This window comes from Salmo salar, chromosome 18 (genome assembly GCF_965601325.2).
Source record: "Salmo salar chromosome 18, fSalSal1, whole genome shotgun sequence".
Taxonomy (NCBI): Eukaryota; Metazoa; Chordata; class Actinopteri; order Salmoniformes; family Salmonidae; genus Salmo; species Salmo salar.
In genome coordinates this window covers 49,156,933-49,300,702 of record NC_138308.1, presented here as the reverse complement: position 1 = coordinate 49,300,702, position 143,770 = coordinate 49,156,933, and the positions used below count along the sequence as shown (strand labels likewise).

At 46.9% G+C, this 143,770-nt stretch overlaps 5 protein-coding genes across 5 annotated transcripts in view; 3 read left to right on the top strand and 2 right to left on the bottom strand.

Annotated features, from left to right (window-relative positions):
- The window catches only part of LOC106577370 (rho GTPase-activating protein SYDE1), a 196,267-nt gene extending 182,235 nt beyond the window's left edge, over positions 1–14,032 (bottom strand). Inside the window, exon 1 of the mRNA XM_082964999.1 lies at positions 13,729–14,032. Within this exon, the coding sequence (XP_082821125.1) occupies positions 13,729–13,813 (85 nt within the window). The 5' untranslated portion in view covers positions 13,814–14,032. The remainder of the gene's footprint in view (positions 1–13,728) is intronic.
- A 30,249-nt stretch (positions 14,033–44,281) lies between these two features.
- On the top strand, positions 44,282–81,338 carry LOC106577433 (disintegrin and metalloproteinase domain-containing protein 9). The gene is made up of 22 exons (XM_045701183.1): positions 44,282–44,298; positions 48,017–48,126; positions 48,232–48,308; positions 48,411–48,489; positions 49,833–49,909; positions 53,241–53,433; positions 53,583–53,645; positions 53,995–54,066; positions 54,891–55,060; positions 56,259–56,349; positions 59,075–59,205; positions 60,677–60,848; positions 62,565–62,654; positions 62,893–63,088; positions 63,279–63,387; positions 73,528–73,708; positions 73,939–74,028; positions 74,307–74,412; positions 76,558–76,699; positions 79,836–79,926; positions 80,730–80,770; positions 80,895–81,338. The coding sequence occupies exons 4-22, from the start codon at positions 48,466–48,468 to the stop codon at positions 80,995–80,997; spliced, it is 2,142 nt and encodes a 713-aa protein (XP_045557139.1). The 5' UTR covers positions 44,282–44,298; positions 48,017–48,126; positions 48,232–48,308; positions 48,411–48,465; the 3' UTR covers positions 80,998–81,338.
- Positions 81,339–85,235: 3,897 nt separating this feature from the next.
- Positions 85,236–91,157, top strand: pstk (phosphoseryl-tRNA kinase). Its single transcript, XM_014155402.3, is given in 7 exon segments — positions 85,236–85,526; positions 85,528–85,731; positions 86,024–86,306; positions 87,961–88,162; positions 88,281–88,356; positions 89,457–89,550; positions 90,267–91,157. Coding segments are annotated over 7 exon segments (1,131 nt in total). The 5' UTR covers positions 85,236–85,499; the 3' UTR covers positions 90,512–91,157.
- Positions 91,158–93,932: 2,775 nt separating this feature from the next.
- On the bottom strand, positions 93,933–103,410 carry LOC106594951 (zinc finger protein Pegasus). Its single transcript, XM_014186338.3, has 4 exons — positions 103,100–103,410; positions 100,058–100,234; positions 99,271–99,459; positions 93,933–99,078 (listed from the first exon to the last, which is right to left on the bottom strand). The coding sequence occupies exons 2-4, from the start codon at positions 100,185–100,187 to the stop codon at positions 98,063–98,065; spliced, it is 1,335 nt and encodes a 444-aa protein (XP_014041813.1). The 5' UTR covers positions 100,188–100,234; positions 103,100–103,410; the 3' UTR covers positions 93,933–98,062.
- Positions 103,411–103,510: 100 nt separating this feature from the next.
- LOC106577431 (short/branched chain specific acyl-CoA dehydrogenase, mitochondrial) lies at positions 103,511–133,228 on the top strand. Its single transcript, XM_014155401.3, has 10 exons — positions 103,511–103,594; positions 105,392–105,551; positions 107,284–107,384; positions 109,679–109,885; positions 112,507–112,677; positions 113,149–113,274; positions 115,727–115,909; positions 117,283–117,420; positions 117,686–117,785; positions 131,775–133,228. The coding sequence occupies exons 1-10, from the start codon at positions 103,562–103,564 to the stop codon at positions 131,849–131,851; spliced, it is 1,296 nt and encodes a 431-aa protein (XP_014010876.1). The 5' UTR covers positions 103,511–103,561; the 3' UTR covers positions 131,852–133,228.
- The last annotated feature ends 10,542 nt before the right edge of the window (positions 133,229–143,770 follow it).

The following is a 143,770-nucleotide window of genomic DNA, read 5'->3' as shown; positions in this document are numbered from 1 at the left end:
ACATCATCAGCATACAAGCTTATTTTATGGTGAACATCGCCAATGAGCAGCCCCTGTATAGCAGGCGTTGCCCTGATGGCCTCGGCCAGTGGTTCCATAACAAGTGCGAATAGGAGGGGGGACAAAGGACAGCCCTGTCTGGTACCTCTGTGTATAGGGAAGCTATTTGACCGTAGTCCATTAGTAAGGACAGCAGCCTGAGGGTCATCATATAAAACTTTCACCCATTTTATAAAGTTGTCCCCCAGTCCGAATTTATTTAGAGCAAAGAATAGGTAAGACCACTCCACACGATCAAATGCTTTCTCAGCATCTAGGGAGAGCACAAGACCATCCATAGCACTTCGTTGGTAGACTTCAATTACATTAAGAAGCCGTCTGACATTGTTACATGACCTGCGTCCCTTAATGAAGCCAGTTTGGTCTCCTTTCACAATTAGCGGCAGTGAGTCCTCTAATCTTGTGGCTAGAATTTTAGAAAGCAATTTTCTATCCACATTCAGAAGGGAAATTGGTCTGTACGAGGAACAAGACTCCGGGCATTTTCCCTTTTTGAGAATAAGTGATATGTTGGCTTCTCGCAGCGTTTGGGGGAGCTGGTCATTTGAAAATGAGTGGTTAAACATATCACGCAATGGCTCAAGGATCAGGCCATGGAATTCTTTATAGAACTCACTACAAAACCCGTCCGGTCCTGGGGCCTTACCATTTTGCAGATTCTTAATTGCGGACAATATCTCTTCCTCGGTAATAGGGGCATTAAGGAGAGACCTCTGTTCTTCGGAGATAGTAGGGAGCTCAATCTTAGAAAAGAAGTTCTCCATTAACTTGGCTGCGTCATTTGGCAGTTCTGAGGCATAAAGATTTGCATAGAATTTCTTAAATGAGTCATTTATCAATTTATTTTCATATAAATGATTGCCATCAGAATCAGTAATAGCTGCAATTGACTGTGAGTCAGCTCTCTTTTTAGCTAGGTACGCCAAGTACTTTCCTGGCTTATCGCCATGTTCATATAGCTTTTGCTTGACAAATCTAATTTTCTTTTCAGCGTCCTGTGTTAGGAGGGAGTCCAACGTTGATCTAATGACTGATATTTCCTTTAATAGGGCAGGAGTGGGAGTTTCAATGTAGTCCTTCTCTTTAGTTCCTAATTCACCCTCTAGTGTTTTTTGCTTTTCACGCTTTTTCCGCCTCTTAGTGGCTGCGTATGACATAATCAGACCCCTGGCGTACGCCTTACAGGTTTCCCAAAGGAGTGAGGGGTTATCTGTTGATTGAGAGTTAATAGAGAAAAATGCCTTAAACTCTGTAATAAAATATGATGTGAATGTATGGTCTTTAAGAATGGTTGTATTCAACCTCCAGTGTCTTGACTGATTGAATGCCCCGTTGAGTTTTATGTCCAGGATCACCTCCGCATGATCAGATATGACTATGCTTCCTATCCTAGCGGATAAAACCGACTGCAGTGACGTCCTGGGCATAAAAAAGTAATCTATTCTAGTCTGACATCCATGAGGTGCAGAGAAAAAAGTGAACTCTCTGTTGGAGGGATGAAAAGCTCTCCAAACATCAGCATACCCCAGATCGTCACAAATAGCCGTAAGTGACTTAGCTTGAGGAGAGAGTGAGGCTATACCACTGGGAAGCTTATCAATAAGGGGGTTCAACAAACAGTTAAAATCTCCTCCAACCACTGCAGTGTCTGAGTTTAATTCTGAAAAGTCTAGAAATACCTTAGTGAGGAAGTCAGGGGGGAAGTAAATATTCATTATGGAAATGCTCTGCCCTTGTAAAGTACCATTAATTATAACAAAGCGACCCAATTTATCTTTCACACACTTCAAGACCTTAAGTGGTAGGTTCTTTTTCACAAGAATTGCTACACCTCTACTTCTGGATGTAAATGATGAGAAAAACACTTGACCATACCCCCCTTGTTGTAATTTCAGATGCTCCTTATCATTCAAATGAGTTTCTTGTAATAGGGCAATATCAATATTTTCTTTTTTCAAAAAGGACAGTATCTTCTTCCTTTTAATGGGGTTATGGCTCCCTCTAATGTTCCATGTACATATACGTAATCTGTTACCTGCCATTGCGCTTTGACCATTCAATATCCAGACTGAATTCTACTGTAAAAATGGGGTGGTACCTTTTTCCATGTGTTGAACTCTCCTCTATCTCACTGAGCGTAAACAAACGATATGAACCCTGAACTCGAACTATACTAAACCCAAAAATTAAACATGAAAAGATCCAAAAGGGGGTTTTCCCACTAGCTAACATGCAGGGGATTTCAACTCTCCAATGTAGACTCTTAAGTCCGCATTGCCACTCAATAGCCTCATCCTTTATATATGTGGAAATTAAAATCAATAGAAGATTGAGGCTATTCCACCTAAAACCAAGCCTGGGCACCAATATAGGTTCACACATATCTCAGTCTGAGCTAAGGCGGCAGTTACTTTAGCAAGAAAAATAATAACAATACGAATGTCACTGAACAGGAGCACATGAGAACTTACACCCCTGTTTCATGATCAGATAAAAAATAAAATAAGACGTTATCCAATGCTGCGGAGGTGCAGCTTAAGGTTATTTACCCGAGAGAGTCAATAAACGCAGCAGCCTCTTCAGATGTGTAGAGTTTTTTAGGCGATCCGTTGACCATAATCTTCAATGTGGCCGGGTACAGCAGTGCGTAGTCGATCTTCATTCTCTTGAGTCGGGCCTTCACCTCATCAAACGCTTTGCGCCTTCGTTCAACTGCTGTGGAATAATCATTGAAGAATGAGACCTTTGGACCTTTACGTTGACTACCATCAGAACCGATGTTTCTAGCCGCATCCATGACGCGCTGCTTGTCGGTAAAGTTGTGGAACTTTATAACCACTGGTCGTGGGCGCTGATTGGGACCAGGTATCGGTGCTTGAGAGCGATGTGCTCTGTCTAGCTTCACCCGACCAGCCTTAGTGTCCATTTGTAGGTAGCCAGGGATCCATTCCTCAAAAAATTTTACTGAACGTGTCCCTTCAGAATTTTCCGGGAGTCCCACAACACGTATATTGCATCTGCGTCCTCGATTATCCAAGTCGTCAATGTGCTCCGCCATTTCGCGCACCTGTTTCTCAAGTGCTTTTATCTTAGTGTCCATGGATGTAGTTGAAGTTTCCACAGTAGCAATTCTTCCTTCCGCCTCATCAACACGTTTGACAACCCTCTGTAGTTCAGCTGAATGGCCTGCTATTGCTTCCAGGACCGTTCTTATCTTAACATCGATCACTTTAGTAATGTTATCCGTCATCCTTTGAATCACCAGGTCCATTGTGCCTGGATCTGTAATGCTGTTAGATTCGCTAACGTTAGCTAGCTCCTCCTGCACATCTACATGGATGGCGGTTTTGGTCGACTTCTTAGTAGCTCTGTTGGGCATGTTGTCGGGGATTTTTGAGAAATAGTCGCCAAGACTCATTGTAGGGTAACTTATTTAGCCAATTCTACCACTTTTTCAAGCTAGGAGATTAATGAAAGAATATAAATTTACGAATACCGCGTGAGCTCGCTGAAACACCGTGTTCTCTCTACGGCGCCATTTTGTTCCCTAAATATGCAGGTTTAAAAATATATACTTCTGTGTATTGATTTTAAGGAAGGCATTGATGTTTATGGTTAGGTACATTTTCACGAATGCCCTTTTATTAAATCATCACCCGTTTGGCGAAGTTGAAGTAGCCTGTGATTCGATGATAAATTAACAGGCACCGCATTGATTATATGCAACGCAGGACAAGCTAGTTAACCTAGTTATATCATCAACCGTGTGTAGTTAATTAGTGGTTATGTGAAGATTGATTGTTTTTTATAAGATAAGTATAACGCTAGCTAGCAACTTACCTTGGTGTCACGTCCTGACCAGTATAGAGGATATTTGGTTATTGTAGTTTGGTCAGGACGTGGCAGAGGGGAGTTGATGTATGTGTATGGGGTTTGTCACTGGTCTATGTCTGTGGTTCTATGTATAGTTCATTGGGGTTGGACTCCCAATTGAAGGCAGGTGTGTTGAGTTGCCTTTGATTGGGAGTCCTATATAGTAGGGTGTGTTTGTCTTTGTGTTTTGTGGGTAGTTGTTTTTGCACTGTGTTTAGTATAGCCTGCAAGACTGTTGTACTGTCGTGTTTCTTGTTTAGTGTGTTTGCACCTGACAGGACTGTTGGCTGTCGGTTTTCTTTGTTTTGTATAGTGTTCTCTGTTGCTTTATTAAATATAACGAACACTAACTCCGCTGCACCTTGGTCTTCTTCTCTCCATGACGACAGTTGTGACACTTGGCTCCTTGCAGCCACAAGGTCATTTTGACGCTGCACTCGCATAACAGGTGGTCAGCCTGCCACGCAGTTTCCTCGTGGATTGTAATGTAATCGGCCATAATCGGTGTCCAAAAAAGCTGATTACCGATTGTTATGAAAACTTGTAAATCGCTGGCAGGGACTACAGACAATCACGGACTGCAAAGGGAAAACCAGCCACGTCGCGGACACCGGCATCTTGCTTCCGGACAAGCTAAACACGTTCTTCACTCGCTTTAAGGATAACACAGTGCCACCGACGCTGCCCGCTCCCAAGGACTGTGGGCTCTCGTCTGTGGCCGACGTGAGTAAGACATTTAAGAATGTTAACCCTCGCAAGTCTGCCGGCCCAGACAGCATCCCTAGCTGCGTCCTCAGAGCATGCGTAGACCAGCTGGCTGGAGTGTTTACAGACATATTCAATCTCTCCCTATCCCAGGCTCCTGTTCCCACATGCTTCAAGATGTCCACCATTGTTCCTGTACCCAAGAAGGCAAAGGTAACTGAACTTAATGACAATCGCCCCTGTAGCACTCACTTCTGTCATCATGAAGTGCTTTGAGAGACGAGTCAAGGATCATATCACCTCCAACCTACCTGACACCATAGACCCACTTCAATTTGCATTCCGACCCAGCAGATCCACAGACGATGCAATCGCCATCACACTGTACACTGCCCTATCCCATATGGACAAGAGGAATACCTATGTAAGAATGCTGTTCATTGACTACAACTCAGCATTCAACACTATAGTACCCTCCAAGCTCTTCATTAAGTTCGGGGCCCTGGGTCTGAACCCCGCCCTGTGTAAACCGGGTCCTGGACTTCCTGACGGGCTGCCCCCAGGTGGTGAAGGTAGGAAACAACACCTCCACGCCTTCAACTCGATCATCAAATTTGCAGACGGCACAACAGTAGTGGGCTTGATTACCAACAACGACGAGACGGCCTACAGGGAGGAGGTGAGGGCCCTCAGAGTGTGGTGTCAGGAAAACAACCTCTCATTCAACGTCAACAAAACAAAGGAGCTGATCGTGGACTTCAGGAAACAGCAGAGGGAGCACGCCCCCACATTGAAGGGACAGCAGAGGAGAAGGTGTAAAGCTTCAAGTTCCTCAGCGTACACATCACTGACAAACTGAAATGGTCCACCCACACAGACAGTGTGGTAAAGAAGGTGCAACAGAACCTCTTCAAACCTCAGCAGGCTGAAGACAAATCTGGCTAGGCCAATTAGACCCTTACAAACTTATACAGATGCACCGTTGAGAGCATCCTGTCGGGCTGTATCAATGCCTGGTACGGCAACTGTACCACCCGCAAACGCAGGTCATCAAGGACATCAACCACCTGAGCCACGGCCTGTTCAGTCATCAGACTGTTAAATAGCCATCACTATCCGGCTACCACACGGTTACTCAAAGCCTGCACATTATAGGCTGTTGCCCTACAGTTGAAGTCGGAAGTTTACATACACCTTAGCCAAATACATTTAAACTTTGTTTTTTCCCAATTCCTGACATTTAATCCTAGTAAAAATTCCCTGTCTTAAGTCAGTCAGGATCACCACTTTTATTTTAAGAATGTGAAATGTCAGAATAATAGTAGAGAGAATGATTTATTTCAGGTTTTATTTCTTTCATCACATTCCCAGTGGGTCAGAAGTTTACATACAGTCAATTAGTATTTGGTAGCATTGCCTTTAAATTGTTTAACTTTGGTAAAACGTTTCGGGTAGCCTTCCACAAGCTTCCCACAATAAGTTGGGTGAATTTTGGCTCATTCCTCCTGACAGAGCTGGTGTAACTGAGACAGGTTTGTAGACCTTGCTCGCACACGCTTTTTCAGTTCTGCCCACAATTTTTCTATGGGATTGAGGTCAGGGCTTTATGATGGCAACTTCAATACCTTGACTTTGTCCTTAAGCCATTTTGCCACAACTTTGGAAGTATGCTTGGGGTCATTGTCCATTTGGAAGACTCATTTGTGACCAAGCTTTAACTTCCTGACTGATGTCTTGAGATGTTGCTTCAATATATCCACATCATTTCTCTTCCTCATGATGCCATCTATTTTGTGAAGTGCACCAGTCACTCCTGCAGCAAAGCACCCCCACAACATGATGCTGCCACCCCCATGTTTCACGGTTGGGATGGTGTTCTTCGGCTTGCAAGCCTCCCCCTTTTTCCTCCAAACATAACGATGGTCATTATGGCCAAACAGTTCTATTTTTGTTTCATCAGACCAGAGGTATTTTCTCCCAAAATTATGATCTTTGTCCCCATGTGCAGTTGCAAACCGTAGTCTGGCTTTTTTATGTCGGTTTTGGAGCAGTGGCTTCTTCCTTGCGGAACGCCTTTCAGGTTATGTCGATTATAGGACTCGTTTTACTGTGGATATAGATACTTTTGTACCTGTTTCCTCCAGCATCTTCACAAGGTCTTTTGCTGTTGTTCTGGGATGGATTTGCACTTTTCGCACCAAAGTATGTTCATCTCTAGGAGACAGAACATGTCTCCTTCCTGAGCGGTATGACGGCTGCGTGGTTCCATGGTGTTTATACTTGCGTACTATTGTTTGTACAGATGAACGTGGTACCTTCAGGCGTTTGGAAATTGCTCCCAAGGATGAACCAGAGTTGTGGAGGTCTCCAATTTTTTTTCTGAGGTCTTGGCTGATTTCTTTTGATTTTCCCATGATGTCAAGCAAAGAGGCACTGACTTTGAAGGTAGGCCTTAAAATGCATCCACAGGTACACCTCCAATTGACTCAAATTATGTCAATTAGCCTATCAGAAGCTTATAAAGCCATGACATCATTTTCTGGAATTTTCCAAGCTGTTTAAAGGCACAGTCAACTTAGCGTATGTAAACTTCTGACCCACTGGAATTGTGATACAGTGAATTATAAGTGAAATAATCTGTCTGTAAACAATTGTTGGTAAATGACTTGTGTCATGCACAAAGTAGATGTCCTAACCGACTTGCCAAAACTATAGTTTGTTAACAAGAAATTTGTGGAGTGGTTGAAAAACGAGTTTTAATGACTCCAACCTAAGTGTATGTAAACTTTCGACTTCAACTGTACATGGAACCACTGGCCACTTTAATAATGTTTACATACTGCTTTACTCATCTCATATGTTTCTATAGTTTCTTAGTCAATACCACTCCGACATTGCTTGTCTTAATATTTATATATTTCTTAATTACATACATTTTACCTTTTAGATGTGTGTCTTGTTGTGAATTGTTAGATGTTACTGCACTGTTGGAGCTAGAAACACAAGCATTTCGCTACACCCACAATAACATCTGCTAAATATGTGTATGTGACCAATAAACATTTGATTTGATTTGATAGGGCCTATAGGGCTCTGCTCAAAAGTAGTGCACTATTTAGGGAATAGGGCAGTAGTATAAAGTAGTGCACTATATAGGGGATAGGGCTGTAGTATAAAGTAGTGCACTATATAGGGAATAGGGCTGTAGTATAAAGTAGTGTACTATATAGGGAATAGGGTGCCATTTGGGATACAGCGTGTCCTGCTGGCTGGAACAGGCCAGGCTGTTGAAACCATCAGATCCTTGAAGTATTCTGGAAACGTAGTTGGAGGTTATTACAGTGGACTGCAGCAGAACGAGCAAACCTTGACTCAGACTTTGTTTGTTGTGTCCCAAATGGCACTCTCTGGCCTATTTAGTGCACTACATTGACCAGGGCCCCATAAGGTTCTGCTCAAAATTATAGTGCTCTGTAAAGGGGGAAAGAGTGCCATTTGGGATGCACTTTCTGTTTTCACAGACAGACATGTTCTCAGGGTGGGAATGTGGTCCCACGGTAGGCTAGCCTGGTTAAACCACACTGACTGCTGGGTTCAACATTCAGCCTTCTGAAACCAGGAAGCTAGGTAGTCCCAACAGGACTAATGGGATCAACATTCAGCCTTCTGAAACCAGGAACCTAGGTAGTCCCAACAGGACTAATGGGATCAACATTCAGCCTTCTGAAACCAGGAACCTACGTAGTCCCAACAGGACTAATGGGATCACCATTCAGCCTTCTGAAACCAGGAACCTAGGTAGTCCCAACAGGACTAATGGGATCACCATTCAGCCTTCTGAAACCAGGAAGCTAGGTAGTCCCAACAGGACTAATGGGATCACCATTCAGCCTTCTGAAACCAGGAACCTAGGTAGTCCCAACAGGACTAATGGGATCACCATTCAGCCTTCTGAAACCAGGAACCTAGGTAGTCCCAACAGGACTAATGGGATCACCATTCAGCCTTCTGAAACCAGGAACCTCGGTAGTCCCAACAGGACTAATGGGATCACCATTCAGCCTTCTGAAACCAGGAAGCTAGGTAGTCCCAACAGGACTAATGGGATCAACATTCAGCCTTCTGAAACCAGGAACCTAGGTAGTCCCAACAGGACTAATGGGATCACCATTCAGCCTTCTGAAACCAGGAACCTAGGTAGTCCCAACAGGACTAATGGGATCACCATTCAGCCTTCTGAAACCAGGAACCTAGGTAGTCCCAACAGGACTAATGGGATCACCATTCAGCCTTCTGAAACCAGGAAGCTAGGTAGTCCCAACAGGACTAATGGGATCACCATTCAGCCTCCTGAAACCAGGAACCTAGGTAGTCCCAACAGGACTAATGGGATCAACATTCAGCCTTCTGAAACCAGGAAGCTAGGTAGTCCCAACAGGACTAATGGGATCACCATTCAGCCTTCTGAAACCAGGAAGCTAGGTAGTCCCAACAGGACTAATGGGATCACCATTCAGCCTTCTGAAACCAGGAACCTAGGTAGTCCCAACATGACTAATGGGATCACCATTCAGCCTTCTGAAACCAGGAACCTAGGTAGTCCCAACAGGACTAATGGGATCACCATTCAGCCTTCTGAAACCAGGAACCTAGGTAGTCCCAACAGGACTAATGGGATCACCATTCAGCCTTCTGAAACCAGGAACCTAGGTAGTCCCAACAGGACTAATGGGATCACCATTCAGCCTTCTGAAACCAGGAACCTAGGTAGTCCCAACAGGACTAATGGGATCACCTCGTCCAGACATGACAGGCCACTCACATTTTGTCATCTGTAACAACTATAGGCGATAGGCCAATTTAATGTTAGTGATGGAGCATTTCTCAATGTGTCCATTCATCAGTAATGCCTCATCATCATCCTCATCATCATCCTCAACAACAGGGTCTGTACAAAACAGGCTCTGTTATACACTGGAGTATATGACACGCCCCCTCTGACCTAACAGCGATGTCATCCATAATGCTACTGCTGCGGGAGAGAGGGAAGAGGAGGAGAGAAGAGGAGGGAAGAGGAGGAGGGAAGAGGAGGAGGGAAGAGGAGGAGGAAAAGCAGAGGAGAGAAGAGGAGAGAAGAGGTGAGAAGAGGAGGAGAGAAGAGGAGAGAAGGGGAGGAGAGTAAACAGAGGAGAGAAGAGGAGGAGAGAAGAGGAGGAGAGTAAACAGAGGAGAGAAGAGGAGGAGAGAAGGGGAGGAGAGAAGAGGAGAGTAAACAGAGGAGAGAAGAGGAGAGAAGAGGAGGAGAGTAAACAGAGGAGAGAAGAGGAGGAGAGAAGAGGAGGAGAGTAAACAGAGGAGAGAAGCGGAGGAGAGAAGAGGAGGAGAGTAAACAGAGGAGAGAAAAGGAGAGAAGAGGAGGAGAGTAAACAGAGGAGAGGAGGAGAGACGAGGAGGAGAGAAGGGGAGGAGAGTAAACAGAGGAGAGAAGAGGAGAGAAGAGGAGGAGAGTAAACAGAGGAGAGAAGAAGAGGAGAGTAAGAGGAGGAGAGAAGAGGAGGAGAGTAAACAGAGGAGAGAAGAGGAGGAGAGTAAACAGAGGAGAGAACAGGAGGAGAGAAGAGGAGGAGAGTAAACAGAGGAGAGAAGAGGAGGTGAGAAAACAGAGGAGAGAAGAGGAGGAGAGTAAACAGGGGAGAGAAGAGGAGGAGAGAAGAGGAGAGAAGAGGAGAGAAGAGGAGGAGAGAAAACTAAATGTTGGCACATTCACACAGACTTCAACATTAATGTTTGTCATTGCCCTTCAACCTTGGGACTGTGGGACAAATACAGCTTTCTCAAACAGAGTCCCAGCCCATATGCTGTCCAGCCCTGGTGAAATCCAATCCAAGAGTTTTATAAAGGCCTTATTCACATGACTACAGAGTTGAGGGCAGAGAGTAGACTGGCACAATGATGCTCTTTCATTTATATTTCTGTTCATTTACTACTAATGATGAAGAGGAGGGAGGTATAGGTTGGCCGGATTCTGTGAGTTGACTTTACTAATGATGAAGAGGAGGGAGGTGTAGATTGGCTCTTGTTTCTGTGAGTTGACTTCACTAATGATGAAGAGGAGGGAGGTGTAGGTTGGCTCTTGTTTCTGTGAGTTGACTTTACTAATAATGAAGAGGAGGGAGGTGTAGATTGGCTCTTGTTTCTGTGAGTTGACTTTACTAATGATGAAGAGGAGGGAGGTGTAAGTTGGCCCGTTTCTGTGAGTTGACTTTACTAATGATGAAGAGGAGGGAGGTGTAGATTGGCTCTTGTTTCTGTGAGTTGACTTCACTAATGATGAAGAGGAGGGAGGTGTAGATTGGCTCTTGTTTCTGTAAGTTGACTTCACTAATGATGAAGAGGAGGGAGGTGTAGGTTGGCCCCTGTTTCTGTGAGTTGACTTTACTAATGATGAAGAGGAGGGAGGTGTAGATTGGCTCTTGTTTCTGTGAGTTGACTTTACTAATGATGAAGAGGAGGGAGGTGTAGGTTGGCCCATTTCTGTGAGTTGACTTTACTAATGATGAAGAGGAGGGAGGTGTAGATTGGCTCTTGTTTCTGTGAGTTGACTTCACTAATGATGAAGAGGAGGGAGGTGTAGATTGGCTCTTGTTTCTGTGAGTTGACTTCACTAATGATGAAGAGGAGGGAGATGTAGGTTGGCCCCTGTTTCTGTGAGTTGACTTTACTAATGATGAAGAGGAGGGAGGTGTAGATTGGCTCTTGTTTCTGTGAGTTGACTTCACTAATGATGAAGAGGAGGGAGGTGTAGATTGGCTCTTGTTTCTGTGAGTTGACTTCACTAATGATGAAGAGGAGGGAGGTGTAGGTTGGCCCCTGTTTCTGTGAGTTGACTTTCCTAATGATGAAGAGGAGGGAGGTGTAGGTTGGCCCGTTTCTGTGAGTTGACTTTACTAATGATGAAGAGGAGGGAGGTGTAGATTGGCTCTTGTTTCTGTGTAGGATACAAATCCCCAGCACCATCTTCTCTCTCTGGGTGATCTCTCTGTGTCAATGTGTGGGAATCTACTGTCTGTAACATCTAGACTATAAATGGTTTCGATTACAAGGTATACAGCTTATGTCAGAATTTACTTTTCATAGCAGGTCAAGAGAACTTAAGCAGAAGGTTAGGATAATTAGGTTGTTAGAAAAGGGGTTAGGGTTAGGTAAAATGCTAAAAAAAAACTATTTGACATAAACTGTCTGTATCCCATTTAGACAGAACCGCTATAGGAAGGTCTGGGGCAGGGTTGGAGAGGCGCGACCCCGCCCTGTCTGACTCGCGTGTATTGATCCTGAATGGCTGAATTATGTAACACTGGCACATCTGCAGACAAATGCATTTTTTTTAGGCCCATTCTGGAGATAATGGTAGCCCATCCCGGGGTTAACGGTAGCCGTTTCGAAAATAAAGGTAGCCCATTCCGGGGTTAACGGTAGCCGTTTCGAAAATAAAGGTAGCCCATTTCGGGGATAACGGTAGCCGTTTCGAAAATAAAGGTAGCCCATTACGGAGATAACGGTAGAGCATTTCGGAGATAACGGTAGAGCATTTCGGAGATAACGGTAGCCGTTTTGAAAATAAAGGTAGCCCATTTCGGAGATAACGGTAGCCCATTTCGGAGATAATGGTAGCCCATTTCGGAGATAACGGTAGAGCATTTCGGAGATAACGGTAGAGCATTTCGGAGATAACCGTAGCCCATTTCGGAGATAACGGTAGAGCATTTCGGAGATAACGGTAGCCCATTTCGGAGATAACGGTAGCCCATTTCGGAGATAACGGTAGCCCATTTCGGCGATAACGGTAGCCCGTTTCGAAGATAAAGGTAGCCCATTTCGGAGATAACGGTAGAGCATTTCGGAGATAAAGGTAGCCTGTTTCGGAGATAACGGTAGCCCGTTCTGGAGATAACGGTAGCCCGTTTCGGAAATAACGGTAGCCCATTTCGGAGATAATGGTAGCCCGTTGGAGATAACGGTAGCTCGTTCCGGAGATAACGGTAGCCCGTTGGAGATAACGGTAGCCCGTTGGAGATAACGGTAGCCCGTTCTGGAGATAACGGTAGTCCTTTCTTTGACTTAACGCTACTCTCTCTAGATCTGTTGTGTTACCGTCGGTATTCTCTCTCTAGATCTGTTGTGTTATAGTCGGTATTCTCCGCTAGATCTGTTGTGTTACCGTCGGTATTCTCCGCTAGATCTGTTGTGTTACCGTCGGTATTCTCCGCTAGATCTGTTGTGTTACCGTCGGTATTCTCTCTCTAGATCTGTTGTGTTACCGTCGGTATTCTCCGCTAGATCTGTTGTGTTACCGTCGGTACTCTCCGCTAGATCTGTTGTGTTACCGTCGGTATTCTCCGCTAGATCTGTTGTGTTACCGTCGGTATTCTCTCTCTAGATCTGTTGTGTTACCGTCGGTATTCTCCGCTAGATCTGTTGTGTTACCGTCAGTATTCTCTCTCTAGATCTGTTGTGTTACCGTCGGTATTCTCTCTCTAGATCTGTTGTGTTACCGTCAGTATTCTCTCTCTAGATCTGTTGTGTTACCGTCGGTATTCTCTCTCTAGATCTGTTGTGTTACCGTCGGTATTCTCCGCTAGATCTGTTGTGTTACCGTCGGTATTCTCTCTCTAGATCTGTTGTGCTATTTATTCTTGGCTCCGTGTTTCTCTGTCGACAGACCAAAAGAATGTAAACAATGCCCAGAGTGACTTCTGCATTGTGAAACATGTTAAAGTTTAACCAATACAAAGTGTATTCAGCTGCTTCACTCCTATCCTTGACGTAGCGTAACGCCAATATTTCATAAATAGCATCACCGTATCGTGCGTGTTTGATGAAAAGATATGGCTTTTCTTCTGCCGACGGAATGAGTTGCCCGCAAAAAGTAACTTACAATACATGTTTCCGTCATCGGCAGCTGTCTGATATTTGTGTAAGGCTGGATTACATATTGATTATCTAGTTTGGGTTAAAAAAAACACACATGTGAAAAAGACAAAACGTGTCTTTATAAAGGAATTAAAACTCTTAACATCGTTTTACAGTTACCATTAAGTTTGGGATCCGTTTTCCGCCGGGATCGATCCTTTCCCCGCAGCCGAGAGAACGTCCGTTTCAGCAGGGGTTCAGCCATGGCTGAAACCCCGTGTGTGTTTTTTCCCTACTCGGAACAAGCGGACTGGGAAAGCGGGTTAATTCCTCATCCTTGTCCTCGGTCCATCTGTAAAAGGACTGTTGTGTGAGCCCATCTCTGTCTGTGGAACTTGGTCAATGCTCTCTGAGCTTGGCCCTACATCCAGGTCTCTCGTCTTGCCAAATTTCACAGGAAACGAATTCCTGGGATTCTTTCCCAAACTTCTATTTTTTTTTTTTTAAACCACCTCTAGTGCGAGAGAGTTGAGCGGCAGGGAATACGCAAGTGCTCATGGGAGATGTAGTTTCAGCGAAGGCATGGTTAAAACTACAGTAGGTTTCATGCATTGTAACAACGCAACACTTACTCTACATCTCATAGACAATGACCTATGGCCTTTTCCACTGTAATTAAACATGGAGCAAATGAATAACTATGTAATAAGCTTGTAATTACATGGAATAATCTTTGCTATGTCTGTGATATGTGGTTGTTTTATCTACTTTAGTTGAATGCCCTGCACTGTAAGAAGCCCTGGATAAAAGTGCCTGCTGAATGACCTAAAGGTTAATAAAGCCAGTAGGTCCTTCTAACCCTGATGTGAGACTATGGTAATGTGAGGACTCTATCATGGAGAACTGCTTCCCTCTGCTGGCCCTTCTGGAAATCATTCTATATGTTTTACCATGACCAAAGAATTAGGCAACAGACCTGGACTATATGCAACCCATATATATATATACATATACAACTCATACCACTGAACTGAGGAAGTTAAGCTAGGATATTACCTAGTCTTTACTTCTGTTGTTATTATTACGTTTAGGATTCTCAATACATCGTGCAGACAGGAATTAGTATCTCTCCGGGAAGCAGAAGGACAGAGGGTTGGGATTAACGAGTCATGGTGTAATTCTAGGAACATACAAGTCATTTTGTTCAACCCGACCTAGAATACCTCACAATTAAATGCCGACCATATTATCTCCCAAGAGAATTCTCCTCCGTCATCGCCACGAACGTTTACATCCCCCCCCTCAAGCCGAAACCTCGACGGCCCTCAAAGAACTTCACTGGACTTTATGCAAACTGGAAACCACATATCCTGAGGCTGCATTTATTGTAACTGGAGATTTTAACAAAGCAAATCTGAGGACTAGGCTGCTGAAGTTTTATCAACATATTGACCGTCTCTCGACCACTGCTATTCAAACTTCCGGAATGCTTACAAGGCCCTCCCCCGCCCTCCTTTCGGCAAATCTGACCACGACTCCATCTTGCTCCTCCCGTCCTATAGGCAGAAACTCAAACAGGAAGTACCCCGTGCTTCGTAAAATTCAACCGCTGGTCTGACCATTCAGAATCCACGCTTCAGGATTGTTTTGATCACGTGGACTGGGATATGTCCCGGGTAGCTTGAGAAAATAATTTAGATGCATACACGGATACGGTGACTGAGTTCATCGGGAAGTGTATTAGGAGATGTTGTACCCACTGTGACTATTAAAACCTACCCTAACCAGAAACCGTAGATTGATGGGAGCATTCACGCTAAACTGAAATCGTAAACCATCACATTTAACCACGGCAAGGCGACTAGTAATATGGCAGAATATAAACAGTGTAGTAATTCACTCCGCGAGGGAATCAAACAAGCTACATGTCAGTAGAGATAAAATGGAGTCGCAACTCAACGGCTCAAACACGATGACGTATGTGGCAGGGACTACAGACAATCAAGGACTACAAAAAGAAAACCAGCCACGTTGCTGAGACCGACGTCTTCGCTTCCGGACAGGCTAAACAACATTCTTCGCACGCTTTGAAGATAACACCACCGAAGCAACCCGCTACCAAGGACTGTGGGCTCTCCTTCTCCGTGGCCCGACGTGAGTAAAATATTTAAACGTGTTAACCCTCGCATGGCTACTGGCCCAGACAGCATCCCTAGCCGCGTCCTCAGAGCATGCTCAGACCAGCTGGCTGGTGTGTTTACGGGCATATTCAATCTCTCCCTATCCCAGTCTGCTGTCCCCACATGCTTCAAGATGGCCACCATTGTTCCTGTATCCAAGAAGGCAAAGGTAACTGAACTAAATGACTATCGCCCCGTAGCACTCACTTCTGTCATCATGAAGTGCTTTGAGAGACTAGTCAAGGATCATATCACCTCTACCTTACCTGACACCCTAGACCCACTTCAATTTGCTTACCACCCCAATTGATCCACAGACGTTGCAATTGCCATCACTCTGCACACTGCCCTATCCCATCTGGACAAGAGGAATACTATGTAAGAAGTCTGTTTATTGACTATAGCTCAGCATTCAACACCATAGTACCCTCCAAGCTCATCATTAAGCTTGAGGCCCTGGGTCTGAACCCCACCCTGTGCAACTGGGTCCTGGACTTCCTGTCAGGCCGCCCCCAGATGGTGAAGGTAGGAAACATCACCTCCACTCTGCTGATCCTCAACACTGGGGCCCCACGAGGGTGTGTGCTCAACCCCCTCCTGTACTCACTGTTCACCTTTGACTGCGTGGCCAAGCACACCTCCAACTCAATCATCAAGTTTTCAGACAACACAACAGTAGTAGGCTTGATTACCAACGATGACGAGACAGCCTACAGGGAGGAGGTGAGGGCTCTGGGAGTGTTGCGCCTGGAAAACAACCTTTCACTCAACGTCAACAAAACAAAGTGTAACGTCTGCTTCCAGCTCACACTCTCAAACACATAGATCCCCTAAACGCAGCTCACTCTCCAGATCCCAATCACCTGAATTCTAATCACCTGTTCACACATCTGTATGTCATTATCACACACTATTTAGTTCAGTTCTTTGCACCCCCATCATTGTGAGGTATTGTTAGTTTTGTGACACACGTTTTTCTGAGCTCTGTATTTCCGGTAATTTACTCCTCCAGTGTATGATAGTTTTTGCCTGCCTCACTAACGATGCCTTTGCCTATTCCCTGCCTGTAATTTAGCCTATCAAATTTCCTGTTATCTACCTATTGCCTGATCTGCCGGACTACGTTACTAGCCTTTTCCCTGCCTGTACTGTTGCCCTTTTGGACCCCCTGTGTATGATCTTCTGCCTGCCCCTGGACACAGCTACCTTTCTCCTCCTGTGGTCCTTTGCAATAAACACCTGCTCTCTGTCTCCCCTCGTGTTCATTACACAAATGAGATGATCGTGGACTTCAGGATACAGCAGAGGGTGCACCCCTGTATCCACGTTGACGGGACCGCAGTGGAGAAGGTGGAAAGCTTCAAGTTCCTTGGCGTACACATTGCTGACAAACTGAAATGGACCAACCACACAGACAGTGTGGTGAAGAAGGCGCAACAGAGCCTCTTCAACCTCAGGAGGCTAAAGAAATGTGGCTTGTCACCTAAAACCCTCACACATTTTTACAGATGCACAATTAAAAGCATCCTGTCGGGCTGTATCACCGCCTGGTACGGCAACTGTACCACCCGCAACCGCAAGGCTCTCCAGAGGGTGGTGCAGTCTGCCCAACACATTACCGGTGGCAAACTACCTACCCTCCAGGACACCTACAGCACCCGATGTCACAGAAAGGCGAAAAAGATTATCAAGGACATCAACCACCCGAGCCACTGCCTGTTCACCCCGTTATCATCCAGAAGTCGAGGTCAGTACAGGTGCATCAAAGCTGGGGCAGAGAGATTGAAAAACATCTCAAGGCCATCAGACTGTTAAACAGCCATCACTAGCACATTAGAGGCTGCTCCCTATAGGCATACAGACTAGAAATCACTGGACACTTTAAGGAATGGAACACTTGTCACTTTAATAATGTTTACATATCTGGCATTACTCATCTCATAGGTATATACTGTTTTCAATACTATTCTACTGTATCTTAGTCCGTTCCGCTCTGACATCGCTCGTCCATATGTATATAGTCTTAATTCATTCCTACTTAGATGAGTGTGTGTATTGGGTATATGTTATGTAATTTGTTAGATATTACTGCACTGTCGGAGCTAGAAGCACAAGCATTTCGCTACACCCGCAATAACATCTGCTAATCACATGTATGTGTAACGGCTATCGTAGAGAGGGGACCAAAGCGCAGCGTGTTGAGTGCTCATGATGATAATTTATTATAACTCAAAATACTGAAGCAAAATAACAAAGAGAAAAAACCGACAGCGCACAGTTCTGTCAGGTACATAGACTAAACAGCATACAACTGCCCACAAACACAACTGGAAAAAAAAAACTACTTAAATATGATCTCCAATTAGAGACAACGAGGACCAGCTGCCTCTAATTGGAGATCATCCCAAAAAACAACAACATATAAATAGAAAAACTAGAACTAAACATAGAAATAGAAAACATAGAAAAACACTACTCTACCATAGAAAATAACATCTTACTATAGTCAGGACGTGACAGTATGTGACCAATACAATTTGATTTCATTTGTTGATCTATAGGGCTGTATAATAATCTATAGACTGTATAGTTCTCCAGGTATGTGTTGATCTATAGACTGTATAGTTCTCCAGGTATGTATTGATCTATAGACTGTATAGTTCTCCAGGTATGTATTGATATATAGACTGTATAGTTCTCCAGGTATGTATTGATCTATAGACTGTATAGTTATCTAGGTACAGTTGAAGTCGAAGTTTACATACACTTAGGTTGGAGTCATTAACACTTGTTTTTCAACCACGCCACAAATTTCTGGTTAAACTATAGTTTTGGAAAGTCGGTTAGGACATCTACTTTGTGCATGACAGAAGTACATTTTCCAACAATTCCAGTGGGCCAAAGTTTACATACACTAAATTGACTGTGCCTTTAAACAGCTTGGAAAATTCCAGAAAATGATGTCATGGCTAAAGAAGCTTCTGATAGGTTAATTGACATCATTTGAGTCAATTGGAGGTGTACCTGTGGATGTATTTCAAGGCCTACCTTCAAACTCAGTCCCTCGTTGCTTGACATCATGGGAAAATCAAAAGAAAATCAGCCAAGACTACAGAAAGAAAAGTGTAGACCTCCACAAGTCTGGTTCATCCTTGGGAGCAATTTCCAAACGCCTGAAGGTACCACGTTCATCTGTACAAACAATAGTACGCAAGTATAAACACCATGGGATCACGCAGTCATCCTACCGCTCAGGAAGGAGATGCGTTGTGTCTCCTAGAGATGAACGTACTTTGGTGCGAAAAGTGCAAATTAATCCCAGAACAACAGCAAAAGACCTTGTGAAGATGCTGGAGGAAACAGGTACAAAAGTATCTATATCCACAGTAAAACTAGTACTATATCCACATAACCTGAAAGGCTGTTCAGCAAGGAAGAAGCCACTGCTCCAAAACCGACATAAAAAAAGCCAGACCACGGTTTGCAACTGCACATGGGGACAAAGATCATAATTTTGGGAGAAAATACCTCTGGTCTGATGAAACAAAAATAGAACTGTTTGGCCATAATGACCATCGTTATGTTTGGAGGAAAAAGGGGGAGGCTTGCAAGCCGAAGAACACCATCCCAACCGTGAAACATGGGGGTGGCAGCATCATGTTGTGGGGGTGCTTACTTCCAAAGTTGTGGCAAAATGGCTTAAGGACAACAAAGTCAAGGTATTGGAGTGACCATCACAAAGCCCTGACCTCAATCCTATAGAACATTTGTGGGCAGAACTGAAAAAGCGTGTGCGAGCAAGGAGGCCTACAAAGCTGACTCAGTTACACCAGCTCTGTCAGGAGGAATGGGTCAAAATTCACCCAACTTATTGTGGGAAGCTTGTGGAAGGCTACCCGAAACGTTTGACCCAAGTTAAACAATTTAAAGGCAATGCTACCAAATACTAATTGAGTGTATGTAAACTTCTGAACCACTGGTAATGTGATGAAAGAAATTAAAGCTGAAATAAATAATTCTCTCTACTATTATTCTGACATTTCACATTCTTAAAATAAAGTGGTGATCCTAACTAACCTAAGACAGGGAATTTTTACTTGGATCAAATGTCAGGAATTGTGAAAAACTGAGTTTAAATGTATTTGGCTAAGGTGTAAGTAAACTTCCGACTTCAACTGTATATGTACAGTATATCTGCAGTGCTTTACTGTAAGATCAAGGATGAATAGTCGCCAAATAGTTCAATCCTAAAACTATTCTGTTAAGAATTAGAGAGAACAGAAGGTAGCTACCCCTCTCATCTATTGTAGACTAACATGGTGTTTACCTGTCAGATGATACTCAGTGAGCTAATCATATTCACAGTACCATTAAAAACACAAGGCCTACCCTGCCTGTCCTTCAGGACAACTACAGCACCTACCCTGCCTGTCCTTCAGGACATCTACAGCACCTACCCTGTCTGTCCTCCAGGACATCTACACCACCTACCCTGCCTGTCCTCCAGGACATCTACAGCACCTACCCTGCCTGTCCTCCAGGACAACTACAGCACCTACCCTGCCTGTCCTCCAGGACATCTATAGCACCTTCCCTGCCTGTCCTCCAGGACACCTACAGCACCCGGTGTCACAGGAAGGCCAAGATGATGATCAAGGACCTCAGCCACCTGAGCCACGGCCTGTTCACCCCACCACCATCTAGAAGATCATCAAGGACCTCAGCCACCCGAGCCACTGCCTGTTCACCCTGCTAGCATCCAGAAGGCGAGGTCAGTACAGGTGCATCAAAGCTGGGACCGAGAGACTGAGAAACAGCTTCTATCTCCAGGCCATCAGACTGTTAAACAGTCTCCACTAGCCGACCTGAACCTTAGTCCCCTGCCCTGAACCTTAGTCCCGTGCCCCGAACCTTAGTCCCCTGCCCTGAACCTTAGTCCCGTGCCCCGAACCTTAGTCCCCTGCCCTGAACCTTAGTCCCCTGCCCTGAACCTTAGTGCCCTGCTACTAGCCAGCTACCACCCGGTACTGAACCTCAGAGACTGCTGTACACACCTTCTCTATTAATTTACTGTCTATACACACCATCCTATATAACTACAGTCTATACACACCATCCTATATAACTACTGTCTATACACACCATCCTTTATAACTACTGTCTATACACACCATCCTATATAACTACTGTCTATACACACCATCCTATATAACTACTGTCTATACTGTCTATACACACCATCCTATATAACTACTGTCTATACACACCATCCTATATAACTACTGTCTATACACACCATCCTATATAACTACTGTCTATACACACCATCCTATAGAACTACTGTCTATACGCACCACTCCGGTAATTTGGATGCAGTAACTGCTGTCGACTGGTATTTTGGATGCAGTAACTGCGGTCGACTGGTATTTTGGATGCAGTAACTGCGGTCGACTGGTATTTTGGATGCAGTAACTGCGGTCGACTAGTATTTTGGATGCAGTAATTCTGAATAACTGCAGTACTGCTCTCTAACTTGAGTTACACTGTGTAATGGTCGTCGTATAAAGGGGAGCAAGGCGCAGTGTGTTGAGTGCTCATCTTTACTTTTAATGAAAACACTTAAACAAAGAAAACAAAACGACAGCCAACAGTTCTGTCAGGTTATACTAACAAAACAGAAAACAACTACCCACGAAAACCAAGGGGAAAAAAAGGCTGCCTAAGTATGGCTTCCAATCAGAGACAACGATAGACAGCTGCCTCTGATTGGAAACCATACCCGGCCAAAACATAGAAAACAAAACATAGAATGCCCACCCACCTATCACACCCTGACCTAGCTAAACAGAGAAAACACAGCTCTCCTAGGTTAGAGCGTGACACACTGCAAAATTATTGCAGTATTTGTTGTTTTGGAAGCAGTATTTGCAGTATACTGTGGTTATACTGCACTCTAACTGCAATCTGTTTTCATAATGGACGTTATAATATTTATATGCTTCTTCATTATTTTATTTATATTTTTATGGGATCTATGTGTATTGTTAGGTATTACTGCACTAGGGAAACAATAATTTCACTACACCCGCGATAACATCGACTAAATCTGTGTTTGGTCAACAAATAACATCTGTTAAATCTGTGTTTGGTCAACCAATAACATCTGCTAAATCTGTGTTTGGTCAACCAATAACATCTGTTAAATCTGTGTTTGGTCAACCAATAAGATCTGTTAAATCTGTGTTTGGTCAACCAATAACATCTGTTAGATCTGTGTTTGGTCAACCAATAACATCTGTTAAATCTGTGTTTGGTCAACCAATAACATCTGTTAAATCTGTGTTTGGTCAACCAATAACATCGGTTAAATCTGTGTTTGGTCAACCAATAACATCGGTTAAATCTGTGTTTGGTCAACCAATAACATCGGTTAAATCTGTGTTTGGTCAACCAATAACATCGGTTAAATCTGTGTTTGGTCAACCAATAACATCTGCTAAATCTGTGTTTGGTCAACCAATAACATCTGTTAAATCTGTGTTTGGTCAACCAATAACATCTGTTAAATCTGTGTTTGGTCAACCAATAACATCTGTTAAATCTGTGTTTGGTCAACCAATAACATCTGTTAAATCTGTGTTTGGTCAACCAATAACATCTGCTAAATCTGTGTTTGGTCAACCAATAACATCTGCTAAATCTGTGTTTGGTCAACCAATAACTTTTGATATGATGTTTTGATCCCCCCCAAAAAAAGAAAAAACAGTCCAACCGACTGAACAGATCAGCCTAAAATAGCTCGAATTACACGGCCTGCGGCTCCGTTCATCATCATCCTCAACATCATCATCCTCTCCCTATTGTGGTTCTCGTCTCCATATCGATGTTTTTTCTACTCTCAAATGCAGCGCTCCAGGTCAGCTTCCACTCACATAAATGACACTCTGCTGCCACCCGGTGGTAGAAATGCGGAGTTGCACCAACAATTAACTTTAAAAAGGCGTCGTTTGAGCTACTAGGGTAAAAACTCAAATAAATAGCTAAATATGTATATAATATTGGCAGATATAAATAATAAACAATCCAATGTATTTCCCCACTCCTTTATGCTACCAGGAGTTTGTCTATGACTACCTGAGAATGCAGCTGGTGTAGGAAAGTCGACCCAGTTCATATGCACACACTAGGCCTCCGGTGTGCATCAGCAACCAATACATACATCTTGAAGATGGCTCGCAGGTCCCGCGAAAAAGAAATCCGGGCTCGATACCAGTGTAACAGATGTGACCTTACTTCCTAAAAGCTGATTTATGGTCAATCCGAAATCTCCAGTGGCAGTCAGTCAGTGCTGTAGTACTCCAGACCAGTCTCAGTCTCAAGACCACATTTTGAGTGTCTCGGTCTTGTCTCGGTGTCGGATTACATTTGTACTCGGACAGTGACGACTCGTAATTCCTTGCGAGACCAGCTGAGTAAAACATTCATAGTTATCAGTTTCCATTCAGTCAGCGCATAAAAACCGCTTCGCCAGGCCAAATATATAGACTCCTTTCATTAACATTAATATCTGCAGTCTTTATATTTATTATAGACATGTTTACGCAGTGGCAAACCTATTGGTCATAGACCTTCAGTGGATAACCTATAGGTCCTAGACCTTCAGTGGCAAATCTATTGGTCCTAGACCTTCAGTGGCAAATCTATTGGTCCTAGACCTTCAGTGGCAAACTTATTGGTCCTAGACCTTCAGTGGATAACCTATTGGTCCTAGACCTTCAGTGGCAAACCTATTGGTCCTAGACCTTCAGTGGCAAACCTATTGGTCCTAGGCCTTCAGTGGATAACCTATTGGTCCTAGTCCTTCAGTGGATAACCTATTGGTCCTAGGCCTTCAGTGGATAACCTATTGGTCCTTCAGTGGATAACCTATTGGTCCTAGTCCTTCAGTGGATAACCTATTGGTCCTAGTCCTTCAGTGGATAACCTATTGGTCCTAGACCTTCAGTGGATAACCTATTGGTACTAGGCCTTCAGTGGATAACCTATTGGTCCTAGTCCTTCAGTGGATAACCTATTGGTCCTAGGTCTTCAGTGGATAACCTATTGGTCCTTCAGTGGATAACCTATTGGTCCTAGTCCTTCAGTGGATAACCTATTGGTCCTAGTCCTTCAGTGGATAGCCTATTGGTCCTAGTCCTTCAGTGGATAACCTATTGGTCCTAGTCCTTCAGTGGATAACCTATTGGTCCTTCAGTGGATAACCTATTGGTCCTAGACCTTCAGTGGCAAATCTATTGGTCCTAGACCTTCAGTGGCAAATCTATTGGTCCTAGACCTTCAGTGGCAAACTTATTGGTCCTAGACCTTCAGTGGATAACCTATTGGTCCTAGACCTTCAGTGGCAAACCTATTGGTCCTAGACCTTCAGTGGCAAACCTATTGGTCCTAGGCCTTCAGTGGATAACCTATTGGTCCTAGTCCTTCAGTGGATAACCTATTGGTCCTAGGCCTTCAGTGGATAACCTATTGGTCCTTCAGTGGATAACCTATTGGTCCTAGTCCTTCAGTGGATAACCTATTGGTCCTAGTCCTTCAGTGGATAACCTATTGGTCCTAGACCTTCAGTGGATAACCTATTGGTACTAGGCCTTCAGTGGATAACCTATTGGTCCTAGTCCTTCAGTGGATAACCTATTGGTCCTAGGTCTTCAGTGGATAACCTATTGGTCCTTCAGTGGATAACCTATTGGTCCTAGTCCTTCAGTGGATAACCTATTGGTCCTAGTCCTTCAGTGGATAGCCTATTGGTCCTAGTCCTTCAGTGGATAACCTATTGGTCCTAGTCCTTCAGTGGATAACCTATTGGTCCTTCAGTGGATAACCTATTGGTCCTAGTCCTTCAGTGGATAGCCTATTGGTCCTAGTCCTTCAGTGGATAACCTATTGGTCCTAGACCTTCAGTGGATAACCTATTGGTCCTAGACCTTCAGTGGATAACCTATTGGTCCTTCAGTGGATAACCTATTGGTCCTAGGTCTTCAGTGTGTGACAGGTTCGTGATGCTGAAAGGACAGCAACGGTAATACCAGCGCACTCATGTAGGAGAGTGCACATTTTGTAAAACACAAAGGGCCAGTGGTGTAACCCTAAGACACAGGTATAAACGTATACTCACTTTATTATGGGCATTGCTTATACTCACTTCTTAACCCTCCTGTTATGTTTGTTTCATGTTAACTAATTCTGTGTTCCCGGTCCAAAATGACCACCCCATTACAGCTGATTATAAATCCATAATAATACGTATATTATCACCTAATGTTGTGTTAGATATTTTTATCAACTTAAGTTCTTGAACTTCTATTTGCTATTCATGGCCTGTAGGCCTCATTGACCTGAGCTCAAACAACTAGTTTTTGAGTAAAAAATGGATAATGTACGGATTATTTTGACTATAACAAATACTCAGATTAAACATATTGTGCTATTTATCACAGACTACTTTATAGCGTCCCACCCGCGGGACAGACTATTCAACAGCCTGTGAAATAGCCGGGCGGCAAATTCAAAAGAACAAAAATTTCATAATTCAAATTTCTCAAACATACAACTATTATACCCCATTTTAAAGATACACTTCTCGTTAATCCAACCACATTGTCCGATTTCAAAAAGGCTTTATGGCGAAAGCATAACATTAGATTATGTCAGGACAGCACCGAGACAAGAAAAACCACACAGCCATTTTCCAAGCAAGGAGAGGCGTCACAAAAACCAGAAATACAGCTAAAATGAATCACTAACCTTTGATGATCTTCATCAGATGGCACTCATAGGACTTCATGTTACACAATACATGTATGTTTTGCTCGATAAAGTTCATATTTATATCCAAAAACCCCATTTTACATTGGCGTGTAATGTTCAGAAATGTTTTGCCTCCCAAAACTTCCGGTGAATGAGCACATCAATTTACAGAAATACTCATCATAAACATTGATAAAATATTCAACAGTTTTTCAAAGAATTATAGATACACTTCTCCTTAATGCAACCTCTGTCAGATTTCAAAAAAGCTTTACGGCGAAAGCTAATTTTGCCATAATCTGAGTACAGTGCTCATATATCAAAACAAGCCATACAGATACCCGTCATTTTGGAGTCAACAGAAATGACAAAAATTACATTATAAATATTCACTTACCTTTGATGATCTTCATCAGAATGCACTCCCAGGAATCCCAGTTCCACAATAAATGTTTGTTTTGTTCGATAAAGTCCATCATTTATGTCCAAATACCTCCTTTTTGTTCGCGCGTTTAGTCCACTACTCCAAATGCAGGAAGCGCACGCAAAATGTCACGACGAAAAGTCAAAAAAAGTTATATTTACGTTTGTAGAAACATGTCAAACGATGTATAGCATCAATCTTTAGGATGTTTTTATCATAAATCTTCAGTAATATTCCAACCGGACAATTCCAATGTCTTCAAAAAAGAAAAGGAACACAGCTAACTCTCACGTGAGTGCGCACCACTGAGCTCATGTCATTTTCTCACTCATCTACTTCCAGGAGCTCTTATTCTCTCCCCATTCACAGTAGAAGCATGACACAACGTTCTAAAGACTGTTGACATCTAGTGGAAGCCTTAGGAAGTGCAAAATGAACCCTAAGCCACTGTATACTGGATAGGCAATCACTTGAAAAACTACAAACCTCAGATTTCCACACTTCCTGGTTGGATTTTTCTCAGGTTTTTGCCTGCCATATGAGTTCTGTTATACTCACAGACATCATTCAAACAGTTTTAGAAACTTCTGAGTGTTTTCTATCCACATTTACTAATAATATGCATATCCTATCTTCTGAGCCTGAGTAGCAGTTAACAAGGACATTTGTTTTGAAACCATTTCAAATGTTTAAATAGTGGGACAAAATAACATCTGTTGTGTTCCCGGTCAAAACTGACCGGTATGATTTTATTAGTAAAGAAAGGACATAGGCCCAAAACTACACATGAAAACTTTACCATATTACATTTTTACAAATGTCTTTGTAAAATACATCTCCCCTCCAAGTTGGTCATGTTTATCACTATAGTCTCCATTGACTCTGTCAGGAACAGTTTGAAACAGGATGTTATGTCATCAACCCAGGATATGGTTTATCTCGTTGGCCCTGGGGTCATCCTGATAACATTTTCAGCCGACAGCCGACCTCTCCTCTCAGGTGGGGATGAAGACCAGGACATATTCCCATTCTTTCACCCGGAATGTACCAACAACCTCAGCAAGGCCTTCTTCCTCATCACTGGATTGTTCCACATCGGTTGTCTCTTGGTCTGGATCATATTCTGTGTCGTCTTCAACTTCTGACACTTCCTCCTCTAATGTATCTTCACTGTCAGTTTCCTGGCCTCTCTCTCCTCCTCAACAGTGTCATAATCAAAGATATTATCAAGAGCCTCACATACAGTATATCGTTTGGTCATTGTTCCACCACAGAATGAATTGTGAGCAAGGCCTCAAAAAAAGCTTTATATACCAGAGTTGCGAGAAAAGTTCTATATATTATCGAAACAATGTTGCAATTGTTTGTGAGAATGCCAACAGTTGTGGTTCACGTGGGGGAAAGATTCTATTGGGGAAAGGTTCCCGTGGGGGTTGCCATGGAAGCCAAGAAGGGGAGTGAGGTGTGTGTGTGTGCGCTGAAACACACACGCATGTGTTAAGTGGAGCGACACAGGGGAACCCAAGAGCAGACTCAGACGAGGAAACAGGGATGAATGAACCAAGATATTTATTGTAACACAGGGAGATATAGGATTGCAGATCCCGGGAAGCTCAGATGAGTTGTAGAAAAACCAGATGTGGAGACTGAGGTTAGAGTTAGCTGAGTAGAACAGGGTAAACAGGTCCTGAGGGGAATCCAAGGTAATTGGGTGGTGAGATGTGGAGACTGAGGTTGGAGTTAGCTGAGTAGGACAGGGTAAACAGGTCCTGAGGGAAATCCAGGGTGGTGGTGGTGAGTAAAATCCAGAGCAAGGTAGTTGGGTGGTGAGATGTGGTACAAGAGACAGGAGCCAGAGAGGTAACTGCAATGAGAGGATAAACGGTGTCAGGCAGGGAAACAGGCACAGCAGAGTAACAGGATCTTGAATAATCATAAATGGTTAGAATCATGAACTGACTGAGCAGAGATTACGATCTGGCAGAGTGGAAGTGGCAGGACTGAGTATTTGTAGAGGTCTTGATTATGGAACGAGTTGCAGCTGGTAGGCACCTGCTCTGACTCCAGCACACCTGTCTCCAACCACACAATCACACAGAGAGGGAGAGTTGGAGGGAGAGAGAGAGTACAGGGGGAGTAATTGCAGGTCAAGAAGACACCGGATGAACACCAGAGGGCGTAGCAGGAGCAGATATGACAGCATGTGGGGGTCTGGGAGAGGAAGTGTGTCCATCTGATGAATGGGCATGTGCCTGAACTCAATTATATACACTAATTGTAGTCTCACACATTCATTTTTAATGACTGGTCATTTTTGACCGGGAACACCACAGGTGTATAAAAGTTAAATAAAACACCCAAAATATTATGAAAAACATCCAAAATGTATTTTGTATATTCAGATGCCCGGTGTGGACAAAGTCATGGAACCTTATGACAATCAGATTAAATGAACTACATGTTTCAGAGAGAAAACTTGTAAATCGGTCCAATTCAACCGGGAACACAACAGGAGGGTTGATCCTCACTGATGCATATTAAACTAGTCGCGTGGAGGTATACCACTTATCAGTTACGTAGTACAATAGAGAAATCATACACAAACTAGCCTACACAATCACAAACACCGCCTAGTCTCAGCGGAATATCATCTGCAGGCAGAGGCAGCAAGGACACACAGCTCTCAACTGGTTTTGGCGTGGAGCAGCTCACAGAAGAAATTACATCGGTAGCCGGTAGGGTTGGTAGGAAAGACGTTTCAACGTATGATATCTACCAGCAAATGGAAAACTAAGGCAACAATGGGTATGCAAATCAGGTATTGAAAAAGGTTGGTCCGAAGTCTTCATGCCACATTTGCAATTCAGTCATCATTGTTCATTTGCATCAGTGGCGTAGGCCACTGGGGAGCCAAGCCCACCCAATCAGATTGAGCCAAAAAAATTATAATAATACATTGTTATTACAAAAATACTCCCCCCCCCCAAAAAAAAAAATATATATATTTTTCGATTTTTCCCAGACCTCCAAAATGGCCTCCTGATGTGGATAAAGCTTTGTTGTGGTATTAGAACATCACATGAGGATTGTTGTTCTATTACGGTCTGATGTTGAGAGTGCAAATCTGAAAAGGATACAGGAAAACTAAAACAAAACCATAGGAAAACAGGATGCCTTTCCTGTGCTATGCAGGCTGTTTGGGACATTTTGGGGCATAATTTGAGTTACCTATGTTAGCTATAGGACTGGGTGTGTTAGCTATAGGACTGGGTGTGTTACCTATAGGACTGGGTGTGTTAGCTATAGGACTGGGTGTGTTACCTATAGGACTGGGTGTGTTAGCTATAGGACTGGGTGTGTTACCTATAGGACTGGGTGTGTTAGCTATAGGACTGGGTGTGTTACCTATAGGACTGGGTGTGTTAGCTATAGGACTGGGTGTGTTAGCTATAGGACTGGGTGTGTTAGCTATAGGACTGGGTGTGTTACCTATAGGACTGGGTGTGTTAGCTATAGGACTGGGTGTGTTAGCTATAGGACTGGGTGTGTTAGTTATAGGACTGGGTGTGTTACCTATAGGACTGGGTGTGTTAGCTATAGGACTGGGTGTGTTAGCTATAGGACTGGGTGTGTTAGTTATAGGACTGGGTGTGTTAGTTATAGGACTGGGTGTGTTAGCTATAGGACTGGGTGTGTTAGCTATAGGACTGGGTGTGTTAGTTATAGGACTGGGTGTGTTACCTATAGGACTGGGTGTGTTAGCTATAGGACTGGGTGTGTTAGATATAGGACTGGGTGTGTTAGTTATAGGACTGGGTGTGTTAGCTATAGGACTGGGTGTGTTAGTTATAGGACTGGGTGTGTTACATATAGGACTGGGTGTGTTAGTTATAGGACTGGGTGTGTTAGCTATAGGACTGGGTGTGTTACCTATAGGACTGGGTGTGTTAGCTATAGGACTGGGTGTGTTAGCTATAGGACTGGGTGTGTTAGTTATAGGACTGGGTGTGTTAGCTATAGGACTGGGTGTGTTAGTTATAGGACTGGGTGTGTTAGCTATAGGACTGGGTGTGTTAGCTATAGGACTGGGTGTGTTAGTTATAGGACTGGGTGTGTTAGTTATAGGACTGGGTGTGTTACCTATAGGACTGGGTGTGTTAGCTATAGGACTGGGTGTGTTAGTTATAGGACTGGGTGTGTTACCTATAGGACTGGGTGTGTTAGCTATAGGACTGGGTGTGTTAGCTATAGGACTGGGTGTGTTAGTTATAGGACTGGGTGTGTTAGCTATAGGACTGGGTGTGTTAGTTATAGGACTGGGTGTGTTAGCTATAGGACTGGGTGTGTTAGTTATAGGACTGGGTGTGTTACCTATAGGACTGGGTGTGTTAGCTATAGGACTGGGTGTGTTAGCTATAGGACTGGGTGTGTTAGTTATAGGACTGGGTGTGTTAGCTATAGGACTGGGTGTGTTAGCTATAGGACTGGGTGTGTTAGCTATAGGACTGGGTGTGTTAGTTATAGGACTGGGTGTGTTACCTATAGGACTGGGTGTGTTAGTTATAGGACTGGGTGTGTTAGCTATAGGACTGGGTGTGTTAGTTATAGGACTGGGTGTGTTAGCTATAGGACTGGGTGTGTTAGCTATAGGACTGGGTGTGTTAGTTATAGGACTGGGTGTGTTAGCTATAGGACTGGGTGTGTTAGCTATAGGACTGGGTGTGTTAGTTATAGGACTGGGTGTGTTAGTTATAGGACTGGGTGTGTTAGTTATAGGACTGGGTGTGTTAGCTATAGGACTGGGTGTGTTAGCTATAGGACTGGGTGTGTTAGTTATAGGACTGGGTGTGTTAGTTATAGGACTGGGTGTGTTAGTTATAGGACTGGGTGTGTTAGTTATAGGACTGGGTGTGTTAGCTATAGGACTGGGTGTGTTAGCTATAGGACTGGGTGTGTTAGTTATTACTTGTTATCCAGGGTTTATGACATGTTATCCAGGGTTTATGACATGTTATCCAGGGTTTATTAAATGAAGTGGTAAAACAATAGGTTAGGTTAACGCTGAGAGCTGATAGAGATGACCAAAGACAAGTAGATTGAACACTAATGCAGCAAGAAACCCTGCTCTATTTTAGCCCAGCAGATGGTTGGGTGTGTTTACATGTGTTTTACTTGTGTAGATTGTAGTTAACTTTCTTCTGATGCAGCAGAACTCTGTCCAATGTCAGGGCTGTGATACTTTAAGTGGTGTGTCTTCATATTGAATGACTGACTGAAACACTTCCCACACTGAGAGCAGCGGTAAGGCTTCTCCCCTGTGTGAGTTATCTAGTGTCTATTCCGGTTTCCAACCAGAATGTCAATCTTTCCACACTGAGGGCAGTGGTAAGTAAGGGTTATTTCCTGTGTGAGTTAGCTGGTGAATCTTTGGGAAATATAAACTGGTGAAACTATCCCCGCATTGAGAGCAGTGGTTAGGCTTCTCTCCTGCATGAGTTAGCTGGTTCTTCTTCAGATTTGATAAAAGACTGAAACCCTTCCCGCACTAAGAGCAGTTGTAAGGCTTCTCTCCTGTGTGAGTTAGCTGGTGTCTATTCAGCTTTCCTACCAGACTAAAACTCTTCCTGCACTGCAGCTGTACATAGTCCATCTGTAAATAGCCCACCCAATCTACCTACTTCATCCCCATATTGTTTTTATTTACTCTGCTGCTCTTTTGCCCACCAGTATCACTACTTACACACCATCATCTGCTCATCATCATCTGCTCATCTATCACTCCAGTGTTAATCTGCTAAATTGTAATTACTTTGCTACTATGGCCTATTTATTGCCATACCCTCCTCATGACATTTGCACACACTGTATATAGACTTTCTTTTTTTCTATTGTGTTATTGAGTGTATGTTTGTTTATTCCATGTGTAACTCTGTGTTGTTGTTTCTGTTGCACTGCTTTGCTTTATCTTGGCCAGGTCGCAGTTGTAAGTGAGAACTTGTTCTCAACTGGCCTACCTGGTTAAATAAAGGACTTGTTCTCAACTGGCCTACCTGGTTAAATAAAGGACTTGTTCTCAACTAGCCTACCTGGTTAAATAAAGGACTTGTTCTCAACTAGCCTACCTGGTTAAATAAAGGTGAAATAAATAAACAGAGCAGTGGTAAGGTTTATCCTCTGTGTGAGTTATTTGGTGCCTCTTCAAGCTGCTTCGGGTTGAACAACTCTTGCCACATTGACCAAACGGGTAAGTTTGATATCCTTCTGGTGTGGTTTAAGGTGAGTTGGACAAATAATACTGCCTCTGTAGACAAAGCACAGGCCTAAAAAAAACTTGGGGCTTAAAAAAAACTTGATGATGCAAGCACAAGTACAATAATAGAGTTTTGAATCCCCTGTGGCCACCAAAGCACTAACCTCTCTCCCTTCCACACAACTGAGGAGAAACCTTACCACTGTGGTGACTGCGGTGTCAAGTAGTGCACTACATACAGAATACGGTGTCATTTGGAGAAACCTTACCACTGTGCTGACAGCGCGGCCAAGTAGAGCACTAGTACAGAATACGGTGTCATTTTGAGAAACCTTACCACTGTGCTGACAGCGTGGCCAGGTAGTGCACTACATACAGAATACAGTGCCATTTGGGATGCACACACTAGGCAGGTTTCCGTTGACCCAGGTTTATTTAAAAAAAACAAATGTCAACAATGTGTAATGGAAACTGCAGATATATGAGACATTTTCTAAAGATCTATAAAAAAAATTGTATCCGTTCGACAGGGGTTGATTTTTCCTTCTGTTTAATTTTCTTTATTGAGAAAAATTATGATGGAAAACCATTGCTGAATTATTTTGAAGGTACACGGCACGTGACGTCACTCCGTAACTATAAAGCTCCACTCCAAAATGAATTTGGCTATAATACATACGAATATATTGCTAAAAGTCACGTTGTCCTAGAGAGATGTACACTGTTATCAAAACGTCACGCCAGGGTAAGCCTACACAAAACACAGCCCTTATCTTAAGTGTTTCTAATATCCACTATCGTGGAAAAATTATTGGAGCCATTTCCCTGTTTGACCGCTAGGTTTTATGGGTATTATGACTCATACTTTGGTACTCTATCAGGTGTGTTAGTGCTGCAAACACGAACAATGTGCCCCACTTTGGGTCCCCAAGAGGACCAGGATTGGGAAACAATGCTCTGGGCAGTAACGCCAGAGATGGAAGAGAAAGCGAGACATTTCATAGGCTCCTTTTTTTCTGGTTCATATTGAGTCAATGGGCGAAATCAATTATGCTGAGCTGCTGGGCACCGGTCTATGTATGGCCCGTGACGTGAACGGCCAAAAGCCGGCACCTCTCCCTCAACGTAATCAAGACAAAGGAGATGATCGTGGACTACAGGAAAAGGAGGGCCGAGCACGCCCCCATTAACATCGACGTGGCTGTAGTGGAGCAGGTTGAGAGCCTCAAGTTCCATGGTGTTCACGTCACCAACAAACTAACATGGTCCAAACACACCAAGACAGTCGTGAAGAGGGCACGACAACACCTATTCCCCCTCAGGAGACTGAAAATATTTGGCATGGGTCCTCAGATCGTCAAAAAGTTATACAGCTGCACCATCGAGAGCATCCTGACTGGTTGCATCACCACCTGGTATGGCAACTGCTCAGCCTTAGACCACAAGGCTCTACAGAGGGTAGTGTGTACGGCCCAGTACATCCCTGGGGCCAAGCTTCCTGCCATCCAGGACCTCTGTGCCAGGCAGTGTCAGAGAAAGGTCCTAAAAATTGCCAAAGACTCCAGCCACCCTAGTCATAGACTGTCCTCTCTGCTACCGCTCGGCAAGAGGTCATGAAGCGCCAAGTCTAGGTCCAAAAGGCTTCTTAACAGCTTCTACACCCCAAGCCATAAGACTGCTGAACACCTAATCAAATGGCTACCCAGACTATTTGCATTGACCCCCCCAGATTTTTTTTAAAAAAATCTGCTACTACTCTCTGTTTATTATCTATGCATAGTCACTTTACCTTTACCTACATGTACATATTATCTGAATTACTTCGACTAACCTGTATCCCCTGTATATAGCCTCGTCATTGCTATTTTGTTGTGGCTCTTTGATTTTTTACTTTAGATAATTTAGTAAATATTTCTCTTAACTCTTATTTTTCTTAAAACTGCATTGTTGGTTAAGAGCTTGTAAGTAAGCATTTCACGGTAACGTCTACAGCTGTTGTATTCGGCGCATGTGACAAATACAGTTTGATTTGATCAGTCTGACTCACGCATATTTCGGTTTGTTGTCAGTTTGTCCACAAGATGGCGACACAATAACAGAGAACAAATAGCGAGGACGTAGACTCCCTGGACAGACGGGTTGCCTCCCGCATTCAAAATTCCAATGTTTGCTGAAAACGAACGCGTCTTAAAACGGACCCATACTTGTCCTCTTCAACTTCCCTGAAAACACCGGTGGAAGTGAAGTCGTACTGGCGTTGAGTCAGCGGATATTTTCTTGGCGCTTCACACGACGTTTCCACATGAGTTCTTAGAAAGGTTGTGACATTCGTTGACTGCTAAAAAAAAAAAACATTAAATCATTTAGTGCGTTGAAAAATAATATAAATAATTTGGATTATTATGGATGTGTAAAAGTATGTATTATATATATTGTATATTCTACTGAAATACACTGACATTTTATGAATTAATACCCTAAAAAATAAGGAAGCCTAGGCTCTAAGGTAAGGTAGCCTAGGCCCTAAGGTAAAGTAGCCTAGGCCCTAAGGTGAGGTAGCCTAGGCCCTAAGGTGAGGTAGCCTGGGCCCTAAGGTGAGGTAGCCTGGGCCCTAAGGTAAAGTAGCCTAGGCCCTAAGGTGAGGTAGCCTAGGCCCTAAGGTGAGGTAGCCAAAGCCCTAAGGTAAAGTAGCCTAGGCTCTAAGGTGAGGTAGCCTAGGCCCTAAGGTGAGGTAGCCTAGGCCCTAAGGTGAGGTAGCCTAGGCTCTAAGGTGAGGTAGCCTAGGCCCTAAGGTGAGGTAGCCTAGGCCCTAAGGTGAGGTAGCCTAGGCCCTAAGGTAAGGTAGCCTAGGCCCTAAGGTAAGGTAGCATTTCGTTAGGGAATGGACTACAAGGTGTCAAGTTCCACAGGGATGCTGGCCCATGTTGACTCTAATGCTTCCCACAGTTGTGTTAAGGTTGGCTGGATGTCCTTTGGGTGGTGAACCATTGTTGATACACACAGCAAACGATTGATTGTGAAAAACGCATCAGCGTTGCAGTTCTTCACACAAACCGGTGTGCCTGGTACTTACTACCACACCCCGTTCAAAAGCACTTAAATCTTTTGTCTTGCCCATTCACCCTCTGAATGACACACACACACAATCCATGTCTCAATTCCCTCAGGGCTTAAAAAGATCATTCTTTAATTGAAGTGGATTTAACAGGTGACAATCAATAAAGGGATCATAGCTTTCACCTGGATTCACCTGGTCAGTTTGTCCTGGAAATAGTTCCTTATGTTTTGTACACTCAGTGGGTGGAGGAAGCCAAGCAGAACAGATGTAGTTATATGCTCTGACTTATATGCCATGTTGAGGAGTCTGCAAACATTTAACTCACGTAGCAGACAAGATCTGTTATGCGAGATACTACTAACCCATGGTGAGGTTAGACAGGTGGGTATACAGGCTCGATTTACTGGGGTCACAGCTCATGTGGGGGTGGAGGGATAAGACCTGTTATATGAGATACTACTAACCCATGGTCGGGTACGACAGGGGAGGTGGACATTGAGGTTTCAGCCCTTGGAGGTGAACTTTGAGGGTTCAGCCCTTGGAGGTGTGGAGGTGGACATTGAGGGTTCAGCCCTTGGAGGTGGATATTGAGGTTTTCAGCCCTTGGAGATGGACATTGAGGTTTCAGCCCTTGGAGGTGGACATTGAGGTTTCAGCCCTTGGAGGTGGACATTGAGGGTTCAGCCCTTGGAGGTGGATATTGAGGATTCAGCCCTTGGAGGTGAACATTGAGGTTTCAGCCCTTGGAGGTGGACATTGAGGTTTCAGCCCTTGGAGGTGAACATTGAGGTTTCAGCCCTTGGAGGTGAACATTGAGGTTTCAGCCCTTGGAGGTGAACATTGAGGTTTCAGCCCTTGGAGGTGTGGAGGTGGACATTGAGGTTTCAGTCCTTGGAGGTGAACATTGAGGTTTCAGCCCTTGGAGGTGAACATTGAGGTTTCAGCCCTTGGAGGTGTGGAGGTGGACATTGAGGGTTCAGTCCTTGGAGGTGGACATTGAGGGTTCAGCCCTTGGAGATGGACATTGAGGTTTCAGCCCTTGGAGGTGTGGAGGTGGACATTGAGGTTTCAGTCCTTGGAGGTGAACATTGAGGTTTCAGCCCTTGGAGGTGAACATTGAGGTTTCAGCCCTTGGAGGTGTGGAGGTGGACATTGAGGGTTCAGTCCTTGGAGGTGAACATTGAGGTTTCAGCCCTTGGAGGTGAACATTGAGGTTTCAGCCCTTGGAGGTGTGGAGGTGGACATTGAGGGTTCAGTCCTTGGAGGTGGACATTGAGGTTTTCAGCCCTTGGAGGTGGACATTGAGGATTCAGCCCTTGGAGGGGAACATTGAGGTTTTCAGTCCTTGGAGGTGTGGAGGTGGACATTGAGGTTTCAGAGAGAGAGAGAGAGAGAGAGAGAGAGATAATTGCTATCCCAGCTAACAATTCTAGGGAGAAAGAATGTTTTTGTAATGTTACCCATAATGTCCCCCTACTGTTTGAGTGTTTTCCGTTAGTCAGGGGAACATTCTATCTATGTTTGGGTGTTAAAGTTAGGAGAACATGATGGCAGAAAGAGACAGGAAAGAGGAGGCCATTTTCACTGGACTCAGAGTAGGACACATCCGGCTGAACAACTTATTGCATCTAAAAGGAAGGCATTCATCAGGAAGGTGTGGTTACTGCCAGGAATTTGAAACTGTTGAACATGTGTTGAGAGAGAGAGAGAGAGAGAGAGAGAGAGAGAGAGAGAGAGAGAGAGAGAGAGAGAGACAGATAGACAGATAGAGAGACAGATAGACAGATAGAGAGACAGATAGACAGATAGACAGATAGAGAAAGATAGAGAGACAGATAGAGAGAGAGAGAGAGACAGATAGATAGAGAGAGAGAGAGAGAGAGAGAGAGAGAGAGAGAGAGAGAGAGAGATGCTATCCCAGCTAACAATTCTAGGGAGGAAGAATGTTTTTGTAAGAAAACTATACTACCTAATGTAGTAAACTGTAGAGTACTATACTACACCTTAGAATATTATACTACACCTTAGAATAGTATACTACACACTGTAGAATACTATACTACACACTGTAGTAAACTGTAGAATAGTATACTATACACTGTAGAATACTATACTACACACTGTAGAATACTATACTACACACTGTAGAATACTATACTACACACTGTAGAATACTATACTACACACTGTAGAATATTATACTACACACTGTAGAATACTATACTACACACTGTAGTATCCCTCGATCATGTGTAGTACGTGCTATAGAATGTTGTAGTATACTGTAGAGTACTATAGGAAATACTACAGTCATGTCCGCAAAAACACTACAGTATGCAAAAACACAACATTTTTTAAATTATAGTAAAAACTACAGTATTTAATTTGCATATACCCTGCCCATTCTCCTCCCCCTTATCCCAATTTGTGCCACCCATAAGTGGAAAACCTACATGCCAAGTATAGATCATACATTGTGTTAGAAAAGAGCAGAAGCTCTGAACTATCCGGTCAGACCCCCAGTCCTATTTACAGGTTATGGAAAAGGTGTAATTTTAGTATTTCTCCAGTAGGTTTCCTCAGGGAGAAAGACTACAGTATTTATAGTATAGCTAACTGTAAATACTACAGTATACTGGGGTTATTGTACTACAGTATTTATAGTATAGCTAACAGTAAAGACTACAGTATACTGGGGTTATTGTACTACAGTATTTATAGTATAGCTAACTGTAAAGACTACAGTATACTACAGTAAATACACTACAGTATACTAGGGTTATTTTACTAAAGTATTTATAGTATAGCTAACTGTAAAGACTACAGTATACTAGGGTTATATTACTAAGGTATTTATAGTATAGCTAACTGTAAAGACTACAGTATACTACAGTAAATACACTACAGTGACGACTACAGTATTTATAGTATAGCTAACTGTAAATACTACAGTATACTACAGTAAATACACTACAGTGACTACTACAGTATTTTTAGTATAGCTAACTGTAAATACTACAGTATAATACAGTAAATACACTACAGTGACTACTACAGTATTTATAGTATAGCTAACTGTAAAGACTACAGTATACTACAGTAAATACACTACAGTATACTAGGGTTATTTTACTACAGTATTTATAGTATAACTAACTGTAAAGACTACAGTATACTGGGGTTATCTTACTACAGTATTTATAGTATAGCTAACTGTAAAGACTAGAGTATACTGGGGTTATTGTACTACAGTATTTATAGTATAGCTAACTGTAAATACTACAGTATACTACAGTAAAGACACTACAGTGACTACTACAGTATTTATGGTATAGCTAACTGTAAATACTACAGTATACTACAGTAAATACACTACAGTGACTACTACAGTATTTATAGTATAGCTAACTGTAAATACTACAGTGTGCTGGGGTTATTTTACTACAGTATTTATAGTATAGCTAACTGTAAAGACTACAGTATACTACAGTAAATACACTACAGTGACTACTACAGTATTTATAGTATAGCTAACTGTAAAGACTACAGTATACTACAGTAAATACACTACAGTGACTACTACAGTAAAGTCTTCATATCAGCTGACAGGCATGGTGGTGGAGCAGGGAGATTGGAGTACTGTGAACCAAGGGGTTGTGAGTTCAAATCGCAGTTAAGGACATGTTGAATAATTATTATTATTTTTATGAACACACAGCTAGCTGGACTCCATAACTTTGGTCTCAGTGAAGGAGCAGTAAATTGGTTTAGGAACTATCTTTCTGACAGAACACAATGTGTATATACTGACAATCACAAGTCTAGCTGTCTAGAGATTATTAGAGGTGTGCCCCAGGGTTCCATTTTAGCTCCTGTGTTGTTCTCAATTTGTATTAATGATTTCACCATAGCAGCACCCACCCGTAGCACACGCTCCAGCAGGTATATTTCACTGGTCACCCCCAAAGCCAACACCTCCTTTGGCCGCCTTTCCTTTCATTTCTCTGCTGTCAATGACTGGAACGAACTGCAAAAATCACTGAAGCTGGACACTCATATCTCCCTCACTAACTTTAAGCATCAGCTGTCAGAGCACCTGTACATAGCCCATCTGTAAATTGCCCATCCAAATACCTCATCCCCATATTGTTATTTATTTTTTTACTCCTTTGCACCCCAGTATCTCTACTTGCACATTCATCTTCTGCACATCTACCATTCCAGTGTTTAATTGCTATATTGTAATTATTTTGCCACTATGACCTATTTATTGCCTTACCTCTCTTATCCTACCTCATTTGCACACACTGTATATATATTTTTTTCTATTGTGTTATTGACTGTACGTTTGTTTATTCCATGTGTTGTTGTTTGTGTCGCACTGCTTTGCTTTATCTTGGCCAGGTCGCAGTTGTAAATGAGAACTACCTGGTTAAATAAAGGTGAAATTAAAAAATTTAAATAACAATTTGGGAAATGGGATGCAACCAGCCAAGTGGAACAGTAATCCAATAACACTGTATTGAAACTGATACAGTACCACAAATATATACATATAAATAAATCAACAAATTAGAAATATGCAGATGATCCAGTCATGTATTAATGTGCTCCATCTCTGGTTCAGGCTGTTGAAGAGCTCCACACTGCTTTTCAGTCACTGCAGGCCTCCCTTTATGGTCTCAAACTGGTCTTGAAAAACTGGTCTACAAAAAAAACTAAATTCATGACCTTTTACCAGAGCTAGAACTCTGCCAGAGAACGTTAGCATTGTCACACCTGGTGGCTTATCCAATGAAAAAGTGTCATCCTATAAATACCTAGGTATTTGGTTGGATGACAAGTTGTCCTTTAAAGTTCATATGGATAATCTTGTGAGGAAGCTTAAATTGAAATTGGGTTTTTATTTTCGGGAATAAGGCTTGCTTCCCACTTATGGCTAGAAATAAGCTTGTTCGGGCCACTTTTCTCTCTGTAATTGATTATGGTGACTTGTTGTATATGCATACAGCCTCCTCTGTCTTATAGAGACTGGACTCTGTTTATCATGCAGCCTCCTCTGTCTACCAGAGACTGGACTCTGTTTATCATACAGCCTCCTCTGTCTACCAGAGACTGGACTCTGTTTATCATACAGCCTCCTCTGTCTACCAGAGACTGGACTCTGTTTATCATACAGCCTCCTCTGTCTTACAGAGACTGGACTATGTTTATCATGCAGCCTCCTCTGTCTACCAGAGACTGGACTCTGTTTATCATACAGCCTCCTCTGTCTACCAGAGACTGGACTCTGTTTATCATACAGCCTCCTCTGTCTACCAGAGACTGGACTCTGTTTATCATACAGCCTCCTCTGTCTACCAGAGACTGGACTCTGTTTATCATACAACCTCCTCTGTCTTACAGAGACTGGACTCTGTTTATCATACAGCCTCCTCTGTCTTATAGAGACTGGGCTCTGTTTATCATACAGCCTCCTCTGTCTACCAGAGACTGGACTCTGTTTATCATACAGCCTCCTCTGTCTACCAGAGACTGGACTCTGTTTATCATGCAGCCTCCTCTGTCTACCAGAGACTGGACTCTGTTTATCATACAACCTCCTCTGTCTACCAGAGACTGGACTCTGCTTATCATACAGCCTCCTCTGTCTTATAGAGACTAGACTCTGTTTATCATGCAGCCTCCTCTGTCTACCAGAGACTGGACTCTGTTTATCATGCAGCCTCCTCTGTCTTATAGAGACTAGACTCTGTTTATCATGCAGCCTCCTCTGTCTACCAGAGACCGGACTCTGTTTATCATGCAGCCTCCTCTGTCTTATAGAGACTGGACTCTGTTTATCATGCAGCCTCCTCTGTCTACCAGAGACTGGACTCTGTTTATCATACAGCCTCCTCTGTCTACCAGAGACTGGACTCTGTTTATCATACAGCCTCCTCTGTCTACCAGAGACTGGACTCTGTTTATCATACAGCCTCCTCTGTCTTATAGAGACTAGACTCTGTTTATCATGCAGCCTCCTCTGTCTACCAGAGACTGGACTCTGTTTATCATACAGCCTCCTCTGTCTACCAGAGACTGGACTCTGTTTATCATACAGCCTCCTCTGTCTACCAGAGACTGGACTCTGTTTATCATACAGCCTCCTCTGTCTTACAGAGACTGGACTATGTTTATCATACAGCCTCCTCTGTCTTATAGAGACTGGACTCTGTTTATCATACAGCCTCCTCTGTCTTATAGAGACTGGGCTCTGTTTATCATACAGCCTCCTCTGTCTACCAGAGACTGGACTCTGTTTATCATACAGCCTCCTCTGTCTACCAGAGACTGGACTCTGTTTATCATACAACCTCCTCTGTCTTACAGAGACTGGACTCTGTTTATCATACAGCCTCCTCTGTCTTATAGAGACTGGGCTCTGTTTATCATACAGCCTCCTCTGTCTACCAGAGACTGGACTCTGTTTATCATGCAGCCTCCTCTGTCTACCAGAGACTGGACTCTGTTTATCATACAACCTCCTCTGTCTACCAGAGACTGGACTCTGTTTATCATACAGCCTCTTCTGTCTACCAGAGACTGGACTCTGTTTATCATACAGCCTCCTCTGTCTACCAGAGGCTGGACTCTGTTTATCATGCAGCCTCCTCTGTCTTACAGAGACTGGACTCTGTTTATCATACAGCCTCCTCTGTCTTATAGAGACTGGGCTCTGTTTATCATACAACCTCCTCTGTCTTACAGAGACTGGACTCTGTTTATCATGCATCCTTGTGCTTTATTACAAATGCCAAGTCACTCACCCACCATTGCACATTGTACCAAATGGTAGGTTGGACCTCACTTTATATGCACAGAAAGCTATATTTGTATGTGTTCATCTACAAAGCCCTTTTGGGTAAACTCCCTCTTTACCTCTGTAGTCTGATCTCCTTCACCACCAGCAGTTACCATACCCGGTCTGCTAGGTGGTTGCTACTTTAAGTCCCCAGGACATTCACAGTATTAGACAAGACTGTCTTCTCTTCTTGTGCACCAGAGGCATGGAACAGTCTACAATCCATGCTTCATCTAGATATGTTAGTGCCACTGAATGGATTTAAAATATTGACGGGAGACTCTGTTATGGAGGAGTGTAAATGCTTTTCTTTAGGCTGGATCATGTTGTGCTGTATTGTTGTATGTTTTAGTTCTGTAATGTATTGATTGTTGCTGCCTTCTTGGCCAGGTCTCCCTTGAAAAAGAGACTCTGGGTCTCAATGGTTAAATAAAGGTTAAATAAATAGAAAATGTAATCATGTAAGTTGAAAACACTGCATGTTAAAACCACTGTGTGTGAATATCCCTAACCCTGCCAACTGTCAAAGAACTAGGAATGGATGGGTCACCAATCAGGGCCTTGATTGGCTCTGCAACAGTAATAAGACCTGCTGTGAAAAACATTTTTCTAAATTTTTCTATTGCCTTACCTCCTCACAACATTTGCACACACTGTATATAGACTTTCTTTTTTTTCTATTGTTTTATTGACTGTACACTTGTTTACTCCATGTGTAACTCTGTGCTGTTGTTTGTGTCGCACTGCTTTGCTTTATCTTGGCCAGGTCGCAGTTGTAAATGAGAACTTGTTCTCAACTGGCCTACCTGGTTAAATAAAGGTGAAATAAAAAAAATGCAAATGTTTGTTGGGACATGGAATATTCTCCTAATTCACAGAAAACTGGACACATGAATGAGCTTGTAATGTTTCCATGAAAACATGTTAAGAACATGTTAAGTTCAGAGAACATGGTAAACACGTTCTGTGTTAGATCTATTAGAAATGAAGGGAATGGCCTTACAGGAAACGTTCCTATGAAAATGAGAATGACCTAAGGAGTTCCTCTGAAGGAAACGTTCTCTAAAGATGTGGGAATACTCCCATACTCCAGTACAGTAGGTGGCGATAATGCACCATAACGCCGATAAACCCCACAGAAGAAGAGTAACTTTAGGTACACCTCCTCGGCTCACAGGTGTCTTCTCACCTGCCCTGTCCGCCTCCACAGCCCGATAACACAGCTGTCGTCAATGGACAAATGCTGTAGCAAGGACCATGCTGGGGAAAAGTCTAGTGGCTTTAGTCTTTCTAATTTGTTGCATCGTTGGAACCGAGAACAATAAAGGTGGGTGAGAGATTGAAATGTTTTTATTTTATTTATTTTTTATTCTCTTTAGGTGATAGCCTTCTTCGTTACCTGTTGTGATTACAATGCCTCGGGAATTGGATTGTGAAATGTAGCCTACCTGATAACAAGGTTACTTTGTCTATCATACCGTTTCACTTTACTTATTAACCACCAATAGAGGCTATTTCACAGCAACTCTCTGCGACACGTTGTGCTTCCGCACAAAATAATTACTTTAGTTAGCGCTTGTTATAAATTCTGATCCGGGGTCGGTCTTATTGTTTCTTATGTGCCTGAAGGTTTGGGCTGTGATGGTAAGAGATGATCCTAAATCAGTTTTTAATGCGTGGAACCGAATATGAAACGTCGGCTAAACAAATACAAAATGGAATATGACACACCACAAAAAATATATACATTTTTCAAAAATGTCATTTCACTTGTTTAGAGATTAACATTTTATATTTTCTTTAGTTTTGCTATTTTTATTTAAGGTTAACAAATAGAAAGTGGGAAGTTGACTTTAGTTTTTGTGTTCTGGAAGCCAAGAGAACTAGCTACAGATTGTTACATCAGATAATGTGATTTAAACAAATATTTTTGTTATCTGTTACTGGGAGTTACAGGTCACGTACTGTTTGGTGTCGCACAGAGAAATGTTTTCTTCTTCCTCAATTCATGGAAACAGGAAACTTTTAAAATGTCCGTGTTGAGTTGCAGGAGGTCTGTTTTGAAGATTAATATAGACAATTTTGAGGAAATGTTTCTGGCTATGTTGTTGCTACGGTGGCTCAAGAGAGACAAACATCGGTAATATTGCTGTGTTTTTTTTCTAGTTTTTCAAGCCACGGTCTTTAGTGAGTATGAGAGCACAGATGGTCGCTTCACCTAGCCGATATCTGCCAGGAGCAAACTGAACCCGAGGTGCTTCCCACTGGGCAGCTGTAGAACGGTGTTGCTGATGGTAGTTAATGTGGCAATTATTTCCCCCTCACAGAAGTTTATTTCAATTAAGACAGCAGTCTATACAAGAAATAACTTATACTGAACAAAAATATAAACGCAACAATTTCAATGATTTTACTTTGTTACAGTTCATATAAGGAAATCAGTCAATTGAAATAAATGTATCAAGCCATAATCCTATGGATTTCACATGACTGGGCAGGGACGCAGCCATGGGTGGGCCTAAGAGGGCATAGGCCCACCCTCAGGGGAGCCAAGCCCAGCCAATCAGAGTTTTTTTTATTTTTTTTATTTTTATTTTTTTATTTTTTTCCCCACAAAAGGGCTTTATTACTGACAGAAATAGTTTCATCAGCTGTCCGGGTGGCTGCAGGTGAAGAAGCGAATGTGGAGGTCCTGGGTTGGCGTGGTAACACGTGGTCTGCGGTTGGGAGGCCGGTTGGACGTAGTGCAAAACTCTTTAAAACGATGTTGGATGCATTTTTTTCGTCGAGAAATTAACATAAAATTCTCAGGCAACATCTCTGGTGGACATTCCTGCAGTCAGCATGCACACTCTCATGCAAAACTTGAGACATCTGTGGCATTGTTGTCCCACGGCAGCGTGGGAAGTAGCCCAACTACCTAGTGTAGTCAAGATCAGGGTGATAGTCTCAGTACGCACACTCGTACAAACAACGGTACACTCGTACAAACAACGGTACACTCGTACAAACAACGGTACACTCGTACAAACAACGGTGCACTCGTACAAACAACGGTGCACTCGTACAAACAACGGTGCACTCGTCAGGCACTCGTACAAACAGTGCACTCGTACAAACAACAGTACACTCGTCAGGCACTCGTACAAACAACAGTGCACTCGTATAAACAGCAATACACTCGTTAGTACTTTTAATAACAAATAAACAATCGTCAGTTTTACTAACTGCAGATTTAAAATGATTTGTGTAAAACTAACGGTGAAATACGGCTCAGACTCATCATCTGGCTTCAAAACAGAAGTACAGACTCTGGCGGTATGGTGGTTACGTGGTAAGAACCCGTTTAACCAATAATGGATCGCTGACGTGCCGCCGTCGATCTGCCCGCTGACGTGCCGCCGTCGATCTGCCCGCTGACGTCACGCCGTCGATCTGTCAACAATATACTCAAAATACTCTGAAAGTGGAAACGTTAAAAAAAAATATATTCATAAAAATTAGATGAGTAAAATATTGTCGTTGCATAGATATTCAGCCCCTTTGTTTAGGCAAGCCTAAATTGGTTCAGGAGTCAAATTTGGATGAACAAATCACATAAGTTACATGGATTCACTCTGTGTGGAATAATACAGGTTGCTGTGGGGTTTTTTTAACGACTTCCTCTGTCCCCCATACATACATCTGTAAGGTCCCTCAGTCTGGTAGTGAATGACTAACCCCTTTCTCTGTCCCCCATACATACATCTGTAAGGTCCCTCAGTCTAGTAGTGAATGACTAACCCCTTTCTCTGTCCCCCATACATACAACATCTGTAAGGTCCCTCAGTCTAGTAGTGAATGACTAACCCCTTTCTCTGTCCCCCATACATACAACATCTGTAAGGTCCCTCAGTCAACTATCGAAACTACAAAGACCAGGAAGCTTTTTTGAAAGCCTCATAAAGAAGGTCATTGATTGGTAGATGGGTAACAATAACAAATCAGACATTGAATATCTCTTTTTAAGCATGGTCAAGTTAATAATTATGCTGTGGATTATGTATTAAACCACACACACATCAAAGTGGCAGTCGTCCTTTTGAACTGAGCTGCAGGACCGGAATGAACCTGCTCAGGGATGTTACCATGAGGTCATCGGTGATTTTAAAACACGGCTGTGATGGGAGAACTAAGGATGGATCAACATTCTAGTGATTCAACAATAACGACTTAAATGACAGTGAAAAAAATAAATATATATACATCATAAAAATATACCAAAACATGCATTTTGTATGCAACAGGGCAACAAGTAATACTGTAAAAAAAAAAAAAAGAACACTCTTTTTGTCCAAATGCACCAAAAAGAAATTGGGCAAAAACAACGCATCACTAAGTAAAGGCGTCCGCATGCTTCCCAGCCGAAACAGTTCAGAACAGTTCGTGCATATATTATGAAAACATTTTGTGACATTTATGTTTGTTTTGGACTTTGGCGAGTGTTTTTATTTGGGCTGTTTGGACACAAGATTTTTTTCCCCGAGGCAAGCCAAAGTCTACGCTGCCTCGTCGACGATTGGTCAACAGTAGGGATTTTTCAATTAAGTGCCTGTTGTCATTCAACGAGACGACTCGTGCTCATGAGAAAAACATTTCACTTGAGAAAATACTGCACCAATCATTCTAGTCAGATGCAAAATCGTGCGACTACGATCTCCTTTGCAAAAAATTAAAATTAATGAATCATAGATTAATTCAGACTTTTGAGGAAGTGTATACTGACTACGGCGTCTCAAAACAAACAGTACAATTGCCTATTTATTTATTAGAGATAGAGATATCTATCTCATTTTTTTCAAGTGAATATCTTTTAAGGGAGTATGCGAGCAGACTCGTTCGGGTAGAATAGCTCCGCTCGGCACCATCGAAACTTAACTAAGCATGCTGACACCTGAACTGCCTCCTTGTTAACAAGCATGGTGGTGGCTGCATCATGTTATGGATATGCTTGACATCGTTAAGGACTGGGGAGTTTTTCAGAATAAAAATAAAATGGGATTGAGCTAAACACAGGCAAAATCCTAGAGGAAAACTGAAGCAGGTTTTCTTTATACCAGAGACTGGTAGAGGAATTCACCTTTCAGCAGGACAATCTAAAACACAAGGCCAAATCCACACTGGAGTTGCTTACCAAGAAACCAACATTCACTGACTTAAGTTTTGACTTAAATCTACTTGAATATCTATGGCAAGACTTTAAAATTGCTGTTTAGCCATGATTCCCAACATCTTGACAGAGCTTAAAGAATAATGGCTAATGTTGCACAATACAGGTGTGGTGAAGCTCTTAGAGACTTGCCCAGAAACACTCACAGCTGGAATCGCTGCCAAAGCTGTTTCTAACATGTATTGATTCAGGGAAGTCTATGTTTGTTATTTATTTTCTATTAATCTTTAAAAAATGTTTACAAAATAAATCAACTTTGACATCAAGAGTATTTTGTGTAGATTGTTGATAAAAGAAAATGACAATTGAATCCATTTGAATCCCACTTTGTAACACAATAAAATGTGATGCAATCCAAGGATACTTTCGCAAGGCCCTGTGTTTATGACGCAAGGTGATTTGTACATCAGTCCGTCTCGATTCGCCTTTCAAGTCGGCTTCAATGTCGAAGGCGCCTAATGAGTCACCTATACTCAGCAATACATCGTGTTTTCCACTCATTTATTTAACTTGGGACCATGCCAGTATGTCATCATTGACACATTTTCAGTAGATTGATGTTTCTTAATGAATTAGCTGTTTTGTTTGATTGGCCGATCAGACTGTAGCTGTGTGTGATGGCCGTTCGGGACATTGGCCATTGGAACATGAGTAGGCCAGTAGTTCCTAGCTGTTCTTTCTACCTTTTTTTCCCAGATATTTTCAATGGACAAACATCTAAACTTTCCAGCTACACGATTGTAAAGCCTCAGCTTATTCACAGGAGATGGGCAAGAGATGCCGACAGACTTCCTGAATCGGGAAAGGTAAGATACATCTACAGGTCTCCCAACTCGTGGTTTGAACACACGATGGTAAATGACGACTGGTGTATTTTCATGTGACTGTGTTGTTGTTGCAACTCATTTCAGACTGAAGAACCCGATGAACGTTCTTATTCACTGATCATTGACAACAAGGAACATTTCCTCCATCTTAAAAAGAACACGTAAGTCAGTTTATCTTCTATTACATACTAGTAATGACCTTAAGGTCACACAATTATATTCTTGTGGAGTGATCGGTGTATTTTAATTTTTTCTTTTATCAGAGAGTTTTTATCCAAAAGCTTTGTTCAGTTTTCCCATGATGCCAGTGGGAATCTGATGTCTACATATCCTAAACCTGATGTAAGTAGCAGAGACTACATTACAGAATGACATTGGGTGGATTGTAAGGGGAGACTCGGGTGGGAGGGGGACTGACAAGCTGGCTGGGGTTGGAGGGGGACTGACAAGCTGGCTGGGGTGGGAGGGGGACTGACGAGCTGGGTGGGGAGGGCTAGGCACGATGCGAGGGGTGGGGGGGTGGATAGATATAGATATCTATATATCTCACTACCAGTCAAAAGTTTGGACACACCTACTCATTCCAGGGTTTTTCTTTATTTTTACTATTTAATACATTGTAGAATAATATTGAATATATCAAAACTATGAAATAACACATATGGAATCATGTAGTAACCAAAAAAGTGTTAAACAAATCAAAATATATTTTAGATTCTCCAAAGTAGCCACCCTTTGCCTTGATGACAGCTTTGTACACTCTTCGCATTCTCTCAACCAGCTTCATGAGGAATGCTTTTCCAACAGTCTTGAAGGAGTTCCCACATATGCTGAGCACTTGCTGGCTGCTTTTCATTCACTCTGTGGCCCAACTCATCCCTAACCATCTCAATTGGGTTGAGGTCGGGTGATTGTGGAGGCCAGGTCATCTGATGCCGCACTCCATCACTCTCCTTCTTGGTCGAATAGCCCTTACACAGCCTGGAGGTGTGTTGGGTCAATTGTCCTGTTGAAAAACAAATGATAGTCCCACTAAGCCCAAAACAGATGGCGTATCGCTGCAGAATGCTGTGGTAGCCATGCTGGTTAAGTGTGCCTTGAATTCTAAATAAATCATGGTCAGTGTCACCAGCCAAGCACCGTGACACAACCTCCTCCATGCTTCACGGTGTGAACCACACATGCTGAGATCATCCGTTCACCTACTCTGCGTCTCAGACACAGCGGTTGGAACCAAAAATCTCAAACATGGATTCATCAGACCAAAGGATAGATTTCCACCAGTCTAATGTCCATTGCTTCTGTTTCTTGGCCCAAGCACACCTGTTAATTGAAATGCATTCCAGGTGACTACCTCATAAAGCTGGTTGAGAGAATGACAAGAGTATGCAAAGCTGTCATCAAGGCAAAGGGTGGCTACTTTGAAGAATCTAAAATCTATTTTGATTTGTTTAACACTTTCTTTGTTACTACATGATTCCATATGTGTTATTTCATAGTTTTGATGTCTTCACTATTATTCTACAATGTAGAAAATAGTAAAAATAAAGAAAAACCCTTGAATGAGTCCAAGCCTTTGACTGGTGCTGTACATACATACGTTTTGACTGTATATTTCCACATGGTGGTATTAAATTACATGCCTGTTTATAGCTGCCTGTCACTTGGTTGTGTGTGTGTGTCAGGTCCATTGTTATTACCATGGGGATGTGGAGGATCATGAAGAATCTTTGGTCGCCCTCAGCACCTGCTCAGGCCTCAGGTCTGTCCCTCATTCACTTATATATAATAATACTAACTCTCAGTACCTACTGACCTCAGGTCTGTCTTATATTATAATAATATATGCCATTTAGCTTTTATCCAAATCGCCTAACAGTTATGTTGCGTTCATACACTAACAGTTGTGCGTGCATACATTTTTGATCTATGGGTGGTCGTGGCAATCACACCTAATATCCTGGCGTTGTAAGAACCATGTTCTACTAACTGACCTACAGAGGACCTGGAGCCATGTTCTACTAACTGAACTATAGAGGACCTGGAGCCATGTTCTACTAACTGAACTACAGAGGACCTGGAGCCATGTTCTACAAACTGACCTACAGAGGCCCTGGAGCCATGTTCTACTAACTGAACTACAGAGGACCTGGAGCCATGTTCTACAAACTGACCTACAGAGGCCCTGGAGCCATGTTCTACTAACTGACCTACAGAGGACCTGGAGCCATGTTCTACTAACTGACCTACAGAGGACCTGGAGCCATGTTCTACTAACTGACCTACAGAGGACCTGGAGCCATGTTCTACTAACTGACCTACAGAGGACCTGGAGCCATGTTCTACTAACTGAACTACAGAGGCCCTGGAGCCATGCTCTACTAACTGAACTACAGAGGACCTGGAGCCATGCTCTACTAACTGAACTACAGAGGACCATGCTCTACTAACTGAACTACAGAGGACCATGCTCTACTAACTGAACTACAGAGGACCATGCTCTACTAACTGAACTACAGAGGACCATGCTCTACTAACTGAACTACAGAGGACCATGCTCTACTAACTGAACTACAGAGGACCATGCTCTACTAACTGAACTACAGAGGACCATGCTCTACTAACTGAACTACAGAGGACCATGCTCTACTAACTGAACTACAGAGGACCATGTTCTACTAACTGAACTACAGAGGACCATGTTCTACTAACTGAACTACAGAGGACCATGTTCTACTAACTGAACTACAGAGGACCATGTTCTACTAACTGAACTACAGAGGACCATGTTCTACTAACTGAACTACAGAGGACCATGTTCTACTAACTGAACTACAGAGGACCATGTTCTACTAACTGAACTACAGAGGACCATGTTCTACTAACTGAACTACAGAGGACCATGTTCTACTAACTGAACTACAGAGGACCATGTTCTACTAACTGAACTACAGAGGACCATGTTCTACTAACTGAACTACAGAGGACCATGTTCTACTAACTGAACTACAGAGGACCATGTTCTACTAACTGAACTACAGAGGACCATGTTCTACTAACTGAACTACAGAGGACCATGTTCTACTAACTGAACTACAGAGGACCATGTTCTACTAACTGAACTACAGAGGACCATGTTCTACTAACTGAACTACAGAGGACCATGTTCTACTAACTGAACTACAGAGGACCATGTTCTACTAACTGAACTACAGAGGACCATGTTCTACTAACTGAACTACAGAGGACCATGTTCTACTAACTGAACTACAGAGGACCATGTTCTACTAACTGAACTACAGAGGACCATGTTCTACTAACTGAACTACAGAGGACCATGTTCTACTAACTGAACTACAGAGGACCATGTTCTACTAACTGAACTACAGAGGACCATGTTCTACTAACTGAACTACAGAGGACCATGTTCTACTAACTGAACTACAGAGGACCATGTTCTACTAACTGAACTACAGAGGACCATGTTCTACTAACTGAACTACAGAGGACCATGTTCTACTAACTGAACTACAGAGGACCATGTTCTACTAACTGAACTACAGAGGACCATGTTCTACTAACTGAACTACAGAGGACCATGTTCTACTAACTGAACTACAGAGGACCATGTTCTACTAACTGAACTACAGAGGACCATGTTCTACTAACTGAACTACAGAGGACCATGTTCTACTAACTGAACTACAGAGGACCATGTTCTACTAACTGAACTACAGAGGACCATGTTCTACTAACTGAACTACAGAGGACCATGTTCTACTAACTGAACTACAGAGGACCATGTTCTACTAACTGAACTACAGAGGACCATGTTCTACTAACTGAACTACAGAGGACCATGTTCTACTAACTGAACTACAGAGGACCATGTTCTACTAACTGAACTACAGAGGACCATGTTCTACTAACTGAACTACAGAGGACCATGTTCTACTAACTGAACTACAGAGGACCATGTTCTACTAACTGAACTACAGAGGACCATGTTCTACTAACTGAACTACAGAGGACCATGTTCTACTAACTGAACTACAGAGGACCATGTTCTACTAACTGAACTACAGAGGACCATGTTCTACTAACTGAACTACAGAGGACCATGTTCTACTAACTGAACTACAGAGGACCATGTTCTACTAACTGAACTACAGAGGACCATGTTCTACTAACTGAACTACAGAGGACCATGTTCTACTAACTGAACTACAGAGGACCATGTTCTACTAACTGAGCTACAGAGGACCATGTTCTACTAACTGAGCTACAGAGGACCATGTTCTACTAACTGAACTACAGAGGACCATGTTCTACTAACTGAACTACAGAGGACCATGTTCTACTAACTGAACTACAGAGGACCATGTTCTACTAACTGAACTACAGAGGACCATGTTCTACTAACTGAACTACAGAGGACCTGGAGCCATGCTCTATTAACTGAACTACAGAGTACCATGTTCTACTAACTGAGCTACAGAGGACCGTGCTCTACTAACTGAGCTACGGAGGACCGTGCTCTACTAACTGAGCTACGGAGGACCGTGCTCTACTAACTGAGCTACGGAGGACCGTGCTCTACTAACTGAGCTACGGAGGACCGTGCTCTACTAACTGAGCTACGGAGGACCGACCATGCTTTTTGTATTTGTAGACCTGTACACGGTTCTGTTTTATACCACATTCAGTGTTCCAATGAGAAGGCTTTCAGTGTCTCTCAACAAGGAAGTTGTCCAGTCCTTTCATAATAGTTTCCTTGTTTGTCTAACCAGTTATCCTGACTTTCCCTGTCCTCTACTTACATTTACATTTTTTACATTTTAGTCATTTTAGCAGACGCTCTTATCCAGAGCGACTTACATACATTTCATTTCATAAATGTTTTGTTCCCGTACTGGTTCCCCGTGGGAATCGAACCCACAACCCTGGCGTTGCAAACATGCTCTACCAACTGAGCCACACGGGACCATCGCTGACTTCAGCTTGATTCGAGGAAATGTTGTTAAACCATTGTGGTGATCTGTGAATGAAAAGTAATTTGTCACCAATCTGTCTGTTGCACTTCTTCTTCGTAGGGGTGTCATTCTCCTCGGCAACCAGAGTTATGGGCTGGAACCAATCAAGCAGTCGACAAACAACGAGCACCTCCTCTACCGCCTGGAGCACAGCCAATCGGAACCCTTTGTCTGTGGAGTGACCAATGAGACGTCGCACACTGAGAGTCACTCGCCTTTCCACCCTTCCCTCTCGATGACGGCACTTTTACGGGTTGGAATGTTTCCGTTACGCAGCGTAGCAGAATATAACAGATATTAAAGTGTTTTCAGGGTGAATGTACTGGATGTCTGTCAGACTAAACATGGATGCGAGTGGAAGTACCAGTCTCAATAAGGACTTTCTTTTCTTCTTCTTAACAGAGGAAACGTAATTTACCTCAGACCAGATACGTGGAGTTGGTGTTGGTTGCTGACTTTCTCAGGGTAAAGTACTTAGTATTTTGTTCAAATTTTGATAGATGATGTATAGGCCAACTCAGAGGTTTTCCGACCTCTCCTCTTGGATGCCCAGCCGTTCCATGTAGTTGAACTGTTCCCCAGCTAACACACCTGATTCAACTTGTCAACTAGTCATCAAGCCCTTGATTTAGATAAATCAGGTGAGTTAGTTCAGGGTTACAACAAAATTGTGATAATGTTTGAGGGTCCTCGAGGAGAGGTTTCAGAACCACAGAATCAGAACCAGAATGCTACTCCAATGGGTTATATTATAATGTATTCCTACATGATGATCAGCTGACTGAGTTCTGCCTCTTTCTGACCATGTCCACAGTATACCTACAAGAAAAAGAACGAGACAGCGGTGCGAGAGGAGATGGTGGAACTAGCCAATCTGCTGGATGGGGTGACAAAACATCTTTCCCTCTCTCTCCCTCTCTCGCTACTCAGTCTCAAGCAAACAACAATGTTACACTGAAACTGTACTTCCTCAGTCCTCTTCATCCTCATTGAGACATAAGGCTACAATGAGCTCTTCACCCAGGAGAAGCTAGAGAAAGTAGTAGACCAGGGATGTTCAAATATTACCCTGGGAGGTCCGGACTACTGCTGCTTTTCTGTTCTGCCTGATCATTAATATCACCCCACCTGGTGTCCCAGGTCTAAATCAGGCCCTGATCATTAATATCACCCCACCTGGTGTCCCATGTCTAACTCAGTCCCTGATTAGAGGGGAACAATTAAATAAGTGGCTTCCAGGTCGAGATTTGAAGGTAGTAGACAATCAAATGTATTTATAAATAAAGCCCTTTTTACATCAGCAGATGTAAACTCCCTAGAAGGGCAGGAACCTAGGAAGAAACCTGGAGAGGAACCAGGCTCTGAGAGGGTTTGAACTCCCTAGAAAGGAAGGAACCTGGAGAGGAACCAGGTTCTGAGGGGGTTTGAACTCCCTAGAAAGGAAGGAACCTAGAGAGGAACCAGGCTCTGAGGGGTGACCAGTCCTCTGGCTCTGGCTGTGCCGGCTGGAGATTATAAGAGTACATGGCCATTAAGTGAAGATGACCAGCAGGGTCAACTAATAATTACAGTAGTTTATATAGGGTGCAACAGGTCAGCTACCAGGTCCAGATTTGAATTTGAGGGTACTAGACTATTTGGCTGTGTGTCTGTAAAATAATTATCATAACGTGATATATTTTCTATGTAATGTTCTGTATTCATCTCCAGTATTATAAGAAGTTGAATATCCGCGTGGTGCTGGTAGGCCTGGAGATCTTTAAGGAAGCCAACCCCTTCAGTGTAGAAGGCTCTGCAGGGGAAGTGTTGGGACGGTTCGTCGACTGGAGGAAGACGGCGCTGCTACCTCGGATCAGGAATGATGACGCACAGCTAATTGTGTGAGTGGAGAGATGTCGCGTTGCGTCAATTCAAATCTGGTATTAGAACAAATTATTTGGCAAAGAGTAACTCAAGTTTTCTTTGTTCTTTAATTATTGCAAACACTTGAATGGTAAATATGTTGTTCGTATATATACGGTCTCACTGACACCACGCAGGGCAGACAGAGAAGAGAGCGTCACATCCTTTTGTTCTCCCTTATATACTCTGACAGAGATAGTTCCCGCTCAATGCTGCCCTGTCAGGGCGAGGATGAGCGTGGTTTAAACTTCCTCATCCTAACGTCGGCGTGCAGGCAGGTCCCAGCCTAGTGACGCACTTCCTGTCGCCGGGTGTAGTTCTTGTCTTCAGCAGTTGATTTATCCGTAGTTTATATACTTAATATTGTAGCATAGCTTCCCCAGTATATTATATAGGTTATGCAAATAGCCAGTTCAACCCTAACAGAGATGTATGGTTCTGTTTGGCTCAGTTGGTAAGAGAATGATGCTAAATAGGGTTGTGGGTTCAATTCCCATAGTGATCACACAAAACAGTCTGCTAACTGGTATATTCTGTTGTATTTTATATTTGCATATGTCAGTACATTTTATTTACGTTTGTCTCCTTTTTATTTAGTTCCATTTTAAGATTTGAATACCTCTGGTGTATAGTCTTTAGCCAGGTCTGTGATTTAATATCTGACGACAGACTATATCGTGTGTTCATCTATAATACTGAGCAGTTTGTCTCCAGTCACTCCATAACAAGGACTAGTTGATAGATGTTTTAAATTGTGTCCCCGATACCCAATCATCTTAAACCCTACGAGGTTCTGGACCACTGCTGGGTTTTCTCCTCTACCTGACAGTCAATATCACCCACCTGGTGTCCCAGGTCCAACTCAGTGGAGGAACAATGAACTAAAGCAGTGGAACTGGCTTCCGGGCCCACAGTTGAATTTGAGGGTTAAACTCTCTAATGTAAGTTGACTGTAGTGTCGACTGATGGGAGTTGGAATGTATTTTCTGTCATGTAAACCGATCTTCAGCTACAATACTTGTTCTGTAATGTTTGACATGTTTTATATGTTTCCCCAGTGGTCTGTTAGTTGATAATCTTTGTTTTTTCCTGTAATGTTTTATATGTTTCCCCAGTGGTCTATTAGTTGATCATCTTTGTATTGTCCTATGTGTTTTTCTCTCTCTGTTTCCCCAGTGGTCTTGCAGGAGCGTATGGGGGAGGGATCCTTGGCATGGCGTTCGTGGGAACAGTGTGTTCGATGGCCACCGCTGGAGGAATCAATGTGGTTAGTAGTGATAGGTTTGGCTTCTAAGCTTCATGTCTTATTCATCATTTAGGTGTCTTATTCATCATTTAGGTGTCTTATTCATCATTTAGGTGTCTTATTCATCATTTAGGTGTCTTATTCATCATTTAGGTGTCTTATTCATCATTGGGTGTATAGTAATTGCCATGGTGGGGGGGGGGGGTGTATTTTTTGCCATTGGTGGGGGGGGGGGGGGGTGTAGTATTTGCCATTAGGGGGGGGGGTGTAGTATTTGCCATTAGGGGGGGGGGGGTGTAGTATTTGCCATTGGGGGGGGGGGGGGTGTAGTATTTGCCATTAGGGGGGGGGGGGGGGGGGGGTGTAGTATTTGCCATTAGGGGGGGGGGGGGGGTGTAGTATTTGCCATTAGGGGGGGGGGGGGGGTGTAGTATTTGCCATTAGGGGGGGGGGTGTAGTATTTGCCATTAGGGGGGGGGGTGTAGTATTTGCCATTAGGGGGGGGGGTGTAGTATTTGCCATTAGGGGGGGGGGGGTGTAGTATTTGCCATTAGGGGGGGGGGGGGGTGTAGTATTTGCCGTTGGGGGGGGGTAGTATTCGCCATTGGGGGGGGGTGTAGTATTCATCATTGGGTGTAATAGAGACATGAGGGGAGCCATAAGGAAGCTTGGGAGGGGCTGAGATCACATGTAGCAGTACTGATAAGGAGAGGAACTGTTTAAGGCCCATATCACTCAGCTCCCTGACAGGCAATAATGATGCACTGTTTAGTGATGAGGAGGAGACTTCACCCAAAGTGGGGTGTACATATACTACCACGGGTGGAACCATGTCTTTGTCTAATGCAGCTGTATTGACCCTCTGGGAAGAATTAACTTGGTTTAAAGTTTTCATTAGTTTCTGTAGGTTTAAATTCTCAAGGGTACAAACTCTAACAGTAGACAGTACAACTTACCCTTGTAGCAGACGAGCGCATAAAGCACGTTCCAAACTGGAAGCCCGCGGGCCAGATACGGCCGTTCAATGCAGCCGGCAACCCCCTGAAGGTTGATGTCAGTCTCATTTTAAAATCTTGTTAGTTGAAGCTAGAGAGATCTGTTTGTGCATTGGATGTGTCTCAATCCATCTGCGGTGTAAGGTGACAGCGCTAGGAGCCGTGTTTGTCCGACCACCATTTTCACATCCTGAAAATCTGTCTTCTCTCACAGGCATGTTTCAAACTCCAGGCCCGCAGGCCGGATACTGCACATTCAATGCAGCCCCGCAGGCAGTTTGAGTTTAAAGCCCCCATGCAGTCTTTAAAAAAATATATATACAAAAATAATTTCATGAAAAGAACTCCAAATATATATTTTTTTCAGGATTTATTTCCCTGTTCTTCCTTTTGCCATTGAAGTACTCAGTCTGATTGTGTGGGCGTGTTGATACACATTTTCTTTCATAGCCCTGATTTGGTGGACATACACCACCCCCCCCCCCCCCCCCCCCCCCCCCCCCTCAGAATAATCAGATTGTGATGTCATGCTGTGGGCCGAACCTCCATCCCACCTGACCAGGCTGATATTCCAGGAGTAAAATAATAACGATCTCACACTAAAAGAGCATTATCATAATTATCACTATTTCAGTGTTATTTCGACCTCAGTGTGGAAATATAATCATAAAAAAATCTGGAAAATGCACAGCAACTATTATTATTATTAGTTTTTTTGCTTTTTTGGGGGGGGTGAGATACAATTTAAATTTACATTTGAAATTACTGTAGTCCAATGAAACGGCTTCCTTTCTGGCATAGTGTTTTTGTCCTTACATCTAGCACACTAATCCTTGTAGCAGCTAGCCAGGACCCTAACACCTAGGAGGCTAATCATTGTAGCAGCTAGCCAGGACCCTAACACCTAGCAGGCTAATCATTGTAACCTAGCCAGAGACAGGACCCTAACACCTAGCAGGCTAATCATTGTAACCTAGACAGAACCCTAACACCTAGCAGGCTAATCATTGTAACCTAGCCAGGACAGGACCCTAACACCTAGCAGGCTAATCATTGTAACCTAGCCAGGATGCTAACACCTAGCAGGCTAATCATTGTAACCTAGCTGAAGTTGTGGTTGTTAGCGTTGTGAGGTCGTGTCAGCCACCTGATAGGTCTAGATTATTCATGAGTCAGTCAGATGTAGAAGACAATAGTGCAGTTTCTCAGACACACCATCTCTGCCTCCCAAATGACACCCTATTGCATGTGTCCCAAATGACACCCTATTGGATGCGTCCCAAATGACACCCTATTGGATGCGTCCCAAATGGCACCCTATTGGATGCGTCCCAAATGGCACACTATTGGATGCGTCCCAAATGGCACCCTATTCCCTTTAAAACACTACTTTTTACCCCGGAGCCTTGATCAACAGTAGTGCACTATAAAATAATAGGGTTGCCATTTGGGACTTAACTCATTAATAACACGGGAGTTAATCTGCTAAGGAAATGTAACAGGTAAAACCAGTCCACGATGACGAAGCACAGCGTCTGTGTTCATTCCACAGATTCTTCTTTGTGTTGTAATGTACCGTGTGTAAATACCGTGCTCCAACAGCTCCTGCTAACATTATAGTATTCAGAGTATCTTCAACTCTTTTTGTGCTTTTTGGTTTAAATCAAATGTCATTTCTTCTTAAACCTTTTTGGTTAAAAAAAAATCTAAATCTGAACAGCATGTGGTCTTCTACCAAATGTTCTTCACAGTATAGTGGAGACAACCTGGGCTACGTCTCGACTGTAGTGGCCCACGAGATGGGCCATAACCTGGGCATGAATCATGACAACGGCCGCTGTACCTGTAATGGAGGGAGCTGTATCATGGCTGCCTCGGCAACGTAAGTTAAAGTACTGCCCAACTGTCATCACCACAAACTAAAGCAACATTTTCTTTAGCGTTGTCTTTTCAGAGGCCGTCTGCTGTTCAAACTGTTTGTTGAACTATATTAGCTGTAAGGTTGCCACTGTATTGGTCAACACTATTTACACTCACCTGCTGAGTTACACTATATATACAAAAGTATGTGGACACCCCTTCAAATTGGTTAATTCAGCCACACCCGTTGCTGACGTGTATAAAATCTAGCACACAGCCATGCAATCACCATAGACAAACATTGGCAGTAGAATGGCCTTACTGAAGAGCTCGGTGACTTTCAACGTGGCACCGTTATAGGATGTCACCTTTCTAACAAATCAGTTTGTCAGAATTATGCCCTGCTAGAGCTGCCCTGGTCAACTGCTGTTATTGTGAAGTAGAAATGTCTAGGAGCAACAACGGCTCAGCCACGAAGTGGTAGGCCATACAAGCTGCCAGAACAGGACCGCAGAGTGCTGGAGCTAGTAGCGCGTAAAATGGTCTGTCCTCGGTTGCAACACTCACTACAGAGTTCCCAACTGCCTCTGGAAGTAACGTCAGCACAATAACTGTTGGCCGGGAGCGTCATGAAATGGGTTTCCACGGCCGAGCAGCCGCACAAAAGCCTAAGATCACCATGCGCAATGCCAAGCGTCAGCTGGAGTGGTGTAAAGCTCTCCGCCATTGGACTCTGGAGTAGTGGAGACGCGTTCTCTGGAGTGATGAATCACGCTTCACCATATGGCAGTCCGACAGACAAATCTGGGTTTGGCGGATGCCAGGAGAACGCTACCTGCTACATTGCATCGTGCCAACTGTAAAGTTTGGTGGAGGAGGAATAATGGTCTGGGACTGTTTTTCATGGTTCGGGCCCCTTAGTTCCAGTGAAGGGAAATCTTAACTCTCCAGTGTACAAAGACATTCTAGACGATTCTATGCTTCCAACTTTGTGGCAACAGTTTGGGGAAGGCACTTTCCTGTTTCAGCATGTCAATGCCCCCATGCACAAAGCGAGGTCAATACAGAAATGGTTTGTTGAGATCTGTGTGGAAGAACTTGACTGGCCTGCACAGAGCCCTGACCTCAACCCCATCGAACACCTTTGGGTTGAATTGGAACGCAGACTGAGAGCCAGGCCTAATCGCCCAACATCAGTGCCTGACCTCACTAATGCTCTTGTGGCTGAATGGAAGCAAGTCCCCGCAGCAATGTTCCAACATCTAGTGGAAAGCCTTCCCAGAAGAGTGGAGGCTGTTATAGCAGCAAAGGGGGGGAACAACTCCATATCGATGCCATGATTTTGGAATGATATGTTTCACAAGCAGGTGTCCACATACTTCTGGCCATATTGATAAGTGTATGTCTCATAGAAATGGAGTCATTGATTGTGACTGACAATGATTCCATCGGTATAGTATTCATGTACAGCGTTGTCTGTCTTCCCCTCTCAGTGGATCCACCCTCTTCAGTGACTGTAGTGCCTCTGACTTTGAGCGTCTGGTCCTGCGTGGAGGAGGTCTGTGTCTGTTGAACCAGCCCTCCCAGTCCAACATCGTCTCTGTGGCTAAATGTGGCAACGGCTTGTTAGAGGAAGGAGAGGACTGTGACTGTGGAACGCCCCAGGTACTCTCTTCCTGTCTGACTTCCTGTCTGACTTCCTGTCTGACTTCCTGTCTGACTTCCTGTCTGACTGCCTGTCTGACTGCCTGTCTGACTGCCTGTCTGACTGCCTGTCTGTCTGACTACCCGTCTTCCTGTCTGTCTACATGGTGCCTCACCCATGATACTAGTGGAAAAAGTGACCTATTGAACGGCTTTCTATAATGCTTCATTCGTTGATTCATTCACACATTGATTGATGTATAATTGATTCAGAATGATTTTCGTAATATATATATAATATTTCTAATGTTACTTTGTGTTAATGGGAGCTTTGGCTGAGTGTTGGGTTTTGGATTCATTAAGGATCCCCATTTAGTTCCTGCCAAGGCAGCAGCTACTCTTCCTGGGGTTTATTATGGATCCCCATTAGTTCCTGCCAAGGCAGCAGCTACTCTTCCTGGGGTTTATTATGGATCCCCATTAGTTCCTGCCAAGGCTACATTGAGCTGGGAGAGATTGACATGCATATTATTAATGTTAGCTTTCCGAGTACATCCAAGGGCCAGCCGTGCAGCCCTGTTCTGAGCCAATTGTAATTTCCCAAGTCCCTCTTTGTGGCACCTGACCACACGACTGGACAGTAATCCAGGTGCCGCAAAACTCGGGCCTGCCAGTGCTATAAAGGCAGAGCAGTGCTTTATTATGGACAGACTTCTACCCATCTTAGCTACTGTTGCATCAATATGTTTTGACCATGACTGTTTACAATCCAGGGTTACTCCAAGCAGTTAAGTCACCTCAACTTGCTCAATGTCCGCATTCATTACAAGATTTTGGTGAGGTTTAGGGTTAAGTGAATTATTTGTCCCAAATACTATCAGCTTATTTCTTTCTATTCTTAAACTGACTGCAGCTCTTTAAGTGTTGCAGTGATTTCACTTGCTGTGGTAGCTGACGTGTATAATAATGAGTCCTCAGCATACATAGACGAACACGGCATTTTCTCAGAGCCAGTGGCAGCTCATTAGTAAAGATTGAAAAAAAGTAAGGGGCCTAGACAGTTGCCCTGGGGAATGCCTGACTCTACCAGGATTATGTTGACGAGGCTCCCTCTGTGTTCTGTTAGACAGGTAACTCTTTATCCACAATATAGCAGGGGATGTAAAGCCAAAACACATGAGTTTTTCCAACAGCACATTATGACCAATAATGTCAGAAGCTGCACTGAAGTCTAACAAAACATCCCCCACAATCTGTTAATTTTCACATTTCTCTCAGCCAATCAGTCATTTGTGTAAGTGCTGTGCTTGTTGAATGCCCTTTCTTATAAGAGTGCTGAAAATGTTAACTTGTTTACTGTGAACTAGCATTGTATCTGCTTAAAAAAAACAAAATCCCTAAAAGTTTACTAAGGGTTGGTAACAGGCTGATTGGTTGGCTGTTTGAGCCAGTAAAGGGGGCTTTGCTATTCTTGGGTAGCGGAATGTCTTTCGCTTCCCTCCAGTCCTGAGGACACATGCTTTCCTGTAGAAGTGGCAATATCGTTCAATATTATCCTCAGTAATTTTCCATCATATGTCAGACCCAGGTAGCTTGTCATGATTTGATATACAACACTTTAAGGAATTCAAAATTACAATGCATGTATTTTATAATTTGGTCAGTTATGCATGGATGTGTAGGGTTCAGAATACTTTTTTGGCATGCCTAAATTTGCTATTCTTGCCGATGTTGCAGGAATGTACCAATAAGTGCTGTGACGCGGCCACCTGTAAGTTGACCTGGGGATCGGCCTGCGCTCAGGGAAGCTGCTGCAAGGACTGCAAGGTTAGTCCAGCTGCTGTCGGTCTTCAAAACGGTATGGATTAGGGCGCTCCCCAAACCGGACAGCAAATAAATTATTTTTAAATTTATTAAAGCAGTTTGTTGGTGGAAGGCCTAGGATTGTGTTGCGCTATTTCGTCAGAGGTTTCAACTTGAGAGATTTCAACTTTTTGATGCAATGATGAAAAACCGATTTTTGAAAAATGAATGTTTCTCCGGCCTAATTTCTCTCCATTTTCAGATCAGTGTATCAGGGACACCGTGCAGGGGATCTGTCAATACATGTGACCTCCCAGAATACTGCAACGGCTCCACATCCTACTGTCCATCTGACTTCTATATCATGGATGGGCTTCTCTGTGAGAACAACGCAGCGTATTGTTACGAAGGCCGCTGCCAGACCTACGACTACCAATGCAAACAACTTTTTGAAAAAGGTAGGCTATTGTACAAATTGAACACCGCAAAATCTGACACATTTGACTGCAGAATCTGACACATTTGACTGCACTGGCCTTTTGTAAAACAAACAAGAAAGTACTGTAACATTGTGTCTGACAGTTTAATATTTTCCTTCTTTATTTCTTAGTTTGAAATGTTAAATCTTTGATTTGTTTTTCTTTCCAGGTGCAAGCAAGGCAGCAGACATCTGCTTTCAGACTGCTAATCTAAAGGGGGATGCGTTTGGGAACTGTGGAATGACATCGTCTGGGACCTATGTGAAATGTAGTTTGGCGTAAGTGATCTGAATTTGTCATCAACATTCATAATTGATGCAAAAGTAAGATAAGAAATATTTCATTACTTACACTACCAGTCAAAAGTTTTAGAACACCTACTCATTCTAAGGTTTTTCTTAATTTTGACTATTTTCTGCATTGTAGAAAAATAGTGAAGACATCAAAACTATGAAATAACACATATGGAATCATGTAGTAACCAAAAAAATGTTAGGTGGTTGAGAGAATGCCAAGAATGTCAAGGCAAAGGGTGGCTCTGTAAAATATATCAAATATATTTTGATTTGTTTTAACAATTTTTGGTTATTACATGATTCCATATGTGTTATTTCATAGTTTTGATGTCTTCACTATTATTCTACAATGTAGAAAATAGTAAAAATAAAGAAAATCCCTTGAATGAGTAGGTGTTCAAACTTTTGACTGGTAATGTATGTCTTAGTGAATTTATATTTGTTATTTTGCCATTCACATTCTTGCCCCCGGGCGGAGTGTAAAGCCCAGACGGAGCCCAGCCCCCCGGGGCGGAGCGGAGAGCCACTACTGAGGCCTTCCCTGTCTCCACTGTGTCCCCGCAGTAATGTAGAGTTACTACTGACGCCTTCCCTGTCTCCACTGTGTCCCCGCAGTAATGTAATGTAGAGTTACTACTGACGCCTTCCCTGTCTCCACTGTGTCCCCGCAGTAATGTAATGTAGAGTTACTACTGATGCCTTCTGTCTCCACTGTGTCCCCGCAGTAATGTAGAGTTACTACTGATGCCTTCCCTGTCTCCACTGTGTCCCCGCAGTAATGTAGAGTTACTACTGACGCCTTCCCTGTCTCCACTGTGTCCCTGCAGTAATGTAGAGTTACTACTGACGCCTTCCCTGTCTCCACTGTGTCCCCGCAGTAATGTAATGTAGAGTTACTACTGATGCCTTCCCTGTCTCCACTGTGTCCCCGCAGTAATGTAATGTAGAGTTACTACTGACGCCTTCCCTGTCTCCACTGTGTCCCCGCAGTAATGTAATGTAGAGTTACTACTGATGCCTTCTGTCTCCACTGTGTCCCCGCAGTAATGTAGAGTTACTACTGATGCCTTCCCTGTCTCCACTGTGTCCCTGCAGTAATGTAGAGTTACTACTGACGCCTTCCCTGTCTCCACTGTGTCCCCGCAGTAATGTAGAGTAACTACTGATGCCTTCTGTCTCCACTGTGTCCCCGCAGTAATGTAATGTAGAGTTACTACTGACGCCTTCCCTGTCTCCACTGTGTCCCCTGCAGTAATGTAGAGTTACTACTGATGCCTTCCCTGTCTCCACTGTGTCCCCGCAGTAATGTAAAGTTACTACTGATGCCTTCCCTGTCTCCACTGTGTCCCCGCAGTAGAGTTACTACTGATGCCTTCCCTGTCTCCACTGTGTCCCTGCAGTAATGTAGAGTTACTACTGACGCCTTCCCTGTCTCCACTGTGTCCCCGCAGTAATGTAATGTAGAGTTACTACTGATGCCTTCTGTCTCCACTGTGTCCCCGCAGTAATGTAGAGTTACTACTGACGCCTTCTGTCTCCACTGTGTCCCCGCAGTAATGTAGAGTTACTACTGACGCCTTCCCTGTCTCCACTGTGTCCCTGCAGTAATGTAATGTAGAGTTACTACTGATGCCTTCTGTCTCCACTGTGTCCCTGCAGTAATGTAATGTAGAGTTACTACTGACGCCTTCCCTGTCTCCACTGTGTCCCTGCAGTAATGTAGAGTTACTACTGATGCCTTCCCTGTCTCCACTGTGTCCCTGCAGTAATGTAATGTAGAGTTACTACTGATGCCTTCTGTCTCCACTGTGTCCCTGCAGTAATGTAATGTAGAGTTACTACTGACGCCTTCCCTGTCTCCACTGTGTCCCTGCAGTAATGTAGAGTTACTACTGATGCCTTCCCTGTCTCCACTGTGTCCCTGCAGTAATGTAGAGTTACTACTGATGCCTTCCCTGTCTCCACTGTGTCCCTGCAGTAATGTAGAGTTACTACTGATGCCTTCCCTGTCTCCACTGTGTCCCTGCAGTAATGTAGAGTTACTACTGATGCCTTCCCTGTCTCCACTGTGTCCCTGCAGTAATGTAGAGTTACTACTGATGCCTTCCCTGTCTCCACTGTGTCCCTGCAGTAATGTAATGTAGAGTTACTACTGATGCCTTCTGTCTCCACTGTGTCCCTGCAGTAATGTAATGTAGAGTTACTACTGACGCCTTCCCTGTCTCCACTGTGTCCCTGCAGTAATGTAGAGTTACTACTGATGCCTTCCCTGTCTCCACTGTGTCCCTGCAGTAATGTAGAGTTACTACTGACGCCTTCCCTGTCTCCACTGTGTCCCTGCAGTAATGTAGAGTTACTACTGATGCCTTCTGTCTCCACTGTGTCCCTGCAGTAATGTAATGTAGAGTTACTACTGACGCCTTCCCTGTCTCCACTGTGTCCCGCGCAGTAATGTAATGTAGAGTTACTACTGATGCCTTCCCTGTCTCCACTGTGTCCCCTGCAGTAATGTAGAGTTACTACTGACGCCTTCCCTGTCTCCACTGTGTCCCCGCAGTAATGTAGAGTTACTACTGATGCCTTCTGTCTCCACTGTGTCCCCGCAGTAATGTAGAGTTACTACTGACGCCTTCCCTGTCTCCACTGTGTCCCTGCAGTAATGTAGAGTTACTACTGACGCCTTCCCTGTCTCCACTGTGTCCCTGCAGTAATGTAATGTAAAGTTACTACTGACGCCTTCCCTGTCTCCACTGTGTCCCCGCAGTAATGTAATGTAGAGTTACTACTGACGCCTTCTGTCTCCACTGTGTCCCCGCAGTAATGTAATGTAGAGTTACTACTGATGCCTTCTGTCTCCACTGTGTCCCCGCAGTAATGTAGAGTTACTACTGACGCCTTCCCTGTCTCCACTGTGTCCCTGCAGTAATGTAGAGTTACTACTGACGCCTTCCCTGTCTCCACTGTGTCCCTGCAGTAATGTAGAGTTACTACTGACGCCTTCCCTGTCTCCACTGTGTCCCTGCAGTAATGTAATGTAGAGTTACTACTGACGCCTTCCCTGTCTCCACTGTGTCCCTGCAGTAATGTAATGTAGAGTTACTTCTGACGCCTTCTGTCTCCACTGTGTCCCTGCAGTAATGTAATGTAGAGTTACTACTGACGCCTTCCCTGTCTCCACTGTGTCCCTGCAGTAATGTAGAGTTACTACTGATGCCTTCCCTGTCTCCACTGTGTCCCTGCAGTAATGTAATGTAGAGTTACTACTGATGCCTTCTGTCTCCACTGTGTCCCTGCAGTAATGTAATGTAGAGTTACTACTGACGCCTTCCCTGTCTCCACTGTGTCCCTGCAGTAATGTAGAGTTACTACTGATGCCTTCCCTGTCTCCACTGTGTCCCCGCAGTAATGTAGAGTTACTACTGATGCCTTCCCTGTCTCCACTGTGTCCCTGCAGTAATGTAGAGTTACTACTGACGCCTTCCCTGTCTCCACTGTGTCCCTGCAGTAATGTAGAGTTACTACTGATGCCTTCTGTCTCCACTGTGTCCCTGCAGTAATGTAATGTAGAGTTACTACTGACGCCTTCCCTGTCTCCACTGTGTCCCCGCAGTAATGTAGAGTTACTACTGACGCCTTCCCTGTCTCCACTGTGTCCCCGCAGTAATGTAGAGTTACTACTGATGCCTTCTGTCTCCACTGTGTCCCCGCAGTAATGTAGAGTTACTACTGACGCCTTCCCTGTCTCCACTGTGTCCCCGCAGTAATGTAGAGTTACTACTGACGCCTTCCCTGTCTCCACTGTGTCCCCGCAGTAATGTAGAGTTACTACTGATGCCTTCTGTCTCCACTGTGTCCCCGCAGTAATGTAGAGTTACTACTGACGCCTTCCCTGTCTCCACTGTGTCCCTGCAGTAATGTAGAGTTACTACTGACGCCTTCCCTGTCTCCACTGTGTCCCTGCAGTAATGTAATGTAGAGTTACTACTGACGCCTTCCCTGTCTCCACTGTGTCCCCGCAGTAATGTAATGTAGAGTTACTACTGACGCCTTCTGTCTCCACTGTGTCCCCGCAGTAATGTAATGTAGAGTTACTACTGATGCCTTCTGTCTCCACTGTGTCCCCGCAGTAATGTAGAGTTACTACTGACGCCTTCCCTGTCTCCACTGTGTCCCTGCAGTAATGTAGAGTTACTACTGACGCCTTCCCTGTCTCCACTGTGTCCCTGCAGTAATGTAGAGTTACTACTGACGCCTTCCCTGTCTCCACTGTTTCCCTGCAGTAATGTAATGTAGAGTTACTACTGATGCCTTCCCTGTCTCCACTGTGTCCCTGCAGTAATGTAGAGTTACTACTGATGCCTTCCCTGTCTCCACTGTGTCCCTGCAGTAATGTAGAGTTACTACTGATGCCTTCCCTGTCTCCACTGTGTCCCTGCAGTAATGTAATGTAGAGTTACTACTGATGCCTTCTGTCTCCACTGTGTCCCCGCAGTAATGTAATGTAGAGTTACTACTGACGCCTTCCCTGTCTCCACTGTGTCCCTGCAGTAATGTAGAGTTACTACTGACGCCTTCCCTGTCTCCACTGTTTCCCTGCAGTAATGTAATGTAGAGTTACTACTGATGCCTTCCCTGTCTCCACTGTGTCCCTGCAGTAATGTAGAGTTACTACTGATGCCTTCCCTGTCTCCACTGTGTCCCTGCAGTAATGTAGAGTTACTACTGACGCCTTCCCTGTCTCCACTGTGTCCCCGCAGTAATGTAGAGTAACTACTGATGCCTTCTGTCTCCACTGTGTCCCCGCAGTAATGTAATGTAGAGTTACTACTGACGCCTTCCCTGTCTCCACTGTGTCCCTGCAGTAATGTAGAGTTACTACTGACGCCTTCCCTGTCTCCACTGTGACCCCGCAGTAATGTAGAGTTACTACTGACGCCTTCCCTGTCTCCACTGTGTCCCTGCAGTAATGTAGAGTTACTACTGACGCCTTCCCTGTCTCCACTGTGTCCCTGCAGTAATGTAGAGTTACTACTGATGCCTTCCCTGTCTCCACTGTGTCCCCGCAGTAATGTAGAGTTACTACTGATGCCTTCCCTGTCTCCACTGTGTCCCTGCAGTAATGTAATGTAGAGTTACTACTGACGCCTTCCCTGTCTCCACTGTGTCCCTGCAGTAATGTAGAGTTACTACTGACGCCTTCCCTGTCTCCACTGTGTCCCCGCAGTAATGTAATGTAGAGTTACTACTGACGCCTTCCCTGTCTCCACTGTGTCCCCGCAGTAATGTAATGTAGAGTTACTACTGATGCCTTCTGTCTCCACTGTGTCCCCGCAGTAATGTAGAGTTACTACTGACGCCTTCTGTCTCCACTGTGTCCCCGCAGTAATGTAGAGTTACTACTGACGCCTTCCCTGTCTCCACTGTGTCCCTGCAGTAATGTAATGTAGAGTTACTACTGATGCCTTCTGTCTCCACTGTGTCCCTGCAGTAATGTAATGTAGAGTTACTACTGACGCCTTCCCTGTCTCCACTGTGTCCCTGCAGTAATGTAGAGTTACTACTGATGCCTTCCCTGTCTCCACTGTGTCCCTGCAGTAATGTAATGTAGAGTTACTACTGATGCCTTCTGTCTCCACTGTGTCCCTGCAGTAATGTAATGTAGAGTAACTACTGACGCCTTCCCTGTCTCCACTGTGTCCCCGCAGTAATGTAGAGTTACTACTGACGCCTTCCCTGTCTCCACTGTGTCCCCGCAGTAATGTAGAGTTACTACTGATGCCTTCTGTCTCCACTGTGTCCCCGCAGTAATGTAATGTAGAGTTACTACTGACGCCTTCCCTGTCTCCACTGTGTCCCTGCAGTAATGTAGAGTTACTACTGACGCCTTCCCTGTCTCCACTGTGTCCCTGCAGTAATGTAGAGTTACTACTGACGCCTTCCCTGTCTCCACTGTGTCCCCGCAGTAATGTAATGTAGAGTTACTACTGATGCCTTCTGTCTCCACTGTGTCCCCGCAGTAATGTAATGTAGAGTTACTACTGATGCCTTCTGTCTCCACTGTGTCCCCGCAGTAATGTAGAGTTACTACTGATGCCTTCCCTGTCTCCACTGTGTCCCTGCAGTAATGTAGAGTTACTACTGATGCCTTCCCTGTCTCCACTGTGTCCCCGCAGTAATGTAGAGTTACTACTGACGCCTTCCCTGTCTCCACTGTGTCCCCGCAGTAATGTAGAGTTACTACTGATGCCTTCCCTGTCTCCACTGTGTCCCTGCAGTAATGTAGAGTTACTACTGATGCCTTCCCTGTCTCCACTGTGTCCCTGCAGTAATGTAGAGTTACTACTGATGCCTTCCCTGTCTCCACTGTGTCCCTGCAGTAATGTAATGTAGAGTTACTACTGACGCCTTCCCTGTCTCCACTGTGTCCCCGCAGTAATGTAGAGTTACTACTGACGCCTTCCCTGTCTCCACTGTGTCCCCGCAGTAATGTAGAGTTACTACTGATGCCTTCCCTGTCTCCACTGTGTCCCTGCAGTAATGTAGAGTTACTACTGACGCCTTCCCTGTCTCCACTGTGTCCCCGCAGTAATGTAGAGTTACTACTGATGCCTTCCCTGTCTCCACTGTGTCCCTGCAGTAATGTAATGTAGAGTTACTACTGACGCCTTCCCTGTCTCCACTGTGTCCCTGCAGTAATGTAATGTAGAGTTACTACTGATGCCTTCCCTGTCTCCACTGTGTCCCTGCAGTAATGTAGAGTTACTACTGACGCCTTCCCTGTCTCCACTGTGTCCCCGCAGTAATGTAGAGTTACTACTGATGCCTTCCCTGTCTCCACTGTGTCCCCGCAGTAATGTAGAGTTACTACTGACGCCTTCCCTGTCTCCACTGTGTCCCCGCAGTAATGTAGAGTTACTACTGATCCCTTCCCTGTCTCCACTGTGTCCCTGCAGTAATGTAGAGTTACTACTGACGCCTTCCCTGTCTCCACTGTGTCCCTGCAGTAATGTAGAGTTACTACTGATGCCTTCCCTGTCTCCACTGTGACCCTGCAGTAATGTAGAGTTACTACTGATGCCTTCCCTGTCTCCACTGTGTCCCTGCAGTAATGTAGAGTTACTACTGATGCCTTCCCTGTCTCCACTGTGTTCCTGCAGTAATGTAGAGTTACTACTGATGCCTTCCGTCTCCACTGTGTCCCTGCAGTAATGTAGAGTTACTACTGATGCCTTCCCTGTCTCCACTGTGTTCCTGCAGTAATGTAGAGTTACTACTGATGCCTTCCCTGTCTCCACTGTGTCCCTGCAGTAATGTAGAGTTACTACTGATGCCTTCCCTGTCTCCACTGTGTTCCTGCAGTAATGTAGAGTTACTACTGATGCCTTCCGTCTCCACTGTGTCCCTGCAGTAATGTAATGTAGTTACGACTGACGCCTTCCCTGTCTCCACTGTGTCCCTGCAGTAATGTAATGTAGAGTTACTACGGATGCCTTCCCTGTCTCCACTGTGTCCCTGCAGTAATGTAATGTAGAGTTACTACTGATGCCTTCCCTGTCTCCACTGTGTCCCTGCAGTAATGTAGAGTTACTACTGATGCCTTCCCTGTCTCCACTGTGACCCCGCAGTAATGTAGAGTTACTACTGATGCCTTCCCTGTCTCCACTGTGTCCCTGCAGTAATGTAGAGTTACTACTGATGCCTTCCCTGTCTCCACTGTGTCCCTGCAGTAATGTAATGTAGAGTTACTACTGATGCCTTCCCTGTCTCCACTGTGTCCCTGCAGTAATGTAGAGTTACTACTGACGCCTTCCCTGTCTCCACTGTGTCCCTGAAGTAATGTAATGTAGAGTTACTACTGATGCCTTCCCTGTCTCCACTGTGACCCCGCAGTAATGTAGAGTTACTACTGATGCCTTCCCTGTCTCCACTGTGACCCCGCAGTAATGTAGAGTTACTACTGACGCCTTCCCTGTCTCCACTGTGTCCCTGCAGTAATGTAGAGTTACTACTGATGCCTTCCCTGTCTCCACTGTGACCCCGCAGTAATGTAGAGTTACTACTGATGCCTTCCCTGTCTCCACTGTGTCCCTGCAGTAATGTAGAGTTACTACTGACGCCTTCCCTGTCTCCACTGTGTCCCTGCAGTAATGTAGAGTTACTACTGACGCCTTCCCTGTCTCCACTGTGTCCCTGAAGTAATGTATTGTAGAGTTACTACTGATGCCTTCCCTGTCTCCACTGTGACCCCGCAGTAATGTAGAGTTACTACTGATGCCTTCCCTGTCTCCACTGTGACCCCGCAGTAATGTAATGTAGAGTTACTACTGATGCCTTCCCTGTCTCCACTGTGTCCCTGCAGTAATGTAGAGTTACTACTGACGCCTTCCCTGTCTCCACTGTGTCCCTGCAGTAATGTAGAGTTACTACTGATGCCTTCCCTGTCTCCACTGTGTCCCTGCAGTAATGTAGAGTTACTACTGATGCCTTCCCTGTCTCCACTGTGTCCCTGCAGTAATGTAGAGTTACTACTGATGCCTTCCCTGTCTCCACTGTGTCCCTGCAGTAATGTAATGTAGAGTTACTACTGATGCCTTCCCTGTCTCCACTGTGACCCCGCAGTAATGTAGAGTTACTACTGATGCCTTCCCTGTCTCCACTGTGTCCCTGCAGTAATGTAATGTAGAGTTACTACTGATGCCTTCCCTGTCTCCACTGTGTCCCTGCAGTAATGTAATGTAGAGTTACTACTGATGCCTTCCCTGTCTCCACTGTGTCCCTGCAGTAATGTAGAGTTACTACTGATGCCTTCCCTGTCTCCACTGTGTCCCTGCAGTAATGTAGAGTTACTACTGACGCCTTCCCTGTCTCCACTGTGTCCCTGCAGTAATGTAATGTAGAGTTACTACTGATGCCTTCCCTGTCTCCACTGTGTCCCCGCAGTAATGTAGAGTTACTACTGACGCCTTCCCTGTCTCCACTGTGTCCCTGCAGTAATGTAGAGTAACTACTGACGCCTTCCCTGTCTCCACTGTGTCCCCGCAGTAATGTAGAGTTACTACTGATGCTTTCCCTGTCTCCACTGTGTCCCTGCAGTAATGTAGAGTTACTACTGATGCCTTCCCTGTCTCCACTGTGTCCCTGCAGTAATGTAGAGTTACTACTGACGCCTTCTGTCTCCACTGTGTCCCCGCAGTAATGTAGAGTTACTACTGATGCCTTCCCTGTCTCCACTGTGTCCCCGCAGTAATGTAGTTACTACTGATGCCTTCTGTCTCCACTGTGTCCCTGCAGTAATGTAGAGTTACTACTGATGCCTTCTGTCTCCACTGTGTCCCTGCAGTAATGTAATGTAGAGTTACTACTGACGCCTTCCCTGTCTCCACTGTGTCCCTGCAGTAATGTAGAGTTACTACTGACGCCTTCCCTGTCTCCACTGTGTCCCTGCAGTAATGTAATGTAGAGTTACTACTGATGCCTTCTGTCTCCACTGTGTCCCCGCAGTAATGTAGAGTTACTACTGATGCCTTCTGTCTCCACTGTGTCCCTGCAGTAATGTAGAGTTACTACTGATGCCTTCCCTGTCTCCACTGTGTCCCTGCAGTAATGTAGAGTTACTACTGATGCCTTCCCTGTCTCCACTGTGTCCCTGCAGTAATGTAGAGTTACTACTGATGCCTTCCCTGTCTCCACTGTGTCCCTGCAGTAATGTAGAGTTACTACTGACGCCTTCCCTGTCTCCACTGTGTCCCTGCAGTAATGTAATGTAGAGTTACTACTGACGCCTTCCCTGTCTCCACTGTGTCCCTGCAGTAATGTAATGTAGAGTTACTACTGATGCCTTCCCTGTCTCCACTGTGTCCCTGCAGTAATGTAGAGTTACTACTGATGCCTTCTGTCTCCACTGTGTCCCTGCAGTAATGTAATGTAGAGTTACTACTGATGCCTTCCCTGTCTCCACTGTGTCCCTGCAGTAATGTAGAGTTACTACTGATGCCTTCTGTCTCCACTGTGTCCCCGCAGTAATGTAGAGTTACTACTGACGCCTTCCCTGTCTCCACTGTGTCCCTGCAGTAATGTAGAGTTACTACTGATGCCTTCCCTGTCTCCACTGTGTCCCTGCAGTAATGCCATGTGTGGGAAGGTACAGTGCACTAACGTAGACACCAACAACCCCCCTCCTGGAGGCTCCGTCAGTAACCAGATCATTGACGGTTCTTCATGTGTCAACGCAGACTTTAACCTCGGCACCGATGTTCTGGACCCTGCCTATGTCAACCAGGGCAGCCCCTGTGCCAAGGGGATGGTGAGGCTTATGGATGATCATTTTGGTTTCGGTGTGTCTTCGTCTTTGTCTCTTTCTGTCTTTCTAAGATGATGTCACTTCTTCCACAGGGCGGGTGGTGTGTGTGTTGACAGGGCGGGTGGTGTGTGTGTGTTGACCCAGTAGGAGAACAATAATGCTTTGTAGACATTGCTATGGGAGGTTTGTTTGAATCCAGAGATAATATCCAGTACTCATGTCTTTTCTTCCAGGCCTGTCTTGACTTCCAGTGTGTGAATGCCTCAGCTCTACTGTCTGTGAACCTCCACTGTGATGCCAACAACACATGTAACAGCCGGGGGGTAAGAGAAGGTCTCGTCCTCTAGAAGGGGTTGATAACATCACGTGTTACAGGCTATCTGATGGTCTCTACTGGGGAGAGGTCTCGTCCTCTAGAAGGGGTTGATAACATCACGTATTACAGGCTATCTGATGGTCTCTTCTGGGGAGAGGTCTCGTCCTCTAGAAGGGGTTGATAACATCACGTATTACAGGCTATCTGATGGTCTCTTCTGGAGAGAGGCCTGTGTCTATTGCATTGGTTGGTTGATTGGTTAATTGATTGGTATATGTCCCCCAGGTGTGTAACAACCTGGGCCACTGCCACTGTAATGACGGCTGGGGACCTCCTGACTGTGCCAAGTCAGGGAGAGGGGGCAGTGTGGACAGCGGGCCTGCTCAGATAGGTACTGCACACCTTTCCTCTCTCTACCTGCCTGCCTGTCCTTATAGACAGGTACTGTTCACTGCACACCTTTCCTCTCTCTACCTGCCTGTCATTATAGATAGGTAATGTTCACTGCACACCTTTCCTCCCTCTACCTGCCTGTCATTATAGATAGGTAATGTTCACTGCACACCTTTCCTCTCTCTACCTGCCTGTCATTATAGATAGGTAATGTTCACTGCACACCTTTCCTCTCTCTACCTGCCTGTCATTATAGATAGGTACTGTTCACTGCACACCTTTCCTCTCTCTACCTGCCTGCTTGTCATTATAGATAGGTAATGTTCACTGCACACCTTTCCTCCCTCTACCTGCCTGTCATTATAGATAGGTAATGTTCACTGCACACCTTTCCTCTCTACCTGCCTGTCATTATAGATAGGTAATGTTCACTGCACACCTTTCCTCTCTCTACCTGCCTGCCTGTCATTATAGATAGGTACTGTTCACTGCACACCTTTCCTCTCTCTACCTGCCTGTCATTATAGATAGGTAATGTTCACTGCACACCTTTCCTCTCTCTACCTGCCTGCCTGTCCTTATAGATAGGTAATGTTCACTGCACACCTTTCCTCTCTCTACCTGCCTGGCTGTCCTTATAGATAGGTACTGTTCACTGCACACCTTTCCTCTCTCTACCTGCCTGTCATTATAGATAGGTAATGTTCACTGCACACCTTTCCTCTCTCTACCTGCCTGTCATTATAGATAGGTAATGTTCACTGCACACCTTTCCTCTCTCTACCTGCCTGCCTGTCATTATAGATAGGTACTGTTCACTGCACACCTTTCCTCTCTCTACCTGCCTGCCTGTCCTTATAGATAGGTACTGTTCACTGCACACCTTTCCTCTCTCTACCTGCCTGCCTGTCCTTATAGATAGGTACTGTTCACTGCACACCTTTCCTCTCTCTACCTGCCTGCCTGTCATTATAGATAGGTAATGTTCACTGCACACCTTTCCTCTCTCTACCTGCCTGTCCTTATAGATATGTACTGTTCACTGCACACCTTTCCCCTCTCTACCTGCCTGTCATTATAGATGGGTAATGTTCACTGCACACCTTTCCCCTCTCTACCTGCCTGTCATTATAGATGGGTAATGTTCACTGCACACCTTTCCCCTCTCTACCTGCCTGTCATTATAGATGGGTAATGTTCACTGCACACCTTTCCTCTCTCTACCTGCCTGCCTGTCATTATAGATAGGTAATGTTCACTGCACACCTTTCCTCTCTCTACCTGCCTGCCTGTCATTATAGATAGGTAATGTTCACTGCACACCTTTCCTCTCTCTACCTGCCTGCCTGTCATTATAGATAGGTAATGTTCACTGCACACCTTTCCTCTCTCTACCTGCCTGCCTGTCATTATAGATAGGTAATGTTCACTGCACACCTTTCCTCTCTCTACCTGCCTGCCTGTCCTTATAGATAGGTAATGTTCACTGCACACCTTTCCTCTCTCTACCTGCCTGCCTGTCCTTATAGATAGGTACTGTTCACTGCACACCTTTCCTCTCTCTACCTGCCTGCCTGTCATTATAGATAGGTACTGTTCACTGCACACCTTTCCTCTCTCTACCTGCCTGCCTGTCCTTATAGATAGGTACTGTTCACTGCACACCTTTCCTCTCTCTACCTGCCTGTCATTATAGATAGGTACTGTTCACTGCACACCTTTCCTCTCTCTACCTGCCTGTCCTTATAGATAGGTACTGCACACCTTTCCTCTCTCTACCTACCTGCCTGTCCTTATAGATATGTACTGTTCACTGCACACCTTTCCCCTCTCTACCTGCCTGTCATTATAGATGGGTAATGTTCACTGCACACCTTTCCCCTCTCTACCTGCCTGTCATTATAGATGGGTAATGTTCACTGCACACCTTTCCTCTCTCTACCTGCCTGTCATTATAGATAGGTAATGTTCACTGCACACCTTTCCTCTCTCTACCTGCCTGCCTGTCATTATAGATAGGTAATGTTCACTGCACACCTTTCCTCTCTCTACCTGCCTGCCTGTCATTATAGATGGGTACTGTTCATTCCATGAGGGACGGCCTGCTGACCTTCACTAATAACTCTCCCTCTGCTGCTCCCAGATTATTCCCTGAGGGACGGCCTGCTGATCTTCTTCCTGCTGGTGGTTCCCATCCTGGTCCTGCTGGTGTTAGTGCTGCTCTATGTGTTTAGAAGGGATACCCTGGAAAGATGCCTCAAAGGACCACGCTCCAGACGCTCGAGGTAAACCCAGTCATGGATATAAACAATGTCTATCGCCATGGTTTATATGCGAGTATAGTCATAACCAATTTAAAAAATAAATAAATAAAATCATGACAGCTGTGATGGAAACAGGATGTGGAAACATATATATTGAACTTGACATTTTTATTCGGTACTTGAATACTTTAGCGAAGAAGTACATTTTGTATGCACTGTCATCACGCACTGATTTTTATCAGCAAAAAAAAGTATATTTGGTGGAAAAATGTGCATATTTTCGTAATGCGGATTCTAGAGTATTCCTCTGAAAATCTATCGCTAATTGGATGGACACCTAGCTATGGACACTTAGTTGAAGTTGGAAGTTTACATACACTTTAGCCAAATACATTTAAACTCAATTTTTCACAATTCCTGACATTTAATCCTAGTAAAAATTCCCTGTTTTAGGTCAGTCAGGATCACCACTTTATTTTAAGAATGTGACATGTCAGAATAATAGTAGAGAGAACGATGTATTTCAGCTTTTGTTTCTTTCATCACATTCCCAGTGGGGAATGTGATGAAAGAAGTTTACATTCACTCAATTAGTATTTGGTAGCATTGCCTTTAATTTGTTCAACTTGGGTCAAATGTTTTGGGTAGCCTTCCACAAGCTTCCCACAATAAGTTGGGTGAATTTTGGCCCATTCCTCCTGACTGAGCTGGTGTAACTGAGTCAGGTTTGTCGGCCTCCTTGCTCGCACACGCTTTTCAGTTCTGCCGACAAATGTTCTATAGGTTTGAGGTCAGGGCTTTGTGATGGCCACTCCAATACCTTGACTTTGTTGTCCTTAAGCCATTTTGCCACAACTTTGGAAGTATACCTGGGGTCATTGTCCATTTGGAAGACCCATTTGTGTCCACACGTTAACTTCCTGGCTGATGTCTTGAGATGTTGCTTCAATATATCCACATCATTTTCCTGCCTCATGATGCCATCTATTTTGTGAAGTGCACCAGTCCCTCCTGCAGCAAAGCACCCCCACAACATGATGCTGCCACCCCCGTGCTTCACGGTTGGGATGGTGTTCTTCGGTTTGCAAGGCTCCCCCTTTTTCCTCCAAACATAACGATGGTCATTATGGCCAAACAGTTCTATTTTCGTTTCATCAGACCAGAGGACATTTCTCCAAAATGTACAATCTTTGTCCCCATGTGCAGTTGCAAACTGTAGTCTGGCTTTTTTATGGCGGTTTTGGAGCAGTGGCATCTTCCTTGCTGAGCGGCCTTTCAGGTTATGTCGATATAGGACTCGTTTTACTGTGGATATAGATACTTTTGTACCTGTTTCCTCCAGCATATTCACAAGGTCCTTTGCTGTTGTTCTGGGATTGATTTGCACTTTTCGCACCGAAGTACATTCATCTCTAGAGACACAACGCGTCTCCTTCCTGAGCGTTATGACGGCTGTGTGGTCCCATGGTGTTTATACTTGCTTACTATTGTTTGTACAGATGAACATGGTACCTTCAGGCGTTTGGAAATTGCTCCCAAGGATGAACCAGACTTGTGGAGGTCTACACTTTTCTTTCTGAGGTCTTGACTGATTTTCTTTTGATTTTCCCATGATGTCAAGCAAAGAGGCACTGAGTTTGAAGGTAGGCCTTGAAATACATCGAGGTACACCTCCAATTGAATCAAATTATGTCAATTAGCCCATCAGAAGCTTCTAAAGCCATGACATCATTTTCTGGAATTTTCCAAGCTGTTTAAAGACAGTCAACTTAGTGTATGTAAACTTCTGACCCACTGGAATTGTGATACATTTACATTTAAGTCATTTAGCAGACGCTCTTATCCAGAGCGACTTACAAATTGGTGCATTCACCTTATGATATCCAGTGGAACAACCACTTTACAATAGTGCATCTAAATATTTTAAGGGGGGGGGGGGGGTTAGAAGGATTACTTTATCCTATCCTAGGTATTCCTTAAAGAGGTGGGGTTTCAGGTGTCTCCGGAAGGTGGTGACTGACTCCGCTGTCCTGGCGTCGTGAGGGAGCTTGTTCCACCATTGGGGTGCCAGAGCAGTGAACAGTTTTGACTGGGCTGAGCGGGAACTGTGCTTCCTCAGAGGTAGGGGGGCCAGCAGGCCAGAGGTGGATGAACGCAGTGCCCTTGTTTGGGTGTAGGGCCTGATCAGAGCCTGAAGGTATGGAGGTGCCGTTCCCTTCACAGCTCCGTAGGCAATCACCATGGTCTTGTAGCGGATGCGAGCTTCAACTGGAAGCCAGTGGAGAAAGCGGAGGAGCGGGGTGACGTGAGAGAACTTGGGAAGGTTGAACACCAGACGGGCTGCGGCGTTCTGGATGAGTTGTAGGGGTTTAATGGCACAGGCAGGGAGCCCAGCCAACAGCGAGTTGCAGTAATCCAGACGGGAGATGACAAGTGCCTGGATTAGGACCTGCGCCGCCTCCTGTGTGAGGCAGGGTCGTACTCTGCGAATGTTGTAGAGCATGAACCTACAGGATCGGGTCACCGCCTTGATGTTAGTGGAGAATGACAGGGTGTTGTCCAGGATCACGCCAAGGTTCTTAGCACTCTGGGAGGAGGACACAAGGGAGTTGTCAACCGTGATGGTGAGATCATGGAACGGGCAGTCCTTCCCCGGGAGGAAGAGCAGATCCGTCTTGCCGAGGTTTAGCTTGAGCTGGTGATCTGTCATCCACACTGATATGTCTATGATACAGTGAATAAGTGAAATAATCTGTCTGTAAAATTGTTGGAAAAATTACTTGTGTCATGCACAAAGTAGATGTCCTAACCGACTTGCCAAAACTATAGTTTGTTGACAAGAAATGTGTGGAGTGGTTGAAAAACGAGTTTTAATGACTCCAACCTAAGTGTATGTAAACTTCCGACTTCAACTGTAGCTTATGGACGCCTAGCTTATGAGTAACCCAACAAAATGTCAATAAAGATTCTTGTCTCTGTAAATTGGGTTCATCTCATCACAAAACTTTACAAACCTAGATGGTGGCACTTGATTAGTTTAACAGGTTGTGTAACATAGAAATTGTATGAGATTTAAAAGCATATAGTATGTAAAACTGGGTGACTTTCACCCGGTCACAGCTGTTGCATTTCACATGATGATTTATAATGTACGCAGGTCAGGGAACACAGCGACTGGCCAAGCGAATGGCAATGTCCCGAAACAACCAACTCCACCTACCCCAGCAACACAGGCCCCACCCCCTCAGGTAAACTGTTCTCCCGGCAACACAGGCCCCACCCCCTCGGGTAAACTGTTCTCCCGGCAACACAGGCCCCACCCCCTCGGGTAAATAGTTCCACTGCATGTACAGTGGGATCTGATATTGACACCCTTGATGAAGATGAGCAAAAATGACCACAAAATAAATAATTCAAATACTGATCTATTAAAAAAAAAATGAAATTATATTATTTAATACATCATTCTCAAAGGTATGGGTCAAAATTATTGACACCCCTGTTTTCAATACCTTTCAGTACCTGACCTTGTGAGGATAACAGCACTGAGCCTTTCTATAAAATATTTTGAGTTTGAGAACACTTTGGGAGGGATCTTAGACCAGTCCTCCATACAGAACACATTAGGAGGGATCTCAGACCAGTCCTCCATACAGAACACATTGGGAGGGATCTTAGACCAGTCCTCCATACAGAACACATTGGGAGGGATCTTAGACCAGTCCTCCATACAGAACACATTAGGAGGGATCTTAGACCAGTCCTCCATACAGAACACATTAGGAGGGATCTTAGACCAGTCCTCCATACAGAACACATTAGGAGGGATCTTAGACCAGTCCTCCATACAGAACACATTAGGAGGGATCTTAGACCAGTCCTCCATACAGAACACATTAGGAGGGATCTTAGACCAGTCCTCCATACAGAACACATTAGGAGGGATCTTAGAGTGGGCTAAACAACACAAACCGATCTAGGCCCTTTTCCAGTAAGTGACTTATTAATCATTTTACATGTTTTAGTAATTCTGCTCTCCATCTGTTTCCAGCCAATGTCTACATATCCACCATCCTCTACCTCAGGACCCAGGTTATTAATGCTTTATCATAGCATATTTTGACTTTCATTTGGGGGGGGTAAAAGTGTCATATTACATATGCCTTAGTTGTATGTTTTATTTTTAATGTTGATTTTGTTTTAATATGTCACTTAGGTATGGAGAAAACAACAACAATTGGAACCAGCCTCCGCCCACCCAGCCGCCTCTCCCCCAGCAAGGACCAGGTGTTCCCAAACCCATCCCTCCCAAGCATTGACCCTGACACAAACACCCCTTTGAACATAATGGGGCTCTTCCATTACTCGTTATTGTAAATTGCATATTTTGGATTTTTACTCACATTGTATGTTAAATTGAGATATCCACAAACTTTTTAAAAACATTTTATTGCAGGAACATGATTTGGTGACAGGGACTTTTTAAGATATTGCTTTTTACATTATACTACGGAAATGAAGGTAACACATTTTGTAATAAAAATATACATATTGTTGATATTGTTAAGTTCCAGAAAGGCTCAATTTATTTTATGAGCTGTTTACAAGAGGTTTTTTTTATATTTAAATGTTACTCATAATAAATATTGAATATAACATTTCTCGCCGTTATTTTCCTGTGTATTATTAGGCCTGTGTATTATTCCGAGGTACAGTAGAATATTATCCGAGTTTCTAAACCCAGAGGCTCAACATCACCAGATTTCTGGTAACGCTTGTGAAACAGACCATGCCAGGGTTTGAAAAGTCAAATCCAATTATTTCTCACATACTTTGTAGACAACAGGTGTAGACTTACAGTGGAAATGCTTACCTACAGGTTATTTTCCAACAACGCAGAGTTAAAGAACTTTTTTTTGTTTTTTTAAATAGTGACACGAGGAATAAATACAGTGAATAACACTGACGAGTAGATAGTAACATGGCTATATACAGGGAGTAGATAGTAACATGGCTATATACAGGGAGTAGATAGTAACATGGCTATATACAGGGAGCAGATAGTAACATGGCTATATACAGGGAGCAGATGGTGACATGGCTATATACAGGGAGCAGATGGTGACATGGCTATATACAGGGAGTAGATGGTGACATGGCTATATACAGGGAGTAGATGGTGACATGGCTATATACAGGGAGTAGATGGTGACATGGCTATATACAGGGAGTAGATGGTGACATGGCTATATACAGGGAGTAGATGGTGACATGGCTATATATATATATATATATATATATATATATATATATATAGTGCATTTGGAAAGTATTTAGACCCCATGACTTTCTCCACATTACTTTTACGTTAGTCTTATTCTAAAAAAAATAATACATTAATAATCAATCTACACACAATACCCCATAATGACAAAGTGAAAACAGGTTTAGAAGTTTTTGCACATTTCTAAGAAAAAAAATAAGTATTCAGACAATTTGCTATGAGACTCATTGAGTTCAGGTGCATCCTGTTTCCATTGATCATCTTTGAGATGTTTCTACAACTTGATTGAAGTCCACCTGTGGTAAATTCAATTGATTGTACATGATTTGGAAAGGCACACACCTCTCTATATAAGATCCCACAGTTGACAGTGCATCTCAGAAGGAATTGTCAGTAGACCTCCGAGACAGGATTGTGTCAAGGCACAGATATAGGGATGGGAACCCAACAATTTCTGTAGGATTGAAGGTCCCCAAGAACACAGTGGCCTCCATCATTCTTAAATGGAAGAAGTTTGGAACCACCAAGACTCTTCCAAGAGCTGACCGCCCGGCCAAACTGAGCATTCAGGGGAGAAGGGCCTTGGTCAGGGAGGTGACCAAGAACCTGATGGTCACTCTGACAGAGCTCCAGAGTTCCTCTGTGGAGATGGTTGTCCTTCTGGAAGGTTCTCCCAGCTCTGCAGCACTCCACCAGGCCAGACGGAAGCCACTCCTCAGTATAAAGGCACGTGACAGCCTGCTTGGAGTTTGCCAAAAGAAATCTAAAGACTCTCAGACCATGAGAAACAAGATTCTCTAGTCTGATGAAACCAAGGTTAAACTCTTTGGCCTGAAGGCCAAGCATCATGTCTGGTGGAAACTTGGCACCATCCCTATGGTGAAGCATAGTGGTGGCAGCATCATGCTGTGGGGATGTTTTTCAGCGGCAGGGACTGGGTGACTAGTTAGGATTGAGAGATTAACTGAGCAAAGTACAGAGATCTTTGATGAAAACCTGCTCCAGAGTGCTCAGAACCTCAGACTGTGGCGAAGGTTCACCTTCCAACAGGACAACAACCCTAAGAACACAGCCAAGAAAACGCATGAGTGGCGTCGGGACAAGTTTCTGAATATTCTTGAGTGGCCCAGTCAGAGCCCGGACTTGAACCCGACCGAACATCTCTGGATAGACCTGAAAATAGATGTGCAGTGACGTTCCCCATCCAACCTGACAGAGCTTCAGAGGATCTACAGAGAAGGATGGGAGAAACTCCCCAAAATACAGATGTGCCAAGCTTATAGCGTCATACCCAAGAAGACTCGAGGCTGTAATCGTTGCCAAAGGTGCTTCAACAAAGTACTGAGTAAAGGGTCTGAATACTTATGTGGTATTCTAACCAGGGGTCAAAGTATAATTAATTTATTCCAGGTACCGGGCATTCTATATGTTAACACTTGCACCAGCATGTTTTATGGGCCGAATCATAGAATTTCATATAGAACCCAGAGATCCTATTAATTCAATAGGATCTCTGTGGGCCTGGCGATAAAGATTTGTCATTTAACTTAATGTATTACCTTTTTATTGTGGCATAAACACAACCAGTCATGTTTTCATCTGATTGTCAAACATTCTCTACTAGACTACCCACTCACGTTCATTCCCTCACAAACACATTTCAAGCCTCTAAACAGTGGTGAACGGAAAGAGACATCGGTTACACAACAGCAACAAAAAGGGGTAATGACATTTTGGCTGGCTATTGTCATTAGGCCAGAATTTATGCGTCCACTGCTGTCCTCGTGCATCTCGGTATCTGCCACTCATCTCTGCCTTGGAAAATGTCAGTGTTCTTATCGAAACACATGGCATTTTGGAGCATAATATATACCACCCACCACATGCCTCTTACATGTGGTAATGGTTAAAAAAAATTGTAATAGGCTACAATGTTCTTAACATTTAGTTTTAATTATTGTGATGGGCTCATGTTTTACCGGTTTGGCATACCCTCACTTTATTTTGCCGGGATACCTTACCACCTTACTTCTCCCCCCCCCCCCCCCCCCCCTGATTCTGACTAAGGAAGTCGCGAGGTTCTGCTCGCCTGAATATTAGAGTCAATGAGAAGGAAGTGAAAAATTATTCTTTAGTTATTAATTTTTCTTGAAATATAAAAAAGGTAAAACCTAGTTTCGAGCCGATGTCTTTAAGTAGTTGAACATGTTTTAACTCCCACGTCGCGAAAGTGACAAACTGACACGTCTTCATTTTCGTCAAAACCAACAGAGAGAGCACACTCCTGTCCACATCTAGGGGACCACAGTGGAGAATCTTTAAAAACTTCAAGTTCCTTGGTGTACACATCACTGACAATATGAAATGGTCCACACAGACAGTGGGGTAAAGAAGGTGCAACAGGATGCTGGAGACATTCAGCTCGGCCCCTAAAACCCTCACAAACTTTTGCAGATGCATAATTGAGAGCATCCTGTCGGGCTGTATCACCGCCTGGTATGGCAACTGCGCTGTCTGCAACCGCAGGGCTCTCCAGAGAGTGGTGCGGTCTATCCAACGCATCACCGGGGGAACACTGCCTGTTCTCCAGGACACCTACAGCACCCGATGTCACAGGAAGTCCAAAAAGATAATCAAGGACATCAACCAGCCGAGCCACTACCCATTCAGCCCGCTATCATCCAGAAGGCGAGGTCAGTACAGGTGCAGCTGGGACAGAGAGACTGAAAAACATCTATCTGAAGGCCATCAGACTGTTAAATAGCCATCACTAGCCGGCTACCACCCGGTTACTCAACCGTGCACATTAGAGGCTGCTGCCCCATATACATAGACATGGAATCACGGGTCACTTTAATAATGGAACACTGGTCACTTTAATAATGGAACACTAGTCACTTTAATAATGTTTACATACTGCTTTACTCATTTCATATGTATATACTGTATTCTATTCTACTGTTTTTTAGTCAGTACCACTCCAACATTGCTTGTCTTCATATATTTCTTAATTACATACATTTTACCATTAGATGTGTGTCTTGTAGTGAATTGTTAGATACACTGCACTGTTGGAGCTAGAAACACAAGCATTTCGCTACACCCACAATAACATCTGCTAAATATGTGAATGTGACCTTTAACATTTGATTTGATTTGTCGGAGTGCCTTTGAAGCGGCTGGCACATGCGCAGTTCGACACGAGAGGACCCTTAGACGTGTGTATACGCATGTGTTTATCTAGCCAACCTCGACATGACATCGCCTACAACTATGATCGGGGATTTGTGTTGGAGAATCAGTTTTAGCCTTGTCTCTGTACTGTGTTTTGTATTCCTCTGAACATGCCATTGGTTTGGTAGAACCTCCAGCACCATAGGAGGCAGCACTGTTCCATAAACTAGTACATTTACCCAAACAAAAACACCATCGAAGTACTGGATTAACAAGTGGACCTGTTATGGGTCTGGAAGAGGACTTTCCTCAACAACAACAAATAGTTTCATAATGTTGCAAAGGTGACACATCGTTCCGTCGATGGATCTAAATGAAGATCGTGTTGTAATTTGCGATGTGCACCCGGATATGTTTGTGTGTTCTCTGCGGTCTACCTGCAGCAGGGAAGTCAACGCTTGCACAGGCGGTCACCTCTCACACCGCACAACGAGGATGGAGGTCCGTCGTCATTTCTTATGACGACCTGATTCCCGGTGAAGCTTTCAATGTGGAAGAAGTCGAGGATGAAGAGGATATACCGCGATCGCAGACGGTACTTTACAAGTCTGAGTCCTGTTTATATCAATGTAGACTACTGAGAACCGTTAATGCTCAACTGGGATGTTTTTGTGCTGGAATTCAATCAAAATCTGCATTATTGCATTACACTGCCTGTAAATCTACTGCAATTAGACAACATTTTACCAGAGGAATCAAAAATGGAGTTAGTTTCCATATAAATGCGTCATAGGTTTAATTGATATACTATTTGAAATAGCCAACAGAGGTTTTGTCTGAATTTATTCCTCATGTCACTGTGCCTGCCAAACCCCCATGTCTTTCAGCAAACTAAATGGAAGTTGCACAGACAAGCGGTGCTACAGTGTGTTGAACAGTTCCTACAGAGTCCTCCAGAGCTGGGACAGTTACCACCGAGCATCTACCAGATCAACAGTGATGCCTGGAGTCGTCTCCTTCACGCCGCTCAGGTCTGCGGGACGTCGGTGGGCTCTTCTCAGGTTTACCCGTCACCTTTAGCTCGACCACCTCCGCCGCTCGTCATTCTGCTGGACGACAACTTCTACTATCCAAGCATGAGATATGAGGTGTACCAACTGGCCAGGAAACGTATGTTAAATTGATGAGAAACTTTGGTTAAACTGCCATTTTTTATGGGCAATTCCTAGCTACAGATTATCTTGCGTGCAATGCGATAAAACCAAAGATTTTTGGTGGCCATTACTGGGCATTACAATAAAACAAGTCGAACCTTTATATAACTAGGCAAGTCAGTTATGAACAAATTTAAACGGTTTAAAATGACAGGCCTTCCCTGGCTAAACCCGGACGACGCTGGGCCAATGGTGTCCCGCCCTATTGGACTCCTGATCACGACCGGGTGTGCTTCTACACCTGCATTGCTTGCTCTTTAGGGGTTTTAGGCTGGGTTTCTGTACAGCACTTTGAGACATCAGCTGATGTAAAAAAGGGCTTTATAAATACATTTGATTGATGCAGCCTGGAATCGAACCAGGGACTGTAGTGATGCCTCTTGCAGTGCCATAGGCAGCTGCGCCACTCGGGAGCCCAAGAAAGCCCCATGCAACCGGCTGCCAAAGAGTTTTCAACTAAATACTTCCTTCGTTCTCGAATTTTGTGAAGAAAAAAAAACATCTTAGAAATGTCTGTTTCCAGTTCCAGGTGTTTCTACAAAAACCAGCGGAAACTCAGAAAGATATTAAGTCCTTGTTTTGTACCGAGTGAGGAGGCTGCCGCACATTTAGGCTTTTCCAGCATCTTTACGGGAACTAGTTGTTGTTGGTGCGACCAAAACAAAGATCTACACACTTGCAAGATGCATATCTCACTAAATTACTCACTAACTGTAAATGACTGAATCAGAAACGCTGTTGTAGAGTTATTGCACCATCTGAAACGCTGTGAAATGTCTTGATAATATTGTATTTTAAGCTGTTTGAAGCTGGTGTACAAAACTGAAAGTACAAGATGCAAAAACAAAACTTAAGAACGGGAAGCATAGAAATTACACAAATTACACAGATCTACTGCTTCCTTAGACTTGTTTTTCAATGAGAATGACAGATCTATAAGTCACATTTCTATGTGCATTTGGTCTGGTCGGCCCAAAAAGTTACATTATTGGAGTTTTAAAACGTGTACCAAACAAAACCAATGATTTCAAAGCTAAACAAACCATACACCTCTTTACCCAAGGACTACTTTTAAATATGTCCACAGAAAACAAACACACATTTACAGGAACAACTGTGCAGATAAAGTTTGTTAACAGAATGAAACTGAGGTAGATTTGACCATAATTCTGTTACCAAACTATTGCATCTGCACAGTTTTTCCAGTAAATGTTTTTATTTGTTTATTTACTATGTAAATTGTTCAAACAAGTAGTCGTTGTGCATAGAATTGTATGTATGGTTTGTTAAACTTTGAAATCAATGTTTTTTTGTTTGTTTAGCATACAGAGACTGCTATGGTGTGTGGTCATCAACACCCCCTCCCAAAATGGCTGCTGTGCCATTTCTTCCACTTGCATTACTTGACATAGATCCAGAAAAACTAGATGTGTAAATCTAGTAAGTCCAGAACTGGCATAGTGTTAAATCGGAATCTCAGTGTAATTCCATTACCCGTGGAATTGCCCCGTATCTCCTCCTAACCAGTTAACGTTATGTGGTCATTTTTTATGAGTTATTAAATCATAGATATTATTTGCCTACATTGACATTTTTGTCTTTTGTAACAGACTCTGTGGGATTCTGTCAGGTGTACATCCACTGTCCCGTGGAGTTGTGTGTCAGGAGAAACCAGCTGAGGCCCCAGCCCTTACCCAGCAACGTTATAGTAGAGATGGCCAAGCGCATGGAGCCTCCAAACCCTCAGAGAAACACATGGGAGCAGAACAGTGTCACTCTGGACAGCAAAGACCACTTCACCGTAGAATACATGTGAGTGAGTCCAGGGAAGAGTCTCCTTACACAATCAATCAGACAGGAAATGTGATGTTAACGTAATCAAGTGTTACTATTTATGCATATTAACCTTGTGTTTCACCGTCTCCTTCAGCCAAAGGTTGGTGAAGGTGATCTCTACTGCGTTGGAGAACCCATTGAGTCCAGTCCTGGACAACACTGAGCAAAAGGTATGTTCTGTTAGTTCATGGAACCCACTGCCACTTCTGTGAAATCAATCAAATTTATTTATAAAGCCCTTCTTACATCAGCTGATATCTCAAAGTGCTGTACAGAAACCCAGCCTAAAACCCCAAACAGCAAGCAATGCAGGTGTAGAAGCACGGTGGCTAGGAAAAACTCCCTAGAAAGGCAGGAACCTAGGAAGAAACCTAGAGAGGAACCAGGCTATGAGGGGTGGCCAGTCCTCTTCTGGCTGTGCCGGGTGGAGATTATAACAGAACATGACCAAGATGTTAAAACGTTCATAGATGACCAGCAGGGTCAAATAATAATAATCACAGTAGTTGTCGAGGGTGCAACAGGTCAGCACCTCAGGAGTAAATGTCAGTTGGCTTTTCATAGCTGATGAAAACCCTCCTATATTCTGTAGGAGGCAGAGCAGCTTACAGTATGGTGATGAGCATTTTGACCATGTTAACGTGACCTCTGCTGTATTCTGTAGGAGGCCGATCGTCAGAGCTGTGGTGTATTCTATATTCTGTAGGAGGCTGACGGTCAGAGCTGTGGTGTCTCCTATATTCTGTAGGAGGCTGACCCTCAGAGCTGTGGTGTATCCTATATTCTGTAGGAGGCTGACGGTCAGAGCTGTGGTGTCTCTATTCTGTAGGAGACTGACCCTCAGAGCTGTGGTGTATCCTATATTCTGTAGGAGGCTGACCCTCAGAGCTGTGGTGTATTCTATATTCTGTAGGAGGCTGACCCTCAGAGCTGTGGTGTATCCTATATTCTGTAGGAGGCTGACCCTCAGAGCTGTGGTGTATCCTATATTCTGAAGGAGGCTGACCCTCAGAGCTGTGGTGTATCCTATATTCTGAAGGAGGCTGACCCTCAGAGCTGTGGTGTATTCTATATTCTGTAGGAGGCTGACCCTCAGAGCTGTGGTGTATCCTATATTCTGTAGGAGGCTGACTGTCAGAGCTGTGGTGTATTCTGAAGGAGGCTAACCCTCAGAGCTGTGGTGTATTCTGAAGGAGGCTGACCCTCAGAGCTGTGGTGTATTCTGTAGGAGGCTGACCCTCAGAGCTGTGGTGTATCCTATATTCTGTAGGAGGCTGATCGTCAGAGATGTGTGTCCAGTGTGGTCCACCAGGCTGACCAGGCCTGCAGACGCCTGGTCTCACAGGCCATGCAGGGGGCCAGAGGTTAGTATTCATCCTTACTGTGATCCTTAAAGCACACACACACACACACACACACACACACACACACACACACACACACACACACACACACACACACACACACTGATAGTGTTTTCCGGCTGAGAGTACTTAGCGACTCTGAACAGAACGCCAGACGTAATTTGCAAGCGGAAAATGTTGTCAGCCACACGCCCACTGGCAGTCGATCCCTAAAACCCGCCGTGCCGAACGAACGGCGAACAAAGGGCAGGTGAACAGCACATGGACATTTGGGTGTTTACACTCCCTTAAAGGTAGACTCAGTGAGATGACGTTGCTCGCACGAAATAAACACAACATCCGGTCCATTTCCACAACAACTAAGAGGTGTTGAAGCACGAGACGACTAAAGTTCTCTGTTTTGGAACGAGTACCAACCACGTCGTAGCAGCGTGAAGCTCACTCGTAAACACATGTCAGATACTCTTGACTGTGTGAGAGCATGGGAGCAAAGTCTTGCGTCGCGCTCGTCTCAAAATCTTGTTGCAACGTCATCTGGCTGAGTCTACCTTTTTAACATAATCAAGAGTTAATAGGGGCAAGGCATGTTTCACAGAGAGAATTAATGATTGTGTTTATATTGTCGGTTTCTAAGTAGAAAGTTTCTGGACTCACTACCTCCCTTACTTCTTTATATACTCACCAGTATATCACAACTCTTCATCCTCTATGTTCAGAACATCATCTTCCCCCAGAGAGGATGAGGTCTCTGGCAGCCCACTTCAATGAATCCAAAATCAGATTTCTCCAGGACCTGCGGAAACAAGTTCTCCACAGCCTTCCCTTAACCCAGGGAGAGAGCGTCGACGTGGAGCGGGTTGTGAACAGAGCCGTGGACGTCTTCAACAAAGAGAAACAGGAAATCATTGAAAGAGACCTTCCCCCTTATGACATAATACATGACACAGAAAATGAGGGATAGATGATAGCCATTATGTAACTTTCATTGATTCTATGTAAATAGTAATAAATATTGACATTTAGTAATTCATTTTCTATATTTTTCTGACAAAATGTCCACCCTGTTAGGTGCATATACAGGGTGGAACCTAACAAGCTGGAACCTAACAGGGTGGAAATGTGGAGGCTAACTTAAGCCGTAGGTAGCACTGTGGCTTATCAAGATCCAGCTAGCTATAATGGTGAACACTTGAAGAACATTATTTTTACTGTTCTGTCAAACACAATTTGAAATGATCAAATGTTCATCTAATTTAGCCTAACAGTGTGGACATTTTTAAGAGTGAGACCATACTGACTAACATCATGAAACGTTAAAATGTAGATCAAACCGAGTTGTTGATACATAATGTTGCTTTGCACTGTTATTGACACTTCCTGATTGTGATGTCATTATGGGAAGGAGTGTTTTTTTGTTGTTGTTTTTTTTAAAGGAGTATTACGCCAAACTAACAGGGTGGAAAGTAAAATTTGGGACACACAAAACATGTTAAATACAGTAACAACAAATACAATAATCGTGAGAGGAGGGAAAAAAAATTGATGACAGAGATTTTAAGTAGGACTATAAAATAATGAATAAATATTTTGAATATTTGATTATTTAATGGATTATATTTCTCATAGAAGTTGATGAATAGCACCTGGGGGGAAAAAAACTACATCCACTGAAAACAAAATTGTAAAAATGCAAACACAATCTGAGAATTATTAATGATCTGTTTGTTAATTTTTTATTTTTGCCTTTTTAACTGTGTTCTTAACAACACTATCAACAAGGCAGGTCCTACAGGCCCTAGTTTCTACCTTAACAACACTATCAACAAGGCAGGTCCTACAGGCCCTAGTTTCTACCTTCTTAACAACACTATCAACAAGGCAGGTCCTTAAGGCCCTAGTTTCTACCTTCTTAACAACACTATCTTAACAACACTATCAACAAGGCAGGTCCTACAGGCCCTAGTTTTGTCGCACCTGGACGTGTGGTCAGGTGCCACAAAGAGGGACTTGAGAAATTACATTTGGCTCAGAACAGGGCAGCACGGCTGGCCCTTGGATGTACTCGGAAAGCTAACATTAATAATATGCATGTCAATCTCTCCCAGCTCAATGTAGAGGAGAGATTGACTTCATCACTACTTGTATTTGTGAGAGGTATTGACATGTTGAATGCACTGAGCTGTCTGTTTAAACTACTGGTACACAGCTCAGACACCCATGCATACCCCACAAGACATGCCACCAGAGGTCTCTTCACAGTCCCCAAGTCCAGAACAAACTATGGGAGGCACACAGTACTACATAGATCAGGTAACTGATGTAAGCAGTAGAATCAGATTTTTTTAAAATGGAACAGCGAGGACTGTGAAGCAACACAAACATAGACACAGACACACTCATTCACACACACAATAACATACGCACTATACACACACGTACACATGGATTATGTATTGTAGATATGTGGTAGTGGAGTAGGGGCCTGAGGGAACACACGTAAAGTGTTGTGAATGTATTGTAATGTTTTCTAAATTGTATAACTGCCTTAATTTTACTGGACCCCAGAAAGAGTAGCTGCTGCCTTGGCAGGAACTAATGGGGATCCATAATAAACCCCAGGAAGAGTAGCTGCTGCCTTGGCAGGAACTAATGGGGATCCATAATAAACCCCATGAAGAGTAGCTGCTGCCTTGGCAGGAACTAATGGGGATCCATAATAAACCCCAGGAAGAGTAGCCGCTGCCTTGGCAGGAACTAATGGGGATCCATAATAAACCCCAGGAAGAGTAGCTGCTGCCTTGACAGGAACTAATGAGGATCCATAATAAACCCCAGGAAGAGTAACTGCTGCCTTGGCAGGAACTAATGGGGATCCATAATAAACCCCAGGAAGAGTAGCTGCTGCCTTGACAGGAACTAATGGGGATTCATAATAAACCCCAGGAAGAGCAGCTGCTGCCTTGGCAGGAACTAATGGAGATCCATAATGAATCCAAAATAGATCATTTACAAATTGAACCCTGGCCGTGTTATTTTAGAATGCATGTAGTTCCTGTTTTCCAGAGATTAAACGTTTACACTTCATGATATCAGTAGCATGCCTTTAACATCGCCTCTAGTGATGAAGGATCCACTAATTACACTATAGATTAGTTATTTATAGAGGGCTGTTTGACAACATGTAGTTGAATGTCCATGTATATGGCTTTTGCGTGATGGTCTCAGGTTAGGCGAGGGATGGAGGCCTCCTCGATGCGTAACAAGATAAATCACCTTCAGCAACATGGACAGCACCAGTGAATATTCACTTATTTCATGATTTCTGTTTTGTTGAAATATAAACTATGGAAGAGTCCCTGGTAATTTGAATATTTTACTTCCTGGAAAGGCAACTTTCCCGCTGGGAAACATCACACAACTATACCATGTCAACAAATAGTCTCTACGTAACCTCTATACCCCTCTCGACGTGACCTCTATACCCCTCTATACCTGACCTCTATACCCCTCTCAACGTGACCTCTATACCTGACCTCTATACCCCTCTCTACGTGACCTCTATACCCCTCTCTACGTGACCTCTATACCCCTCTCTACGTCACCTCTATACCTGACCTCTATACCCCTCTCTACGTGACCTCTATACCCCTCTCTACGTCACCTCTATACCCCTCTCTACGTGACCTCTATACCTGACCTCTATACCCCTCTCTACGTGACCTCTATACCCCTCTCTACGTGACCTCTATACCCCTCTCTACGTGATCTCTATACCCCTCTCTACGTGACCTCTATACCCCTCTCTATGTCACCTCTATACGTGACCTCTCTACGTGACCTCTATACCCCTCTCTACGTGACCTCTATACCCCTCTCTACGTGACCTCTATACCCCTCTCTACGTGACCTCTATACCCCTCTCTACGTGACCTCTATACCCCTCTCTACGTGACCTCTATAACCCTCTCTACTTGACCTCTATATTCCCCTCTCTATGTGACCTCTATACCCCTCTACGTGACCTCTATACCTGACCTCTATACCCCTCTCTACGTGACCTCTATACCCCTCTCTACTTGACCTCTATATTCTGCTCTCTACGTGACCTCTATACCCCTCTCTACGTGAACTGTATACCTGACCTCTATACCCCTCTCTACGTGACCTCTATACCCCTCTCTATGTGACCTCTATACCTGACCTCTATACCCCTCTCTACGTGACCTCTATACCCCTCTCTACGTGACCTCTATACCCCTCTCTACGTGACCTCTATACCCCTCTCTACGTGACCTCTATACCCCTCTCTACGCAACCTCTATATTCCCCTCTCTATGTGACCTCTATACCCCTCTCTACGTGACCTCTGTACCCCTCTCTACTTGACCTCTATATTCCCCTCTCTACGTGACCTCTATACCCCTCTCTACGTGACCTCTATACCTGACCTCTATACCCCTCTCTACGTGACCTCTATACCCCTCTCTACGTGACCTCTATACCCCTCTCTATGTCACCTCTATACGTGACCTCTCTACGTGATCTCTATACCCCTCTCTACGTGACCTCTATACTCCTCTCTACGTGACCTCTATACCCCTCTCTACTTGACCTCTATATTCCCCTCTCTACGTGACCTCTATACCCCTCTCTACGTGACCTCTATACCTGACCTCTATACCCCTCTCTCTGTCACCTCTATACGTGACCTCTATACCCCTCTCTACGTGACCTCTATACCCCTCTCTACGTGACCTCTCTACGTGACCTCTATACCCCTCTCTACGTGACCTCTATACCTGACCTCTATACCCCTCTGAAATCAGAACAACTATACCATGATATAAATAATAAACTCAGTCTTAGTAATGGTAATAATTTAATATATTACAGTTACTGTAACACATTACAATAACATAAAGGCCTTTTCAGGGTGTTAACATTTGACAAAAATTATACACTGAACAAAAATATAAACGGAATATGTGAAGTGTTTGTCCCATGTTTCATGAGCTGAAATAAAGGACCACAAAGAAATCATTAAAAAACAAAAATCCCAGAAATGTTCCATACACACAAAAAACGTATTTCTCTCAAATGTTGTGCACAAATTTCTTTACATCCCTGTTAGTGAGCTTTTCCCCTTTGCCATGATAATCCATCCACCTGGCAGATGTGGCATTAGAGAATTTGGCAGTACGTCCAACCGGCCTCACAACCCCAGGCCACATGTAACCACGCCAACCCAGGACCTCCACATCCGGCTTCTTCACCTGCGGGATCGTCTGAGACCAGCCACCCAGACAGCTGATGAAACTGTGGGTTTGCAGAACTGAAGAATTTTTGCACAAACTGTCAGAAACCATCTCAGGGAAGCTCATCTGGGTGCTCGTAGTCCTCACCAGGGTCTTGACCTGACTGCAGTTCTGCGTCGTAATCGACTCCAATGGGCAAATGCTCACCTTCGATGGCCACTGGCACACTGGAGAAGTGTGCTCTTCACGGCTGAATCCTGGTTTCAACTGTACCGGGCAGATGGCAGACAGCGTGTTTGACCGTGGGCGAGCGGTTTGCTGATGTCAACGTCGTGAACAGAGTGCCCCATGGTGGCGGTGGGCTTATGGTATGGGCAGGCATGAACTACGGACAATGAACACAATTTAATTTTATCGATGTCAATTTGAATACACAGAGATACCGTGACGAGATCCTGAGGCCCATTGTCGAGCCATTCATCCGCCGACATCACCTCATGTTTCAGCATGATAATGTATGGCCCCATGTCGCAAGGATCTGTACACAATTCCTGGAATCTGAAAATGTCCCAGTTCTTCCATAGCCTGCATACTCACCAGACATGTCACTCAATGAGCATGTTTGGGATGCTCTGGATCGTCATGTACGACAGCGTGGTTCCGGTTCCCGCCAAAATCCAGAAACTTCACACAGCCATTGAAGAGGAGTGGGACAACATTCCACAGGCCACAATCAACTCTTTGTGAAGGAGATGTGTCGCGCTGCATGAGACAAATGGTCACACCAGATACTGACTGGTTTTCTGATCCACTCCCCTGTTTTTTTTTGTTGTGAAGGTATCTGTATTCCCAGTCTTGTGAAATCCATAGATAAGGGCCTAATGAATTTATTTCAATTGACTGATTTCCTTATATGAACTGTAACTCTTTGAATCTTTGAAATTGTTGCATATTTGCATTTATATTTTTGGTTCAGTGTAAATCAGAATCTACATATTTCTACCCTGTGGTATTTCATATCATAACATTACTTTCTCCACAGTCCAATATAGATAATTGATTGGGAGCCAATCCTACACATCATAGATCACTGCATAGAAAACATAACTCCAATACAGGGACAATTATACACTGCTACATCAATCTGTGTTTCTATGTGTCCAGAAAACATACAGGAAATCCTTTTAACATACAATATGAAAAAATGAACTCCAGGCTGTCACTTGATCTGTGCAAATCGTTTCAATACTCAGGAAGGGTAGTGTTACATTACTGACTGTAAGGACCACAGTCATTTCCAACACTGCTACAACTGTTATGTGATCCTTTGAAATACTTTTTTTAAAAAAGGTTGAGAAGAATACTTTGGCCTTTTGATCAAGTACGATTTATCCAAGTCTGAATGATTTGTCTCGAACGCAAATTGCATTTAAGCTACAGATCATTGTTAATTTAGGAGGTATTAGCTAAAGAGCACCAGTTATTATAAATCAGTAAGGCTAGCTGAAGGTTAAAAAAAAAGGACGTGATTGGCAGCAACAGAGAACAGATGGAATCAATCTGAATGTGGAACAGAGAACACATGGAATCAATCTGAATGTGGAACAGAGAACACATGGAATCAATCTGAACGTGGAACAGAGAACACATGGAATCAATCTGAATGTGGAACAGAGAACACATGGAATCAATCTGAACGTGGAACAGAGAACACATGGAATCAATCTGAATGTGGAACAGAAAACACATGGAATCAATCTGAATGTGTAGCAGAGAACACATGGAATCAATCTGAATGTGGAACAGAGAACACATGGAATCAATCTGAATGTGGAACAGAGAACACATGGAATCAATCTGAATGTGGAACAGAGAACACATGGAATCAATCTGAATGTGGAACAGAGAACACATGGAATCAATCTGAATGTGGAACAGAGAACACATGGAATCAATCTGAACGTGGAACAGAGAACACGTGGAATCAATCTGAACGTGAAACAGAGAACACGTGGAATCAATCTGAATGTGGAACAGAGAACACGTGGAATCAATCTGAACGTGAAACAGAGAACACATGGAATCAATCTGAATGTGGAACAGAGAACACGTGGAATCAATCTGAATGTGGAACAGAGAACACATGGAATCAATCTGAATGTGGAACAGAGAACACATGGAATCAATCTGAATGTGGAACAGAGCAGAGTAAAATACGGAGTGAAATAATGTCTAAGCTGAAGCATTAATATACACAGATGTCATTCACGTCAAGCCGTTAATATAATGTTAAGTTTTACACTCACAATAAAGTGAGACACTACTATACACAATGTATAGTAAAGCATGTCTGTTTGTCAATGTTGAGCACCTATGTTCTTGCTTCATGCCTTGCCTCCTCATGCCATTTGCACACACTGTATATAGACTTATTTTTCTATTGTGTTATTGACTGTACGTTTGTTTATTCCATGTGTAACTCTGTTGTTGTTGTTTGTGTCGCACTGCTTTGCTTTATCTTGGCCAGGTCGCAGTTGTAAATGAGAACTTGTTCTCAACTGGCCTACCTGGTTAAATAAAGGTGAAATAATTATATATATTTAAAATAAGGCAAGGTCAGAACTGTTTAAACTCTAGCCACAGCAACCAGATACATTGTAATTGCTATTTAAACTATACGTTTTGTCACTCGCATGTAATATCATCAATATTTATGTAACTAATTCAGAGTCGGGCTCTCGTGTGGTGCAGCGGTCTAAGGCACTGCATCTCAGTGCAAGAGGCGTCACAACAGTCCCTGGTTCGAATCCAGGCTGCATCACATCCGGCCCGTGATTGGGAGTCCCATAGGGCGGCACACAATTGGCCCAGCGTCGTCCGGGTTTGGCCCGGGGTAGGCCGTCATTGTAAATATGAATTTCTTCTTAACTGATTTGCCAAGTTAAATAAAATAAAAATATTTTAAAAATGATAAGAAGTGACTTCCTTTAAATTCTCAGATGGCACCGAGGAGGACACATGATTAAACGTCTCCAACCTCCAGATTACTTTCCCATTTATAGAAGCATCAATTCCTCATTTCAAAGTAACACTCACTCTCTAAGTTATATCATAAAAAAAACACAAAAAAACCGATACAATAAAATATAGATCAGAATCGCTCTGATCCCTGATTATCATAAACACGGAATAGGGTAATGTGCTCTGTGAGACGCCAAACATCGTTCAAATTCATCTTGGTTTACTGTGGAAGTCAGTCACTGCGTGTGCTGCCCGCGAGCAAAATGGCAGGCAAAGTCGTACTTGTTCCTGCACTTACAGCCGCAGATATTACACTGGAAGGGGTTCTCGTAGCCGTGGCAACCCATGTGAATGGTATACAGGATGTTGTCAGAGAAGTAGGTGTCGCAGTGCTGACAGCTGTGCAACATCTGTGGATCTGGGTCCTGTGTGCTACCGGGTAAGGCAGGGGTACTGGGCTGGCTGTTACTAATGCTAGCTGAGCTGGTGCGTGTGTGTGCACTGTGCTCACTGCTAGGTTCTGGGTCCACAGGGCTGGGGATGTAGTTCCTGCTATGGCCTGCAGGGGTTTGGAGGTCCTCGGGGCTCGTTGGAGAGGAGGTTTGGTGGTGGTGGTGGTGGTGGTAGTGGTGGTGGTGGGCACCACTTTGACTGGTGGATAAAGATACTGACACTGCAATCGGTGCACCGGACGCCTGCTGGATGAGGAACGGCTTGACGTCGTTACAGGACAGTCTGTCAGGAGATACAGGGGTCTGGTCCACTGGGGGGAGGTTGGACAACTGGCCTGCCAGCGTAGACAGCTGGTTCAGTGGATTGTTGTCCACCGCCATGTCACTGTTGACATCCCTGCTGGCACCTCCTCCTCCTCCAGTCCCATGGTCCTTCACATTGTTCTCGTACGCCTCATGGTTCAGGTAGTCTGGTTTCCCCACCACCATGGAGGGAGGGCTGAAGTTGATGAGGAGGTGTCTGCTGTAACCTCCCAGGCCCAGGGAGCTGCCGCTCTTCTTCTGTAGGACGTTCAGCATCTTCTTGTTGGAGAGGAAAGAGGGCAGCACCGACCCCTTCATGGGTAAAAGCTTGTGGCGGCGCCGGCGGTGGTGGGACAGGTTGCTGCGGTCGCTGCAACGGAAGGAGCAGAGGTCACACTTGTAGGGTTTCTCTCCCGTGTGGGAGCGCATGTGGGCCTCAAGGTGACGCTCGTAGGCAGAGGCGAACGGGCACAGCTGGCATCGATGAGGCTTCTCTCCTGTTAATCAACAAAGAGGGCGATGTTTAGGTTTATTTGAACGTCTTGGCACATATCCAACATCCATTTAAAAATGTAACGTCACACAATATAAATACAAGTAAAAAAAAAAAAGATCTTAACTATATGGACAGTGCACTATATGACCATCTGGCATGTTGGGCAAATGCCAGATGGGATGGTCCATTTTACCTGTGTGAATTCTGATGTGCTCTATCAGGCGAGCGGTGCCTTTACTGGCGTAGCTGCAGTAGCTACACTTGAGCTTGCCGTCGAAGGTCCTCTGGAAGCCGTCCACCAGCAGCCCAGAGTTGTTGTCGTCCAGAGAAACTTCCACTGATCCATTTTGATGATCACTCTCTGGGATAGCAGCTGCTGCTACTGGGAGAGGAGACGACAAGACATACAATTAAATAGATACTTTACAGTAAATTTTTTCACCGGAAATTGATATCTCTAAACAATACCCCAACTTCACAGACACACAAAAGCCGAGGTCTGGAGCTCCAATCACATCTAGAACTTATCCGGAAGCAGGATTTGTAAAATCACATTTTACATTGATCTATTTCCGGTGGAAAAAAATGTATTCTGGCAGACAATCTAGTCAGAAACCATTCGTGGCGCAGTCCTGTTGTTGTCTGGTGCTTGAAAGATATGAGAGGATCACTTGAGATGCATTAGGGTCATCTTTGTGAAGTAAATATGTCCACAATATGGTATCTAAACATAAAAAAAACACTCATTGCTCCTCCAGAGGACCCCTTTTGGATGACGGCCCATCGTCACAAAATAAAATAAAAACATTACAAAATTGTTCAAACAGACTTATTAGGTTATTCCCTGTAGTGCTGGGCCCTGTTCCACTGGGTTTAACTTCCCACAGAAAAATGAGGGATATGGCCTATTTTGGCCTTGTTGAAAAAGATACATCCTAATTTAAAGTGAACTACTCTGATAGTGTTCATAACAGTCTCACCAGCTTGGAGGTGGTCAGGGTCTATCTCCCCGCCGACAGAGCCTGAGATCATGTTGACATGGTGTGTTTGCTGTGTCAGGTACTCTTGAAAGTCCTTTATGAAATCCAGAGGTTTTAGATCATCGTCCATTTGGCAAGATGGGGTGTATTGTGATGACTTCTGATCACCCCCTCAACCTGTAAGATAAGGCAATAATACTTTTTTCAAAACCTTCATTTAAAACTAGGTAAGTCAATTAAGAACAAATTCTTATTAACAATGACGGCCTACCGGGGAACAGTGGGTTAACATCTTTGTTCAGGGGCAGAACGACAGATTTTTACATCGTCAACTCTGGGATTCAATCTAGCAACCTTTCGGTTACTGGCCCAACGCTCTAACCACTAGGCTACCTGCCTCTAACCACTAGGCTACCCTGCCTCTAACCAATAGACTACCTGCCTCTAACCAATAGACTACCTGCCTCTAACCAATAGACTACCTGCCGCTAACCACTAGGCTACCCTGCCTCTAACCACTATCCTACCCTGCCACTAAGCACTAGACTACCTGCCTCCCCCTCTAACCACTAAACTACCTGCCTCTAACCACTATACTACCCTGCCTCTAACCACTAGACTACCTGCCTCTAACCACTAGGCTACGCTGCCTATAACCACTAGGCTACCTGCCTCTAACCACCAGGCTACCCTGACTAACCACTAGGCTACCCTGCCTCTAACCACTAGACTACCTGCCTCCCCCTCTAACCACTAGACTACCTGCCTCTAACCACTAGGCTACCCTGCCTCTAACCACTAGGCTCCCTGCCTCCCCCTCTAACCACTAGGCTACCTGTCTCTAACCACTAGGCTACCTGCCACCCCTCTAACCACTAAACTATCTGCCTCTAACCACTAGGCTACCTGCCTCCCCCTTTAACCACTAGGCTACCTGTCTCTAACCACTAGGCTACCTGCCACCCCTCTAACCACTAGACTACCTGCCTCCCCCTCTAACCACTAAACTACCTGCCTCTAACCACTAGACTACCCTGCCGCCCCTCTAACCACTAAACTACCTGCCTCTAACCACTAGGCTACCTGCCTCCCCCTCTAACCACTAGGCTGCCTGTCTCTAACCACTAGGCTACCTGCCACCCCTCTAACCACTAGGCTACCCTGCCTCTAACCACTAGGCTACCTGCCTCCCCCTCAACCCACTAGGCTACCTGCCACCCCTCTAACCACTAGACTACCTGCCTCCCCCTCTAACCAATAAACTACCTGCCTCTAACCACTAGACTACCCTTCCTCTAACCACTAGACTACCCTGCCTCTAACCACTAGGCTACCCTGCCTCTAACCACTAGGCTACATGCCTCCCCCTCTAACCACTAGGCTACCTGTCTCTAACCACTAGGCTACCTGCCACCCCTCTAACCACTAGGCTACCCTGCCTCTAACCACTAGGCTACCTGCCTCCCCCTCTAACCACTAGGCTACCTGTCTCTAACCACTAGTCTACCTGCCACCCCTCTAACCACTAGGCTACCCTGCCTCTAACCACTAGACTACCTGCCTCCCCCTCTAACCACTAGGCTACCTGCCTCTAACCACTAGGCTACCTGCCTCTAACCACTAGGCTACCCTGCCTCTAACCACTAGACTACCCTGCCTCTAACCACTAGGCTACCCTGCCTCTAACCACTAGGCTACCTGCCTCCCCCTCTAACCACTAGGCTACCTGTCTCTAACCACTAGGCTACCTGCCAACCCTCTAACCACTAGGCTACCCTGCCTCTAACCACTAGGCTACCTGCCTCCCCCTCTAACCACTAGGCTACCTGTCTCTAACCACTAGTCTACCTGCCACCCCTCTAACCACTGGGCTACCCTGTCTCTAACCACTAGACTACCTGCCTCCCCCTCTAACCACTAGGCTACCTGCCTCTAACCACTAGGCTACCTGCCACCCCTCTAACCACTAGGCTACCCTGCCTCAAACCACTAGGCTACCTGCCTCCCCCTCTAACCACTAGGCTACCTGCCTCTAACCACTAGGCTACCTGTCTCTAACCACTAGGCCTCCTGCCTCTAACCACTAGGCTACCTGCCTCTAACCACTAGGCTACCTGTCTCTAACCACTAGGTTACCTGTCTCTAACCACTAGGTTACCTGCCTCTAACCACTAGGTTACCTGTCTCTAACCACTAGGCTACCCGCTTGACGATTAAACATAATGAACCACATGATAATCACATTGTTACAATACTACTGTATGTATGGCATAACCTATAGCCCGATATTGGACTAAATGAGCCTAACGTTACTCTTTAGTCCAAAGAATGTACATGTTCTGTTTAAGGGCGAATTGGTTCTGGAAGCCAAAACAGCCAAATACTCCCATGTAAACGTGAAGCGATTGCGGTACGGTTTTTGAAACATAAATCGCTCTACTTTGATAGCACAACAAAAATAATTTCACAAATGCAAAATAAACATTTCATGATTTCATGTAGAGAACACTTGTTTTAAATGTTGCAGATGACAGTATTTTTATTTTATTTTTACTCCGTTTACACACAGGTTAGATGCAGTGACGTGTAAATATGGCCGTGTGGGGAATCTAAACCCTATAAAAGCGTATCATGTTTAACAACGTATTTATATATATTTTTGTCCGATATGAAAGATACGGTTATTATGCTTCCAAAACCCGTCCAGCAAGCTATGCCCTTAACGTTCAGACCGACCGTCGCGTTTCATATTAATAAAACTCCCCTTACAGAAAACACCTTCATCCAAAGCCTCTTTAAATGTAATGGAACTGAGAGTCATGATCAAAGATATAACCATAATAGATTATGTGGGCAGTCAGTCACGATGATAAATAACTATGTTGTCACCAAAAAAAATCTCATAACAGTGGCAACATGACAATGTAGCATTATTTATTTGATACACAGCCCATCTCTCACTTTCACTTACTACCGGCGTTGCTCGTTAATAACGTTAGTAATGTATAACGGTAGTAATGTACGCTAGCCATTTTTACTTACCAGCTGGTCGTCAATCACAGCACCGTTAAAAACAATCTATATATATATATTTGCGATAATTTACGCGTTACCCATCCGTTCTTATGTTAAGATGGACATTTCAAACACTATCTACGACAATAAAAATGTGTGATGACAAGTTATTGTTAGCCGGTTGTGCAAAAAACAACAGAGAAGGAGCGGGGAGATATGTGTTATAGTAGCTATGCGACAGTAAAATGACTCCAATTTCAGAAACACATAGCTGTCAGAGAAAACTCCTAGTTGGAAATACAACAGCAGAAAGATGAAGAGGAAGATGTTTATTTGAGTAAAAATGCCCTGCGTATATAAAATATTGAAGACATATGCGTTAAGAGGTGATACGGTCTACCAAGTGGAAGATGCGAAACGTTTCCAGTGGTCGCTGTTTCACCCGGTCCATACAGAAGGGAACACACTCACATGTAAACAAGAGAAAACATGGCGTCGCCTTTGCTCAGGTGCTTCTCAAAGGTGAGATGAATAGTAATGCAAAAAAACAGTTTCTTCGTTCACATTGTTGTTTTATGATATGTTGTCATACTTAATTAGAAATACTAACTTAGCCAGTGTTTTTTTTTGTAACTTTATATTACCCCATTGCATAACCTGCTATCACATAACGCGTTGGCTAGTTAGCTGCATGCTAATAAACATTACATAGCTAGTTAGCTGCATGCTAATAAACATTACATAGCTAGTTAGCTGCATGCTAATAAACATTACATAGCTAGTTAGCTGCATGCTAATAAACGTTACATAGCTAGTTAGCTGCATGCTAATAAACATTACATAGCTAGTTAGCTACCGCCTGCGTCAGTTACACCACAAGTTACTCATGAGGAAATGTCCTGCCTTGTGTCACTGCTTTTATCTTGTCGTATAACGTTATAGCCACCACTCTCTCATATTCACTTATGCAGGAGTATGGATATATTTTTGTTGCCTGACGACTCAAACTGAATTGTTCCACTGCTATATTTTCGCTAGGTACGTAGACTATTTGCCCATTGTAGAAGTGCTCAGAAAGTGACTTTTTTTTTTAAATATAAAAACCTGAATAACAAAACATTCAAGAGTTAAAGTACTCAAAGTTCACCTATTCGGCATATCATGAGACATCCATCATCTTCATCACTGGAAAACTCGACCGTTTTATTTTTCTATCATAAAAGCTTACAAACAGGCTTGTCAAACTATTTTATAATTTCATTTTAAAAAAGTTTTAAAAAAATATCACAGTTTTTAACCTATAACGTCAATTATCTAAAAACGCGTAAACTCCGATTTTTGTACTCTCCATATTCGCATATGTTGTCGCCCTACATGTGCCCACCATTGGTTGAGAGACAACATGCTCTTGAATACAGGGTGGGTGTCATTTCAATCATATAAATTATAGAATATTCCTATCCCTTCAGACCACTGCAATTGAAATATTTTCTTCTAATTACTGCCACAAATATGGCTGCCGGTACACCCACCGTTGAATGGCAACTTGAATGGTGATGTCTATTCTAGTATTTCTATGATTTCAATAGGTTTCCTATAGAGGATTGACAGTTTCATTTAAAACAACAGATATTCCCATTTCAAGTCAACGTTCTCTGATGTCTGGACCTCCAACAATATTGGCATGTGTTGTAGCCCTACTTGTGCCCACCATTGGTTGAGACAACATGATCTTGAATACAGGGTGGGTATAATGTTTTGCTGGATAAATGTACTAAAATGGGAATCAAATTGGAATTTCTACTTTCAAATAATTAAGGAAATAAAGGAGTTAATAAAGCTTTTGTATATTATTTATATTTAAGGTTAATAAATGTCATTTTTAAATTAAAAAGCTTATTTTTTTTCAATAAATTATAAAATAGTTTTGACAACCCTGTTTGTAAGCTTTTATGAAATCAAACTCAACTGTTTATTTTTTCCAGTAGTGAAGACATGGATGTCTCATGCTATGGTGGGGTATGCATAATAGGTCACATTTCTCTTTAATGTTTTGGTATTCATGTCCAAAAAGTCACTTTCTGAGCACTTCTACGATGGGCAAATATGTATGGAAGGTTTCGTTCAAATCAAAAGGGGTGCTGTCAAAAAAAGGTTAGAATTCAAAAGTGATTGAATTCAAATGGATGGCTGCCTGAACAAGGAATTTGGGTAGCCAGGCAAATCTATTTTGCGATTGAGTAGAGTAGCAACTTTTTGCCTAGCCACTCAAGTTGTATCATGTCATCCATCAGCGAAAATGTAACTGTGTTATTTCAGGTTGGTAGGCAGGTGTCCCGACCATGGAGTGTGTGCCAACATGGGCTGCGGAACAGATCCACCCAACCAGACGTGTCTGCAGAGCAGGCTGCTGCTCTGGGGGTTTCCTACCCTCCACTACAGACATATTCTGAGGAGGAGGGGATGATGAGGGATGCTGGTGAGTTGGAGCATGCAGGATATACACTAGGCAGAGCAACAAAGTGTATATATATATATATATATATATATATATATATATATATCTCACACACACACACACACACAGTACCAGTCAAAAGTTTGGACACCTACTCATTCAAGGGCTTTTCTTCATTTGAACTATTTTCTATATTGCAGAATAATAGTGAAGACATCAAATCTATGAAATAACACATATGGAATCATGTAGTAAGCAAAAAAGTGTTAAACAAATCAAATTATGTTATATTTTACAAAGTATCCACCCTTTGCCTTGACAGCTTTACACGCTCATGGAATTCTCTCAACCAGCTTCACGAGGAATGCTTTTCCAACAGTCTTGAAGGAGTTCCCACCAATGCTGACTACTTGTTGGCTACTTGTCCTTCACTCTGCGGTCCAACTCATCCCAAACCATCTCAATTGAGTTTAGGTTGGGTGATTGTGGAGGCCAGGTCATCTGATGGTCAAATAGCTCTTACCCAGCCTGGAGGTGTGTTGGGTCATAGTCCTGTTGAAAAACAAATTATTGTCCCACTAAGCGCAAACCAGATGGGATAGCGTATCACTGCAGAATGCCCTGAATTCTAAATAAATCACAGTGTCACCAGCAAAGCACCCCCACACCATCACACCTCCTCCTCCATACTTCACGGTGGGAACTACACATGCTGAGATCATCCGTTCACCTACTCTGCGTCTCACAAAGACACGGCGGTTGGAACTAAAAATCTCAAATTTGGACTCATCAGACCAAAGGATAGATTTCCAACAGTGTCCATTACTCGTGTTTCTTGGCCCAAGCAAATCTCTTCTTATTGGTGTCCTTTAGTGGTTTCTTTGCAGCAATTCGGCCATGAAGGCCTGATTCACAAAGTCTCCTCTGAACAGTTGATGTTGAGATGTGTCTGTTACTTGAATTCTGAAGCATTTATTTGGGCTGGAATCTGAGGTGCAGTTAACTCTAATGAACTTATCCTCTGCAGCAGAGGTAACTCTGGGTCTTCCTTTCCTGTGGTGGTCCTCATGAGAGACAGTTTCATCATAGCGCTTGATGGTTTTTGTGACTGCACTTGAAGAAACTTTCAAAGTTCTGATGAAATTTTCCAGATTGACTGGCCTTCATGTCTTAAAGTAATGATGGACTGTCATTTATCTTTGCTTATTTGAACTGTTCTTGCCATAATATGGACTTGGTCTTTTACCAAATAGGGATATCTTCTTTATACCACCCCTACCTTGTCACAATACAACTGATTGGCCCAAACGCATTAAGAAGGAAAGAAATTCCACAAATTAACTTTTAACAAGGCACACCTGTTAATTGATATGCATTCCAGGTGACTACCTCATCAAGCTGGTTGAGAGAATGCTAAGAGTGTGCAAAGCTGTCATCAAGGCAAAGGGTGGCTACTTTGAAGAATCTAAAATATATTTTGTTTTATATCATAGTTTTGATGTCTTCACTATTATTCTACAATGTAGAAAATAGTTCAAATAAAGAAAAACCCTGGAATGAGTAGGTGTGTCCAAACTTTTGACTGGTATTGTGTGTGGTGTGTGTGTATATAGCACTAAAACCAACCAATAAGATTTAATAAACAGACTGGATCATGCTATGGATTGCTCTGATTTGTCATGAATTTGGTTTTATGTAAGTTCAGTTAATCAAGTCACATTACATTTAATTTTACTGTCCCATATTTGAACAGTGAACAAGTTTGCACAGGAGCGTCTTGCCCCGTTTGTGTCGAAGATGGATGAAAACTCTCATATGGACCCGGAAGTGATAAAGTCACTCTTTGAACAGGGGGTATGTGTTTCTCTTCTTTACATCCTATGGTCATTAGGCTAAGGGCATTTCCATGTAAAAGGACCCATTTAGAACCAATGTGAAGCTCATCGGAGCATGCCAGTGGAGGAAATGAAAGCTAAAGCTAAGTGCAGTTACCCTCGCAAGGTGAGGTCATTTTGACCCTTCGTTTTTTTCTCTCTCAAAAAGGTATCGTTTTTTTTTTTTCAATTTTCAAAATGACATTCCCAAATCTAACTGCCTGAAGCACAGGACCTGAAGCAAGGATATGCATATTCTTGATACCATTTGTAAGGAAACACTTTGAAGTTTGTGAAATTAATGTAGGATAATATAACAGATTAGATCTGGTAAAAGATAATACAAAGAAAAAAAAAAACATGCACATATATATATATATATTCATTTATTTAATTTTTTATACATATTTTGTATCTTTTTATTTTTTTTATTTTTTTTACCATCTTTGAAATGCAAGAGAAAGGCCATAATGGAATATTCCAGCCCAGTCGCAATTTAGATTTTGGCCACTAGATGGCAGCAGTGTATATGCAACGTTTTAGACTGATCCAATGAACCATTGCATGTCTGTTCAAAATGTATCAAGACTGCCCAAATGTGCCTAATTGGTTTATTAATACATTTTCAAAAACAAGGACATTTCCAAGTGACCCCAAACTTTTGAACGGTAGTGTATATTAGTAAAAACACGAACTAATTGGTAGATCTACCTTTTAGTCAAATCAAAGTTTGTCACGTGCGCCGAATACAACAGGTGTAGACCTTACAGTGAAATGCTTACTTACAGGCTCTAACCAACAGTGCAAAAAAAATGTATTCGGTGAACAATAGGTACGTAAAGTTACCTTTACTTGTTATTTCTGTAAACATTCATTATCCTGCCTCATGAAGAAGAGAGAATTGAAAATATCTTAAAAGATGCAGTGGGGTCTGAAAGTGCGAAATAGAAATAATGGGGTGCAAAGGAGATAAATAAATACAGTAGTTGTAATGTAAATCAACTTAGTGTAGTTCAATAACCAAAATATATATATATTTTTTAAAGTCAAGGTGTCATGTCTACTGATGTCCCATTCTTTCTGCAGACATCTTGGAATCTTAATTCTCAACTGAGTGTACAAAACGTTTCATGACAGACTGACCAGGTGAATCCAGGTGAAAGCTATGATCCCTTGTTGATGTCACTTGTTAAATCCACCTCAATCAGTGTAGATGAAGGGGATGAGACAGGTTAAAGAAGGATTTTTAAGCCTTGAGACAATTGAGACATGGATTGTGTATGTGTGCCATTCGGAGGGTGAATGGGCAAGACAAAAGATTTGAAGTACCTTTTGAACGGGGTATTGTAGTAGGTGCCAGGCGCACCGGTTTGTGTCAAGAACTGCAACGCTGCTGGGTTTTTCACGCTCAACAGTTTCCTGTGTGCATCCAGAATGGTCCACCACCCAAAACACATCCAGCCAACTGGACACAACTGTGGGAAGCATTGGAGTCAATGTGGGCCAGCATCACTGTGGATGCTTTCGACACCTTGTAGAGTCCATGACCTGATGAACTGAGTCTGTTCTGAAGGAAAAAGGGGGTGCAACTCAGTATTAGGAATGTGTTCCTAATGTTTTGTACACCCAGTGTATATTTTGAGTTTTTGTAAAGCGTTCTCACATAAAAAAACAGAGGGAGATTTTACCGAAATTCTGTTACCAAACTTTGTATCGGCGCAGTTCTTCCAGTGAATGTGTTTTTGTAAAATATTCAATGGAAATTGTTCAAATGAGTCCTTGTGCATGGAGTTGGTTTGTTAAACTTTTAAATAAATGTATTTTTTTTGTTTAGTAACATTTGGAAGTCCCAGCATAATTCTGTTACCGTGGAAGAAACCTAACTTACCGCCATCATGTTCATTAGACACCAAACATAAGAAAATGGACTAATACATGGAGAGACTACCTGGACATGTGTCCTGAACACCACCCTGTTGTCAAAACAAAAAGAACACCGCCATGTTGTCAAAACAAAAAGAACACCGCCCCTGTTGTCAAAACAAAAAGAACACCGCCCTGTTGTCAAAACAAAAAGAACACCCCCCCCCCCTGTTGTCAAAACAAAAAGAACACCCCCCCCCCTGTTGTCAAAACAAAAAGAACACCCCCCCCCCCCCGTTGTCAAAACAAAAAGAACACCGCCCCTGTTGTCAAAACAAATAGAACACCACCTGTTGTATGTACCTGAGTATTCCCCATTAATTTGTCAGATGATTCATTGTCACTTCCCAGCTGATGGGCATAGAGATCGACCCAGAGTACGGCGGCACCGGATCCACGTTCTTCTCCTCCATCCTGGTCATTGAGGAGCTGGCCAAAGTGGACGCCTCCGTGGCAGTGCTGTGTGACATCCAGAACACCCTCATCAACACACTGTTTACCAAGCTGGGGACCGCGGCCCAGAAAGAACGGTATCTCAGCCGACTGTCAACAGACATGGTGAGTGACTAACAGGTTGCACGTCGTGTTGATTTTTATTAAACAGGTTTCTAGCCGAGAGAAAAAAATGTGGCCTATGTGTTTTGATTTACGGGTAGCAACAAGGCACTAAAGTAAGTCGCTCTGGATAAGAGCGTCTGCTAAATGACTTAAATGTAAATGTAATACTGAACAAAATGTGGCAAAGTAATTAACTTTGTCCTGGATACAAAGTGTTATGTATAGTGGCTGCATCATGTTATGGGTATGCTTGTAATCGTTAAGTACTGGGGAGTTTTTCAGGATAAAAAAAATTAACGGAATAGAGCTAAGCACAGGTAAAATCCTAGAGGAAAACCTGCTTCATTCTTCACTCTGTTTTTTTCTTCTTATTCTTCGTGTTGTATCTTGGACCATATTTTACAGCTGAGGTTTTTTTTAAATATTGTGCCCACCATTGGTTGAGACACGGCAGGATCTTGAATACAGGATGGGTATAATGTTTTGGCTGATAAATGGTAGTAATATCTGTAGTTTTAAAGTATACTGTCAATCCTCCATAGGAAACCTATTGAAATCATAGATATAATAGAATAGACATTACCATTTAAGTTGTCATTCAATGGCAGCCATATTTGGGGTAGTAATTAGAAGTTAATATTTCAATTACATTTAAATGCCAATGGTGTACCAGCTAAATTGCAGTGGTCTGAAGTGATAGGTACATTCTATAATTTATATTTCTATGATTTGAAATGACCCACTCTGTGTTTAAGAGCATGTTGTGTCTCAACCGATGGTGGGAACAAGTAGGGTCTAAACTACAACATATGCGAATATGAAGAAAAAAATCTGAGTTTACGCATTTTTTAGATGGTTGGGGGGGGAGTCATTTACATTTACATTTTAGTCATTTAGCAGACGCTCTTATCCAGAGCGACTTACAGTAGTGAATGCATACATTTCATAAATTTTTTCCCCGTACTGGTCCCCCATGGAAATCGAACCCACAACCCTGGCATTGCAAACACCATGCTCTACCAACTGAGCCACACGGGACCAGTTTTTGGACAAAACTATTGGTAGAGTTGAAAATGCGATGGAAACATATTGAACTTCAGATTTTTATTCTGTACATGAAAGCATAAGCGAAAAAGTAAATTGTGTGTGCACTAAATCATCACGCACTGATTATTATCCGCAACAAATCCGGTTTTGAGTTCAGGGTGTAACACAACTAAATGTGGAAATGAATCAAGGGCAATGTTCCGTTAACTGGTCGCGCACTTCCTCCAGGACAGCCGGGCGGGGGGAAACGCCATGCCGCGCGGAGGAAACGCAAGAGATTGAATTTAACTGAGTTCGCCCCATTTAGTTTGCACTATATATATAGGTAGACCTACATTATAGTCCAATATCCACAATAACCTATTGGCTACTGTCTAAAACTGTAAGGGTTCAGCCTATTGGCTACTGTCTATAACTGTAAGGGTTCAGCCTATTGGCTACTGTCTAAAACTGTCAGGGTCCAGCCTATTGGCTACTGTCTAAAACTGTCAGGGTTCAGCCTATTGGCTACTGTCTAAAACTGTAAGGGTACAGCCTCTGTGTTCACTGTAAACGCTCGCCGAAAAAGTTGCACAAAATTCTCAATGTTCATGTTTCCACTCACAAGTCCTACAATTTGCTCAGTGCCTCAAAAAATGAGGGAACATTGGTGAAGGGGTATGAATACTTTCTGAAGGCACTGTGTCCCGCCCATGTAATGATACTGATACCTTGTTGTCCTGAAGGTTGGTAGTTCCAGACCTGTCCATGTAATGATACCTTGTTGTCCTGTAGGTTGGTAGTTCCAGACCTGTCCATGTAATGATACCTTGTTGTCCTGTAGGTTGGTAGTTCCAGACCTGTCCATGTAATGATACCTTGTTGTCCTGTAGGTTGGTAGTTCCAGACCTGTCCATGTAATGATACTGATACCTTGTTGTCCTGTAGGTTGGTAGTTCCAGACCTGTCCATGTAATGATACTGATACCTTGTTGTTCTGTAGGTTGGTAGTTCCAGACCTGTCCATGTAATGATACTGATACCTTGTTGTCCTGTAGGTTGGTAGTTCCAGACCTGTCCATGTAATGATACTGATACCTTGTTGTTCTGTAGGTTGGTAGTTCCAGACCTGTCCATGTAATGATACCTTGTTGTCCTGTAGGTTGGTAGTTCCAGACCTGTCCATGTAATGATACTGATACCTTGTTGTTCTGTAGGTTGGTAGTTCCAGACCTGTCCATGTAATGATACTGATACCTTGTTGTCCTGTAGGTTGGTAGTTCCAGACCTGTCCATGTAATGATACTGATACCTTGTTGTTCTGTAGGTTGGTAGTTCCAGACCTGTCCATGTAATGATACCTTGTTGTCCTGTAGGTTGGTAGTTCCAGACCTGTCCATGTAATGATACTGATACCTTGTTGTCCTGTAGGTTGGTAGTTCCAGACCTGTCCATGTAATGATACTGATACCTTGTTGTTCTGTAGGTTGGTAGTTCCAGACCTGTCCATGTAATGATACCTTGTTGTCCTGTAGGTTGGTAGTTCCAGACCTGTCCATGTAATGATACTGATACCTTGTTGTCCTGTCTTGTAGGTTGGTAGTTTCTGCCTGTCAGAAGCAGAGTCGGGGAGCGATGCCTTCTCTCTGAAGACGCGTGCTGACAAACACTGGGACTATTACGTCATCAACGGTTCCAAGATGTGGATCAGTAACGCAGAGCAAGCTGGTGTGTTTCTGGTGATGGCCAACGTGGACCCGTCTGCTGTGAGTTCAAACACATGCAGTCACCGAACAAACCCACGCAGTTACCAAACAACAGGGTCTAGTTCATTAGGGGCACACCGACGCATACCATTTTAAAAACGCTGTGCAACGGAAAATGAAAACGTAATTTATCATTGGACAAGTTCAGATAGTACCTCCGTTTCCCTCTGTTTTGAACAGTTTTTTTCCCCCCGTTTCATGTCTAAGGAACATATCCTTGATTTCCAGGCCTCATGGTCCGGTAACTTAGTTATTCCAATCCTTCTAACCTGTAGTAGTTATGGTAGTGTTTGTCTTCAGGCTGTAGAGGAGTTTCTCCTTAGTGTTTGATATGTCCTGTTGAGAGGTAGCTCCTAGGAAACGGCTCCTTCCTGGTTTTATACGGTGTTGGAACCTGTGTATGTGACCAATAAAGTTTAGTGATTTTTGTATCAAGCAGTAAATGACAGTATCTTCCTCTTTTGTTGACAGGGTCACAGAGGTATCACCTGCTTCATCGTGGACAGAGACACCGAGGGGCTTCAGATCGGCAAGAAGGAGAACAAACTGGGTCTGAGAGCTTCTTCAACCTGTCCTCTCAACCTGGATAACATCAAGGTAGGTAGGCTGTTCAACCTGTCCTCTCAACCTGGATAATATCAAGGTAGGTAGGCTCTTCAACCTGGACAACATCAAGGTACGTAGGCTCTTCAACCTGGACAATATCAAGGTAGGTAGGCTCTTCAACCTGTCCTCTCAACCTGGATAACATCAAGGTAGGTACGCTCTTCAACCTGGATAACATCAAGGTAGGTAGGCTCTTCAACCTGTCCTCTCAACCTGGATAACATCATGGTAGGCTCTTCAACCTGGATAACATCAAGGTAGGTAGGCTCTTCAACCTGGACAACATCAAGGTAGGTAGGCTCTTCAACCTGGATAACATCAAGGTAGGTAGGCTCTTCAACCTGTCCTCTCAACCTGGACAACATCAAGGTAGGTAGGCTCTTCAACCTGGATAACATCAAGGTAGGTAGGCTCTTCAACCTGGATAACATCAAGGTAGGTGGCTCTTCAACCTGGACAACATCAAGGTAGGTAGGCTCTTCAACCTGGATAACATCAAGGTAGGTGGGCTCTTCAACCTGGACAACATCAAGGTAGGTAGGCTCTTCAACCTGGATAACATCAAGGTAGAGACCACACACATTTTAAATATAAACAGTAACAACAAGCAGCAATGAAAAGGTGAATCTGATAGGCATCAACCTGTTTCATCAGATCAGAAGCATGTTGATTGAACGGTAATGTACGTGTATAATAATGACTCTACCTTCTAGCTGATTATAGGAAATGTGTCTGTACTCTCTAGAAGTGGCCGTTTTTGTTTTTTATTGTATCCATATTTTAGATTCTGTCTATATATTTTGTAGGGCTGACCCCGTTTAATTGACTGGTCCATTTTTTGCTCGATAGGCTGTTAGTCGACAGAGATTTCTTTAGTCGAGCAGTCTGAAATTATTACATTGTTTTTCATTGGCGTACAAGACACCCATGTGATTTGCGTCTGTCCGAGTGGACCAATCCGTTGCTGAGGCCGTGGGGATGGCATAGTCCATCACTGTTAAGACATGTGCTACTGAAATGATTATATATTGGTTATATTATGTAAGAACAACAGTGCAACACTAATAAAAAAAAAATATTATTTTATAACGAATGTGTTTTCTCCCTCGTTGGATAGCTGTCGCTGTCCGTCGTTCTGAACCATGATCTTCAGTGCGCCGTTGACTTTGCCCTCTTTCCTTAGACCACGTTGCTATGTGCGTAATAGCAAAGGTAACCAGCGTATTGGTTACCGTTGCTATGTGCGTAATGGCAAAGGTAACCAGCGTATTGGTTACCGTTGCTATGTGCGTAATGGCAAAGGTAACCAGCGTATTGGTTACCTCCGTGTTGCGTCGTGCCTAAGAACAGCCCTTAGCCGTGTTATATTGGCCAAATACCACACCTCCTATACCCAATCAATCAATCGTTCGTTCGTGTCATCACACAGCATACGAGTCATTCATGCTTAGAAATGTAATCAAAACATTTTAGTTTTAAAAGGAAATAAAAGTAGCCTTGAATAATTAGCCTAAACAATAAATAAACCGCAATGTGTCAGCAATTGCGTTATTTTACAATCCGTTATGAACAGACTCTCTGGTACACTTAAAAATGTTTACGCTGTTCCAAATGGTGAGATGTTCTCTTTGTAATCTAACAGCTGTTTGGTGTGTTTTTTTCTCATATCTCTAGTAGTTTCCACAACTAAATCAAATGTCTTCCACGTATCTGACTTTCCCGTTCCCTCCTGAGCAACCAGTAAACATTCCCCCGTTTTCAAGTTTCTTATTCACATCCTCCGTATCCATTTTGCTGTCAACGTATTCGGAGTTTATAACCAATTAATAGGGATTATGATAGGCTATAGGTCAGGTACTATTGGTCACATAAAGAGAGCGAGGACTAGATGGATTTAGACGGACAAATTTACGCTAACAGAACTTTTCAGTCAGAGAAACAACAAGTAGAAATGTCTGTAATTATGTTGCAGCACGGACAGCACAATAAACACTATTGCTGTATTGTGATGCCTGCTAGCTGCAGCAGGGAGGAGAGCGGGACAACGTTCCCCAGCAACACAGGCATTCGCTGCTTTTTAAAATTGTTTTATTGTTACACAGCGTTGCAAGTGCCGTCTAACACCCTATTGAATCATTTTGTGTCTTTAATTATTTAATCAAACAGTGCGCTTAAAGCATCAGACAAGCTCAGTGAATGTAGTTGATTTTTATTAAACACGTAGGGTGTGTCTATATCTATCGATCTGAAAAAAAAATACAACTTTTTTTTTTTTAATTTCGAAAGAACAGAGGACTCTTGGTCGACCAACAGTTGTTTTAGTCGGGGGAACAGAGCCTAATATTTTGTGTGTTGCTGCCACCAACACTTCACCAAGTCAAATTCTGGGTACGTGGAAATGTACTTTACGATTGAATAAAATTCGATTCTGATTTTGTTGAAGGTTCCTGAGAAGAACATCTTGGGTCAGGTCGGCCACGGGTACAAGTACGCCATCGGCATGCTGAATGAAGGCAGGATTGGTATCGCTGCTCAGATGTTGGGATTGGCTCAGGGTTGCTTCGACCACGCCGTTCCCTACACCAGACAGAGGGTTCAGTTTGGCAAACGCATCTTCGACTTCCAGGTAAAACGTATTCATTTAAAACATTTTTATACATTTCCTGGATATTAAATGTAATGTTTCTCCACTTGTAGGTGTTGCTGCTATGATCAGTGTGTGGCTTACTGGCTTCTATCAAACTAATCTTTGTGATTTATTTTAAAAGCCTCCATTGTTCTCCGTTTTTAATATAATAATAATAATAATAATAATAATCAAGGCCATTTAGCAAACACTTTAAAAAAAAAATCCAAAGCGACTTAGTCATGCCTGCATACGTTTTAGCCTGGCTGGCCCCAGCGGGAATCGAACCCACAGCCCTGGCATTGCAAGCGCCATGCTCTACCACCTGAGCCACACACAACCAGTGTTGTATTGAACGGAAACTCCAGCACACTAGTGATCGTGATACTTCTGTAATGTGTTACAGGTCATCCAGCACCACATCTAAAGGATGCTTCTGTAATGTGTTACAGCACCACATCTAAAGGATGCTTCTGTAATGTGTTACAGGCCATGCAGCACCACATCTAAAGTATGCTTCTATAATGTGTTACAGCACCACATCTAAAGGATGCTTCTGTAATGTGTTACAGGCCATGCAGCACCACATCTAAAGGATGCTTCTATAATGTGTTACAGCACCACATCTAAAGGATGCTTCTGTAATGTGTTACAGCACCACATCTAAAGGATGCTTCTGTAATGTGTTACAGGCCATGCAGCACCACATCTAAAGTATGCTTCTATAATGTGTTACAGGCCATGCAGCACCACATCTAAAGGATGCTTCTGTAATGTGTTACAGCACCACATCTAAAAGATGCTTCTGTAATGTGTTACAGGCCATGTAGCACCACATCTAAAGGATGCTTCTGTAATGTGTTACAGGCCATCCAGCACCACATCTAAAGGATGCTTCTGTAATGTGTTACAGGCCATGCAGCACCACATCTAAAGGATGCTTCTGTAATGTGTTACAGGCCATGTAGCACCACATCTAAAGGATGCTTCTGTAATGTGTTACAGGCCATCCAGCACCACATCTAAAGGATGCTTCTGTAATGTGTTACAGGCCATGTAGCACCACATCTAAAGGATGCTTCTGTAATGTGTTACAGGCCATGCAGCACCACATCTAAAGTATGCTTCTGTAATGTGTTACAGGCCATCCAGCACCACATCTAAAGGATGCTTCTGTAATGTGTTACAGGCCATGCAGCACCACATCTAAAGGATGCTTCTGTAATGTGTTACAGGCCATGTAGCACCACATCTAAAGGATGCTTCTGTAATGTGTTACAGGCCATCCAGCACCACATCTAAAGGATGCTTCTGTAATGTGTTACAGGCCATGCAGCACCACATCTAAAGGATGCTTCTGTAATGTGTTACAGGCCATGCAGCACCAGATTGCCCATGTAGCCACCCAGATAGAGGCTGCCAGGTTGCTTACCTACAACGCTGCCCGGCTGAAGGAGGCAGGAAGACCTTTCATCAAGGAGGCCTGCATGGCCAAGTACTTCACCTCAGAGGTGAGCTCAATGTAGAGACCGAGGCCCATATTCTTAAAGCAACTCAGAGTGAGAGTATATGATCGTAGATCAGCAATCACTGGACTGGTCCTGTATCAGAACCCTGCTCCGAGAGGGTTCGTTCGCCACGCTCCGAGAGGGTCCGTTCGCCCTGCTCTTCTAATAGAGGGAATGAACAGTGCAAATCCAAACTATTTCATACAACGGCCTCACAGTATTTGTGTTGTTTAACAATATCTTGATTGTTCCTCTCTCCGTAAATTAGGTCGCAACGTTGACCACTTCAAAATGCATCGAGTGGATGGGAGGAGTAGGCTTCACCAAAGACTACCCTATTGAGAAATACTACAGAGATTGTAAAATAGGTACGTTTCTATGGCTAGTTCCAAAGCTATCCTGTACTGTTGCTATGCAACCCGGGGGGGTGTAACTCGGGAACGTCATAACTACAGTTAGCTAGCTAGTTATTGGGCCACAGCAAGGTGGAGGGGGTGGTGCTGGGCGACACAGAAGGTAATCTGATCCTCGAGGAATTCCTCTGTCTGGTCTGACCTTGGTGTTCTAGGAGAGAGAGGGGTGGGTGGGTGCTAGGAGAGAGGGGGTGGGTGGGTGCTAGGAGAGAGGGGGTGGGTGGGTGCTAGGAGAGAGAGGGGGGGGGTGGGTGCTAGGAGAGAGAGGGGGGGGTGGGTGCTAGGAGAGAGAGGGGGGGGTGGGTGCTAGGAGAGAGGGGGTGGGTGGGTGCTAGGAGCGAGGGGGGGTGGGTGCTAGGAGAGAGGGGGGGTTGGTGCTAGGAGAGAGGGGGGGTGCTAGGAGAGAGGGGGGGTGGGTGGGTGGGTGCTAGGAGAGAGGGGGTGGGTGCTAGGAGAGGGGGGGGTTGGTGCTAGGAGAGAGGGGGGGTGGGTGGGTGCCAGGAGAGAGAGGGGGGGTGGGTGCCAGGAGAGAGAGGGGGGGTGGGTGCCAGGAGAGAGAGGGGGGTGGGTGCTAGGAGAGAGAGGGGGGTGGGTGCTAGGAGAGAGAGGGGGGTTGGGTGCTAGGAGAGAGGGGGTGGGTGCTAGGAGAGGGGGGGGGGGGTTGGTGCTAGGAGAGAGGGGGGGGGGTTGGTGCTAGGAGAGAGGGGGGGTGGGTGGGTGCTAGGAGAGAGAGGGGGGGTGGGTGCTAGGGGAGAGAGGGGGGGTGGGTGGTAGGAGAGAGAGGGGGGTGGGTGGTAGGAGAGAGAGGGGGGTGGGTGCTAAGAGAGAGGGGGGGTGGGTGCTAGGAGAGAGAGGGGGGGTGGGTGCTAAGAGAGAGGGGGGGGGTGCTAGGAGAGAGGGGTGGGTGGGTGCTAGGAGAGAGAGGGGTGGGTGGGTGCTAGGAGAGAGAGGGGGGGGGTGCTAGGAGAGAGAGGGGTGGGTGGGTGCTAGGAGAGAGAGGGGGGGTGCTAGGAGAGAGAGGGGTGGGTGGGTGCTAGGAGAGAGGGGGGTGGGTGGGTGCTAGGAGAGAGGGAGAGGGGGGGTGGATGCTAGGAGAGAGAGGGGGGTGGGTGCTAGGAGAGAGAGGGGGGTGGGTGGGTGGGTGCTAGGAGAGAGAGGGGAGGTGGGTGGGTGCTAGGAGAGAGAGGGGGGGTTGGGTGCTAGGAGAGAGAGGGGGGGTTGGGTGCTAGGAGAGAGAGAGGGGGGGTGGGTGCTAGGGGAGAGAGGGGGGGGGTGGGTGGTAGGAGAGAGAGGGGGGTGGGTGCTAAGAGAGAGGGGGGGGTGGGTGCTAGGAGAGAGAGGGGGGGTGGGTGCTAAGAGAGAGGGGGGGTGGGTGCTAGGAGAGAGGGGTGGGTGCTAGGAGAGAGAGGGGGGTGCTAGGAGAGAGGGGGGGGTGGGTGGGTGCTAGGAGAGAGAGGGGGGGTGGGTGCCAGGAGAGAGAGAGGGGGGGTGGGTGCTAGGAGAGAGAGGGGGGGTGGGTGCTAGGAGAGCGAGGTGTGGTGGGTGCTAGGAGAGAGAGGGGGGTGCTAGGAGAGAGAGGGGGGGTGGGTGGGTGCTAGGAGAGAGAGAGAGGGGGGTGGGTGCTAGGAGAGAGAGGGGGGGTGGGTGCCAGGAGAGAGAGAGAGGGGGGGTGGGTGCTAGGAGAGAGGGGGGGGGGGTGGGTGCTAGGAGAGAGAGGGGGGGGTGGGTGCTAGGAGAGAGAGGGGGGGGTGGGTGCTAAGAGAGAGGGGGGGTGGGTGCTAGGAGAGAGGGGGGGGTGCTAGGAGAGAGGGGGGGGTGGGTGCTAGGAGAGAGGGAGAGGGGGGTGGGTGCTAGGAGAGAGAGGGGGGAGGGGTGCTAGGAGAGAGAGGGGGGTTGGGTGCTAGGAGAGAGAGGGGGGTTGGGTGCTAGGAGAGGGGGGGGGTTGGTGCCAGGAGAGAGGGGGGGGTGGGTGCCAGGAGAGAGAGGGGGGGTGGGTGCCAGGAGAGAGAGGGGGGGTGGGTGCCAGGAGAGAGAGGGGGGGTGGGTGCCAGGAGAGAGAGGGGGGGTGGGTGCTAGGAGAGAGAGGGGGGGGTGGGTGCTAGGAGAGAGAGGGGGGGTGGGTGCTAAGAGAGAGGGGGGGTGGGTGCTAGGAGAGAGGGGGGGGTGCTAGGAGAGAGGTGGGGGTGGGTGCTAGGAGAGAGGGAGAGGGGGGTGGGTGCTAGGAGAGAGAGGGGGGAGGGGTGCTAGGAGAGAGAGGGGGGTTGGGTGCTAGGAGAGAGAGGGGGGTTGGGTGCTAGGAGAGGGGGGGGTTGGTGCTAGGAGAGAGGGGGGGTGGGTGCCAGGAGAGAGAGGGGGGGTGGGTGCCAGGAGAGAGAGGGGGGGTGGGTGCCAGGAGAGAGAGGGGGGGTGGGTGCCAGGAGAGAGAGGGGGGGTGGGTGCCAGGAGAGAGAGGGGGGGTTGGGTGCTAGGAGAGAGGGAGAGGGGGGTGGGTGCTAGGAGAGAGTGGGGGGGTGGGTGCTAGGAGAGGGGGGGGTTGGTGCCAGGAGAGAGAGGGGGGGTGGGTGCCAGGAGAGAGAGGGGGGGTGGGTGCCAGGAGAGAGAGGGGGGGGTGGGTGCCAGGAGAGAGAGGGGGGTGGGTGCTAGGAGAGAGAGGGGGGGTGGGTGCTAGGAGAGAGAGGGGGGTTGGGTGCTAGGAGAGAGGGAGAGGGGGGTGGGTGCTAGGAGAGAGGGAGAGGGGGGTGGGTGCCAGGAGAGAGAGGGGGGTGGGTGCTAGGAGAGAGAGGGGGGTTGGGTGCTAGGAGAGAGGGAGAGGGGGGTGGGTGCTAGGAGAGAGTGGGGGGGGGGGGGGTGGGTGCTAGGAGAGAGGGAGAGGGGGGTGGGTGCTAGGAGAGAGAGGGGGGGTGGGTGGGTGCTAGGAGAGAGAGGGGGGTTGGGTGCTAGGAGAGAGGGAGAGGGGGATGGGTGCTAGGAGAGAGTGGGGGGGGGGTGGGTGCTAGGAGAGAGGGAGAGGGGGGTGGGTGCTAGGAGAGAGAGGGGGGGGGTGCTAGGAGAGAGAGGGGGGGTGGGTGCTAGGAGAGAGTGGGGGGGTGGGTGCTAGGAGAGAGAGGCGGGGGGTTGGGTGCTAGGAGAGAGAGGGGGGGGTTGGGGCTAGGAGAGAGGGGGGGTGGGTGGGTGCTAGGAGAGAGGGAGAGGGGGGGGGTGCTAGGAGAGAGAGGGGGGGTGGGTGGGTGCTAGGAGAGAGAGGGGGGGTGGGTGCTAGGAGAGAGAGGGGGGTTGGGTGCTAGGAGAGAGAGGGGGGGGTTGGGTGCTAGGAGAGAGAGGGGGGGGTTGGGTGCTAGGAGAGAGAGGGGGGTTGGGTGCTAGGAGAGAGGGAGAGGGGGGTGGGTGCTAGGAGAGAGGGGGGGTGGGTGGGTGCTAGGAGAGAGGGAGAGGGGGGTGGGTGCTAGGAGAGAGAGAGAGGGGGGGTGGGTGCTAGGAGAGAGAGGGGGGGTGGGTGCTAGGAGAGCGAGGTGTGGTGGGTGCTAGGAGAGAGGGGGGGTGGGTGCTAGGAGAGAGGGGGGGTGGGTGCTAGGAGAGAGGGGGGGTTGGTGCTAGGAGAGAGGGGGGGTGGGTGCCAGGAGAGAGAGGGGGGGTGGGTGCTAGGAGAGAGGGAGAGGGGGGTGGGTGCTAGGAGAGAGAGGGGGGGATGGGTGCTAGGAGAGAGGGAGAGGGGGGTGGGTGCTAGGAGAGAGAGGGGGGAGGGGTGCTAGGAGAGAGAGGGGGGTTGGGTGCTAGGAGAGAGAGGGGGGTGTGGGTGCTAGGAGAGAGGGAGAGGGCGGTGGGTGCTAGGAGAGAGGGGGGGGTTGGGTGCTAGGAGAGAGAGGGGGGGTGGGTGCTAGGAGAGAGGGAGAGGGGGTTGGGTGCTAGGAGAGAGAGGGGGGGGTGGGTGCTAGGAGAGAGGGAGAGGGGGGTTGGGTGCTAGGAGAGAGAGGGGGGGTGGGTGCTAGGAGAGAGGGGGGTGGGTGGGTGCTAGGAGAGAGAGGGGGGGTGGGTGCTAGGAGAGGGGGGGGTTGGTGCTAGGAGAGAGGGGGGGTGGGTGGCTGCTAGGAGAGAGAGGGGGGGTGGGTGCCAGGAGAGAGAGGGGGGGTGGGTGCCAGGAGAGAGAGGGGGGGGTGGGTGCCAGGAGAGAGAGGGGGGGGTGGGTGCCAGGAGAGAGAGGGGGGGTGGGTGCTAGGAGAGAGAGGGGGGGTGGGTGCTAGGAGAGAGAGGGGTGGGTGGGTGCTAGGAGAGAGGGAGAGGGGGGGTGGATGCTAGGAGAGAGGGAGAGGGGGGGTGGGTGCTAGGAGAGAGAGGGGTGGGTGGGTGCTAGGAGAGAGAGGGGTGGGTGGGTGCTAGGAGAGAGAGGGGGGGTGGGTGCTAGGAGAGAGGGAGAGGGGGGTGGGTGCTAGGAGAGAGAGGGGGGGATGGGTGCTAGGAGAGAGGGAGAGGGGGGTGGGTGCTAGGAGAGAGAGGGGGGAGGGGTGCTAGGAGAGAGAGGGGGGTTGGGTGCTAGGAGAGAGAGGGGTGGGTGGGTGCTAGGAGAGAGAGGGGTGGGTGGGTGCTAGGAGAGGGAGAGGGGGGGTGGATGCTAGGAGAGAGGGAGAGGGGGGGTGGGTGCTAGGAGAGAGAGGGGTGGGTGGGTGCTAGGAGAGAGAGGGGTGGGTGGGTGCTAGGAGAGAGAGGGGGGGGGTGCTAGGAGAGAGAGGGGGGGGTTGGGTGCTAGGAGAGAGAGGGGGGGTGGGTGCTAGGAGAGAGGGAGAGGGGGGTGGGTGCTAGGAGAGAGAGGGGGGGATGGGTGCTAGGAGAGAGGGAGAGGGGGGTGGGTGCTAGGAGAGAGAGGGGGGAGTGGGTGCTAGGAGAGAGAGGGGGGTTGGGTGCTAGGAGAGAGAGGGGGGTGTGGGTGCTAGGAGAGAGGGGGGGTGGGTGCTAGGAGAGAGGGGGGGTTGGTGCTAGGAGAGAGGGGGGGTGCTAGGAGAGAGGGGGGGTGGGTGGGTGCTAGGAGAGAGGGAGAGGGGGTGGGTGCCAGGAGAGAGAGGGGGGGTGGGTGCCAGGAGAGAGAGGGGGGGTGGGTGCTAGGAGAGAGAGGGGTGGTGGGTGCTAGGAGAGAGAGGGTGGGTGGGTGCTAGGAGAGAGAGGGGGGGTGGGTGCCAGGAGAGAGAGGGGGGGTGGGTGCTAGGAGAGAGAGGGGTGGTGGGTGCTAGGAGAGAGAGGGGTGGGTGGGTGCTAGGAGAGAGAGGGGGGGGTGGGTGCTAGGAGAGAGGGAGAGGGGGGGTGGGTGCTAGGAGAGAGGGAGAGGGGGGTGGGTGCTAGGAGAGAGAGGGGTGGGTGGGTGCTAGGAGAGAGAGGGGGGGGGTGCTAGGAGAGAGAGGGGGGGGTGGGTGCTAGGAGAGAGAGGGGGGGTGGGTGCTAGGAGAGAGGGAGGGGGGGTGGGTGCTAGGAGAGAGAGGGGGGGTGGGTGCTAGGAGAGAGGAGGGGGGGTGGGTGCTAGGAGAGAGAGGGGGGGTGGGTGCTAGGAGAGAGAGGGGGGGTGGGTGCTAGGAGAGAGAGGGGTGGGTGGGTGCTAGGAGAGAGAGGGGTGGGTGGGTGCTAGGAGAGAGGAGAGGGGGGGTGGGTGCTAGGAGAGAGGGAGAGGGGGGTGGGTGCTAGGAGAGAGAGGGGTGGGTGGGTGCTAGGAGAGAGAGGGGTGGGTGGGTGCTAGGAGAGAGAGGGGGGGTGGGTGCTAGGAGAGAGAGGGGGGGGTTGGGTGCTAGGAGAGAGAGGGGGGGTGGGTGCTAGGAGAGAGGGAGGGGGGGTGGGTGCTAGGAGAGAGAGGGGGGGGTGGGTGCTAGGAGAGAGAGAGGGGGGGTGGGTGCTAGGAGAGAGAGGGGGGGTGGGTGCTAGGAGAGAGAGGGGGGGTTGGGTGCTAGGAGAGAGAGGGGGGGTGGGTGCTAGGAGAGAGGGGGGGGTGGGTGCTAGGAGAGAGGGGGGGTTGGTGCTAGGAGAGAGGGGGGGTGCTAGGAGAGAGGGGGGGTGGGTGGGTGCTAGGAGAGAGGGAGGGGGGTGGGTGCCAGGAGAGAGAGGGGGGGTGGGTGCTAGGAGAGAGAGGGGTGGTGGGTGCTAGGAGAGAGAGGGGGGTGGGTGCCAGGAGAGAGAGGGGGGTGGGTGCTAGGAGAGAGGGGGGGTGGGTGCTAGGAGAGAGGGGGGGTGCTAGGGAGAGGGGGGGGGGTGGGTGCTAGGAGAGAGAGAGGGGGGTGGGTGCCAGGAGAGAGAGGGGGGGTGGGTGCCAGGAGAGAGAGGGGGGGTGGGTGCCAGGATAGAGAGGGGGGGTGGGTGCCAGGAGAGAGGGGGGTGGGTGCTAGGAGAGAGAGGGGGGGTGGTGGGTGCTAGGAGAGAGAGGGGGGGTGGGTGGTAGGAGAGAGAGGGGGGTGGGTGCTAGGAGAGAGAGGGGGGGTGGGTGCTAGGAGAGAGAGGGGGGGTGGGTGCTAGGAGAGAGGGGGGTGGGTGGGTGCTAGGAGAGAGAGGGGTGGGTGGGTGCTAGGAGAGAGGGAGAGGGGGGGTGGATGCTAGGAGAGAGGGAGAGGGGGGGTGGGTGCTAGGAGAGAGAGGGGTGGGTGGGTGCTAGGAGAGAGAGGGGGGGGTGGGTGCTAGGAGAGAGGGAGAGGGGGGGTGGATGCTAGGAGAGAGGGAGAGGGGGGGTGGGTGCTAGGAGAGAGAGGGGTGGGTGGGTGCTAGGAGAGAGAGGGGGGGGGTGCTAGGAGAGAGAGGGGGGGGTTGGGTGCTAGGAGAGAGAGGGGGGGTGGGTGCTAGGAGAGAGGGAGAGGGGGGTGGGTGCTAGGAGAGAGAGGGGGGGATGGGTGCTAGGAGAGAGAGGGGGGGATGGGTGCTAGGAGAGAGGGAGAGGGGGGTGGGTGCTAGGAGAGAGAGGGGGGAGGGGTGCTAGGAGAGAGAGGGGGGTTGGGTGCTAGGAGAGAGAGGGGGGTGTGGGTGCTAGGAGAGAGGGAGAGGGCGGTGGGTGCTAGGAGAGAGGGGGGGGTTGGGTGCTAGGAGAGAGAGGGGGGGTGGGTGCTAGGAGAGAGGGAGAGGGGGTTGGGTGCTAGGAGAGAGAGGGGGGGGTGGGTGCTAGGAGAGAGGGAGAGGGGGGTGGGTGCTAGGAGAGAGAGGGGGGGTGGGTGCTAGGAGAGAGGGGGGTGGGTGGGTGCTAGGAGAGAGAGGGGGGGTGGGTGCTAGGAGAGAGAGGGGGGGTGGGTGCTAGGAGAGAGGGAGAGGGGGTTGGGTGCTAGGAGAGAGAGGGGGGGTGGGTGCTAGGAGAGAGGGGGGTGGGTGGGTGCTAGGAGAGAGAGGGGGGGTGGGTGCTAGGAGAGGGGGGGGTTGGTGCTAGGAGAGAGGGGGGGTGGGTGGCTGCTAGGAGAGAGAGGGGGGGTGGGTGCCAGGAGAGAGAGGGGGGGTGGGTGCCAGGAGAGAGAGGGGGGGTGGGTGCCAGGAGAGAGAGGGGGGGGTGGGTGCCAGGAGAGAGAGGGGGGGTGGGTGCCAGGAGAGAGAGGGGGGGTGGGTGCTAGGAGAGAGGGAGAGGGGGGTGGGTGCTAGGAGAGAGAGGGGGGGATGGGTGCTAGGAGAGAGGGAGAGGGGGGTGGGTGCTAGGAGAGAGAGGGGGGAGGGGTGCTAGGAGAGAGAGGGGGGTTGGGTGCTAGGAGAGAGAGGGGGGTGTGGGTGCTAGGAGAGAGGGAGAGGGCGGTGGGTGCTAGGAGAGAGGGGGGGGTTGGGTGCTAGGAGAGAGAGGGGGGGTGGGTGCTAGGAGAGAGGGAGAGGGGGTTGGGTGCTAGGAGAGAGAGGGGGGGGTGGGTGCTAGGAGAGAGGGAGAGGGGGGTTGGGTGCTAGGAGAGAGAGGGGGGGTGGGTGCTAGGAGAGAGGGGGGTGGGTGGGTGCTAGGAGAGAGAGGGGGGGTGGGTGCTAGGAGAGGGGGGGGTTGGTGCTAGGAGAGAGGGGGGGTGGGTGGCTGCTAGGAGAGAGAGGGGGGGTGGGTGCCAGGAGAGAGAGGGGGGGTGGGTGCCAGGAGAGAGAGGGGGGGTGGGTGCCAGGAGAGAGAGGGGGGGGTGGGTGCCAGGAGAGAGAGGGGGGGTGGGTGCCAGGAGAGAGAGGGGGGGTGGGTGCTAGGAGAGAGAGGGGTGGGTGGGTGCTAGGAGAGAGGGAGAGGGGGGGTGGATGCTAGGAGAGAGGGAGAGGGGGGGTGGGTGCTAGGAGAGAGAGGGGTGGGTGGGTGCTAGGAGAGAGAGGGGTGGGTGGGTGCTAGGAGAGAGAGGGGGGGATGGGTGCTAGGAGAGAGGGAGAGGGGGGTGGGTGCTAGGAGAGAGAGGGGGGGATGGGTGCTAGGAGAGAGGGAGAGGGGGGTGGGTGCTAGGAGAGAGAGGGGGGAGGGGTGCTAGGAGAGAGAGGGGGGTTGGGTGCTAGGAGAGAGAGGGGTGGGTGGGTGCTAGGAGAGAGAGGGGTGGGTGGGTGCTAGGAGAGGGAGAGGGGGGGTGGATGCTAGGAGAGAGGGAGAGGGGGGGTGGGTGCTAGGAGAGAGAGGGGTGGGTGGGTGCTAGGAGAGAGAGGGGTGGGTGGGTGCTAGGAGAGAGAGGGGGGGGGTGCTAGGAGAGAGAGGGGGGGGTTGGGTGCTAGGAGAGAGAGGGGGGGTGGGTGCTAGGAGAGAGGGAGAGGGGGGTGGGTGCTAGGAGAGAGAGGGGGGGATGGGTGCTAGGAGAGAGGGAGAGGGGGGTGGGTGCTAGGAGAGAGAGGGGGGAGGGGTGCTAGGAGAGAGAGGGGGGTTGGGTGCTAGGAGAGAGAGGGGGGTGTGGGTGCTAGGAGAGAGGGGGGGTGGGTGCTAGGAGAGAGGGGGGGTTGGTGCTAGGAGAGAGGGGGGGTGCTAGGAGAGAGGGGGGGTGGGTGGGTGCTAGGAGAGAGGGAGAGGGGGTGGGTGCCAGGAGAGAGAGGGGGGGTGGGTGCCAGGAGAGAGAGGGGGGGTGGGTGCTAGGAGAGAGAGGGGTGGTGGGTGCTAGGAGAGAGAGGGGGGTGGGTGCCAGGAGAGAGAGGGGGCGTGGGTGCCAGGAGAGAGAGGGGGGTGGGTGCCAGGAGAGAGAGGGGTGGGTGCTAGGAGAGAGAGGGGTGGGTAGGTGGGTGCTAGGAGAGAGAGGGGTGGGTGGGTGCTAGGAGAGAGAGGGGTGGGTGGGTGCTAGGAGAGAGAGGGGGGGGTGCTAGGAGAGAGAGGGGTGGGTGGGTGCTAGGAGAGAGAGAGGGGGGTGGGTGCTAGGAGAGAGGGAGAGGGGGGTGGGTGCTAGGAGAGAGAGGGGTGGGTGGGTGCTAGGAGAGAGAGGGGGGGGGGGTGCTAGGAGAGAGAGGGGTGGGTGGGTGCTAGGAGAGAGAGGGGTGGGTGGGTGCTAGGAGAGAGGGAGAGGGGGGGTGGATGCTAGGAGAGAGGGAGAGGGGGGGTGGGTGCTAGGAGAGAGAGGGGGGGGGTGCTAGGAGAGAGAGGGGTGGGTGGGTGCTAGGAGAGAGAGGGGGGGGGTGCTAGGAGAGAGAGGGGTGGGTGGGTGCTAGGAGAGAGAGGGGTGGGTGGGTGCTAGGAGAGAGGGAGAGGGGGGGTGGATGCTAGGAGAGAGGGAGAGGGGGGGTGGGTGCTAGGAGAGAGAGGGGTGGGTGGGTGCTAGGAGAGAGAGGGGTGGGTGGGTGCTAGGAGAGAGAGGGGGGGGGGTGCTAGGAGAGAGAGGGGGGGTTGGGTGCTAGGAGAGAGAGGGGGGGTGGGTGCTAGGAGAGAGGGAGAGGGGGGTGGGTGCTAGGAGAGAGAGGGGGGATGGGTGCTAGGAGAGAGGGAGAGGGGGGTGGGTGCTAGGAGAGAGAGGGGGGAGGGGTGCTAGGAGAGAGAGGGGGGTTGGGTGCTAGGAGAGAGAGGGGTGGGTGGGTGCTAGGAGAGAGAGGGGTGGGTGGGTGCTAGGAGAGAGGGAGAGGGGGGGTGGATGCTAGGAGAGAGGGAGAGGGGGGGTGGGTGCTAGGAGAGAGAGGGGTGGGTGGGTGCTAGGAGAGAGAGGGGTGGGTGGGTGCTAGGAGAGAGAGGGGGGGGGTGCTAGGAGAGAGAGGGGGGGGTTGGGTGCTAGGAGAGAGAGGGGGGGTGGGTGCTAGGAGAGAGGGAGAGGGGGGTGGGTGCTAGGAGAGAGAGGGGGGGATGGGTGCTAGGAGAGAGGGAGAGGGGGGTGGGTGCTAGGAGAGAGAGGGGGGAGGGGTGCTAGGAGAGAGAGGGGGGTTGGGTGCTAGGAGAGAGAGGGGGGTGTGGGTGCTAGGAGAGAGGGGGGGTGGGTGCTAGGAGAGAGGGGGGGTTGGTGCTAGGAGAGAGGGGGGGTGCTAGGAGAGAGGGGGGGTGGGTGGGTGCTAGGAGAGAGGGAGAGGGGTGGGTGCCAGGAGAGAGAGGGGGCGTGGGTGCCAGGAGAGAGAGGGGGGTGGGTGCCAGGAGAGAGAGGGGTGGGTGCTAGGAGAGAGAGGGGTGGGTAGGTGGGTGCTAGGAGAGAGAGGGGTGGGTGGGTGCTAGGAGAGAGAGGGGGGGGGTGCTAGGAGAGAGAGGGGTGGGTGGGTGCTAGGAGAGAGAGGGGGGGTGCTAGGAGAGAGAGGGGTGGGTGGGTGCTAGGAGAGAGAGGGGTGGGTGGGTGCTAGGAGAGAGGGAGAGGGGGGGTGGATGCTAGGAGAGAGGGAGAGGGGGGGTGGGTGCTAGGAGAGAGAGGGGTGGGTGGGTGCTAGGAGAGAGAGGGGGGGGTGCTAGGAGAGAGAGGGGGGGGTTGGGTGCTAGGGGAGAGAGGGGGGGTGGGTGCTAGGAGAGAGGGAGAGGGGGGTGGGTGCTAGGAGAGAGAGGGGGGGATGGGTGCTAGGAGAGAGGGAGAGGGGGGTGGGTGCTAGGAGAGAGAGGGGGGAGGGGTGCTAGGAGAGAGAGGGGGGTTGGGTGCTAGGAGAGAGAGGGGGGTGTGGGTGCTAGGAGAGAGGGAGAGGGGGGTGGGTGCTAGGAGAGAGGGGGGGGTTGGGTGCTAGGAGAGAGAGGGGGGGTGGGTGCTAGGAGAGAGGGAGAGGGGGGTGGGTGCTAGGAGAGAGAGGGGGGGGTGGGTGCTAGGAGAGAGGGAGAGGGGGGTGGGTGCTAGGAGAGAGAGGGGGGAGGGGTGCTAGGAGAGAGAGGGGGGTTGGGTGCTAGGAGAGAGAGGGGGGGTGGGTGCTAGGAGAGAGGGGGGTGGGTGGGTGCTAGGAGAGAGAGGGGGGGGGTTGGGTGCTAGGAGAGAGAGGGGTGGGTTGGGTGCTAGGAGAGAGAGGGGGGGGTTGGGTGCTAGGAGAGAGAGGGGGGGTTGGGTGCTAGGAGAGAGAGGGGGGGTTGGGTGCTAGGAGAGAGAGAGGGGGAGTGGGTGCTAGGGGAGAGAGAGGGGGGGTGGGTGCTAGGGGAGAGAGGGGGCGGTGGGTGGTAGGAGAGAGAGGGGGGTGGGTGCTAAGAGAGAGGGGGGGTGGGTGCTAGGAGAGAGAGGGGGGGTGGGTGCTAAGAGAGAGGGGGTGGGTGCTAGGAGAGAGGGGGGGTGCTAGGAGAGAGGGGGGGGGTGGGTGGGTGCTAGGAGAGAGGGAGAGGGGGGTGGGTGCTAGGAGAGAGAGGGGGGAGGGGTGCTAGGAGAGAGAGGGGGGTTGGGTGCTAGGAGAGAGAGGGGGGTGTGGGTGCTAGGAGAGAGGGAGAGGGGGGTGGGTGCTAGGAGAGAGAGGGGGGTGTGGGTGCTAGGAGAGAGGGAGAGGGGGGTGGGTGCTAGGAGAGAGGGGGGGGTTGGGTGCTAGGAGAGAGAGGGGGGGTGGGTGCTAGGAGAGAGGGAGAGGGGGGTGGGTGCTAGGAGAGAGAGGGGGGGGGTGGGTGCTAGGAGAGAGGGAGAGGGGGGTGGGTGCTAGGAGAGAGAGGGGGGAGGGGTGCTAGGAGAGAGAGGGGGGTTGGGTGCTAGGAGAGAGAGGGGGGGTGGGTGCTAGGAGAGAGGGGGGTGGGTGGGTGCTAGGAGAGAGAGGGGGGGGTTGGGTGCTAGGAGAGAGAGGGGGGGGTTGGGTGCTAGGAGAGAGAGGGGGGGGTTGGGTGCTAGGAGAGAGAGGGGGGGTTGGGTGCTAGGAGAGAGAGGGGGGGTTGGGTGCTAGGAGAGAGAGAGGGGGAGTGGGTGCTAGGGGAGAGAGAGGGGGGGTGGGTGCTAGGGGAGAGAGGGGGCGGTGGGTGGTAGGAGAGAGAGGGGGGTGGGTGCTAAGAGAGAGGGGGGGTGGGTGCTAGGAGAGAGAGGGGGGGTGGGTGCTAAGAGAGAGGGGGGTGGGTGCTAGGAGAGAGGGGGGGTGCTAGGAGAGAGGGGGGGGGTGGGTGGGTGCTAGGAGAGAGAGGGGGGGTGGGTGCCAGGAGAGAGAGAGGGGGGGTGGGTGCTAGGAGAGAGAGGGGGGGTGGGTGCCAGGAGAGAGAGGGGGGTGGGTGCCAGGAGAGAGAGGGGTGGGTGGGTGCTAGGAGAGAGAGGGGGGTGGTTGCTAGGAGAGAGGGAGAGGTGGGTGGGTGCTAGGAGAGAGGGAGAGGGGGGTGGGTGCTAGGAGAGAGAGGGGGGGTGGGTGCCAGGAGAGAGAGAGAGGGGTGGGTGCTAGGAGAGAGAGGGGTGGTGGGTGCTAGGAGAGAGAGGGGGGTGGGTGCCAGGAGAGAGAGGGGGCGTGGGTGCCAGGAGAGAGAGGGGGGTGGGTGCCAGGAGAGAGAGGGGGCGTGGGTGCCAGGAGAGAGAGGGGGGTGGGTGCTAGGAGAGAGAGGGGGTGGGTGCTAGGAGAGAGAGGGGGGTTGGGTGCTAGGAGAGAGAGGGGTGGGTGGGTGCTAGGAGAGAGAGGGGGGGTGGGTGCTAGGAGAGAGAGGGGGGTTGGGTGCTAGGAGAGAGAGGGGGGGTGGGTGCTAGGAGAGAGGGAGAGGGGGGTGGGTGCTAGGAGAGAGAGGGGTGGGTGGGTGCTAGGAGAGAGAGGGGTGGGTGGGTGCTAGGAGAGAGAGGGGTTGGTGGGTGCTAGGAGAGAGAGGGGTGGGTGGGTGCTAGGAGAGAGAGGGGGGGGTGGGTGCTAGGAGAGAGAGGGGGGGGTGGGTGCTATGAGAGAGAGGGGTGGGTGGGTGCTAGGAGAGAGGGAGAGGGGGGGTGGGTGCTAGGAGAGAGGGGGGGTGGGTGCTAGGAGAGAGGGGGGGTGGGTGCTAGGAGAGAGGGAGAGGGGGGTGGGTGCTAGGAGAGAGGGAGAGGGGGGTGGGTGCTAGGAGAGAGGGAGAGGGGGGGTGGGTGCTAGGAGAGAGAGGGGGGGTGGGTGCTAGGAGAGAGAGGGGGGGTGGGTGCTAGGAGAGAGGGAGAGGGGGGTGGGTGCTAGGAGAGAGGGGGGTGGGTGCTAGGAGAGAGAGGGGTGGTGGGTGCTAGGAGAGAGGGGGGGTTGGTGCTAGGAAAGAGAGGGGGGTGGGTGCTAGGAGAGAGGGGGTTGGTGCTAGGAGAGAGAGGGGGGTGGGTGCTAGGAGAGAGGGGGGGGGGTGCTAGGAGAGAGAGGGTGGTGGGTGCTAAGAGAGACGGGGGGGTGGGTGCTAGGAGAGAGGGGGGGGGGGGTGCTAGGAGAGAGAGGGGGGGTGGCGTTCTGCATAGAGGATGGAGCGCTATTTCAGACACACTCATTCACCCAGGGTACGGTCCATCAAGCTCTTACGACACAATGACACTTGCTTTCATTGGTTGGTTACACTTTGACTGTTGATGGCAGCGATTTGGCAGATCCAGGCTCAGTTAGACAGACTGAGTGAACTCTGAGACTCTTTGGTCCAGTACTGATTTAAGGAAAACTCTATTTTAATTATTGGTGGAATTTATGGACATAACGTGTAATTTTCTATTCCAGTATTGGTGTCATGGTCATTAAAGCTGTTTTTCCATGTGTGTAACTATACAGGTACCATTTATGAGGGAACAACCAACATCCAGCTGTCCACCATGGCCAAGTTTATAGACAAGGAGTATGACCACTGAGCTGACCTGGTCTGGCTGTTTCCTCATCATGTAGACTGACCTCCTCCTGACCTGGTCTGGCTGTTTCTTCATCATGGAGACTGACCTGACCTGGTCTGGCTGTTTCCTCATCATGTAGACTGACCTCCTGACCTGGTCTGGCTGTTTCCTCATCATGTAGACTGACCTCCTGACCTGGTCTGGCTGAATCCTCATCATGGAGACTGACCTGGTCTGGCTGAATCCTCATCATGTAGACTGACCTGGTCTGGCTGTTTCTTCATCATGGAGACTGACCTCCTGACCTGGTCTGGCTGAATCCTCATCATGTAGACTGACCTCCTGGTCTGGTCTGGCTGAATCCTCATCATGTAGACTGACCTCCTGGTCTGGTCTGGCTGTTTCCTCATCATGGAGACTGACCTCCTGACCTGATCTGGCTGAATCCTCATCATGGAGACTGACCTGGTCTGGCTGAATCCTCAGCATGTAGACTGACCTGATCTCCTGACTGTATCCTCAGCATGTAGACTGACCTGATCTCCTGACTCTATCCTCAGCATGTAGACTGACCTGATCTCCTGACTGTATCCTCAGCATGTAGACTGACCTGATCTCCTGACTGTATCCTCAGCATGTAGACTGACCTGACCTGATCTCCTGACTGTATCCTCAGCATGTAGACTGACCTGACCTGATCTCCTGACTGTATCCTCAGCATGTAGACTGACCTGACCTGATCTCCTGACTGTATCCTCAGCATGTAGACTGACCTGATCTCCTGACTGTATCCTCAGCATGTTGACTGACCTGATCTCCTGACCGTATCCTCAGCATGTAGACTGACCTGATCTCCTGACTGTATCCTCAGCATGTAGACTGACCTGACCTGATCTCCTGACTGTATCCTCAGCATGTAGACTGACCTGATCTCCTGACTGTATCCTCAGCATGTAGACTGACCTGACCTGATCTCCTGACTGTATCCTCAGCATGTAGACTGACCTGATCTCCTGACTGTATCCTCAGCATGTAGACTGACCTGATCTCCTGACTGTATCCTCAGCATGTTGACTGACCTGATCTCCTGACCGTATCCTCAGCATGTAGACTGACCGTCATACACTCCTCTTTGTGACCAATTGGTTTTTAGGGCTCTATTCAATCTGAATCGTTGGAAGTTCATCGTTACAGCTGATGATTTGAACTTTTTTTTTAAAGGCAATGTTCCCGGGTTAGTGGAGACTGCATACACGGTAAACGCTGCATATTACATTTACATTTACATTTAAGTCATTTAGCAGACGCTCTTATCCAGAGCGACTTACAAAATGGTGCATTCACCTTATGATATCCAGTGGAACAACCACTTTACAATAGTGCATCTAAATCTTTTAAGGGGGGGGGGGGGGGGTTAGAAGGATTACTTTATCCTATCCTAGGTATTCCTTAAAGAGGTGGGGTTTCAGGTGTCTCCGGAAGGTGGTGATTGACTCCGCTGTCCTGGCGTCGTGAGGGAGCTTGTTCCACCATTGGGGTGCCAGAGCAGCGAACAGTTTTGACTGGGCTGAGCGGGAACTGTGCTTCCTCAGAGGTAGGGGGGCCAGCAGGCCAGTGGTGGATGAACGCAGTGCCCTTGTTTGGGTGTAGGGCCTGATCAGAGCCTGAAGGTATGGAGGTGCCGTTCCCTTCACAGCTCCGTAGGCAATCACCATGGTCTTGTAGCGGATGCGAGCTTCAACTGGAAGCCAGTGGAGAGAGCGGAGGAGCGGGTTGACGTGAGAGAACTTGGGAAGGTTGAACACCAGACGGGCTGCGGCGTTCTGGATGAGTTGTAGGGGTTTAATGGCACAGGCAGGGAGCCCAGCCAACAGCGAGTTGCAGTAATCCAGACGGGAGATGACAAGTGCCTGGATTAGGACCTGCGCCGCTTCCTGTGTGAGGCAGGGTCGTACTCTGCGAATGTTGTAGAGCATGAACCTACAGGATCGGGTCACCGCCTTGATGTTAGTGGAGAACGACAGGGTGTTGTCCAGGATCACGCCAAGGTTCTTAGCACTCTGGGAGGAGGACACAAGGGAGTTGTCAACCGTGATGGCGAGATCATGAAACGGGCAGTCCTTCCCCGGGAGGAAGAGCAGCTCCGTCTTGCCGAGGTTCAGCTTGAGCTGGTGATCCGTCATCCACACTGATATGTCTGACAGACATGCAGAGATGCGATTCGCCGCCTGGTTATCAGAAGGGGGAAAGGAGAAGATTAATTGTGTGTCGTCTGCATAGCAATGATAGGAGAGACCATGTGAGGATATGACAGAGCCAAGTGACTTGGTGTATAGCGAGAATAGGAGAGGGCCTAGAACAGAGCCCTGGGGGACACCAGTGGTGAGAGCGCATGGTGCGGAGACAGATTCTCGCCACGCCACCTGGTAGGAGCGACCTGTCAGGTAGGATGCAATCCAAGCGTGGGCCGCGCCGGAGATGCCCAGCTCGGAGAGGGTGGAGAGGAGGATCTGATGGTTCACAGTATCAAAGGCAGCAGATAGGTCTAGAAGGATGAGAGCAGAGGAGAGAGAGTTAGCTTTAGCAGTGCGGAGAGCCTCCGTGACACAGAGAAGAGCAGTCTCAGTTGAATGCCCAGTCTTGAAACCTGACTGATTAGGATCAAGAAGGTCATTCTGAGAGAGATAGCAGGAGAGCTGGCCAAGGACGGCACGTTCAAGAGTTTTGGAGAGAAAAGAAAGAAGGGATACTGGTCTGTAGTTGTTGACATCGGAGGGATCGAGTGTAGGTTTTTTCAGAAGGGGTGCAACTCTCGCTCTCTTGAAGACGGAAGGGACGTAGCCAGCGGTCAAGGATGAGTTGATGAGCGAGGTGAGGAAGGGGAGAAGGTCTCCGGAAATGGTCTGGAGAAGAGAGGAGGGGATAGGGTCAAGTGGGCAGGTTGTTGGGCGGCCGGCCGTCACAAGACGCGAGATTTCATCTGGAGAGAGAGGGGAGAAAGAGGTCAAAGCACAGGGTAGGGCAGTGTGAGCAGGACCAGCGGTGTCGTTTGACTTAGCAAACGAGGATCGGATATCGTCAACCTTCTTTTCAAAATGGTTGACGAAGTCATCCGCAGAGAGGGAGGAGGGGGGGGAGGGGGAGGAGGATTAAGGAGGGAGGAGAAGGTAGCAAAGAGCTTCCTAGGGTTAGAGGCAGATGCATATATCAGCTCAATTGGAAATGACCTTTTTTTATTTTTTTTTATTTTTTTTCAATCACCCAATCTGTACCGCTTCAGCCACCCAGACTGAATGGAACCATTACTGTAGAAGTCATACATTTACATTTTAGTCATTTAGCAGACGCTCTTATCCAGAGCGACTTACAGTAGTGAGTACATACATTTCATACTTATTTTTATTTTTATTTTTTCCCCCCGTACTGGTCCCCCGTGGCAATCGAACCCACAACCCTGGCGTTGCAAACACCATGCTCTACCAACTGAGTCATGTGTGAACCACTGCTGATTATACAGTACTAGAGGACGTTCCATAACCATGTACACTTAGTCAATGTATCTGTTGCTCTCCACTATGGATGGATTCATGGTTACTGTTTCCAGACCTGTAGATAGATAGTGTAAAGTAGCTCTGGTGTGTTGGTACTGTAAGTGTTTTGAACTGTTTCCAGACCTGTAGATAGATAGTGTAAAGAAGCTCTGGTGTTGGTATTGTGAAGTGTTTTGAACTGTTTCCAGACCTGTAGCTTGTGCTTTTTACAAACTAATGGGGTTATTCTACACTGTTGGTATGATTATTTACTCATCTGATTTTAATTGTCTCGTATTAAATCAGTGCCTTTTTATCCCAGCATAGTTTGTTGTGTATTTTGTAACGCCATAAGATTTAATATAATACCTCCATTTTAGATGAAGTCCTTCTATGGTTGTGTGGTCTGTTGGGTGGTTTTGGCTCTACTTTTGTCATGGTAAACCATGTTTACTTAGGTGGAGTAGATCCATCCTATCAGAGCCTTCTTTCAGCACTTTATTTTAAAGATATCTGGGGAATTAATTTCACAGAACTAGAAGAGATTGTCTACGTTTTATATTCATCAACTTCTTTGACAATACTAATAAATATTAAATAAGTGTTTTTAATTATCTCGTCTCCTTTTATTACAGCTAAGGTATTATTGCAAAGCAGTCCTTCTAAATCTCGTTTAGCTGTAGCGAAAGTACCAAAGCCCATGCAAAGCCCAACTCCTAGCAGGTCTGTTCTTCAACCACTAGATGGCAGACATTTCATTGTTTTTCTGAGTCTGAGAGGTGAGGTTTGTTAGTACGCCACAGTAAAAGCCACATACCGTAACTTCCCAAAGAGTAGTAAATTACAACCATTTCTTAATAGCCTTGTCAGAACCTAATGTTGTTTTATGGCAATTGAATTACGCTCAGGTTTCAGACTGAAGAGAACTCATTAAATAATTCAACTCTCTCAGGAGCAGCTTGTCAGATAAGATTGATTCGATTTCCGTACGACACGGTCTTGTCCTTACAATACAAGGGCTATTGTTCTCTCGCCAGACAGCATAGTTAGTACACACACACACACACACACACACACACACACACACACACACACACACACACACACACAACATGGTGGACCTATATCAGCTGTCAACCAGTAATAATATCGGTTCGACAGAGAACATTCATCACTGACTAAGTTGATTCTGTAAGATTCTGTCTAGCTACTTGACTTGACAGTATATCCAGTCTAGCTACATGACTTGACAGTGTATCCAGTCTAGCTACTTGACTTGACAGTGTATCCAGTCTAGCTACATGACTTGACAGTGTATCCAGTCTAACTACATGACTTGACAGTGTATCCAGTCTAGCTACATGACTTGACAGTGTATCCAGTGTAGCTACATGACTTGACAGTGTATCCAGTCTAGCTACTTGACTTGACGGTGTATCCAGTCTACTACATGACTTGACGGTGTATCCAGTCTAGCTACATGACTTGACGCTGTATCCAGTCTAGCTACATGACTTGACAGTGTATCCTGTCTAGCTACATGACTTGACGGTGTATCCAGTCTAGCTACATGACTTGACGGTATATCCTGTCTAGCTACATGACGTGGCGGCGTCTCCAGTCTAGCTACATGACGTGGCGGTGTCTCCACTCTAGCTCCATGACGTGGCGGCGTCTCCACTGTAGCTACATGACGTGGCGGCGTCTCCGCTCTTGCTACATGACGTGGCGGCGTCTCCACTCTAGCTACATGACGTGGCGGCGTCTCCGCTCTAGCTACATGACGTGGCAGCGTCTCCGCTCTAGCTACATGACGTGGCGGCGTCTCCACTCTAGCTACATGACATGGCGGCGTCTCCGCTCTAGCTACATGACGTGGCGGCGTCTCCGCTCTAGCTACATGACGTGGCGGCGTCTCCGCTCTAGCTACATGACGTGGCGGCGTCTCCGCTCTAGCTACATGACGTGGCGGCGTCTCCGCTCTAGCTACATGACGTGGCGGCGTCTCCGCTCTAGCTACATGACGTGGCGGCGTCTCCGCTCTAGCTACATGACGTGGCGGCGTCTCCGCTCTAGCTACATGACGTGGCGGCGTCTCCGCTCTAGCTACATGACTTGGTGGCGGCGTCTCCAGGGATCAGGTAAAGGTTGAGGGAGATGATATAGTTGTTTCGATTTAATGTAATGGCCATAAACTAAGCCTAAATATGTATGTGTAATAATGTATTAATGAATTCATTAAAAATCTCCACCTCAGAGCGACACAAATCTTCCCATGCAGCGTATCATACGAGAGAGGTTGGAAATGAAAACCTACTGTGTATATATACAGTCTCTCTGAGGATATTCTCTTAATGACTTTCTCCGGACGTCAGAAACGTGATCCTATAAGTCTAATTGAGATGTAAAGTTGCTGAATTAAAAAAAGCTTAAGTCTACAAACTGTTTGATTTGTAGAAGCTGTTTTGTATTATTTTTAGCAGTGTGTACAAATCATCATTATTACCAAATTTTCAAAGGGTGTAACAAATTTCATTTGAAGATGCTTGACAGCTTAAACACTACAATTGAGATGGGAGCATCTCATGTATCACCAGAAGGTAGTGTACAACGGCTCTTCAGAGAGAGGGGGTCATTTCACTTCCTGGATAAATGTAGCTATGGTAACAGTCTGTCTTCACAACCCTCATTACTATGGAGAGGTGGTGAGGAAGGACTTTGGGATGTATAATTTTAGTTCTGTCTGTCTATATTTGCCTCGAGATCCCATCTTAACCATAGAGGGGATTTAGAATGGGAAAAAGAAATTAGCATATTATTATTTTCATTCCCACAACCATTAGTTTCCTAGTTACTGTTGCCTGCCAGTCCTCTAATGAATGTAATTGCTGCCTTTTTGATAAATCCTATTATCTGGATCGCATTTTCCATGAACAAACAGCTCTTCCCATCCTCTTCTTCTCCGCCCTCCTCCGTCTCTAACAGGACTATGAGACCTGTCATTACGCTGGGGGAAAACAATCAGCTGTTCACAACAAGTGTCGTCCTTGAGACTGGGAGCCAACCTCCCAAGGTCAAAGGACAGATTATGTATCCTGTGTAGGTTGTACAAATACACTTCTGTTGATTTTTTTTTTTTTAGGTCTACATGCATGTCTGAGTATGTTTTTTTTTTTTTACCCCTACGTGGACAAGACCAAGCTTAAATCCTTTTGACTTTTAAACTCGTTCAGATCCTCTTAACATTGTCACGTTAATAACATCTCACCAAACTATTTGTTTTGGAACTTAACATGTATGTATGTATGTATGTGTGTGTGTGTGTGTGTGTGTGTGTGTGTGTGTGTGTGTGTATATATATATATATATGTATATGTATATATGTGTATATATATATATATGTTATCTCTACTAAACATACCTTCAGATATCAGCAGGTCCCAGTATATGTTGAGTTAATGACAACAATTTGTTTGGACACCTGCACAGATGGAGGGATATATGGCTGACCTTTTGACATCACAGATTAGCGCGTGACGGTCTCTTCCAGATGTGTTATCACTGGTTCAAACACACACTGGAGCAGTGAGTGGCCCTGATGGTAACACTGGAGCAGTGTGTGTAGCGTGCAGTGACTGGCCCTGATGGTAACACTGGAGCAGTGTGTGTAGCGTGCAGTGAGTGGCCCTGATGGTAACACTGGAGCAGTGTGTGTAGCGTGCAGTGAGTGGCCCTGATGGTAACACTGGAGCAGTGTGTGTAGCGTGCAGTGAGTGGCCCTGATGGTAACACTGGAGCAGTGTTTGTAGCGTGCAGTGAGTGGCCCTGATGGTAACACTGGAGCAGTGTGTGTAGCGTGCAGTGAGTGGCCCTGATGGTAACACTGGAGCAGTGTGTGTAGCGTGCAGTGAGTGGCCCTGATGGTAACACTGGAGCAGTGTGTGTAGCGTGCAGTGAATGGCCCTGATGGTAATACACTGGCTTATTCTATCAGTCAAAGTTGCTTATGATTCACCAATCCTATAATAAATCTAATCTCAAATACCCTCCACTGTGTTCCAACAGTACCATTGACTCTACCCCCTTTAATAACCCTTTCCTTTCTTGTACCCCACCTTGCAACCCCCTATCCCTCTCCCTGCTTGTATCAGCACTTGTAAACCAGTGTCTCATCGAAACCCAATTTCTCCTTGCTTCCATATGATTGTGACTAACAGGTCGGTCCTCTCTCACACCAATAAACTATTATGTAATATGGGGATATGAATTAAATGAGATTTCAATGTTTGAAAGAGATGGTTCACATGGCAGAGTGTTGTCCCCCCCCTGCCACATGGCAGAGTGTTGTGTGTGTCGTCGTCCCCCCGCAACAGGGCAGAGTGTTGTCCCCCCCCTGCCACATGGCAGAGTGTCGTCGTCGTCGTCCCCCCGCCACAGGGCAAAGTGTCGTCCCCCCCCTGCCACAGGGCAGAGCGTTGTCCCCCCCCCTGCCACAGGGCAGAGTGTCGTCGCCCCCCCCCGCCATAGGGCAGAGTGTCGTCGTCCCCGCCACAGGGCAGAGTGTCGTCGTCCCCCCCCCCCCCCCGCCACAGGGCAGAGCGGTGTCCCCCCCCCTGCCACAGGGCAGAGTGTCGCCCCCCCCCCCCCGCCACAGGGCAGAGTGTCGTCGTCCCCGCCACAGGGCAGAGTGTCGCCCCCCCCCTGCCACAGGGCAGAGTGTCGTCGTCCCCCTGCCACAGGGCAGAGCGTTGTCCCCCCCCCCTGCCACAGGGCAGAGTGTCGTCGCCCCCCCCGCCACAGGGCAGAGTGTCGTCGTCCCCCTGTGCCATAGGGCAGAGTGTCGTCGTCCCCGCCACAGGGCAGAGTGTCGTCGTCGTCGTCCCCCCCCCCCCCCCCCCCCCGCCACAGGGCAGAGTGTCGTCGTCCCCCCGCCACAGGGCAGAGTGTCGCCCCCCCCCCCCCCGCCACAGGGCAGAGTGTCGTCGCCCCCCCCCGCCACAGGGCAGAGTGTCGTCGCCCCCCCCTGCCATAGGGCAGAGTGTCGTCCCCCCCCCCCCGCCACAGGGCAGAGTGTCGTCGCCCCCCCCCTGCCATAGGGCAGAGTGTCGTCCCCCCCGCCACAGGGCAGAGCGGTGTCCCCGCCTACTGCCACAGGGCAGAGTGTCGCCCCCCCCCCCCCCGCCACAGGGCAGAGTGTCGTCGTCCCCCTGCCACAGGGCAGAGTGTCGCCCCCCCCCCTGCCATAGGGCAGAGTGTCGTCCCCCCCGCCACAGGGCAGAGTGTCGTCGTCGTCCCCCCCCCCCCCGCCACAGGGCAGAGCGGTGTCCCCGCCTACTGCCACAGGGCAGAGTGTCGCCCCCCCCCCCCCGCCACAGGGCAGAGTGTCGTCGTCCCCCTGCCACAGGGCAGAGTGTCGCCCCCCCCCTGCCATAGGGCAGAGTGTCGTCCCCCCCGCCACAGGGCAGAGTGTCGTCGTCGTCCCCCCCCCCCCGCCACAGGGCAGAGCGGTGTCCCCGCCTACTGCCACAGGGCAGAGTGTCGCCCCCCCCCCCCCCGCCACAGGGCAGAGTGTCGTCGTCCCCCTGCCACAGGGCAGAGTGTCGCCCCCCCCCCCCCCCCTGCCACAGGGCAGAGTGTCGTCGCCCCCCCCTGCCATAGGGCAGAGTGTCGTCGTCCCCGCCACAGGGCAGAGTGTCGTCGTCCCCCTGCCACAGGGCAGAGCGTTGTCCCCCCCCCTGCCACAGGGCAGAGTGTCGTCGCCCCCCCCCGCCATAGGGCAGAGTGTCGTCCCCCCCGCCACAGGGCAGAGTGTCGTCGTCCCCCCCCCCCCCCGCCACAGGGCAGAGCGGTGTCCCCCCCCCCGCCACAGGGCAGAGCGTTGTCCCCCCCCCCCCCCGCCACAGGGCAGAGTGTCGTCGTCCCCCTGCCACAGGGCAGAGCGTTGTCCCCCCCCCCTGCCACAGGGCAGAGTGTCGTCGCCCCCCCCCGCCATAGGGCAGAGTGTCGTCGTCCCCGCCACAGGGCAGAGTGTCGTCGTCCCCCCCCCCCCCCCCGCCACAGGGCAGAGCGGTGTCCCCCCCCCTGCCACAGGGCAGAGTGTCGCCCCCCCCCCCCGCCACAGGGCAGAGTGTCGTCGTCCCCGCCACAGGGCAGAGTGTCGCCCCCCCCCCTGCCACAGGGCAGAGTGTCGTCGTCCCCCTGCCACAGGGCAGAGCGTTGTCCCCCCCCCTGCCACAGGGCAGAGTGTCGTCGCCCCCCCCCGCCACAGGGCAGAGTGTCGTCGTCCCCCTGTGCCATAGGGCAGAGTGTCGTCGTCCCCCGCCACAGGGCAGAGTGTCGTCGGTCGTCCCCCCCCCCCCCCCCCCCCCCCCGCCACAGGGCAGAGTGTCGTCGTCCCCCCGCCACAGGGCAGAGTGTCGCCCCCCCCCCCCCCGCCACAGTGGCAGAGTGTGGCCCCCCCCCCCCCCCGCCACAGGGCAGAGTGTCGTCGCCCCCCCCCTGCCATAGGGCAGAGTGTCGTCCCCCCCCCCCCCGCCACAGGGCAGAGTGTCGTCGCCCCCCCCCTGCCATAGGGCAGAGTGTCGTCCCCCCCGCCACAGGGCAGAGTGTCGTCGTTCCCCCCCCCCCCCCACCCCCCCCCCCCCCCCCCCCGCCACAGGGCAGAGCGGTGTCCCCGCCTACTGCCACAGGGCAGAGTGTCGCCCCCCCCCCCCCGCCACAGGGCAGAGTGTCGTCGTCCCCCTGCCACAGGGCAGAGTGTCGCCCCCCCCCTGCCATAGGGCAGAGTGTCGTCCCCCCCCGCCACAGGGCAGAGTGTCGTCGTCCCCCCCCCCCCCCCCGCCACAGGGCAGAGCGGTGTCCCCGCCTACTGCCACAGGGCAGAGTGTCGCCCCCCCCCCCCCGCCACAGGGCAGAGTGTCGTCGTCCCCCTGCCACAGGGCAGAGTGTCGCCCCCCCCCCTGCCATAGGGCAGAGTGTCGTCCCCCCCGCCACAGGGCAGAGTGTCGTCGTCCCCCCCCCCCCCCCCCCGCCACAGGGCAGAGCGGTGTCCCCGCCTACTGCCACAGGGCAGAGTGTCGCCCCCCCCCCCCCGCCACAGGGCAGAGTGTCGTCGTCCCCCTGCCACAGGGCAGAGTGTCGCCCCCCCCCCCCCCCCCCCCGCCACAGGGCAGAGTGTCGTCGTCCCCGCCACAGGGCAGAGTGTCGTCGTCCCCCTGCCACAGGGCAGAGTGTCGTCGCCCCCCCCCCGCCATAGGGCAGAGTGTCGTCCCCCCCGCCACAGGGCAGAGTGTCGTCGTCCCCCCCCCCCCCCCCGCCACAGGGCAGAGCGGTGTCCCCCCCCCTGCCACAGGGCAGAGTGTCGCCCCCCCCCCCCGCCACAGGGCAGAGTGTCGTCGTCCCCGCCACAGGGCAGAGTGTCGTCGTCGTCGTCCCCCCCCCCCCCCGCCACAGGGCAGAGCGGTGTCCCCGCCTACTGCCACAGGGCAGAGTGTCGCCCCCCCCCCCCCCCCCCGCCACAGGGCAGAGTGTCGCCCCCCCCCGCCACAGGGCAGAGTGTCGTCCCCCCCCCCCCCCCCCCCTGCCACAGGCTAGAGTGTTGTCGCCCCCCCCCTGCCATAGGGCAGAGTGTCGTCCCCCCCGCCACAGGGCAGAGTGTCGTCGTCCCCCCCCCCCCGCCACAGGGCAGAGCGGTGTCCCCCGCCTACTGCCACAGGGCAGAGTGTCGTCGTCCCCCTGTGCCATAGGGCAGAGTGTCGTCGTCCCCGCCACAGGGCAGAGTGTCGTCGTCGTCGTCCCCCCCCCCCCCCCCCCCCCGCCACAGGGCAGAGTGTCGTCGTCCCCCCCCCCGCCACAGGGCAGAGTGTCGCCCCCCCCCCCCCCCCCCGCCACAGGGCAGAGTGTCGTCGCCCCCCCCCTGCCATAGGGCAGAGTGTCGTCCCCCCCGCCACAGGGCAGAGTGTCGTCCCCCCCGCCACAGGGCAGAGTGTCGTCGTCCCCCCCTGCCATAGGGCAGAGTGTCGTCCCCCCCCGCCACAGGGCAGAGCGTTGTCCCCCCCCCCTGCCACAGGGCAGAGTGTCGTCGCCCCCCCCCCGCCATAGGGCAGAGTGTCGTCCCCCCCCCGCCACAGGGCAGAGCGGTGTCCCCCCCCCCTGCCACAGGGCAGAGTGTCGCCCCCCCCCCCCGCCACAGGGCAGAGTGTCGTCGTCCCCGCCACAGGGCAGAGTGTCGCCCCCCCCCTGCCACAGGGCAGAGTGTCGTCGTCGTCGTCCCCCCCCCCCGCCACAGGGCAGAGCGGTGTCCCCGCCTACTGCCACAGGGCAGAGTGTCGCCCCCCCCCCCCCCCGCCACAGGGCAGAGTGTCGCCCCCCCCCCCCCCGCCACAGGGCAGAGTGTCGTCGCCCCCCCCCT

Excerpts from the sequence above, each read along its gene's own strand:
- LOC106577433 (XM_045701183.1), top strand. The coding sequence starts at position 48,466 with ATGTCTACATATCCTAAACCTGAT. Across the intron at positions 49,910-53,240 it reads AGCACCTGCTCAGGCCTCAG|GGGTGTCATTCTCCTCGGCA; the intron begins GTCTGTCCCTCA and ends TCTTCTTCGTAG. Across the intron at positions 63,089-63,278 it reads CAAACAACTTTTTGAAAAAG|GTGCAAGCAAGGCAGCAGAC; the intron begins GTAGGCTATTGT and ends TTTTCTTTCCAG.
- LOC106577431 (XM_014155401.3), top strand. The coding sequence starts at position 103,562 with ATGGCGTCGCCTTTGCTCAGGTGCTTCTCAAAG. Across the intron at positions 103,595-105,391 it reads TGCTCAGGTGCTTCTCAAAG|GTTGGTAGGCAGGTGTCCCG; the intron begins GTGAGATGAATA and ends GTGTTATTTCAG. Across the intron at positions 109,886-112,506 it reads GCCGACTGTCAACAGACATG|GTTGGTAGTTTCTGCCTGTC; the intron begins GTGAGTGACTAA and ends CCTGTCTTGTAG.
- LOC106594951 (XM_014186338.3), bottom strand. The coding sequence starts at position 100,187 with ATGGACGATGATCTAAAACCTCTGGATTTCATAAAGGACTTTCAAGAG. Across the intron at positions 99,460-100,057 it reads CCCTGACCACCTCCAAGCTG|TAGCAGCAGCTGCTATCCCA; the intron begins GTGAGACTGTTA and ends CTCCTCTCCCAG. Across the intron at positions 99,079-99,270 it reads GCACATCAGAATTCACACAG|GAGAGAAGCCTCATCGATGC; the intron begins GTAAAATGGACC and ends GTTGATTAACAG.